Consider the following 109159-nt stretch of genomic DNA (forward strand, 5'->3'; position numbering starts at 1 on the left):
CCCCAACAACACGCAGAGGTGCACTCAGACTCCCAGCAGAGTCAGGTCTGCCCACACGACCCGTCTGCAGTGAACATCTCCACTGGCTGGCAGCCAGAGACAGGCTTTATTTACATCACAGGTACATTAAACCGCTGACCGGCTGAGTCAGGCTTTTTGCTTCTAAGTCTGCGCTGCAGCTCTTTACAAAACCCTGAAGCCGACTCACACTGGTGTAAAGTCACAAGACTTTAAACTCTGGACTTTAGAGGGAATGTATTCAGATTTCTGACAATGTTAATATGATAACCAGTGATATGTTGATCTAAAACCATGTTTCACTAAAAACATTAGATAATCACTGCAAAGAGAAAAACCTGGAAGCTTCCGTTCTGTATTTTCACCAGGGCAACATCCTCCAAGAGGACCTGGAAAACCTTTTCTCATTGAAATAAACAACGTATTTATATCAGTTAAATCCATTTAATTCCAGTGCATTTTTCTGTATAATTTGTTATTTATTTGTTGTTTCTCTAGTTTTCTTTTACATCTGCTGGAGGCAGTCAGGAATGTGGCTGGGGAGGTGTTCCAATTAGATGAAACACATGAACCAGCCAACTGTCTAACTGTGCCAATGTGAGACAAATCAAAAGATTTTGGAAAAAGGGAAAAAAAAGACAAACAAAAGGGAAACACTGATGAGTTCCGACCACAATGAGTCATTTTTCTGCACTCTGACAGCTCATAAATGCATGTATAGCTGAGTGTAAAGATAATTTCCCCGTTGGGGATAATAAAGTGGACTTTCTTTGTTAGAATCAAATCAGGGCATAAATCTACTAAACCATGCAGTGAGCTGGGTTACCTGCATCAGCATGTAGTAGATGCCGGCCATGCCGTGGGCAGCGCCGATGTACTGCTTCTTGTGCCATTCATAGAGCAGCGGGCAGCGATCCGTCTTCTTCTGCTCCGCCGAAAAGTTCTTCCCTGATTCCACGATGCTGGTCACCACCTGAAAGACAAAACACACAAAACTGTCAACCACAAATGTTGGAATCGTAAAATCACTATCACACTGTTAAATTGTCCCCAAGGGGACAATAAAGTGTATTTCTTCAGTGAGATGTGTTGAAACGTAACAGCAGTCGCTATGGTAACGTCACACTGATGCTGCTTTACCCAATAAACACTGTCCCCTCCAAATCCACGTTTCACTGTCCTAATCCTGATCCAGAGCTTGACCCAGTTGTGCTCAGCTATTTAATATCTTCATTCTGATTGGTCAATTACTATGTTTGGTGCTGGCAAAAATGTTAGAAAAGGACCAAAAGGATCTGGATCCAGATCTATATCCATGATCTGGTCTGTAATTATCTAACAGAAAGACAAACAAACAAACAAACAAACAAACATCACATAAGGTGATCACGAAACTTGCTCCAACTTGTCAAAGTAAAAAGGTAAAAATCTAGAAGTCGTTTCAACGAACTGTGGGATGATTGTGTGATTGGCCAATACTCTAAAGCAGGGGGGTCAAACTCACTTTCACCGGGTGCCACGTCAGCATAACGGCTGTCCTTAAAGGGCCAGATGTAACTAATAAATGTAACTCAATGTACCTCAATGTAATTTAAAATAAATGTAACATACTTAATGTTAAATAACTCTGAATTTATTACTTATTCAAGTTACAAACAGTACAGTTACACAGAAAAAATATGTTTCTCTGTTCTAACATAAATCCTTTTAGTTTGGCAGGTTATTAAACCCACAGAACTCCATCAATCAAGGATCAAACTATCATGAATAAAGAAAAATAACATCATTCACAAGTTAGGACGTTAACTTTGTTCAATATGTTTTTGTCAAAGTTAAAATGGACTTTTTAACTTTGCGGGCCACATAAAATGATGTGGCAGGCCACATTTGGCCCCCGGGCCTTGGGTGTGACACATGTGGTCTAAGGTCTGGGGTAGTTTTAAACACACAACAGAAATTGGCTTCTTCTATTAGCAGCGTATTTGTTAAGACAAGGTTACGTTGCCATTACTAGTCCTGCACATGAATGATTTACTCACACTGTGTCCACACACTGAAGCCACTGAGAATTAAAATACAAGGCAGGAGAAAGGTCGCTGCTGTAATTATATATCAAAAACTCAGCCAACAGAGCCGCCCTGAAGATTCTGGTGACATTTACAGTCTCTTTAGTGTGAAGCGACCCCGACACAAAGGCATGACTGCCTCCCGTTATAAAGAGTAAATGTGGAGAAGTAAGAGAGCGAAGCTCGTCCTGAGAGGAAAGAATGAGCAAAGGAGGTCAAGATCCGAGCCACAAATCAAACGTCTGTCTCTATTGGCACCAGAAAAACTGAGCTGGGATCAGCTCCTGTGAAAAAACCTTCTGACCTGAGCGCCACGGAAAAAAAAAAGCAAAATGCAAAATGAAATGCCTCAACATAACCCGTCAGAGAAGACACGACAGCCACCGCCTGCCCACAGCAATCTGTTACTGAAGGGCTGCTTCTCGCTATTTAGCAGGCTTGACTATCTGTATTTTCATTGTTTTCAAGGTTATAAACTGAACTTGGTCTCATTCTGTGAGGGTGATTTGTCTCAGACGTGGGTTTCCAGGCAAAACAAAGAGTAATTATAACCATATTTATAGAGAAGAAAAAGGACAGAATGAAAGTCTTATTTTCATCTAACGCCTTGTTCCATCCCAGCTGATCAGTTTGTCATTCATTAGTGAAAGGGTTTCATGTTTCCATCTAGAATAGTGGATACAACCAAGAGAATGAGTGCCTACCGTCTGTGTTCACCATCCGCTATAGTTCAAGTCAAGTCTAGGTTAGCCCACAAGTCTAGACTAGCAGGAACCTGAACAGGTTTAGGTTTGTGTGTGTTCATACTGTACAGGACTGGTTTGAGGAACACAGCTACTAGTCTGAAGTGTTAACTTGGCCTCCAAATTCCCAAGATTTCAATCCAATGGAGTGTCTGATCGGACAAACGAGTCTGATCATGGAGAAACCGCCTCACATGACCTGCTGCCAACAAGGTGCCGGATACGACAACACACAATCCTCCACAGGGCAGGACTGTTTTGGCAGGATATTAAGCAGATGCTCAATCGTTTCATGGCTGATCTTTGAATGTGTCAATGTGTCAAAAGAAACGGTGATGTTTCTGAGGAGATTTCTCCTGCAAGTCAGAAGCACGGAGCAAACCATAGTCTATGACAGATTAATAATAGAGACTATGGTTCCCAAAAACCCTGCTCAGTGAGGTCTTCTCTGATAGCCTGGGGTCTGCTGTGATGGCTTGAGGTCTTCTGGGACAGAAAATGAGTGGTGCTGGTGGACGACCAGGAGAAAGGTTACCCTATCACAGGGTAACCTTTCTCCTGGAGGGTCTCAAAGCACCAAATGTTGACTGTGGCCATCCAGTAGGGTCTGAACCTGACCCAACGAGTGACTTTGGACTAAACCCCTTCCTCAACATGAAGGAGGAGCTCAGTGGTGAACGTTTATGCAGGTCCAAGAAACAACTTCATCAAAGAGGATCTGGATGCTTCATAACCACCGGCTGAGTACATTTAGAAACGAGGGGACTGTTAAAATATTGATGGACTACTTTAAAACTGGCTCCATCTATCTTTGCCTACTCCCCCCCTCCCCCCCCAGAACACACACACACACACACACACACACACACACACACACACACACACACACACACACACACACAGTACAAATAGCTGAACCAAAAGACCGACCAGCATCCTGACACCCAGCCCTCATGACAAAGTCCTCAAACCCACTCTGAGTGTGACGGTGACTCATGAGTAATGGTGAGCTATGGTGAGTAATGGTGAGTAATGGTGAACCAATCGACTCTATTCCATCACTAGTTGTAATCATATCTCAGTCCAGCCCACGTCTGTGAGCCGTTCTGTCGCAGCGTTCCAGAATGGGTCTGGAACGCTTCCAGAAAGGGACAGCTGGTCTTCTGTTCCTGCAGGCAGTGTGTGTTCGCTTAAAGAGGTAGCACACACCAGAACTGCTTCATGAGCTGTAAACTAAAGTACCTCCACCAGACACATTAATGCTGGTGTTGATATCTACATTTGAACTCAAACTACAAAAATGAAAACAAGTGTAGTTGGTCTGGCCCACACCATCTTCTCTGTCATGGTGTGGACCTGCAGTGTTCTGTCAAGAATGATGCTGAAAACTCACAATCCCTCTTTCCACCCTCTTCTGTGCCACTTCCATAAATCCTTGTTTCCAGGATAACTGTTGGTTGTGCTTCATATCAACAGCATCTTTACCTAGCTGCCATACTCCATCCCAAACATCATTGAGTTCTCTATCGATGCTGTCTGGGATGAATGAGTACCAGATCCTACAATCATAGCTGGGGCTGAACTGGTGCACGATCCTAAAGGTACAGTATTTTCCGCACTATAAGGCGCACCGACAGTGCACTTTATAATCCAGTATATAATCCACCTTGTAATCCCAAATGACACTGGGACCGTACCAACATATTGTCATTTCTTCTTTAATTTCCTTTGCATACATGCCGATTTTGGATGAAATTTAAATCAGTCACAGAGATACCTGAAGGGAGCTCCATGCTCATTGTGTTAAATAATGTTACTGTGAACTGAATGATAACACACCCAGGCTGTTTGGTGTCTGAACTTGTTAGACTTTAGGCATGTGAAAGGCTGACAAGAAATCACATCAGTGCAGCTTTTATTAATCAACAGACAAACTACCATTCTAAATGCTACATTTCACTAAATTACATTTAAATAAATAATGTTATTGTCAGTTGCAATGTGTACAACTTCAACTTCATTCGCTGTTATCCAGGTTCGGTTCTGTCCCTACATCTACTCCCCTGAACCACCTGAATTTCCCCCATGTACAGCTCCATTCACCCCCAAGGCGACATTTTACTTACTCTGGAGAGTAAATGGCTCTTGTTGTTTTCTTTTCTCGTAAATATGGTTAGAATTACCCTGATATTTTTGTCTGGAAACCCTCATTTGACACAAATCATACTAAGAATGAGCCCAGATTCAATTTGTAACCCTGGAAACAAAACACCCCCCACAAAAAATCAGTTTGTCGCAGTTCGATAAACCATGAACGCACCGCACTAGACTGCTGTGTGCAGACCGTCTGAACAGGTGGACCTTGACTAAGTTATTTAGACCTACATCGTTCTTGATACACGTCTGTTTTAGAAAAATTACCAAAAAAAATTTAAAATCAAGTTTACATTAATTTACTCGACTGTACGTCTGTCCGCCACAAATATTGGAATCAGAAAATCACTAAAAAAAACATTAAACACATAATCAGAGAATCAGAGTCTTTATTTGTCATGCTGACACATGTTTTCACATATGACAGTATGAAATATGTCTCTGAAGGTCCCAGTCAGCCCGGTCGATAAATAAGATAAGTTAAAAAAACAAGGGGAAAAAAAGGGTTAAAATTTAAGATAAATAAGAAAGAGAACAGAGAAAAGTTAAGAATGCTAGATATATAAAGTGTAAGTGTCTGAACAGCAAAGATTTATTGACAATGCAGCAGCTTAAGTGTGTGGGTGCTCCATCTATTGCCCCTGATGAAGCACCATATTGCACCAGATCCCCGTGTCTGTGGTGACACTCGGGGCGTCGTGAGGGTGACTACAGAGCACCACAGGAGGTCAGCTGTCTAACAGCCTCTGGGAAGAAGCTGTTTCTCAGCCTGGTGGTCCTGGTGGTCCTGGTGGTCCTGCTCCGGAGGCTCCGTAGTCTCCTGCCTGAGGGGAGGGGTTGGAACAGACTGTGTGCTGGGTGGGTGGGGTCTCTCATGATGTGGGTGGCCCTCCTTCTACACCTACTCGTGTAGATTTCTGTGGTGGTAGGTAGGCCACCCCCTACAGTCCTCTGTGCAGCCTTCACCACCCTCTGCAGAGCTTTCCTGTCTGCTGCAGAGCAGCTGCCGTGCCACACGGTGATGCTGGTGGTGAGGATGCTCTCCACCGCGCCCCTGTAGAAGGCCTTCAGGACGGGACCCCCCAGTCCAGCACGCCTCAGCTTCCTAAGGAAGTAGAGCCGCTGGGGGGCCTTCCTGAGCAGGTAGGAGGTGTTACAGCTCCAGGTGAGGTCCTCAGTGAGTTGAACCTCCAAGTACCTGTAGCTGGAGACCACCTCCACAGCTGCTCCTCCGATGTGCAGGGGGGGAGGGAGTGTCTCTTCCTCCTGAAGTCCACCACCATCTCCTTGGTCTTCCCCACGTTGATGCAGAGGTTGTTGTGTCTGCACCAGTGCACCAGGTGCTCCACCTCCTCTCTGTATCTGGACTCATCGTCGTTCTGGATGCGTCCCACCACGACTGTGTCGTCTGCGAACTTTACTATATGACAGCTCAGGTGTTTTGCTGAGCAGTCATATGTCAGTAGGGTGAACAGGAGGGGGCTGAGCACACAGCCCTGTGGGGAGCCGGTGCTGAGGGCGATGGGGGAGGAGACCGTGTTGTTGACCCTGACAGTCTGTGATCTGTCTGCCAGGAAGTCCAGGACCCAGTTCCCTGTGGTGGCAGACAGTCCCAGCTCTGACAGTTTCTGCACCAGGCGGGGGGGTGATGGTGTTTAAAACAGAGGTGAAGTCCAGGAAGAGCAGGAGGATGTAGGAGTCCCTGCTCTCCAGGTGGGTGAGGGATGTGTGGACCACAGAGGAGATGGCGTCGTCGGTGGAGCGGTTCCTCCTGTAGGCATATTGGTGGGGGTCCACCGTAATGTCTATGGAGTCCTTGATGTGGGCCATGACCAGCTTCTTGAAGCACTTCATGACTATCGGGGTGGGGGCCACTGGCCGATAGTCATTCAGCTCCTTCACCGAGTGGCCTATGTGGACCGGGACGATGGGGGTGGACTTCAGGCAGCTGGGGGCCGTTGCTAGCTGCAGTGAGGTGTTGAAGATGTCTGTTAGCACCTCTGCTAGTTGGTGGGAACAGTCCTTTAGCCCCCTCCCTGGGAGGCCGTCAGGGCCTGCAGCCTTGTGAGGGTTAATCCTTTGCAGGGTCCTCCTCACATCCTCTGTGGTCACACTGAGGGGCGTGTCGTCGGGGGGGGTGTTAGTTTGGTGCTGGGGGGGGTGTTGGGGTCCTCAAAGCGGGCATAAAACTTATTGAGGGCATCTGCTAGGGAGGGGTCTGTCGGGCCCTGTGCGTTCCTGGTGTTACAGTTAGTGATGTACTTGATGCCCTTCCACATGCTCCGTGGGTCCCCTGAGGTCAGGTGACCCTGGGTCTTTTGAGCATAAGTGGATTTGGCCTCCTTTATGCCCTTATCCAGAGCCCTCCTCGCTGCCCTTAGTGCCCCTGCCTCCCCCGCCCTGAAAGCAGCATCCCTGGCCTTCAGCAGAGCTCTCACCTCTGCATTCAGCCGGGGCTTCAGGTTCAGGTAGACGGTGATCGTTCTGGTGAAGAACGGACATTGGCCAGAAAGAGTGAGGGGATGGTGGTCTGCTGGGTTTTAGCTGGGTTAGCCAGCCAGCCCTCTTTCCTCTTTCCTGCCACCGGGCACATCGCTTCCTCTTGCTGGTCCGTTGTCGCCCCCCGCCCCCCCGCGCCGCTGCTGGAATACGGTCCAACAAGCCAGAAGCCAAACAACATCATGGTGTTTCATCAGAACAGACAACGTGTGTGTGTGTGTGTGTGTGTGTGTGTGTGTGTGTGTGTGTGTGTGTGTGTGTTACCTTACCTTTGTGATGGTCTCCTCGTCCACCGTGTCAGCTCCTATCTCCTTGTTGACGTAGAGCAGAGCGTACAGGTATCCAGCCCGACCATACAGCAGCTCGTCGGGCGTCTCCGAGTCTTGACTCAGCACCGCCCGCTGCAGCTGCAGGAGTCTGACAGGAAACCTCTGGTGTTACTCACATGGCAACCGCATCAGCACTGTTTCATATAGGCTGTGCATACACAGTGGAACAGTGTATGCACATCAGTGGAACTTTAATGGAACAGAACCTCCGATCCACTAGAGGGCCACCTTCACCTGCTCCATCATCACACCTGCTCTGAAGGGATCCGTCTCTGCTGTGACAACCTTCAGTGAGCTGACTACACTGTGACCTCCTGGTGGCAGGATAGCTGCAGTGTTCAAGGTTTTTTCAGTGACAACAAGCCCCGCCCACACACAGACCACCTGGTGATGTGAAAAGGTCGTGACGCACTCACCTGGACAGACAGTCTTTACAGTCTGCAGTGTTGTTCAGTTTGTGGTGGACCACCGCCCCCACTGCCAGAGGCCCCGCGTCGCCACAAAGGAACGTCACTCTACGACCGTTGAGGATCCTCATGGTCCTCTTCACGTAGTCCAGCGCCCTCTGCAGGTGGGAGGCTTCCTGGGACACCCGGTGCAGCTGAAGGTAGAGCAAGGCGATGCCTGGAAAGACGGACTGGGCTCAGTCAGGACGAACACAACAAGACATTGATAGTTGTCTGTTCTGCAGTGTTCAACACACCTGTCCAGCCAGTGTAGGTGGAAAAGTCATGGGGGTCGGCCGTCTTCAGGCCCTCCTCCATCTGCTGGAGCAGATCTTTGATCTTATTCTGGACCTTCTTCTGGAACGCTGCACTCACCTGAGAACATTTAACATTCACTCAACATTTAACGCTTCTTTCTTCTCTCCTTTCCTGTCCTTCCATTTTCTGACGGAGACTGAGTGACGCTCACGTCTCCAGACGGCGAGCGCTGATATTAAATGGATGGATGTCCAACAGTCTCGGTCCTCTCTGGTATTTGATTTCTTTTTTTTGTAGTTCATGACTTAAAATCTGGTAACGTTTTTAAGGCAAGAAAGGGGATTCAATTTATTCATCCATTGAAAAAACCCCACAAAATAAACAAAACATATATTAATCACCATCTTCATCATTATCATCTGCATTATCTAGGGTTGGGTCCGGGGTCCCAGGTACACGTTTAGTAATGTTCACTCTATTTGGACTTGGACTAGAGGCATTTTAACTTTGACTTCGACAACACCATTGGTATGCCATAGTTTAGTTTTTTTTAATTCGATATTATGATTTTTCATTTCAATATAAAAAGGCATATAAAATATCAAGCCAAGTGAAAACACATTTACATCATCGCTGGTTATTCCTTCCGGTCATAGAGAACAAAAGTCTAAGACTACAAACAAGTATTGATAATATCTTTCATTGACCTTCTGATCGGTTCCGTCTCCACTCCTCCCCCCTCTCAGCATTCACCATTTGTTGTTCAATTAGAATTTTAACGCAAAATCTACTATAAAACACTCTATTCTTATTTTCTTTCAAACGATCATCCTCGCCTTGTCATACACCAATTCGCGGGTTTAGTTTGTAAAAAAAGAATCCTGTTTTTTTATTGGGCGAGAGGCGGTCACGAGCCGAGTGCATATTTAATGATCGGGAGCGTTTGGGTCACTTCGGCTATTTCCGTCGGCATGCTATTGTTTTCTTATGTTATCGCTCGGGGATTTTTGCGAGTATATGTTTGTTTTTTTACAAACATATATATTTACCTGTATATAATTAATTATACAGGTACTGTATCACAAGCAACAGCACAAGCCATTACGCAAAATGTGAATGATTTAATGTGAACAAAATATTATGTCTGAAAAGTGTGTGTCATTTCTTCCAGAACAGAACCCTAAACCAGGACACAACTGGACCTCACCGACCAAAGCAGGACCCTCACAGATAACACACCACACGTCTCATCAAGTACAAGATTTTTGTCTTTTTCATTTCAAGTGGGCAAAATCAGTAACATTATAAACTAGGAAAGAGGTAGTCACAGACTGTAACATCCCGCGACAGCCCTGAATTCAAAATTTTACCCTGACCTACTTTCATAGGTCAAAGGTAGATCAAAGGTACTGCATCGCTAGATCAAAGTACTAGCATTGATCTATGGTCTTACACTGGCCGTCTCCCTCGTCTTTCTGTCCTATCCGTTTACTGGGTGTACAAAAGTTGAAATTTGACCTTGACCTACTTTTCCTCAAGGTCATCATCTCATTTTCACCCCCTCTCCTACCTGAGTCATGTGTTTTTTGTTTCATCTTTCTATCTGAACGGTTGTGAAGATATTTGGTGGACAGACGGACAAACGGACAGACAAACACTGACAGTTACAATACATCACTGCTTTGAAGCGGGATGGAATAAACTAATAAAAACTGCTGCTGTAATTTGATACTTTCAATAATCCACGTAACTTTCTATGATCGGAGGTTTTGAACACGTGTGATACTGGTGTGTGTCCAGTATCACATCTGATGCTGCTCACAGTGGTCCTCAGTGTGCTCATCAAACATGTGTTTGTCCAGACACATTAAAAATTAGAGGGAACACTGCTTCTACTGTATGTAGTCCTACTGTATGTAGTCCTACTGTATGTAGTCCTACTGTATGTAGTCCTACTGTATGTAGTCCTACTGTATGTAGTCCTACTGTATGTAGTCCTATTGTATGCTGGCTTTGCGCTAGCCATTCGCCACTTCGCCATAGGCGAAGTAAATTCCAGATTGGCTACAAGGTTTTTAGCCTGTGTAGCCACAGTGGCGTTCTTATTTTTACGGAAAAAAGGCTAAAACTTAATACTTTTTCGCTCGCTAGCAGCACTCGCTATTTCCGCTAGCGAGCGGGGCTCGCTATTTCCGTTACGCTATTTCCGCTAGCGAGTGCCGCTATTTTCTTTAGTGAGCGGTGCTAAAGCCACTACTTCTGCTAGCAAACGGCGCTAGCGCCGCTATTTCCGCATGCAGACGGAAATAGCCGAAGTGACCCGAATGCTCCCGATCATTAATTATGCACTCAGGTCATGACCTCCTCTCGTCCAATGAAAAAGATTGTTTTTTTCCAAGCTGAACCCGCGAATGTACGACAAGGTGAGGACCATCGATCAAAAGAATCCAGTGTTTCTAGTAGAGTTTGCGTTAAAGTCCTCATTAATAAACAAATGGTGAATGCTGAGGGGGGGGGGGGGGGAGACAGACCGATCAGAAGGTCAATGAAAGATATTATCAATACTTGTTAGTAGTCTTAGACTTTTGTTCCCTCTGACCAGCAGGAATAACCAGCGATGATGTAAATGTGTTTTCACCTCGCTTGATGTTTTATATGTCTTTTTAAATTGAAATGAAAAATCATGTTGTTGAATTAAATAAATAAACTAAACTAAACTAAACTCTGACATACCAATGGTGTTGGTGGTGGTCAAAGTTAAATGTCTTCTAGTCTCAGTAAACTACCAGTAAACACTGAGTAATATTTAGTCTGACTGTATCTTCAGAGTGAATGAAGTTTTCAATGGTTGAATCTCACATTCATTCCTGCATAAAGTAGGACAGAAATAAAGAGTTCAGCTCCAGCTGCTGGCTTTAGTGGGTTTTTGGAGGGAAACTGAACACAAGATTCTGTCCTCAGAGAGCAGGAAAACAAACCCATTTTTAAAAAATGTGTCCGCCCGTGCGCCACTGTCTGTGACACAGAGTGTGGCTTTTTGTGGCTTACTCAATTATTTTACACTGAGCCACAGTCACACTAGCTCCTGGTGCAAAACCAGGTATGTAATCCTACTGTCTTTAGTCCTACTGTATGTAATCCTACTGTATGAGGCTAAAGGCAGAAACAACTGTCTTCACACATACTGAACACACACACACACACACTGAACACACACACACAAACAAACTGAACACACACACACACACACACACACACACACACACTGAACACACACACACTGAACACACACACACTGAACACACACACACACTGAACACACACACACACACACACACACTGAACACACACACTGAACACACACACACACACTGAACACACACACTGAACACACACACACACACACACACACACACTGAACACACACACACACACACACATACACACACACACTGAACACACACACACACACACACACTGAACACACACACACACACACACACACACTGAACACACACACACACTGAACACACACACTGAACACACACACACACACACTGAACACACACACACAAACACACACACACTGAACACACACACACACACACACACACACACACACACACTGAACACACACACACACACACACACACACACACTGAACACACACACACACACACACACACACACACACACACACACTGAACACACACACACACACACTGAACACACACACACACACACACACACACACACACACTGAACACACACACACACACACTGAACACACACACACACACACACACAAACACACACACACACACACACACACACACACACTGAACACACACATACACACACACACACACACACACACACTGAACACACACACACACACACTGAACACACACACACACACACACACACACACACACACTGAACACACACACACACACACACACACACACACACACACACACACTGAACACACACACACACACACACACACACTGAACACACACACACACACACACACACACACACACACACACACTGAACACACACACACTGAACACACACACACACACACTGAACACACACACACACACACACACAAACACACACACACACACACACACACACACACACTGAACACACACATACACACACACACACACACACACACACACTGAACACACACACACACACACTGAACACAAACACACACACACACACACACACACACACTGAACACACACACACACACACACACACACACACACACACACACACACTGAACACACACACACACACACACTGAACACACACACACACACACACACACACACACACACACTGAACACACACACACTGAACACACACACACACACACTGAACACACACACACACACACACACACACACACACACACACTGAACACACACACACACACACACACTGAACACACACACACACACACACACACACACACTGAACACACACACACACACACACACACACTGAACACACACACACACACACACACACACACACACTGAACACACACACACACACACACACACACACACACACACACACACACACACTGAACACACACACACACACACACACACTGAACACACACACACACACACACACACACACACACTGAACACACACACACACACACACTGAACACACACACACACACACACACACACACACACTGAACACACACACACACACACACTGAACACACACACACACACACACACACACACACACTGAACACACACACACACACACACACACACACACACTGAACACACACACACTGAACACACACACACACACACACACACACACACACACACACACACTGAACACACACACACACACACACACACACACACTGAACACACACACACACACACACACACACACACACACTGAACACACACACACACACACACACACACACACACACACACTGAACACACACACACACACACACACACACACACTGAACACACACACACACACACACACACACACACACACACTGAACACACACACACTGAACACACACACACACACACTGAACACACACACACTGAACACACACACACACACACACACACACACACACACTGAACACACACACACACACACACACTGAACACACACACACACACACACACACACACACACACACACACTGAACACACACACACACACTGAACACACACACACACACACACACACACACACACACACACACTGAACACACACACACACACTGAACACACACACACACACACACACACACTGAACACACACACACACACACACACACACACACACACACACACTGAACACACACACACTGAACACACACACACACACACACACACACACACACACACACACACACACTGAACACACACACACACACACACACACACACACACACACACACACACACACACACACTGAAAACACACACACACACACACACACACACACACACACACACACACACACTGAACACACTGAACACACACACACACACACACATACACACACACACACACACACACACTGAACACACACACACACACACACACACACACACACACACACACACACACACAGGTTCCCAAACAGACACAACTCCCGCCAGGCTAACGTTAGCATTAGCTTCCCAGATGACGTCACTATGTAAATGTAAATAAAGTCAACAAACAAACAAGCTCCTCACCTTCCCGTCGGCGTCCAACGGGTCGCTGGGGTCTCCGTCCTCCCCGGAGCTGGACGTGAGGGTCCCCGGGTCCCAGTCCGGGTAGGGGTTGGGGAAGGACCGCTCCTCCATGTCCGCCTCCGTCACCGACAGCAGCTTCAGCCGCTTGGACAGGCTGTCTCCCATCGCTACGGCGGCCGGGCCGGGACAAAAAGCTGCGCTGCGCTGCAGCCGCCGTAAGGGGAATTAAACAATCGCGTTTTAGAAAAGAGGGTTTGAGGGGAACTAAAGACGAGTGTGTAGGTGTGTGTGTGTGTGTGTGTGTGTGTGTGTGTGTGTGTGTGTGTGTGTGTGTGTGTGTGTGTGTGTGTGTGTGTGTGTGTTCAGTGTGTGTGTGTGTGTGTGTGTGTGTGTGTGTGTGTGTGTGTGTGTGTGTGTGTGTGTGTGTGTGTGTGTGTGTGTGTGTGTGTGTGTGCGTGCGTGTGTGTGTGTGTGTGTGTGTGTGTGTGTGTGTGTGTGTGTGTGTGTGTGTGTGTGTGTGTGTGATGACAACATGAACACACAGGAGGAGCGGTGTGTCAGTGAGGGGCGCGTTTAAAGGAACACAGGACGCTCAAAGGGGAATGTAAGGAGAAATTAAACAAGACTTGGTTTAAAAAACGGATTTAAACCGCTGAAACACCAATAATAACAATAGTAATAATAATGATAATAATAATAATAATAATAATAATAATAATAATGATAATAATAATAATAATAATAATAATAATAATAATAATAATAATAATAATAATAATAATAATAATAATAATAATAATAATAATGTACAAAGAGACTAAATAGATAAACCCTGAAGACATCATGTTTCACACGGGTTGATTGAACAAATGGAGAAGACTTCTGTTTCACAACGCAGATTTCCTGCCTTGAAATGAATTTTGAATGAGATGACTGAAGCATCACAAACGGCAGAAAGACAAGAAGTAGAATCAGACCAAACTTTAATAAATCTGCCTTCTAACTAATTAATATCTGACTGGTCTATTGAGCATCTTAAGTTAACCCCCCAGAATAAAAACTTTAGCACATGAATGTCACCTTGAGGAGGCTGAGCTCCACACAGGCCCCGGCGGATAACAGACATGAAAAATATTTTAATGCTCAATAATAAAAAAAATTAAAACATGAAACACATTTTTCTATCAGAACAACGCGTAAAGCTCAAAATGCCTCCACATGAGAACAATTGTTGCGGCAGTGGAATTGCCCCCCCCCCCACACCAGCAGCTCGGGGACTCCTCATGAAGCCCGCAGGAGGACAGGTGGAGTCTTACCGATCACTACCAGACGTCCTCCGGTCGCTGTCGGTCGGCGGTGGCTGCAGCCTCCTCCTCCCCCCTCAGCATCCCGGTGGAACGGAACGTGGAAGCCGCAGTCAGGGGGGTGGCGCTCGGTTCATCCGGAGACGCGTCCCCGCATCACCGCGTCCCTCCCTCTGCGCCTCCGGAGCGCACCGAAGCACCGGGGTGCTGCTGATGCTGCTGCTGCTGCTCCTCCTCCTCCTTCTCCTCCTCCTCCTCCTCCTCCTCCTCCTCCTCCTCCTCCTCCTCCTCCTCCTCCTCCTTCTCCTCCTCCTCCTCCTCCTTCTCCTCCTCCTCCTCCTCCTTCTCCCCCTCCTCCTCCTCCTTCTCCTCCTCCTCCTCCTGTACAGAACACAGGCTGCAGGAGGTGTCCTAACCCCCCCACGACCTCAACATTCCCCCACCAGCAATCTGGTCCACGCACACTTCACTGTGAATGGTGACAGATGGTGATGGTGTGTGATGTTGCAGGGATTAGACCACAAACAAATCCACCCCCCCACACACACATCCCCCAGCTGATCCCTCTCCCATCCATCCTCCCTCTGACACTTTCTGCCCCCGCTCCGGTGGACATCCATCATTCAGGGATGCGTTTGGAGCAGAACTCAAACCCGGGTTGATGTTCCCACCAGACGGTGTGAAGTAAAGCAGGTTCTGGTGTCGTCACCTCCAGAGGCACAACGCCTGCCTGACTTCATCCTCCTCACTGGCCGACTGCACCAGTGCTCTTCATGCAGCTGTTTACACACACACACACACACACACACACACACACACACACACACACACACACACACACACACACACACACACACACACACACACACACACACACACACACACACACACACACACACATTTAGGCGTGGATCCAGTGGGATGAGACTGTGACACCCGGCGTCCTGAGGTTCTTCTGTGGACGTCTTCCCTCCAGACTGCCTGCTCCCTCAGTGAAGGTGTGCTCCGTGCTGACTGGAGTCACCTGTGTCTCATAAAGTCAAGAACACTCAGACATTCTTGGTGTTGTTTTAAACTCCTGTATTCCCTCCTGTCTGTCAGGTTTTAGCGATACAGAAGTGAGCGACTGGAGACACAGGAGAAGAGTTCAATTTAATGAATGCAAACATGAACTTCTTCTTCTTTTCTTTGGACTTTTCCCTTCAGGGGTCTCCTCAGCCAATCGGTGTCCTCCATCTAACCCTGTCTTCTCATCCTCTTCTCTCACACCACCTACCTTCATGTCCTCTTTCACTACATCCATAAACCTCCTCTCTGGTCTTGGGATGAGACACAGGTGCAAACTAGAACCAAGAAAGTCAGAGACTGTAACATCCCACGACAGCCCTGAATTCAAAATTTTACCTTGACCTACCTTGACCCACCTTTAGGGTAGGTAGGGGCAAGTTTTGGGGGTAAATCAAAGCATTAGCTTTGATCTATGGTCTTACTCACACTGGCCTCCCCCCTCGTCTTTCTATCTTATCTGGTTCCTGAGTGTACAAAAGTTGAAACTTGTCTTTGACCTGGTTTTCTCAAGGTCAAGGTCCTCATCTCATCTCCATCCCCTTTGCTGCCTGAGTCGTGTGCTTCTTGTTTCATCTTTCTATCTGAACGGTTGGAAGATATTTGGTGGACATACAAACGGACAAACGGACACACAAACACTGACGATTACCATACATCACCGCTTTGAAGCGGGATGTAATTACAGCACATCCCCTTCGTGGGTGTAACAACGGACTTTCAGTTGATTATTTTCTTCTTTCCCTTCTTGATTTTCCTTGACCTGGACGACTGACCACCTGTGACAACACAGACAGCAATAACCACTAAAACACACAGATATCATTTTTAGAACAAGAGGAACCAACGCTAGAGGACTGGCTCCTCATCTTCTCACACTTGATTCTCTCCCTGGTACCTGAGTTCACCTGCAGACCAAACCAAAGCACAGCTGCTGCAATACCTCTGATCCTTTATACTGCAGCAGCAGTCTGAGCAGAACCCTGATCAGAGATAATCGGTCTGAGCAGAACCCTGATCAGAGATAATCAGTCTGAGCAGAACCCTGATCAGAGATAATCAGTCTGAGCAGAACCCTGATCAGAGATAATCAGTCTGAGCAGAACCCTGATCAGAGATAATCGGTCTGAGTAGAACCCTGCCCTCCAGCGGTCAGCCTCTTCCTCTCTTTCTGTCTGTCAGAGGAAGTGAACCGGCTCCAAATGAAATCTGTGCTACAGGGGGGGCTACACTATGTGGGGACAGAAAAGGCTCTCAATGTTAAGGGTTTTCCACACTACCATCGCTTTCTGTACACTCAATCAATCTATCCATCCATCCATCCATCCATCCATCCATCCATCCATCCATCCATCCATCCATAATGATCAGTGACACTGTGTTGTGTATTGACTGATGGTCATGTGACCTACCGCTCCCTGCTGATACATTCTGGGTTGTTTTGAACAATGAGTCACACTGAACCATCAGTAGTCACGTTGCATTGTGGGTAGTGTAGGCGTGTGGGTACCGGTCTATACGTGGGACAGTGTGTGTTGTTGTGAGAAGGCAGCTGGAGGAGCAGAGGTGTCAGCTGACCGGCTGAGGTGTCAGCTGACCGGCTGCGTCTACCCCCCAAGCCTGGGGAGGCGGGTCTAAAGAACACGTCACTTCTCTGGAACATCTGCTGCTTGAGCAATTAATACAGTTCACTTCCTGCATTTGTGAAGCTTTCACCACGTTCCTGCTATAAAGTGCTCTTGTCTCATCACTGTGTTCTCAGTGGGAGATGTTTGAATGTTCTAATGTCTCACGGAGCGGATCCAAACACATTTACATGCTGTGATAATGTCTGGTAGTCTCAGCACCAACAGTCTCCACAAGGTCTTCACGGTGTGATGTTTGTGTAGGTGTGTAAAGACAGGTCAGCCTCAGACGGAGACACGGAGGAATGTTGGAACAAGAGGCAGACGGTGTCTCCAGGTCACCAGCTGCTCCTCAGGGTGGTGACGGGGAGGGGGGTCTGCAGCTGCCTCTGGTCACCCACGGTCACCTTCATATTCATTCATTCATTCATTCAATCATTCAATCACTCACTCATTCATTCATTCATTCATTCATTCATTCATTCATTCATTCATTCATTCATTCATTCATTCATTCATTCATTCATTCATTCATTCATTCATACATTACTGTAAACAAAAATACCACACCACTACAGGCCACCATGAAACCACCTGATGTAAGGAAGGAACACAGACCTCAGACTTTATTCTAATTCTCATCAAACAATTCATTACCAACACAGTGACAGTAGCAGGGCTGTGAACCGCTTCACGGAACGAAAACTAAACCGAAAACTTCATATTTTTTAATGTTCCGGAACAGAATCGGAACAGAAAATAATTGTAAACCCGTTAATACCGGGTTTTTTTCGTTCCTAAAAAAAATGTTTGACCTGATGTTTCACTTCCTGTCCTTCACTGGAGGGGTGAGAGCAGAGAGAAGTAGAGGCTATCAGCAGCAGGTAAGAACAGGGAGGTCTCCCAGTCACCATTAATCATTACAGGTGAACACTCAGCGTGTCAGTCTGAACATGTATGATTTAGACATGAACTCATTGGCTGAAGTCATTTTCAGAGCAGTGTGTTCCCGTACTGGCAGCGCTTTGTAGTAATACTGAGCTATGGGAGAAGAACTATGAAGATCTGTTGTTCAGCAATAAATGACATGGTGGGAGTTACTCTGTTCTTATGTCATGTAGTGTCTAAGTAGGAGGCATAAGCCTGAACTACATGATATAACTGTCATAAAGCAGAGGTGTAGTGCTGTGGTACTGTTTACTGGAGGGTGGGGGCATATCTATAATTATAGTCTATAGTATATAAACTAATTGTTTTAGGTGTCAATTTAAAGTCCTTAATTTACCGTATTTTGTGCACCATTCAGCTCCTTGTTTAAGAGGCTCAGTCTAAATAACGGAGTTCATTTCTGTACTTTAACCAGACACACGGCGCACATTATTGTTCGGAGCACGGTCGCTAACGGAAGCAGAAAGGTGACTGTGGTTGAACTGTGTTGTACTATAAATTTCAAAAAATGCACCAACATTATCTTTTAAGTCTGTTTTTATGTCTTTATTTTGTGATAAATGTGTAGTAAATCCCTGAAGTCCTCGTCTCCGGTCTGCATTGAATCTGTCGGTAGTTTCTCCCCCGCTGACCGGCTGGTTTCCGGGGGTCTGTCCGGTAATGATGCTTTAGAGAAACATCGGACAGAAGTCTGAGCAGACACGTTAGTCCAGGACCCACAATCCACCACATGTTGGGGGGGTGTAACTCCTCTGCACTACTACTGCAGTAGTAGTTATAGTAGTAGTATCAGTAGTAGTATCAGTAGTAGTAGTAGTTATAGTAGTAGTATCAGTAGTAGTAGTAGTAGTAGTAGTAGTAGTAGTTATAGTAGTAGTATCAGCTGTAGTAGTTATAGTAGTAGTATCAGCAGTAGTAGTAGTATCAGTATTAGTAGTAGTAGTTATAGTATTAGTATCAGCAGTAGTAGTAGTATCAGTATTAGTAGTAGTAGTTATAGTATTAGTATCAGCAGTAGTAGTATTTATAGTTATAGTAGTAGTAGTAGTAGTAGTAGTAGTAGTAGTAGTATCAGTAGTAGTAGTAGTTATAGTAGTAGTAGTAGTAGTAGTAGTAGTAGTAGTAGTAGTAGTAGTAGTAGTAGTAGTTATAGTAGTAGTATCAGCAGTAGTAGTAGTATCAGTAGTAGTAGTAGTTGTAGTATTTATAGTAGTAGTATCAGCAGTAGTCATAGTAGTATCAGTAGTAGTTGTAGTATCAGTAGTAGTAGTAGTAGTAGTTATAGTAGTAGTATCAGTAGTAGTCTCTTCTTCTTTCTTCTTTTCCTTTTGGCTTTTCCCTTCAGGGGTCGCCACAGCCAATCAATTTCCTCCATCTAGCCCTGTCCTTTGAATCCTCTTCTCTCAAACCAACTACCTTCATGTCCTCTTTCACTACATCCATAAACCTCCTCTTTGGTCTTCCTCTAGGCCTCCTGCCTGGCAGTTCAGAACTCAGCATCCTTCTACCAATATATTCACTATCTCTCCTCTGGACATGTCCAAACCATCTCAGTCTGGCCTCTCTGACTTTGTCTCCAAAACCTCTAACATGTGCTGTCCCTCTGATGGACTCATTCCTGATCCTATCCATCCTGGTCACTCCCAGAGAGAACCTCAGCATCTTCATCTCTGCTACCTCCAGCTCTGTCTCCTGTCTTTTCCTCAGTGACACTGTCTCTAGACCAAACAACATCGCTGGTCTCACCACAGTTTTGTACACCTTTCCTTTCATTGTAACTGAAACTCTTCTATCACACATCACACCTGACACTTTCCTCCACCCGTTCCATCCTGCCTGTACACGCTTCTTCACCTCTTTTCCACACTCTCCATTGCTCTGGACTGTTGAGCCTAAGTACTTAAAATCCTCCACCTTCTTGATCTCTTCTCCCTCTAACCTCACTCTTCCACTTGGGTCCCTCTCATTCACACACATGTATTCTGTCTTACTGTGGCTAACCTTCATTCCTCTCCTTTCCAGGACAAACCTCCACTTCTCTAGCTTCTCCTCCACCTGTTCCCTGCTCTCACTGCAGATCACAATGTCATCTGCAAACATTATAGTCCATGGAGATTCCTGTCTAACCTCGTCTGTCAGCCTGTCCATCACCATGGCAAACAAGAAGGGGCTCAGAGCTGATCCCTGATGCAGTCCCACCTCCACCTTGAACTCCTCTGTCACACCTACACACACCTCACCACTGTCTTACAGTCCTCATACATGTCCTGCACCTTCTAACATACTTCTCTGCCACTCCAGACTTCCTCATACAATACCACAGTTCCTCTCTGGACACCCTGTCATCAGCTTTCTCCAGATCTACAAAAACACAATGCAGCTCCCTCTGGCCTTCTCTGTACTTCTCTATCAACATCCTCAAAGCAAATACTGCATCTGTAGTACTCTTTTTGGCATGAAACCATACTGCTGCTCACAAATGTTCACTTCTGCCCTTAGTCTAGCTTCCACTACTCTCTCCCATAACTTCATTGTATGGCTCATCAGCTTTATTCCTCTATAGTTGCCACAACTCTGCACATCTCCCTTGTTCTTAAAAATGGGCACCAGCACACTTCTCCTCCATTCCTCAGGCATCTTCTCACTATCTAAGATCCTGTTGAACAACCCAGTCAGAAACTCTACTGCCACCTCTCCTAGACACTTCCATACCTCTACAGGTATATCATCAGGACCGACTGCCTTTCCACTCTTCATCCTCTTCAATGCCCTCCTCACTTCATCCTGACTAATCTTCGCTACATCCTGGTCCACAACAGTCACCTCTTCTAGTCTTTGTTCTCTCTCATTTTCCACGTTCATCAACTCTTCAAAGTACTCTTTCCATCTTCCCATCACACTACTGGCACCTGTCAATAGACTTCCATCCCTATCCTTAATCACCCTAACCTGCTGCACGTCCTTCCCATCTCTGTCTCTCTGTCTTGCCAACCGGTATAGATCAGTCTCTCCCTCCTTACTGTCCAACCTAGCATACAAGTCATCATAAGCTTCTTGTTTGGCCTTTGCTACCTCTACCTTCACCTTACGCTGCATCTCCCTGTACTCCTGTCTACTCTCCTCAGTCCTCTCAGTGTCCCACTTCCTCTTGGCTAACCTCTTTCTCTGTATACACTCCTGTACCTCCTCATTCCACCACCAAGTCTCCTTATCTACTTTCCTTCCAGATGACACACCAAGTACTCTCCTACCTGTCTCCCTGATCACATTAGCTGTAGTTGTCCAGTCATCTGAAGCACCTCCTGACCACCCAGAGCCTGTCTTAACTCCTTCCTAAAAGTCATGCAACACTCTTCCTTTTTCAGCTTCCACCATTTCGTCTTCTGCTCTGCCTTTGCCCTCTTGATCTTCCTCACCACCAGAGTCATCCTACACACCACCATCCTATGCTGTTTGGCTACACTCTCACCTACCACTACTTTGCAGTCACTGATCTCTTTCAGGTTACACCGTCTACACCAGATGTAGTCTACCTGTGTGCTCCTACCTCCACTCTTATAAGTCACTCTATGTTCCTGCCTCTTCTGGAAGGAAGTATTCACTACAGCCATTTCCATCCTTTTTGCAAAGTCAACTACCATCTGTCCTTCTGCGTTCCTCTCCTGGATACCAAACCTGCCCATCACCTCCTCATCACCTCTGTTTCCTGCACCAACATGTCCATTGAAGTCTGCTCCAATGACAACTCTCTCACTTCTAGGCATGCTCTGCATCACTTCATCAAGGTCCGACCAGAATTTCTCCTTCTCCTCCAGCTCACATCCTACCTGTGAAGCATACCCGCTAACAACATTGAACATCACACCTTCTATTTCTAGCTTCAGACTCATCACTCTATCCGACACTCTTTTTACCTCCAGGACATTCCTAACAAACTCCTCCTTCAAGATAACTCCTCCTCCATTTCTCTTCCCATCTACACCATGATAGAACAACTTGAACCCTGCTCCTAAACTTCTAGCCTTGCTACCTTTCCACCTGGTCTCCTGGACACACAGTATGTCTACCTTCCTCCTCTGCATCATGTCAACCAACTCTCTACCTTTTCCTGTCATAGTTCCAACATTCAACGTCCCTACTCTCAGTCCTATACTCTTGGTGTTCCTCTTCTCTTTCTTCGTGCGAACGCACTTTCCTCCTCTCCTTCTTCGACCAACAGTAATCCAATTTCCACCGGCGCCCTGTAGGTCAACAGCGCCGATGGCGGTCGTTGTTAACCCGGGCCTCGACCGATCCGGTATGGAAGTCATAGGTTTGATTCGCATCTTTGATTTGGCAAAAGTTTTACGACGGATGCCCTTCCTGACGCAACCCTCTGTATTTATCCGGGCTTGGGACCGGCACAATAAGACACTGGCTTGTGTCCTCTTGCGGCTACATTAGTATCAGTAGTAGTAGTATCAGTAATAGTAGTAGTATTTATAGTAGTAGTATCAGTAGCAGTAGTATCAGTAGCAGTAGTAGTAGTAGTTATAGTAGTAGTATCAGCAGTAGTAGTATTTATAGTTATAGTAGTAGTAGTAGTAGTATCAGTAGTAGTAGTAGTATTTATAGTAGTAGTATCAGTAGTAGTAGTAGTATCAGTAGTAGTAGTAGTAATTATAGTAGTAGTAGTAGTTATAGTAGTATCAGCAGTAGTAGTATTTATAGTTATAGTAGTAGTAGTAGTAGTAGTATCAGTAGTAGTAGTAGTATTTATAGTAGCAGTATCAGTAGTTGTAGTAGTAGTAGTATCAGTAGTAGTAGTAGTATTTATAGTAGTAGTATCCACAGTAGTAGTATTTATAGTTATAGTAGTAGTAGTAGTAGTATCAGTAGTAGTAGTAGTATTTATAGTAGTATCAGCAGTAGTAGTAGTAGTATCAGTAGTAGTAGTAGTATTTATAGTAGTAGTAGTAGTATTTATAGTAGTAGTATCAGTAGTAGTAGTAGTATCAGTAGTAGTAGTAGTATTTATAGTAGTAGTATCAGTAGTAGTAGTAGTATCAGTAGTAGTAGTAGTATCAGTAGTAGTAGTAGTAGTTATAGTAGTAGTATCAGCAGTAGTAGTATTTATAGTAGTAGTATCAGCAGTAGTAGTAGTAGTATCAGTAGTAGTAGTAGTATTTATAGTAGTAGTAGTAGTATTTATAGTAGTAGTATCAGTAGTAGTAGTAGTAGTATCAGTAGTAGTAGTAGTATTTATAGTAGTAGTATCAGTAGTAGTACTAGTATCAGTAGTAGTAGTAGTTATAGTAGTAGTAGTAGTAGTTATAGTAGTAGTATCAGCAGTAGTAGTAGTATCAGTAGTAGTAGTAGTAGTTGTAGTATTTATAGTAGTAGTATCAGCAGTAGTCGTAGTAGTATCAGTAGTAGTTGTAGTATCAGTAGTAGTAGTAGTAGTTATAGTAGTAGTATCAGTAGTAGTAGTATCAGTAGTAGTAGTAGTATTTATAGTAGCAGTATCAGTAGTAGTAGTAGTAGTATCAGTAGTAGTAGTAGTATTTATAGTAGTAGTATCAGTAGTAGTACTAGTATCAGTAGTAGTAGTAGTAGTATTTATAGTAGTAGTATCAGTAGTAGTAGTAGTATCAGTAGTAGTAGTAGTATCAGTAGTAATAGTAGTAGTTATAGTAGTAGTATCAGCAGTAGTAGTATTTATAGTAGTAGTATCAGCAGTAGTAGTAGTAGTAGTATCAGTAGTAGTAGTAGTAGTATTTATAGTAGTAGTAGTAGTATTTATAGTAGTAGTATCAGTAGTAGTAGTAGTAGTATCAGTAGTAGTAGTAGTATTTATAGTAGTAGTATCAGTAGTAGTAGTAGTAGTATCAGTAGTAGTAGTAGTATTTATAGTAGTAGTATCAGTAGTAGTACTAGTATCAGTTGTAGCAGTAGTATTTATAGTAGTAGTATCAGCAATAGTAGTAGTATCAGTAGTAGTAGTAGTATCAGTAGTAGTAGTAGTAGTTATAGTAGTAGTATCAGCAGCAGTAGTATTTATAGTAGTAGTATTAGCAGTAGTAGTAGCAGTATCAGTAGTAGTAGTAGTATTTATAGAAGTAGTATCAGCAGCAGTAGTATTTATAGTAGTAGTATCAGCAGTAGTAGTAGTAGTACTAGTATTTGTAGTAGTAGTATCAGCAGTAGTAGTAGCAGTATCAGTAGTAGTAGTATTTATAGTAGTAGTATCAGCAGCAGTAGTATTTATAGTAGTAGTATCAGCAGTAGTAGTAGTAGTAGTACTAGCATTTGTAGTAGTAGTATCCGCAGTAGTAGTAGCAGTATCAGTAGTAGTAGTAGTATTTATAGTAGTAGTATCAGCAGCAGTAGTATTTATAGTAGTAGTATCAGCAGTAGTAGTAGTAGTAGTAGTATTTGTAGTAGTAGTAGTATTAATAGCTGTGCTCAGACGATCACGCTTTGGACCAATCACAGATCAGGACCTTCATCACATGTGATCCAAACGTCACATTTCTGATGACACAGCAACATGTCACCTGATCATCTACACCTGCCCGTCCCACCTCAGGGGGGATTCGATTGGCTCTGGGCTCTCCTCTGGGGACTGGTTTCCATAACGACACCTCCAGCAGGGCGACCACCAGAACTGCTGACTCAGCTGTCTGATGTGCTTGAGTGACCAGGATGGAGCTTCTTGAGACTCCAGACCATGATGGAGATGTCCTGCTGCAGCAGAGACATCAGCATTAGAAACAGAGGGTGGGAGATGTTGTTTCTGTCAATCATGAAAAAATAATCAATCAGTACCCGATCAATGAACCCAACGGCCCTAAATTCAGAGCAGTTTAACACGAATGTTTAAGACAAACTCAAACAGACGTGAAACTTGTGATCTTCTGTGTCGAACAGACTTCTGGTGGTCTTTCCTTCTTTCCTGTTGGCGTCATCCTCCTTCTTCTCTCCACATCTCCGTGAACTTCTGAGCAGGAAACGAACCCACAATGCATTTCTGTTCATGGAGACGTTCACCAACATGGAGACTGAAGACAGTTCAGGTCAGGTTAGCGACCCCCGGGGGGGGGGGACTCCCCAACAAATCAAACCCTCCTCATATTTATTTGAGGACGTGAACTCTTGGAGTCACAGAGAAGTGAAGAAGGTCTGTGGGAATCTGAGACAGGTTTCACGACACAGGGATGAGTCCAGATGGGATCCGGCCTCCTGTCCCAGAATGCATCTGGGATGAGACGAGGTCACAGACGCAGAGCAGCTGAGGATAAACCCAGAGTTCTTGTGCCGGATGCGTAGAAAACTTCTGGTCGTCATGGTAACGTCATTCAAAGGAGTTGGGATGAGTGTTCATGGCGACACCTAGCTGCCGTTCTGCTCCAGAGTGTGTGACGTGGCCGTCAGCTCCAGCCACGCCCCACTCCCATGAACCCCAAACAGAAACACGCCGCAGCGTTTCCCCGGCCGGGCCACGGCTGACGTGTCACTGGGAGAGGACGAGGAGGGAACAAGGGAGTTTTAGTCCCAGAAGCTGAAGCGACGCTGAAGCCAAAGCTGCCAACATCTACTGTTGTCATGGAGACAGCATTTTGGAAATTTACATAAAAGAAAAGATAAAAACAGTTGTTGTTTCCTCTGCCATCTGTATCACTGCAGTGAAGCTGGTCCAGAGTTGGTGTGTGATATTATGGGATGGTTGATGAGGAACGTGCTGCTTTAAGGACACTGCGTTGTCTTCTATTCATTTCCTGTCTCTGTGGACGTTTAACTGTTTACAGGCAATCTTTTCTTTTTTTGGTGTTTTATTTGAGCAGGACATGAGTTTCATTCAAACACCGCCTTCAACCCGTGTGATCAGTGCATCACACAGATTGTGGATGGGATAAGGGAGATTATCACCATGGCAACCAACAGCCACCATGATGACAAGATACAGGAATATTTGCATGAATGTACCTCACAGCCGCTTTGGTTTTAACGTGGGGGTGTCTGGCCCACACCTGAAACGATGGGTAGACCTGGAGTGACACCCCAGTTGATCAGGGAGCACCAAGGACAACGACCAAAGACAAAGCAGCAGCTTTACGACCACGCTGCCAGTTCCTATACAATTATTATTGAAATATAAGGGAGTTCAGAAAGAAAGGTAAAAAGAAAACATTCCAAATAAATGTAACCTTCAGAATTAAAAAAAATATTTAGTAAACAAAGTCATGTCTCGTTTACTTGTTGCAGTAAACCTGAAAGTTTCTACTCATACGTCCTGTGCTGCCATCTGTCCTTATGTTCTCAATCTGGTTGTGGACCTGTCTTTATTTATTTATTTGTTTGTTTGTTTATTTATTTCAGGATCTTTCCCAGAGAAAACAAAGAATCAGTTTGTATCATGTTACATTATTTTCATTATTTAGGGCTTATCTGTAAACTGATAAACAGATAAAGACAAACAGATGTTTACCATCAGTAACGTGTTGTGTTCTCTCATGACGCTTCAAATCACGTTCAGTTGAAGCAGTACACTCAGACATAACACACACACACACACACACACACACACACACACACACACACACACACACACACACACACACACACACACACACACTGTTTGGGGTCTGATTCTGAGGACACAGCAGATCTTTGGGGAACGAGATCGTAGCTCCATTTCTATCCCAGGGATCAATACAAAACAATCCATTCTAATCTAATCCCGTCCAATCCAATCAATCAGCAGGAGGGTGGGGCAAAGGCTCAGAATGAAGGGGGGGTGACGGATGGGGGTGTTTGTCTCACAGGACTGTTCTGGTGACGCAGCAGGAGACGACCTGGATAGTGTTTTCTCCATGGGCTGCGTTCTTCTTTATTATGGGATGTTTTTGGCGTCTGGTGTTGTTGCCTTCAGATTAGTGAATGTAGCGGAGCTGCAGAGCCGCTGCAGCTGTGGACGCAGCAGTTTTCTTTAGATATGCACTGAATGTAAAGGCTGCAGGCCAGCGGTTTGTGGACGCGCTCCCCCAGGACCAGCTCCCCCAGGACCAGCTCCACCAGCCGCCACACGCTGTCGTTCACGTGTGTTCAAAGAATTTAAACATATTGTTCATTTAGTTTATGCGTTTCATCAAAAGGCAGATTGTAGACATGATCAGCATGTGTTGGAGATGCTGACAGGAAACACCGGCCACTGATTGGCTCCTGCGTCTACCAGAATAAAGAGGAAAGAGGACAACTGTCAAAGGTCACGTCTGTACTGATGACCTGCAGCAGCGTTGGGGCCACGGGGATGATAACATTATGAATTCATGTCTTCATTAAACGGCTGAAAACTTGTTGGTAATTAAACTAATGGCCACACAGTACATGGCTGACATGCTGATACTGAGGTAGTGATGCATGGAGACTGTACCTTGTAGGTTTTTTCAACCCCTAAAGTACAATTTTGTAAACTATGTTGGTTTTATCTAAATAATTAACAGAATTCATGAAGCTACACAAGTAGAATGAAAAATACTTCATATATCCTGCAGGATGCAGCCCTGCAACCCAAACTACACTTAGTGTTACACCCAGACCCAGACGTGAGCGCCAACAGAACACAGTTCACCAACGAGACCCCGTTGTATCTGATGGAGATCACTCTCTTCCAAGTCCAGTTGACTCTTTCTTTCTGCTCTTCTTGGTTTTTGACACTCTGTAGATCTTGTTCCCCTTTAAACTCACCTGTCATACATGTAACCCCTAAACCCTTCATGCTTTGTGTCTTTCTGCGTAGACGAGGTGTCGTCTCTTCAAAAGAGTTCACACCATCGACCCAAATGTACTTCAGCTTGTGTGCTGGGGATCTTTTATCCCTTTAAAGCCTGACCCATGAAATAATTGCCAGAAAAATCCAATTTTTGTAATGTAATGTCTAAATTCTGACAAATTTTTCAAAAAATAAATGTCTGCAGGCTTTAACTTATTGATTATGACTGAATCCACATTTTTTTCAGATGGAAAAGCCGCTCATTCGTTGTTTTCCTGTCCTTGTGTTGGATTCACGGTGCCAATCACAGGCAGATCCCTTCCAGCAGCTGCAAAGACAATTATTTGCTCATTTGGAGTGAGCTGGCGTCTATCTGGGGTGTACCCCGCCTTTCACCCGCGAGACGGATGGATGGATGGATGGATGATGTGGAACGGCTATAATGCGACCAACTCTTCATTTTATTGTAATAGTACAGTAATGATCAGGTGACCAATGCTATGAGGCGTAGCAGCGATGTAAAGGACAATACTACCCCCTACTGGTGAGTACTTGTTACTGCAGTGAACCAACCATCAACTACCTGAAATGTACAGATGGTCATGGAGTAGAGCCCCCCCCCCCCCCCCCAAACAGCTCTATAGGAGGAAGAGGAGGAGGGGGGATTATGTCATTATTTGTTTCATGGGTTAATCAGAACATTAAAGAAATAAGTGGAGAAAATTCAATTATTCTGATAATTGATTTACAGCTCAATTAAAAAGATCCACAGCCGACACACACACACACACACACACACACACACACACACACACACACACACACACACACACACACACACACACACACACACACACACACACACACACACACACACACACACACACACTCTGTTTCCTGTGTGTTGGTTCATTTATTCGGTTTCAGGTTACTGTAAAAAGAAGAAGCAGATGAACCGTCTACCGGTGAGAATCTGGTGTGAAAAGTCATGCAGCTCATCAAGGAGTCATATGCTGCAGTGTGTGTGTGTGTGTGTGTGTGTGTGTGTGTGTGTGTGTGTGTGTGTGTGTGTGTGTGTGTGTGTGTGTGTGTGTGTGTGTGTGTGTGTGTGTGTGTGTGTGTGTGTGTGTGTGTAGCATCCAGTCTCCATCCATCATTGTCAGTCTGCAGAGAACTTGGCCAGGCTCTCTCTGTGCAAACAGACCCCTCCCTGCATCAGGAAGAAAACAGCCCCCAGTCCACCCCCACCCCACCAGTGCCTTCAGTGCTGAGGGTTAAATATCTGTACCAGCTGAATTACAGTAAAAACACTCCTGGGGAGTCTTAATCAGACTGCTACTGGTGGTCTGTCCCTCACTAGTGGACACCATCAGTGACACGACGGCACCATCACAAGAAACCTGCTGCACAGCTGCCCCCCCCAGGGAAAATCAAACCCATGTTCTTCTCTGCAGGAGGAAGGTAAGGCTCCAGAGCAGGTCTTCCTCCTGGGGTGTTTCTGCAGTGTGGAGCTCAATGGCTCCGGGGGGGGGGGTGACTTGATTCACTCCATTGATTTCCTCATTTCACGTCTGACCTTTCATTTCAACTGAAACACACACACACACACACACACACACACACACACACACACACACACACACACACACACACACACACACACACACACACACACAGAAAGCCAGAGAGTGACTTCATTTGATTTTTTTGCATTTATTCATAAAAGCCAAATTACAAGAAAATCACTTTGACACAAACTTCAAGAGATTCACGCAAGAAGGAGTGAAGGAGTGAAGGAGTGAAGGAATGAAGGAGTGAAGGAATGAAGGAGTGAAGGAGTGAAGGAATGAAGGAGTGAAGGAGTGAAGGAGTGAAGGAATGAAGGAGTGAAGGAGTGAAGGAGTGAAGGAATGAAGGAATGAAGGAGTGAAGGATGAAGGAGTGAAAGAGTGAAGGAATGAAGGAGTGAAGGAGTGAAGGAGTGAAGGAGTGAAGGAGTGAAAGAGTGAAGGAATGAAGGAGTGAAGGAGTGAAGGAATGAAGGAGTGAAGGAGTGAAGGAATGAAGGAGTGAAGGAATGAAGGAGTGAAGGAGTGAAGGAATGAAGGAGTGAAGGAATGAAGGAGTGAAGGAATGAAGGAGTGAACATCTCAGGAAACAACGTAGGATTTTCAAGTTTGTTTCCTGAACAAATTTTCAGTTTTCGTAAATTTATAAAAAAGCAGAAAAAATGAAATAAAACAACCAGTCATTCTCCACGTCATCTTTTTATACTTACTGTCTTCAGTCTAACAAGTAAAGATCTGGTGGTCTGGAGGAGCTGGTTGCTACAGTTTTCTTCTTGTTATTCTTTGAATAAAAACCGACGCTATCCAGAAACATGTTGAGGTCAGGAGAGAAATGTTCTACTTTTGCTCTCGAACCTTTTGTGTCTTGCAGGAATTTCTTTAATGACTTGCGGATCATATTTTTCTCTGATGGGTTCTTTCAAGCTGTTTTCATTCTCCTTCTCGGAGCACCAGGAGGTGTCTCGGCTGCTTCTCCAGCTATTTTCTTTGCTTTATTCATTCTTGTGTTCATGTGTTTTCTTTTGGGAGTTCTATTTAATAATTCCTTGTCTATCACAATATCATCTTCCTCTTCCTCCAGCTCTCGGAAAACAGCAGCCCTGGGGGGGCCGCCGCAGTCGCTTAAGAAGCTCCAACCACCGGCTCCGCGGCACCACAGCAGCCGGCTGCGCAGTGGCTCCGGGTGTCGGCCCCATCGCAACCGCCTGCTCCTGCTCCTGCTCCTGCTCCTGCTCCTGCTCACGTCTCTGATATCAAGACCAGATTCAGTCTGATTTGGTGCTTTTATGCGTCTTGGTCTGGTTGTAACAAACATGTGAAACACGAGGCGCTCAAACAGACGTGACATCAGAGACGCGCCACGGGAGGAAAAAGGCTGCAGCACAAGAGAAGGTGGAGGAGCAGAAATAGCAAAAGAAAGATAAAAATAAAGCACGAGTAAAAATAGAACACAGGAAGAATATGTGAACATGCAGTAGTTTGATTCTCATCAACACAGATGAGCAGTGAGTGTGTGTGGACGTCCATCACCTCCAGCAGCAGACCAGTGGAGGTGGGGGAGGCTCAGGCTCGCCAGCCCTCAGACGGTAGTCAACGTGTTCTTAACGTCCTCAAGCTAAGGGTTCATCTTCCAAACACACAGCTCTTCAGTCAGCGTTCTGCACAGCATCCACCTCCATCAGTCCATCGGGGGGGGGGACGCTGAGTTCTAGAAGAAAATGTGACGAATCTTCACAAGCATGAGAGTCACGAAGCACACAAAGGCTACCTCACAAGGTCTGCCTTGGACTCAATAGAGGTAGAAATTAAAAGGTGTGTGTGTGTGTGTGTGTGTGTGTGTGTGATATTAACTACACACTCAATATCCTTTGCTGCAGCTTTCAGACACAGACTTGTCCCCAGACTATTTTCCTTGATTGCAGACATCAGCAACAATCTCTTGGACTGAAACAACCCAAGAGTTGATGGCTGACCTACCCCCTCCACGTTAACTTCAGCCGTTTTCGTCGCACAGCTGTCTTCAAGACTTTCAACATTCCGTTCAGATGTAGGGGGGCCTTCACCACAGTCTGAACAAGGTTCGTGTGCTTCATTGAGATACTTTCTAGACCCAGAAAATGTGCCATAAACTTGTGAACAACCAACACGACCACATTTAAAATGAAGTGTCCTTCTCGAACAGAGTCCATGGATCACCTTAAGGTGCTTTATGAACATTATGAGCTTTGAGAAGCTCATAAAAAGACGCAAGAGTCTCAAATGTCATGATACTGATTGGCTCTTCCAGTATTGAATATGTGCTGTTACATAAATGGCACAGACAGCTGGGGGGGATGTACCCGATCAAATTAATCGCATGACCATTTCTAGACTTAATGATTACCTCAGCCACCAGCATCCCATCAGTCCTCATCATGAGGACAGTATTATGATTAGACTGCTGTCCCAGCAGACCTACCACGGTGATGTGCAGCCCTACTCTTTGTCCTCACTTCAGCTAAATATCCACATATGTGTTGAAATGCAGTGAGGTGGAGGCGTTGACAGGATGTGGGATCAGAAGAGCAGAGGGTCCACCTCCTGACGACAACAGCAGACTACTGCTGTTTAAACAGCAATCAGGTTTTATAAAGAACGACAGAAGACGATCACAGTGTTCATCTATGACGACCTCAGCTGCTAATTACGTCTTGATGTCATCGCCATACTTGGTGCTCAGACTGGGAGGACTGGAGTCTGAGCTTCACTTCAGATCGTTTCAATAAAAAAACAGCCCAGAGCTACCAAATCCACAGGAACCCGTGTCTCCCTTCTGGTAGCTGAGCCGTCGTACAGCTAATCATGTTGTTCAAAACTACAAACACAAAAATACCTGGAAGTCATTTTGTAATTCTCTACAATTTATTCAAAATAGAACCCCACACTTTCCTTATTTCCTGCTTTTGTCATCGTGTGTACCCCATTAGACCGTTGCTATAACCAGCCTGAGAGCTACGCGAACCAGTTGATCGTAGTTAACATCACAGCCTGTTCCCTTTAGCCTGTTCTCACTCCGAAACATTAGAGTCTATTCTGTAGGTACTAGTTTCCATTTTAACACTGATGGTAGGAGGAACCTGAAAATTCAAGTTCAGTTCAAAAGATATGAACTTATGACTTAAGAACATTCTTTGTTACGAACAAGCACGTGTCCTACAGTTCCACTTTCTGCCACAACCCCACCTGAGCAGCACCACCCAGCTCCAATACTCGTGTCCTCCTCTTGTTGTTTGTGGTCTCTGTTAGCATCTCAGAGCGTCAGGCATCGCACCTCGGATACTTTTCTGTTTGTCATGGGTGATAAAGCAAAGGCTGGCGCTAGTGGTATCGACAAAAAGCTCAAGGCAAGTGATGATAGTGGTAGTGACAGAACTCCACCTTTGCTCTAAACCAGTTGTTCTCAACCTTTTTTGGCGCCATGAACCGGTTTATTCATTCATTCATTGTCACAACCGCTACATCAGCTGGTTGCGAGGAGCTGGAGCCTATTCCAGCTGGCTTAGGGCGTAAGGCGGGGGAAACTCCGGGCGCGACACCGGTAATGCGTCTTGTATTAAACTGGTTTTTTTTTTGTCTTTGAAGTTGTTAGTTCTTCTGTCTCCTCATTGGCTCTTCTATCCTGGGAAGACAAACTTTCCGAAGACATTTGTTTTTTGTTGGTTTTTCTAGCTCGGGAGTTTCAATTTAGTAGTAATGTATTACCTGCAGGAGCGCCCCCTTTTAGAAGGTAGTCATGTGACCGAGGCAAGCATCTCAACAAGCGTCAAGAGTGACTCAGATAGATGTGGAGGAGAGAATCCACTCATTTCAAAGAAAACATCATTCAGAATCAAGTAAAAAAATTCAACAGAAATAACGTAAGCTCTGGATTCTTCTTGTGTAGATCGATACCGATTGACCCACGGACTGGTACCGGTCCACGACCCGCGGTTTGCAGTCTAAAGTTACATTATGGTAATACAGTATTTTATTACATCCTGCTTCAAAGCGGTGATGTATTGTCAGTGTTCGTCCGTTCTTTTGTCCGTTCTTTTGTCCACCAAATATCTTCACAGCTGTTGCAGATAGATGAAACAAAAAGCACAAAAGGGATGAGAATTAGATGATGATCTTGACCTTGAGAAAACTAGGTCAAGGTCAAATTTCAACTTTTGCATACTCAGGAACCGGATAAGATAGAAAGACGAGGGAGAAGGCCACTGTAAGACCATAGATCAAGGCTAATACTTTGATCTACCTTTGCACTAGTTTTGATCTATAGTCAAAGCTAGTGCATAGCTTTGACCTACACTGAAAGGTCAAAGCTATGCACTTGTCAGGCACTACGTTCAGGGTAGCCTGACCTACCCTTCAGGGGATGTTGCAGTCTCTGACTGCCTTGGCTTTTGTTTTATGTGTTGTTTTTATGTGCTGTAATTGTTCCTGGTTAGAGTTAAGAAGTTTTTTAGTATTTAGAATAGTAATGACATTTAAATGACCTCAAATGGAGGTAATAGATTTAAAATGTAAAGGTCCTATATTATGCTTTTTTTAAATTCATGTCATTCAGCTGCCAGATGTTCAACTGGACTGTATTTGAAATGTCTTGCCCCAAAGTGATCCGTGGTCCTCAATATCTTTGATTGAATATGGTTAAAATCACTTCCACTCTGAAATGCTCAATGTTAGTGGGCGTGTCTGCGAGCTCTGTCACCACCCCCCTACCCCCTCTGAGCTCCTTCTATCAACACGTCCCTGCCCCCTCGCGTTCATGTGTGTTTTGTTTACGTGTGCCATGTGAACGTACGCGCTTTAGCATCGGATCGATCAGAATAGTCTGATCCATCCGATGCTAGCAAAGTAACTTTGATACGCAGTAACTTTACGTTGCAAAATTACTGCTACGAGTAACAAAGTTACTGATACACAAAGTATCGTAGCAGTAACTTTGCTGTTACGTATTTCGCTCTTGTTCTCGTGTTTTGCACTCATGTTTTTAATGATATATCGGTTGATTTTTCGGTGCTAACCATGGAGTTGCTTTCTCAGTGGCTTATCGTGTAAACACAACGAGACTGGCTGGTGAGTTAATTAAAGCTGTTTTTTTCCGAGAACCGTTATAAACAATGAGAGATAATAAGGGAGCAAAGCTAACGCAAACTAATGAAACGGGATTTTACCAGTAAGACCAAGTTTTTCTCTTGTATTCTCGTGTGTGTGTGTGTGTGTGTGTGTGTGTGTGTATACATGCAGCTCTCCAATCACTTAGAAAAGCTAAAGCTGCTTTTATTAACCAAAAAAAGAAAATTGTTCTGAATTAGTAATTAATGTGTAACTGGTTTATTTGGGGATAGCCTTACGTGGGCAGACATACACACACCAACACACCTGACTGAAGCAGAGCTAACTAGTTAGCCAAATGCTAGCTGACTTCAACAGTTTGTGAGGAACTTTCAGTGTGTAGCTCTGAGCCAGGTTGTTACTACACACCGCTAAATAGCTGGAACGAACCCCCCCTTGGGGATGACCACACCCATATCTGGGTGGAAAATCAAATATGACTCAGGATAGGTCAATTTACTTTATCAATCATTCAATTTGTTATGTCACAAATTCAACTGTTACAAATCCGAGCAAAATCTGCTGTAGATTTTTCATTTTTTAATAAATCCGTTGATGCAGGAAGCGTCTGTTTTCAAGATTTTAGGATTTAGTTGGGTTAGAGTGAACCACTATGTGTGTGTAGAGACCTGAAAAAATGTGTTTTTCATAATAGGATAAAGATGTACAAACAATTCAGCTTACGAACAACCTCTGGGAACCAATGTGTTTGTGGGTGGAGGAATACCTGTCCATCTATAATTTCTAAGTATTGTTGGTCGTTATATTTCTTGTGTGGAGACAGTAAAGCAGCTTTGGTCCGAAATGAACGTTAAGCGTTTATGCTAGTTCTGTAAGTTAGTATTTTTAAAATGATATTTGTCATTGATATATTGTTGACAGAACAGTGCATGCATGATACTGGAGGGCTGATTAGTCAGTCTGAAGTGCAAAGGGTACTGGTGCACCATTGGTGCACCAGTGAAGTTCATTCTAAAAGTGAGGGTGAGGATGACCTGAGAGCAGTAAACGCCACAGAGCAGACCAACACGTCATGTAGTGAAACTTTGTTTCTTTATTCACACCATTTTCTACTCCAGCTATGTTAGAAGTTAACATACATGTCAATCCTCTAGTTCCTATGCTGAACTCTCATTCATATGTACACACTATATAAAAAGTCAAGATAATATATTTAGAAATCCAACAGGGTCATGGGGTGAGGAGGGGTCGACAGCCGCTGAGGGGTCCCTCCCCTCACATCCAGCCTCCTCCACCTCCACCTTGACTTATTTTTTCTTTTCATTCAACAAAAGAACATACTGAACAAGGCATTTGTAACCAGAGCTGAAAGGGGGCTTGGACATCTGTAAAGCGCTTTGAATGTACAGCTCACATAGAACACAACCGACAGGTCAAATACGGAGCATGGTAGAAGAGGAACAGCATACTGCTTCGGAACAACACAAACACCTTACAATGCCATCTGACAAAAAAAGTACCGATGACAAGAAAAAATCATTCTCCTCAACAGTTTTAAACATTTCATAGAAATAAAAGAGAAAGATAAATTGCGAACTTGGAGTAAACAAATTGAGAATATATTTACAGTGAGGTAAAACACATTGGTCTTTAAAAGGAGGTATTTTCTTTTTGATTAAGTGACCATTTTAACATGTTAATTATGCTTTTTAAGATACTTCTCAGCTTTTGCATGGCATCAAAAAAGCAGACATCGATGCAGACACAATCACATGCAGTCTTGTCATTTGAGGTGAAAAGTGAAAGACGTCTTGTCAAACTTAGGCACCAAATAAAACATGATAAAGCTTTCTGCTACCCTTGTTGCCACCAAAGGCCTCACTGCAGCATCGAACCAGAGGAAAAATGTTCAGTCGGAACCTTTTAGTGACCCAAACTCCTCACGTCAACCTTCACGCAGTCGCGACAGGTCTCTGAGATGATGGAAGGCAACTGTGAAGGGAGAATGTGATAATCCGTTGACCCCTCGACACGTTCCTAATCACAGTGTGTGGATCATGCTAGCATAGATAGGTGATTCAACCTGTGTGATCCAAGGGACTGAGCAGGCAGATCAGAATTTGCCCAGACTTTGCATAACGAGAGAAGGACAGATAGAAACAGACTCAAGTGGCGGATGTTTACATCCTCACAAAGCTGCTGCCAAGAACTTTAGGCTGAGTTACGCAGGTTGTGCTCACATTGTTTGGACCGATACATTCACAGCTGTGGGAAAGTCTCAGTGCGCGGTTTGACGCGATTGAGTTGCTGGCATAGTTCCTGTTTCCTGCCTGTTTTAGCCCTCCATCTATGCATATGGAGCAGAGAAAATGCCTTGAGTTGTACCTTTCTTGGCGTAAAAAAGAATGGCACCAAAAGGCTGCATATTAGACCAGACCTAACCAACCTAATAGAATCTAATTTATCGGGTTTGAGTCACAAAATGGTTCGGCCACATCGCCGCTCTCACAACTTTCAACTGGCCAGTTTCAGCCGTTTGAAACTGAGCTAAAGAATTAAAAGAAGGTTGCAATCTCAACAGGAGGTGCACCTGGTAACAGAATGTTAAAAGATGGTGAGTCACCAAAGCCAAGAGCTCACAGACGACAGACAAGTAGAATTTACTGGTTTCGATCCTTTAAAGAACAGGAAAATCTTTATGACCCACAGACCGACATATTAAAAAAGAAAACGGGCGTCAGTAGCTCGGTCCACTACGCCTTGAGCTTCCCAAACAGACTAGCTTGTACGGCATGAAGTACAACCACGCTGAGAGTAGAGCTGCTAAATATGGCTCTCATCAGAGGTGGCCTGAGCAGACCATTATCAAGAGGTGACAAAGGTGACAACAGGCGCGGGGTTTAGTGTCACGTTCCAGCTTCAACACTGAGACTTGTGGGACAATTCCGACATGTTTTGTCCAAAACGCAGTCTGTTGTTTTTTAGGGGGAACCTCTCCAGCGGTACCCATTTCCAAAAACTACAGCGTTACACAACACGACGGCACCGCTGGGAGAAGACTATCACTTAACTGGTGTCCATCCATAACACGTTTGCAAACACTATTCCCTTAACATGTTTACGAAAGATGAAGGGTCAATTACCAGGTCAGGTGACTGCCCACCCCAGCACAACGAATCTTCTCAACTTCATTCCTCAAGGTGTCAGAGACTCCAGCAACGCTGCAGCTTCAATGAGCAACCCTCAATGTGAATGTGGAGGCATGAGATTTAGTGTGTGAGCAACCTTAGAGTGTCTCCTCATGGAGCTGAACGTCCTCAAAGACGCCCTTTGAGAACACTCTCCTGACGTGGAGTCAGCCATCGTCTCAGTCTATCTGAGGATAGCAGCTCCATGACGCGTCGGCTGCTACAGCATAAAACACACACTTCTGAACGACCAGTCTGTGACTGGGTTTGCGTTATGAGTGATGAAGGCACCAGGCTTTGAGAATGAGAAACAAAAAAGACAAACTCTCCGGTTCAGTTAGTGAACTGCCCCAACAATGTTCAAAAGCGTGTTAATGTCTGTCCAGCTGATTTGAGTCCAACATCGCCCAGCATTGACATCCGAGCTCTGAGACAGATGAATGGGCAGAGCTGGACGTCGGTTCATTCCCGTTGGTGTGGAGCTGTGAGTAGCAGGTAGCAGGTTTGGTTCTTTGTAGCTAGGAGACGTCTTTTTAGGTCAATCAGAACACAGAGCGACAAGATAAGGCAAGAAAGAATCAAGGACAGAAAGACGGCTCTAAAGATCCCAAGAGAGAACAGTTGGATGCAAGAACTGAAGGCCTTTACACACTCAAGTCATCTTGGGTTTCAAGAACAGAAAATACAAGGCTGCTGGTGGTTAAGACAGAATGATATTTGTCTTACAAGAGGCATACCAGAGGTTGCTAATGTCCCAGAGAATGACACAGCTAATGAACTACATGTGTTTGACAGTCTCAATCCCATCCAAAGGCCCAGCAGGGCCAGCCAGGTGTCACTTAAAGGGGCATTGAGATTTGGACCATTTTTTACACATCTAACATTAAATTCAGCATAGTCTGTGACCCTTTATGTCTCCCACATAGCAGCAATATCCACGTCTTCAAATATCAGGATCGCTCTTCTTTTGTTTACTCCAAAACATATTTACAAGGCTTTTCTGCCACTGTGGACCACTCTGTACAAATTAAAAAATACTTCATTCACAAGAACAACAGTGGAACTGTATGGTTGAGTACATCACAAATTGTCCGCTATTCATCAAACTTGTTTTCGAAACAAAGGACAGCAAACATGGAATTAAGCCTGTAGCAACTGATTATGTAATGTTTATGAAAATGGATTTGTCACATTTAAAATGTTTTGTAAAGTTTCTGCTGAAACTGTAAAGTTATTCTATTTGTGAAATTCGCTCACGTCAGTCCTCAGAAATCTACCAGCTCGTATGAATTCGCAGACGAGCAGTTTGAATGCTATGTGTTGAACAACAGAGACTGTTTGCCGTTGCTTCCAGACGTCTGAACTTGACTTTACTCTGGACACGCCGGCTTTCATCAGGAACATAAAGTGGAGGCCGTCAGCGGCCGTTTCTGAGTCACCAGATGGGAAAAACAAACGGTTTGCTTCAGTTAGACCTGGAGCAGTCTTTTTTTTTGACATTGGCAAGACATTTCATGAACCAGGAACAGTCAATAAACATTACAGCCAGCTAACAAGCAGCAGCTCCACTTCCTCTGAGCAGAACTACTGTCACATCATCTGGGGAGTAAAGTCACATTTTGTGGAGGTGCCGTTTGGATATCTTCACACAGTATTTTCCACACTATCAGGCGCACCTAAATCCTTTAACTTCCTCAAAAACTGACAGTGCGCCTTATAATCCAGTGCGCCTTATACATGAAAAGCGTTTTAGGTCATTAATTTAAGATGGGCCTTGTAGTCCAGTGCGCCTTATAGTGCAGTAAATACTGTCATCAAAATAATTTATCTGTTACATGATCAGTTGCTATGAGGAGATCAAGGTTTTTCCCTCAAGAACAAGCACCATTCAATTTATCAGTACCTCAAAATCATAATCCTTCGTTGGCTCTTGTTAATCTTAAAGTGGAGAAAAATCTTACAAGTGAGAAGACGCTCCTCTGAGCTCGATGGATTGGCCACGAGGTTTTCAACTGATGGCCGCTGCAGGCTTCTGATCGAACCGAACCCTGCGTCAAAACTCATCAGTGAACAGCAAAACTACAGCAGATCGACTGGTGGCTGACAGCAGCTCTCCAACACGCCTCAGAGAAGATTACCACCTAAATGATGAAGGTCTGGGTTCAGGTCAAAGCGACATGGCACGCGGATATTCTGAGGATAGTTACATCCAACTGTAGCTCTCACCTCAAGAACAAGCAGCAGCATCAATACATTACGTATCCATGATAAAAGCGATGGAGACAGACGGACTGACGGACATCCTACGCCACACATGTAAACCCTGCAGTGGTTCTGAAGTGCACTTATTGCTGAACAATGAACACTGTTTGAAAGTCGTTTGGAGCGAATCACTGGATTTGTTTCTGTCGGCCTCTGCAGACACGTTTGCGTGTAAAATGAACCAAATCACAGCGATTCTCTTCCTGCTGTGTGAACAGAGGACAAGCAGATCTGTAACAATAAATCAAACAGGGATTAAATGTGTGGCAATTTTGGCAACACGACAAATACTTGATGGAAACACACTATTAAATCAGGTGCTACATATATATTTTCATTTAGATCGAATAATTATATGATATTTATGTATATCATTAAAAAATACAAACAAAATTTAACACCAATAATAATAAGAGTGGCTCCTGACTCTTATGTGTTGGTCCCTTAAGGCTTGCTAAACTCATCTATTTTACGTTTGTTTTTTGTTTTTTTCATCTTTTTTCTTTAATGTACATTCTAGTAGAAAAAGACCTTGCCACTACAAAAGAAAAGAGTACACCACCTGGAAACCTATGGCTTAGTAGATATCTGCTGGACATATTTAAATGAAAGTACCTCATTTTTGTTGATTATCCTACGGAGCGCTGCGGCGCTGTCAGCGGCACACATTTAAAATGAACACAAATCAGAAATCCAAGGGTTTTACACTTATAGGGAAACGAAAAACCGACGCTTACAAAGTCTTTGTGTCTCTTTTTTTTTTTTTTTTTTTCGAAAGCTGCTGAGAGCGTTTGTGGCATCATGTTCTCCAATGAAACAGTTTGAGGTGCTGGAGCTCAGTTCCCAGGAGGACGAAGCAGTCGGATGAGTCGTAGCTGAGGTGGTCGGCTGTTTGACGAAATGGCACCAGAGAGTCGGCCGGGTTGCGGGTGTGGCGAGGCGCAGCGTGTGCCCCCTTCTGTTCCATACGTATGTCTTGGGTGTGCATAGTACGAGCTTGCTCAGGTGTCGCCGTCGTCCGACACACTCGGAGCTGCGTACACACTCTCAACGGCAGCCGACATGAGAGGAGTTGGGTTTTTAAAGCACTGGCACTTCCCGGTAACAGCTGGCTTGAAAGGCATGGTGGCAGCTGAGTGTCGTTGTTCTTGCTGTTTGTGGTTTAGCAGAGCAGAGTATAGAAAATAGACTCGTTTATCTATTGTATATTGCATATGTTGCAGCATGTTCATGAATGAGGTCATCATGTCCAGTTTAGTTTTGCAAAAAAAAAGAAAAGAAGAAGATCCCCTGCCACCAGAACGTAAAATCAGAAAACACAATAACTTAAAGTGACCGGTCCAACACGGAGGGAGACGCGGAAACACGACAGTAACAGACCGAACAACAGGTGCAAAACGGTGGCAGAGATGGCACAACGTACCGCCCCATGAGGGGAGGGGTGGGGCAACAGACCACACCATCATCTGGACCCGGGTCTCAGTGATACTATAACACGGTTCTAGAGTAGGGCTGCAAGCCGCCTCACGTCACCACAGCAGGAAGTACTTCAGGCGACGGGAGGAAACGTCCTCAACAAAGAGTTTGACAAACAAAACATGTCACCACCACTTCAATCACAAGAGGTGAAATGTTTCACTTTGAAATCATTGGACTCAACTCAAGGCGTGAATTTTTTAAGAGCGGTCTTAGATCCTGAAAATGTAAATCTGGTCTTCAGAGACTGTCCAGACAGAACCACAACTTTGCTTGAATCATGAAAATCACTTTCTAAACCTGCCTCCACCTTTCTGACGAGTTGCTGCGCATCCTTTAATTCAGAAAACTTCTTCTTTGAAACAACACAAATTAAGTGGAAATTCAATTTCTACATCTGCTAAAGGAGTTTTCTCCTTCAGATCGTTTGTTCGGTGACGTCTGAGCAGACCTAAGCTGACATCAACACGTTGGGGCTGCTGCTGTGTGTAATGTCACATCCATCATCATTTGAATATAATCCACTGGTTATATTATCATCTAAAGACGTACGTGAGGAACTTGCAGCCCTACTCAAGAATAGCTTCACTCAGATGAAACATTAATCTACAGATAACGGGGTGATGATGGAGATGAGAGGCCCCAGAATGATCTACTGCGTTTGGTTACCCTGAAGGGGTCTGAGCTCGGGTGTGATGGGACACGGAAGCAGGACTTGCATGTAAACCAGGTGCCCTGATGGGTCTTTCAGAAACTTCATGCAGCGAATATCATGAGAGAAGATGGAAGGTAATGAGCGGAGGCTTCCTGTAATGTCTCTTCTATTCAGGCACAACCATCTCTCATCTGTCCGTCCTCTGTCTCACCCGTCCGTCCATCCATCCCGTGTGTTTGTCGGCCCAGCGCCACACATTCACACACGCCTCCTCGGGTTCAGGTGAACGACTCGTCTCGTCAACCATCAGAATGAGATATAAAAAAAGCACGAGGGGAAATAAGTCTTCACTTCCCAGTAAACTGAGGGGTGAAACATAAAAATGCTGCGCTGCTGCTGATATGGATGCCAGTCAGAGGTGTGTGTGTGTGTGTGTGTGTGTGTGTGTGTGTGTGTGTGTGTGTGTGTGTGTGTGTGTGTGTGTGTGTGTGTGTGTGTGTGTGTGTGTGTCTGAGTTTGGTGGTTTCTACATCTTGATTCCCTCCTGTTGGCTGAGTTGAGACAAGGTTTTCTTGATTCGGAGGGCGGTGAGCCGGGCAGCGCTGTTGGCATACCAACACTCTCTCATTATCTTCGCCATCACCCGCAGTGCCTGTGGAGGAGAGACGACAGGAGGTCAGCTGACCTCATTAGAACACCAGTGATGACATCACAGGAAACACAAGCTGCTCTGGAGACGCTACAGCTTCCACAGGCTTTGAGACAGTCAAGAGTGTGTGTGCATATATGTATAAACATATATATGTATGTGTATACAGTGCACATTGCGCATTAAACCTCTCGACACGTCCCTTTCTGTTGGATTAGTCTGTTTTATTTCCATTAAGTCTCTCAGGTAATTCAACCAATAGTTAACATCAAATATCAAAACATTAACATTAAGTTCAGTGGTCAAAAAAATATTAATGCTTCCAGGCAGAAACCTGAGCCCAAAATACAGTTTCGTACTTACACCTGAGCACCAATTATCCCCAGGAGACCCAACAACACATCATTTGTCTCCTGCAGGAGGACGACCCCGTCAATAATGAATAAAACACGAACTAACAGGTAGTGACAGAGTTTTCTCATCAGTGCTCCTCACACCATCTGAACGGCTTTGGGTTTGTGAAATAATGCTTCAGTCATGCCATCGCTCAGTAAATTACATTTATGATCAAGAAAATATGATGGAAGAGAGTCCTGGCTTGACTTCAGTTTGACCTTTATGTGACTTCAGTTTGACCTTTATGATAAAGCGTGAACACTGTGATTGAAGTCAGACTCAAACATTTAGTCTGTGTGTTGTTAAACACACATTAAACCTGACTGCTCTGCTCTATGATCTGTTTGCTCTGAGTATATCAGCGTTCTCGTTTGCGTGCGTCCTTGTGTCTTCAACGCACATTTTTTGACAGAGACGCACAATCGTCAGACAGTGTGTGTTCCTGTGACGCAGGCTTTAAAAGCACTTCATTCAACACAAATATTCAGTTTTTCCATTTCTGCACGTAAATTTCAAACCTGGAAATCCCTATTATGTTTTGATCACGTGTGAGTTTCTCCTCAGGAGACTCACCTGTGTGATTCTACCTGATTAAAATCGACCAATCAGCAACAGGTCTGCTGGTTTTAACGCTGCAGTGAGAGAGGAGTTAGTTAGACCCTCCAGAGAACAAGAAGAGTCCTGTTGGGTTTGTCTGTCTGTTAAAACGCTTTGGAACGTCTGTTGGTGGGATTAAGAGATAGACTAATAAAGGGTGATTGATTATCACCAAGCCTCTGAAAAAGAAAAGAAAAGTTTGAGAAAAACCATGTGACAATGAGAGTCTTCTTTAATAAAAAACGATCAAAAGTTAATAAAGAAAAAGAGACAGATATTACTACAGATGTTACTACAGATGTTACTGCAGATAATATTACAGATATTTCACAGATATTTCTACAGATGTTACTACAGATATTACTGCAGATAATATTACAGATATTTCACAGATATTACTACATATATTACTACAGATATTACTAAATGTGTGTGACGGTTCTGTCAGCTTGGTTCAGTGTCCACAGGAGAAAATATGAATTAAAGACAAAGAAAACTATTGAGAGAAAAGAAAACGTGAAAAAACAAAAAAACAAACTCTTACATCTTCCTTTATTTCTAAAACTGTTTTTTAACTACCAGGCTTTAACATTTTGATCAATCTAATATATATTTTTATTCTTTTTTATTTTTAAATAGTTGTGATGTCGTTATTAATAAAATCATTTAAATTAACAGTCTGTTTAGTGTTTACATTGTTATATTGACAAAAACTCAATCCTTGCGTCGCTTCTACCATATATTCTGTTGTTACTTTTGGGATGCATAAACATCATGTTGGGATGCACTAATTTTTCCTGAAGCGCATCCCAGGGATGCACTACTTTCTGGAGGTAACATGATCTCTGGTATATAAATTAAATGATGATAAAAAATTCCAGTGGAAAATGCTCCAAAACAAAAGAGTTGGTCTCTGGTGCCCCCTGGAGGGCCACATGGGCCCTCAGTCTGGACGTGTTCCTGTGGAGTTGATCCTAATTCTTTGGCTGTATACAGCATCTGGTCTGAGTGACTCAACACATCATGGAGCGTCTCGGTTTCTCACTACGTCTGTCTGGAGAGACGCTCGGGCTCCATCTATGGAACTTCCTGTCGTGCAGTCACAACATTCCAGTCCCATCATTCATCGGGTGGATTACTGCCGAGTCTGCACCGGAGCAATCTGCAACGCACTCTTCAGTCTAACACGGTCTGCTTCAGCAGCTGAAGCTGATTTCTTATTTAAAAGCTTTTCAGCCACATTATTCATTTTCATTATGATTATTACTTAACTGGTGAGGTAACTAAAAAACGCACACACTGACACTCGAGAACCGGAGACTGGTGTTGAAATTTATCAATAATTTTTGACGACGTTTAATAACACATGCTCACATGGGAACGTTTCAGTTGTCAGTGCCAATTTGTACAACAGAGGGAAACAGGCCAGAGCTGACACACACACACACACACACACACACACACACACACACACACACACACACACACACACACACACACACACACACACACACACACACACACACACACACACACACACACACACACACACACACACACACACACACACACACACACAGGTCTGACTGCTCTACACACTACTTGATACATAAAAAGTGGACAACAGGTATTAAAATGTAGAGAAGATGTGGGAATCAATGCTGTTTCACTAAAGATCTCTTAAAAATTAATAACTTCTATAAATATGTTTCATGTCAACTTTTTAATCATTACTGCAAATATTTGTATATGCATTATAGAAATAACATAATTTTTTCAGTACCTGTAGTATCAGAATCACATCAGTACACAAACTTACACTTCTGTGTTCCGAGTTATCGCTTCAATGTTTTAGCTTTGAGTTGAAAAATCCAAATCCAAGTTATGAGTAGATAAAAGTCAGGAAAAAGGCAGAAATCAGTGAAGATTAAGTGAATGTGAAACTATTTTTTAAAATTGCAGCAATAAACCGGATAAACCGGAACCTTCACAAGGTATCGAGTAAGTTAAGTTATTCAGCAACAGTTTACAACAAACTACAGCAACCAAACAAAAGAACTCCAATCTACTCCACCATGACTAAAACACAGGGGTGTTTTTTTGGGACCTGGAATACATAAATGGCATTTAAATTAAATGAATTGAGCGAGATTAATTTGATATGTGTGCAGGTTGTGTCACAAGTTCAGTCATGAAACAAATCACACTTGTAAGTGAAAATACTGCCGTATACGCTTTGGAACACTCACAACACAAACACATCACCAAGCTGGCCTACGCTGCCCTTGATGAGTAGTTGTGCTTTTTAACATTGAGATTGCTGTTTTTTTATCCACTGTTAAAACGTGTTGTACAGTAATTCCTCCAGACGTGAGCTGCTCCGCATACAAGTTTATTAAGATACGAGCCGTCAATCTGTCCGTATTTATGTTACGTATAAATTGTGTTCAGGACACCACCGCTACATACGACATCAGTGAGACCGTATCTCGTTCTTTACCACGTGTTAGTGGATGGGTACAACATCAGCGAGACCGTATCTAGTTCTTTACCACGTGTTGGTGGATGGATACAACATCAGTGAGACCGTATCTCGTTCTTTACCACGTGTTGGTGGATTGATACACCATCAGTGAGACCGTATCTCGTTCTTTACTGCATGTTGATAATTGGCGGACTTCTTGGGGAAAACCCGGTCTCATCAGGAGAGACGGCATACATCTCACTTGGAATGGCGCTGCTCTCCTGTCAAAAAATCTGACCAAGTTTATTTCTGCCCCAAAACCATGACCCAGAGTTGAGACCGGGATGCAGAGTCGCAGTCTTAAACAAGTCTCTGCACTCCTAGATCAGTCACCCACTGTACCTTCACCCACTGTAATGTTACCCACTGTAATGTTACCCACTACACTTTCACCTACTGTATTGTCACCCACTGTACACACCATTGAGACTGTCTGTCCCTCGACCATTTAAAGTTAATTCATGCAAATTCAAGTCATTTCAAGTCCAGGAAAGCAAAGCTGGACACCCAAATTTACCAGGACTTCAACAGCTCCGGAGTACAAAACAATAAAATGTGGTCTCCTAAATATTAGATCTCTGTCTTCAAAAGCTGTTTTAATCAATGACATTATAGCAGATTATCAAATAGATTTATTCTGTTTAACGGAAACCTGGCTAAGTGAGGATGAGTATTTTTCCCTAAATGAAGCTACTCCTCCGAGTCATCTAAATTATCAGATCCCTCGAGTCTCAGGCAGAGGTGGTGGAGTTGCATCAATTTTTAATTCCTTGCTAGAATTGAGCCCTAAACCAAAAATTATCTTTAATTCATTTGAAAGTCTTAGTCTGAGCCTATCCCAATCCAGAAACTTCTTCAGCCCCTATTATTTGTCATCATCTATTGTCCTCCTGGTCCATACAGTGACTTTCTTTCCTAATTTGCCGATTTCTTAACTAGTTTAATTCTTAAAACTGATGAGGTCATAATTGTTGGTGATTTCAATATTCACGTGGATGACAGTAATGATGGCCTCAGTAGGGCATTTATGTCATTACTAGACTCCATAGGCTTTAGTCAGTGTGTACAGGAACCTACCCACCAGTTCGAGCATACTCTGGACTTAGTCTTGATTTATGGGATTGAAATTGAGGAGTTGGTCATCTTTCCTCGTAATCCTATCCTTTCTGACCACTGCCCGATAACTTTTGACATTCGGCTATTGTGTAATTCTCTTCCTGCAAAAAATGTTTGTACTAGAAACTTATCAGATTATATTATTTCTAAATTCATTTTCTAAATTCATACTTCAGACTCTCTGCGAAAAACCTTAGATTTAAATGATCCACCAAAAAATAAGACTATAAAACAGGGGATGCGAGCTCCCTGGTTTAATTCTGACACCCACCAATTAAAGCAAGAATCCCGACAACTTGAGAGGAAATGGCGTTCTACTAAATTAGAAGAATACCGCACTGCGTGGCATGATGGTTTACATAAATACAGGAAGGCACTTCGTTCCGCTACAGCAGCCTATTATTCATCATTAATCGAGGACAATAGAAACAATCACAGATTCTTGTTCAGTACTGTATCCAGACTGACAAAGAACCACAGTGCATTTGTGCCTAGTTTTCCATCAAGTCTCCACAGCAATGATTTTATGAATTTCTTCAACAATAAGATCCTGCTCATCAGAGACAAAATTAATGGTGTCCTATCCTCAAACTCTGGTCCTTCTTTAGGTCACTTAGAAAACACACAGCTGACTCCTGAACCCTTTGGTTCTATGGAGGTCTTTTCTCCAGTACAGATTAGTCAGCTGATTAAAATAATCTCCTCAGCTAAACCATCCTCCTGTCTGTTAGATCCAATTCCAACTAAACTCATCAAAGAAGCCCTACCTTTACTTGGCAACCACTTCCTTAATGTAATTAACATGTCTTTATCTACTGGATATGTACCACGGTCCTTTAAAGTAGCTGTAATTAAGCCACTTCTCAAAAAACCTAACCTGGACCCTACTGTTCTAAATAATTATCGACCCATCTCAAATCTCCCGGTTTTATCTAAGATCTTGGAGAAAATAGTCGCTAATCAGTTTTGTGATTTCCTTAAATCCAACAGTTTATTCGAGAATTTCCAGTCAGGTTTCAGGGAACATCATAGTACAGAAACAGCACTTGTCAAGGTTAGCAACGACCTTCTAACCGCTTCAGACAGAGGACTTGTTTCTATACTGGTTCTCTTGGACCTCAGTGCGGCGTTTGACACAATTGACCACAATATTCTTCTGGCACGACTGGACCAAACAATTGGTATTAAGGGATCAGCACTGATGTGGTTTAAGTCCTATTTAACTGACCGTTCCCAGTTTGTTCACGTTAATAACAACTCCTCTCAGTCAACACTTAGTTATGGAGTTCCTCAAGGCTCGGTTCTTGGTCCAATACTGTTTATCTTGTACATGCTTCCTCTGGGTAATTTGATAAGGAAACACTCCATCAACTTCCATTGTTATGCCGATGATACGCAATTATATCTCTCGATTAAACCTGACGAAGTCAGCCAGTTGTGCAAATTACAGGCGTGTATCAAAGGGATTAAAGATTGGATGACCAATAACTTTTTGCATCTCAATTCTGATAAAACTGAGGTTGTTGTGCTCGGCCAAAAACTGTTAGGGATGTAGTGCCCAGTGATGTAATAACCTTGGATGGCATCACGATTGAGGCCAAAACCACTACAAGGAACCTAGGTGTCATCTTTGATCAGGATCTCTGGTTTAACACACACATTAAGCAGGTTTCTAGAACGCCTTTTTCCATCTCCGAAACGTTGCTAAAATCAGGCATATTTTAAAACTGAGTGATGCAGAGAAATTAATCCACGCTTCCATCACTTCCAGACTAGATTACTGTAACGCACTTTTTTCAGGCTGCCCCAAAAAGTCGCTAGTCTTCAACTAATTCAGAATGCTGCTGCCCCTGTTCTGACCAGGACCAGTATCAGAGACCAGGTTCTGACCAGGACCAGTGCCAGAGACCATATTTCTCCTGTGTTGCTTCTCTGCACTGGCTTCCTGTGAAAGCTAGGATAAATTTTAAAATACTCCTCCTCACTTACAAAGCCCTTCGTGGCCAGGCACCGACCTATCTGAAGGAACTTTTAGTTCCTTATAATCCATCTAGAGCATTACGCTCTCAACATACTGGCCTACTGGTGGTTCCTAGAATTTATAAAAGTAGGACGGGGGCTAGAGCCTTTTGCCATCAAGCCCCTCTATTGTGGAACCACCCCCCTCCCTCAGTTCGGGGGGCAGACACCCTCTCACTATTTAAGACTAGACTTAAAACTTTTCTTTTTCATAAATTTTACAATTAAGGCAACTTATGTTACTACATTTATTTTCATATAGACCTACACTGCTGGAGACTCAACATCCAGACTCACTGAGTTCCTCTCTCCTCCCCCTTCTCTCCAACCATCCCTGTTACTCCTCCTCCTCTCTGATCTCACTCTCCAAGTCTCCAATCACACCCTACTAACTCAACTTCTTCCCTGGAGTCTCTGTGCTCTATGTACTCACAGGTTTTTCTCAGGTTCACCCCTCATCCACCCATCTGCTATGGACCTGCTCTTCCCATCCCACCAGTACCACCCCTAACCTAATTATCGGCTGGGGTCCGGCTTCCTTTTTCCTCCGCGCCACCATACTGATCCACCCCTCATCCACCCATCCGCTGTGGACCATCTGGTGTGGACCTGCACCTCCCATCCACCAGTATCACCCCTCACCTAACCATCGACTGGGGTCCTGCTGCCTCTCTTCCTTGGTGTCATCTTACTGCTCCACCCCTCATCCGCCCAGCCGCCGTAGCCCTTCCTCTGTGGACCTTCACCTCCGAGCCCACCAGTATCACCCCCATCTCTCCATGTGCTGTGCACCTTATCCTCCAATCCCACCAGTATCACCCCTCAACTATCCATCGGCTGGGGTCCTGCTTCCTTTCTCCCTCCTTCCTCCATACAGTCATCCACACAGCTGTAATTGTGCCTTGACTCTATCAACCTTAACCATATTGATACTGTCTCTATCTGGCCTGTCTCACTCTCTCTCTGTCTCTCTCTCTGATGCTGTTCTTGTCTTCCTTTGATTCCTTTTCCATCCAACCGGTCGAGGCGGATGGCCGCCCAAAAGAGTCTGGGTCCTGCCTGGAGTTTCTTCCTCAGGTGTGCTTTTTAACATTGAGATTGCTGTTTTTTTATCCACTGTTAAAACGTGTTGCACACTAGTTCCTCCAGACGTGAGCTGCTCCGCATACAAGTTTATTAAGATACGAGCCGTCAATCTGTCCATATTTATGTTACGTATAAATTGTGTTCAGGACACCACCGCTACATACGACATCAGTGAGACCGTATCTCACTCTTTACCATGTGTTGGTGGATGGATACAACATCAGCGAGACCAGATCTAGTTCTTTACCGCACGTTGGCGGATGGATACGACATCAGCGCGGCCGGATCTCATTCTTTACCGCGCGTTGGTGGATGGATACAACATCAATTACACCGTATCTCGTTCTTTACCGTGTGTTGGTGGACGGATACAACATCAATGCGACCGTATCTCGTTCTTCACCATGTGTTGGCAGATGGATACATCGGTGAGTCCGGATCTCGTACTTTACCACGTGTTGGCGGATGGATACAACATCAATGAGACCGTATCACGTTCTTTACTATGTGTTGGCGGGTGGATACAACATCAATGAGACCGGATCTCGTTCTTTACCACGTGTTGGCGGATGGATACAACATCAGTGAGACCAGATCTCGTTCTTTACCTTGTGTTGGCGGATGGATACGACATCAGAATTTAGGGGATTTGGAAGGGATTAAACATCATCAGTTATTTTAAAAGGTGAGATGTGTATGATTAAGAGTTCAGTCACGGAACGGATTAAATTGTATCTTGAGGTAATCCTGTACGTGTTCCTCTTGTATTAGATGCCCATTACTTTAAATCACTGCAGGTATAACTAACTTTTTCTTGAAAAAAGTCAGACTTGTTTTGACCAACAATGCGCTGCTGAAACATGTGAACACTTGACGGTACATAAACACAACTTCTAATGAAGTAATTAAGGCGCCCAAATCAAGGTGTGTTTGCGTTTTGTGTACACTGACACTCATTACCACCCTAAAAATAGTTGGAGCTGAGATTACCAACACTCCTTGGCTTGACGCCTGTAGGTACTGTCTAGTTCCAACTTGCTGAACCCGTTGTTCTGTCTGGATGAGCATAATTGCCGTCTGTGTTTCAGTGTGCATCAGTCGACACACCAGAATCACGTCTACAGGCTGGTGTCACAGTAAACTCCTCTAGGACTGGTCAGGGTTGGTTTTTCATACGCAATTCTTCCTGAGCTACGTGGACGTAATGATGACGTGCTTCAACTTTAATGTTTACTGTTTCAGTGAACATTCAGTATAGAACTTTAAGCTGCATGGGAGCTAAACCTAAACTCATCCAAATTACCTTAGCATTTATAGTCATGTTTATTCAATCTATTTATGTAAACTGTGCATTTAAAGAATTAATTAAGAAATCCAGACAAAGTATGAATCATTAGCAAGTGGTAATCTCTAAAAAATAAATGGTAATGTGAGGAAATGATCAGGTTGTCTCATAGGAGTAACAAAACTCAGGGCAATTAAACTGTTTGATTTTCAAAAGGAATCAGGAGGTTTTGTACATAAACGGAGAGGAGGGAAAAATTAAGATGAAATGAGTGATTGCACACCAGATTACGTGAATTATGTGGAACCAGGTCATAATATGGACCTCGATTTGTGCCTGAATCCTGAACATAAACGACCTACAGCTCTGTTTTTAGCTGATGTTTGGTAACTTTTAGACAAATCTTTATGGTGAAGTCATTCAGCATTCCCTGCGATCATTTTAGGATGATTGACACACTTTTATGAACTTCGTTGCAGTGTGTTATTATGATGTGTGGCTGTGAGGAAACGGACTATAAATAGTAGAAGTCATACAACGTCAAACTGGTCATGTTCTACAACATTTAGACAGTCACAAACACCAGTTTTGTTTTCAGGTTTCTCTTCACTCATTCTCTTCGTTTTAAAGCAGTCCAGTGATTTATTCCTATACTGTTAGAGCCGAGGATTCTGAAAGAAAACCACAGTATTCTCCTGTATGCTTTCAAATGGAACAGAAAATGTCCACAGAGAAGCAGACTGAGAACTGAAACGCTGCTGCTGCGATTTATCATGATCAACTCAATGATTAAATGCAGTAAACTAACCACCACAACATTGTGTGTGTGTGTGTGTGTGTGTGTGTGTGTGTGTGTGTGTGTGTGTGTGTGTTTGTGTCTGTACATGCACGCGCGCATGGCTGTGTGTGTGTGAAATACCGTTAGAGCTGAAACCAGAGATGGCAACACACTCACTTTGTCCTCCCACTGGCTGAGTGGTTACTTCCTCTATGGGGAATTGTGTGTGTGTGTGTGTGTGTGTGTGTGTGTGTGTGTGTGTGTGTGTGTGTGTGTGTGTGTGTGTGTGTGTGTGTGTGTGTGTGTGTATGAGTGTGTGTTTGTCAGATGATTGAACACCACTACCGAGGACTTTGTGGCTTCGGGGTTCTCACTGCTGGATATAACTGCCCTACCTAGGCTGAAAATAACCAAACCGTAGCGTGAACATACTTGCTCAATGATTTTTCAATGCTATTTGTACGTTCACATGATAACAGATTGAATATTGGAGTTATGATTTACATAATTTGGGGTTTGTGGGTAATTTGAGCCCAATTTTTTAGCTTCCATTTACCTCTGGGGTGATGCTTGTTTACCATTGTAAAAGAAGGGGATTCAGACTCATGTCCTACCTCACAGCTCGACCAGCGGTTGGGGATGTTGGGCCGAAGCTTCTGCTCACAGACAACCTTCCTCATCTCCTCCACTGACGGGTCCGACTGAACCAAGTCATAATAGGGTAGCTGGTAGTCCTCATGGATGCCTGACAGATGAACAACACATTAACCTGGTTTTTCATTGACGTGGCTCCAAGCTCCAATGTGTCTGATCACACATTGATCACATCGATCTACTGATATTTATAATCATCAGTATCATCAGTATTTTCCACACTATAAGGCTATAAGGAACCTAAAAACCTTTAATTTTCTCAAAACCCGACAGTGCGCCTTATAATCCAGTGCCTTATAATCCAGTGCTTCACTCATTCATCCACGACCCACCGCCACCACCCACTCCACCACCCTTATCGATCCACACCTCCCATGGAGCAGCGACTTGCGATTTCCCAGAAGACCAGGCCCATGGCGTAGATGTCAGCCCTCTTGAAAGACTCGAAGTGTTTCATGTTGATGGAGTCATCCAGGACCTCCGGTGCCATGTACCTGAGCGGGAACACAGAAAGCTTTCAACACATTCGTTGGTGATGCTGCTCAGACAAACACACACAGCGCTCAGAAGAGAACAAAAACAACCGGTAGAGAGTGAAAGTTCCCAGACACCACCACTAATGCTTAAAAGACAACCTTCAGATGCAGTGACCATATGCCATTCTAACAACAAGAGGCTGGGATAGAATAATAAATTCAGTTCTGTTCCTAAAGTGCTTCAGGGTTATCCTAAAAACAAGCTCCCTTCTCAAAACTAGACTAACTTCAAAACACCTGTTTTGATTCATTTTATAAATTAAAAAGTATGAATCTGCTAACTCCATGTCTCATTCATTGCAAAATACAGAGGGTTTGCAGTCAAACTGCTGCTTTGGATATTTGTTCACGACGTTTTCTGTCTTCACTTATCATCAGAAAACAAAACCAGCCACTCCTTCACTGAATTACGATTAACCTTCCTTCCTTCCGTCTTATCCCGTTAGCAGTCGCCACAGCATGTCATCCTTTAACCATTTAGATGAGCACTCTTAATTGTTTGGTAGAGTTTTTTGTGCAGGATGCCCTCCCTGCCACAAAGGAAGAGCATCTGTATTTATCTGGACTTGAGACCGGGAATCGAACCCACGGCAGCAGACACGCGAAGCATGCCGTCTACCACTGACCTACAGGTATATTTGGAGGAGGTGCTTGTCAGCATTACCCATGAGCCATTGCCCATGTCACTGCAAGGATGACAAAGCCTGTTAATAAAGACATATATGTGGTTGGTCCATTTGCTTTCACACAACAGTGGAACCACCCACACAGGCCTGTAAGTCGTGGACTCAGAGAGATATCTCTGAATGATCTCCATTTGGTGTGAAGTCTACAAAAGAAGAGCCAAACTAAACAGACGGAGGCTTGAAAGCACCCAAATGCACGATGTAACCTCCATCACAATCAGCTATCTCACCGGAAGGTCATCATCATTACCCTTCAAGCTGCAGCTGAGGCAACCGTCCGACAGATTCCATTCAGATACGGCGACAAACACTGAGAGCACAAGCTTTCAGACAGACTCGTCCTTGTGAGGATCTAAAGAGACTTCTGGAGCATGTGGCTCTCACGTGCTGTCATTGAAGGCTTTTGGATAGGAAGTCAAACCCTCATGAGTCTCATAACGATTTAAGGTACATATTTTCAGGTTAAGTCACCTGGGATCAGATTAGATCATCTACATGTACCACAGTTTTCAGACAGAGCCCCTGTCTCTTTGCTGAATCGGCTGGAAGCAACAAGAATGATTTGAACCCAAACTGATTTCCTGTATAATCTGACAGCTGAAAGAGTGTCACCATTAAAGTCACTGAGGCTACTGTGAGCTCCAGCTCAGAGCTGCAGTAATGCAGCTGCCTGCAGTGAAGCAGAGGTGAGATTATCCCAGAGGTTCACTCGAATCATAAGCCTGCAACGTTTCATGAGCCTGTATATCTCCGCAGGGGCCAGCCGTCCATTGTTGTGTGAAATGGGAATCTTCAAGCGGAGTCATTATACTGTATGTATGGATATATTGTAGGGTGGTTGTTTGTAGCTGGAGCGTGTGCATTTTAATAATGGTGGAGTCTGTAGAGCCCCTGGTGTGCCTTCGTTTTCTTATTATCTCATTTTCTGTGTTGGGGACCTTTCTGAATATCAGCCTTTATCTGCTACTCTCCTCAGCTGGGGAGAGGCACAGCACACAACTCTTAAGAGCGAGCACAAAATATGTGAAACCACTGTAAATTTTAGTGGCTTCTTCCTGGACTCCGGCTAAACGCCTCGGCCAAGTCTGAACAGTCACCCATAGCTCTGAAATTTTAGTTCTGACAAACTAAGAGGTGGCTTTCTTAGCAGAAATCAAGATATGGAGGTAATTCCAGATACCACTTGATACAAACACAAACATTTTAAACATAGTGAACTACCTTTTGGTTCCCACTCTGTGATTTGGAGCGATGTCGATGGTGTCGGTGGCTGAGTCGTGGCGGACGGCTAAACCCAGGTCAGCGATACAGCATGTCCCGTTCTTCTTTACCAGGATGTTCTTTGACTTCAGGTCTCTGTGGGCTATAGCTGGCTTTCCTGAAGACAAAGCATCACAGGCTCAACCAACATGGAACATTAAGTGTTTTAATTGTCCGCAAGGCAATTCTAGAGCTCCAAAACCGTCCAAGACCAACCCTCAAACCAACGAAAAAGCAAACATAGAACAACTCCATACATGTCTTGCCACATGAACAAGGAGCCCAAGATCCCTTAACAATTTGAGAATATTTTATTATTGCCCTGTTTCAAGTTGGAAACTTCACAAACCAACTAGGTATGCACCCTTGTTAGTTAGTGAACAAGCCTAGATCTGTGTGGGCTCAGCTAATAGACAAAACACAAAGGAACCCCCAAGAATGACAAAGCCTGTTGTGCGTGAGAGTCAGGCTTATGAAGAAAGAGATCACACCTTCTCCATCTGGTCCAGTGGCATACACGTGTTCAAGCTTGTCGACATTACTCAGACAAGGTGCACACTTTCAGTTTAGGGCCTACAGTGAAACACCATCTTACACACGTTTCATGTTTCTGAAATCAGTTTGGGATCTCTCAGCCCCAGGGACTTAGAATCACCAATGGGTTGTAGGGAGAATGTTTTCAGTAGAAGTCCCCATCTTCTTCATTTATTCAGGAGAAACCTGCAACTCTCGTTTGCTCCAGAAACATTCAGTGGACAAGGAAACAAACTGTCCATCTTCACTACTAGACAGTGACCAAACTTTCATTTGTGGGGGAAACATTTCGTTAAACCAGGCAGACATGTGCTGTCCCCTTGCACTGCCCAAATAAATATGTGCCATGCGGTCCATTACAAGATGATACGGATTGTTTGGGTACTTGACCCTAAGATGCTCTATTGTATTAATATAGGACTGTGCTACAGTCTTAATCCTAATTTGGGGAAAATGTATCAGTACATCTGCATGATGTCACATCTGTACTGTGGATTAATTCTGACATTGGACAAAAGTGAGGTCAGTGTATTTTAGCAGGTCTTTATCAGTTGGACAGACCCTCTGGACACAAACCAGGTCAGGTTCTGGCGGTGTAGAATAACGTGTAGTTAACGGATGCATTAACACAATCCATTTACCATTGTGGATGTTTCACAAAGTTTTTGTGCTTTTTCACTTTGAATCTTGAGTAATGGTCCAGACAGCCTGCGATCCATGAAGTGTCTCAGAGGCAGTAAAGGAGCAACTCCAAGACATTGACTGAGAACAATCATCAGACCGATGCCCACCCACAGCTCCAGTCTCTATTATTCCTCCAGACAGACTCTTGTTACTTGTACAACTTTCACAATTGAAAACACTTACCTTTAGCCGATGTTTCCTAACCACAGTTTGGACTAAATGTGATCATCTCAGGTGCCTTTAAATGTCCCTGAGGATTGACAGTGTTTTGTTCAAAGACCAAGTCCAATTAAAGCATTTGATTTGTCTGAACAAGTTGAGGCCTTTGTTTTTCTTTGGTTTCACTTCAACAAAGACAAGAATCTGACAGCTGAATACAGTGAAATTCATGTAGGACTATTATTGCTATTATTGAAAGAAATCTTTTCTTTTGGCTTTTCCCTTCAGGGGTCACCACAGCCAATCAGTGTCCTCCATCTAACCCTGTCTTCTGCATCCTCTTTTCTCACACCAACTACCTTCATGTCTTCCCTCATTACATCCATAAACCTCCTCTTTGGTCTTCCTCTAGGCCTCCTGCCTGGCAGTTCAAAACTCAGCATCCTTCTACCAATATATTCACTATCTCTCCTCTGGACATGTCCAAACCATCTCAGTCTGGCCTCTCTGACTTTATCTCCAGAACCTCTAACATGTGTTGTCCCTCTGATGTACTCATTCCTGATCCTATCCATCCTGGTCACTCCCAGAGAGAACCTCAGCATCTTCATCTCTGCTACCTCCAGCTCTGTCTCCTGTCTTTTCCTCAGTGACACTGTCTCTAGACCAAACAACATCTCTGGTCTCACCACAGTTTTGTACACCTTTCCTTTCATTTTAGCTGAAACTCTTCTATCACACATCACACCTGAAACTTTCCTCCACCCGTTAAAGACTGAAAATTATAGCAAGACGGCTTCAAGAATAGAGTAGTGCCTTGAGATACAAGCCGTCACTCTGTCCATATTTTTGTTTCATACACAAGCAAAATCTGAGATGTGAGTTGTGCTTCAGAACACCACTACTAGTAGGCGGATGGATACAACATCAGTGAGGCCGGATCTCGTTCTCGTTGGTGGAGTAAAGACGTAAGTTGTGTGTTCTCCTGACTTTTGCGTTTCTTTTTATATGTTCATTGTTTATGTCTTAAATAGTGAAATGCTGTTTGACTTCTGAGTTCAGCCGTGGAACGGATTAAACTCGGGTCGGGAGGTACTACTGTACCTGCCCTAGAACAACCCGTTTGTCTCACCTTGTGTGCCCACTATCTCCATGTGGAGGTGGGCGAGGCCGCTGGCTGTGGACAGGGACAGCTTGATCATTCCCTCCACGGTGACGGTGTATCGGTTCAGGTAGTCAAACAGGGAGCCGTGCTCGTGATAATCGGACACCAGCCACAGCTGAGTCCACGTCCCGTTATCTACACAGGAAAGAAGACAAGCAGTCATAAACGCTTAAAAGACACCCTTAATCGACACTTTTAATCTTTTCAGTTACATTTTAAGTTAATTGAAAAATATTTTGAGAGGGTTTCCATCAGGCTTTGATGAACGTTGAAAAAAAACACCCAATACGGTGAACACAGGTCAAGGCTGAACATGAATAAAGAATCTCCATGATATTTTTATTATTATTACTTGATCTGTAAATTTTCAGCATGTTGACCTTGATGAGAGTGAATCAGGCATCCTCCAGTTTAATACGAAGCCAATATTTTGTGCTGATTCAGTTGTGTTGATGTAACTGTCTACCCAGAGGATGTGTGTCTAACTTCATCATGTCCGCTGAAACGTGACGAGGAGGTAAGAGTGTTCCTACTGCAAGAATTATCGTTTGATCGATTGCCTTTTACGCTAATGAAACACAGTCCCGCCTGGTTGAATAGCTAATGGGGGGGGGGGGGTTTGAAGCACCAGAGTGGACAGCAGCTTCTCCCCCACCCTGAGGAAAGACTCGGATGCTCTGACTCGCAATGGAATTTATTTTCTTCAGCACAAAGTTGGGCTAAATTGTTTTCTTGCCGCAGTGAAGGTTCATCTTGTTTGTTTCTGCTCCACTCATCCTAGCGGCGTCGCTCTGAACCCCCCCCTACAGCATTCATTCTTCTCTCCAATAAAACACCCGACATGTTGGAAGCATCAGTTGATTTTAACATGAATCACAAGCACACATGGTTACACTTGTGTTTCTGTGCAGCTGTTAAACTGTGAACTAATGTGTTTGACCTTCATAATGAACTGGTCCTCCCCCACACCGTCTATCAGCCGGTCTCTTCGTTCACCTATCCTCACGTCACCTCAAGCAGAGCCGTTCTGCTGTGACAGCTCAAGGTTCAGCTGGAACTAAAGCAGCCCACACTCTCATCACCAAAGATCTGCTTTGTCCTGTTACCTGATCAACAGTTTCCAATCATTTCTGTTGTCTTACAATTTTCCTAGTTGTCGACTGACCTTCTGTTCATTCCCACTCACCCTTTCAACACATCTGTGTGTGGAGTCTAATCTAAAACCCAGCCTCCCTGCTCTCTCCTCACAGGTTCCTACCTTTGTTGTCTGCAGCGATGAAGCCCAGGATGTTCTCGTGTCTCAGCATCACCGTCTGGTAAATCTCCGCCTCACGGAACCACGAGCGCTCCTCACGCGAGGAAAAGATCTTTACTGCCACCTCCTCGCCACGCCATTTCCCCCGCCATACCTCCCCAAAACGGCCCTTTCCGATGCTCTCCTGGAGGATAATAGTTCTGGCGATGGTCCTCTGGACCAGGAGCGGCAGGCCTGGAGAAAAGACAGACAGGAAACAACTAAGCTGATGGAGGTAACACTAAACACAACTTTAAAAAAGTCCAAAAGGAAGAGGAGACTGAAGGAACTACCACAAAGAAAAGATGACAGCTGGAGGTGATTGGACATCGTTCAACAGATATAATCTGTGTGTAGCGGAGCCAAACGAGTACATCATCAGCATAAAGTCAAATACTTAAAAGAAACATTTCAAATAAAGATAAAATGAGTACAGAATAAACAGTTTATACAAAGTTCATACGTTTTCCCAGAGCTCCATCTCCATGAATTGTCCTTCATTCACACAACTGTAGCTCTACTCCATCACTTCCTCCAGCAAATTGTTATCAACAGGACAGCATTACTGTGTGTGTTAAGACTCTAACCAACACGTTAATAATCAGTCAATTTTTATTCGTATCGCCCAAATCCAGAAATTACAATTTGTCTCCGACTACTTTATAATCTGTACAGAGTAACACCCTCTGTTGAAGGTCCACTGTATATAGTTACTGATGATGAGACAGAAAAGATTGTTTCCAGTATGACAAAATAGACCAGTGTTTTTTAACCACTGTGAGATATTGTCAGGTTGTGTCGTGGGAAATTATCCAATTTGTGTGCCTGTGCGGTCCAGCGCCTGGTAGAGTCATCATGTAGTACTCTTCCATACCAGTAGGCGGCAGAAGCAGCAGCTAGCTAATTACCTTGTGCTTGGAGACAAGCGAATTCATGACGCATGGATGCAGCGACAGGTGGACAGCAGGACGACGGGGAAAGTGATGGATGAGTTTTTGAAGAGGAAAAATGCTGACTCTGAACTGGACCCTGGACAAAACCTGGACCCAGATGAAGGCTCTAGTATGAGTGGAGGTCAAAGAAAGCAAAGACGTCCAGCAAAGTTTCTGGCGGGAGGAAATACAAGGACAGCTATCTTTCATTTGGATTTACGTTTAGCGGACATGTAACGGAACCGACTCCGTTGTGTTGGGTCTGTGGTGAAAAGCTCTCCAACAGTGCCGTGGTCCCAAGTGAGGCTGAACGCCATCTCCAAACCAAACACCTTCACTTCAAAACAAACATGTGGAGTATATTGTTCGCCTGCGTGGAGAAACAAGCAAGTTTCGTGAGAAAAACCCCAAAGGTAAACGAGAGAGCCCTTAAAGCTAGCTAGTAGCTAACACGTCACTGCACTTGTGGCTAAATGACAGTTTCCAGACGTATTGATGAGATGTCTGCAGACATCGAAAGTGTGGTTTTGGACAAGATCCGTGTCGGTAATAAATTTGTGTGGCAACTTGATGAGTCTACTGATATAAGTGGACAAGCTCAACTCAGCTATTTTGACATTGCTCCCATTTTCCACAACACACCTGCGTGAGGTGAGCTTTTCAAGCCTGACTGCTGTAAAAACCTAAAACAGAGAAAGACTGAGAGCTGTGGAGGAACAGCTTCGTGTGTCTTTCATCGATTCCTGCCAGGATATCAGCTCCGTGTTCATCCAAACAGGCCCAGGTTTCACACTGAGTGAGTATAAATATCAAAGATTATAAAATATTTTTTTCTTTGTGTTTATTTGATTCCAATTCAAGACGTTATAATATAAGGCTTATAAAAAAAAGCTTATAAGCATTTCCCCCCCCCACATTTTCAGCTGGTGGTGTGCCGCGGGATATTTTCAATGAAGGAAATCAGAAAAGGTTGAAAAACACTGCAATAGACCCAACACTGACAGACACACAAACCCAGTGCCACCAGTGGTGGGACACCTTCCAGCACGCCAACAAGCTCTTCTTCAGTTCAAAATGATCACAATATTTTCCACACTATAAGGCACACTGGGTTAGAAGGCGCACCTTCAATGAATGCCCTTTTTTCAAACTGTTTTCACCAGCACAGGGCACACCACATAAGGTGCATAGAATACAAACTACTGTAGTGGCTGTGGTTGTTATACATCCACTAGACTGAGCTGCGCTAAAAGGATTGCACTCATGACTCTGTAGCCTCTTCTCAAATTTCAAGAGCCAAGTCACTGCGAGCCAAAGGTGCCTGTCATGCTACAATTGTTTTGTAAATGTGGTTGACACCTGAAACAGCAGGTAACTGTGGGGGGGGGGGGGGGGGTTTAGACTTGTGTATTCTGTCTGGGCTGCTGACAGTGTGGGGGTTTGGGTTACAGCTGAGAGCTGACAACTCATCTTCAATGAATGGACTATTTTAAAACGTTTGTCATATTTAAGGCGCACTGTCAGCTTTTGAGAAAATTAAGGCTTTTAGGTGCCTTAAAGTGTGGAAAATACCGTAGAAACTGGATGAGCACCACCAGCGCTGAATAACCGTTCACGTTTGCTCCACACGTCACAACATCTACTGGGAACCAGTTCAGTTGTTGTTGCCACGTTAAGGAAATTGCAAAATATTGTTGACCGCGGATCCACCATTCTACCCACGACTCCCTCAGAATGACCCAGTCCTTCAACGAGTTTTAACAGAAACCAATCTGACAGCTGTGAAGGATCCAGCCATTAACCAACCAACGACCAAAACAAACAAACAAACAAACAAACAAACAAACAGGTGAATATAAAACTGCTGTAGAAGGAAGATGGATAAAGGTAAAGTTCTCTCCCCCTGGCTTTGGCGACATTCTCCACAGAGAAAACCACTGAACACTGTTAACTGTTGTCTGCTGCTGCACTAATGAGGGAAATTATGAAACGATGAAAATCCTCCCCTGAATTCAACAGGAGCCTGACACGTCTGAGTCAGCACAACTAATTAACAACAGCCCACACACACACACACACACACACACACACACACACACACACACACACACACACACACACACACACACACACACACACACACACACACACACACACACACACACACACACACACACACACACACACACACAAACACACACAATTGCATTCTGCACAATTTGGTGTAAAAATCCTTGCAAGTATTTTCCTTGGCAGTGATGTAGGTGCCAGTTGACTTATGGCTAGCATCAGCAACAGCTTCAGGCAGTGTGTGTGTGTGTGTGTGTGTGTGTGTGTGTGTGTGTGTGTGTGTGTGTGTGTATTAATGTCATTAGCATTAGCAGCCTAAATGTGGGCCAGCCAATCACTTTACTTCTACTTTGAGACGGCACACATTCAGCAGCACAAATGGAACGATCTCTCTTCATCCGACACTTCCTTGTGTCGTTCCTCTTCTTTTATTTGGACACTGGCAAAATCAGTGAAACAGTAAAAATAGTACTTGTTTGTTCCTGATCTTCATCCCTCGTCTCACTGCTCTGACGTTTCATACTAGACTAGGGTCGAGTACCTTGACTTCATCGATTACAAGAAATGGAGGAACTTCCTGTCCTCGGGTCATCATTTCATTTACCAGTAAAACCACTGTGTTTCACGAGGATTATTACACAAGGATTTTTTTTTTTGCATGATGCAATGCCCTCACATCACCCTTGAAATAGTTTTGGAGCATAATAAAATGACAACGAAGGAGAAACTCGTGACATCTCCAGTGCTGCAGCGTCTCAAGAAGACGTCCTTTCCTCTCAGCCAATCTAAAATCAGCGATGGTAACGTTAGTCCTGCTGCTGTTGTTGTTTAGGACGTGGTTATTACCACGGTAACCAGTAATTATGCACCTGAGGCTGACATGACTTTCATACAGGGTTTATTTCACCTGCATAAACACTGTGTCACTGCATGATGTAAATAAAGACAAAAACATGATTACATGAACTGAGCAGTTGTCAGATTTGGCTCTAATCACTAGCGTGTTCCTCTCAGTACACACTATGGTGTGTGGAACCAGGAAGTGTGCTGTCACTCCCTGATGGCTGGACACAAGTACAGACTGGGTGTGTAGTGACTTTAGTCAGACGGGAGTGAACCGAGTCAGAACGTTCAGCTTAAGTGTTTGGAAAGTCACAGCAATGAACTTCCTGTAGGATTCTGTTTAGTCCTGGTGACGACAAATGAACACAATGTCTCAGGGACCCATGAGCACACACACACACACGCACACACACACGCACACACACACACACACACACACACACACACACCCTAAAGCAGCGCCGTACCTGATCCAGAGCCGGAGGTGGTCATGTCGTAGATGAGGTCCTTCAGCGTCGTCCCGACCGTGATGAAGGGGTGGTCCATGGTGGGGTCCTCTTCATTTGGCACCCGGTGGTGGTGGTGGTGATGGGCCCCGGCGCCCCCGGCCCCCAGGCCCCTGTGGCTGTGGCACACATAGAATGCCAGGACCAGCAGCAGACACAGCACACACACCGGGCCAGCGATCACTGCTGCCAGGGCAACAGGGCCCAGAGGGGGGGTCTTCACTGTGGGGACTGGGGGACACAAAGGACAGGCGACATGTCAGGGTCATCAATACGATGTTGGACGATTCATTCTGTTCACAGGCAGCAGGCAGCGCTAACACAGCTAGCCTTAACCCACAGCTCTAAGTGGCCAAGTGGAACACGTTCCATCTGCTATCATCATACACCACACACACGCACACACACGCACACACACGCACAAACACACACACAGAAAAAAGGCCTTCCATGAATCTACGTTGGTTGACGTTTTGCTGTCACACATCGCCGTGGTAACTGATCACCTCCTGTTACCTTTCGTTAACGATCTACCGACGCCGGACAGACTTTTGGTCTTTTGTTGCACCTCAAGAAAATGTGAATTTATTAAAAGGATTAATCCTTAAATTTCCACTTCGATGCTCACCCTAACATGCACTATAACTAACTCCCCTCACCACACGCTGTCTGTCACACCGCATCACTAATGGTGTTGGTGGCTTTTATAGTTTCTCATGATGGGGTGAGGTTGGAGTATCTCAAAATCATTTCTAATGCAGAAGGCATGATTGGTTCTTCCAGCATAAGGTCCAGTTGCAGCAGAGCAGTAGGAGACGGGGTGTTCAAACAGTTTCTTTATCATGGGTTTTGTGACCTTTGTACAGAAACACCAGCCCATCTGGCTCTCTCCTGTGTTTCTTGTCACTTTGTTTGTGTTAATCAGGTGAAAACATCATTTTATAGTGATGACCTGTTGGACAAAGATAATTGTTTTTACAGTTTACTGTATCATTTAGATTTTCTGCTGAATAAATGCTACTGAGATGCCCCTGATCTAAGTCCAACCCCCCAACATTCGGTCAGGATTCCCAACACATACGTAGGTCGACTCCTCATTTTAATTCATATTGGGACGTCAATAACCTTTCAACAGTATGTTCCATTTAGGGGTGTCAGTGATTAACACCTATCAAAAATGATCTAATCAAAGACAGTCTGAACTGGAAACAGCACTTGGGTGCTCAAGGACGGTTATTGAAAGGGGGGAGGAAAAAGCAGCCAGTGTTGCTTCTACATTAGTACTAACGGCTGAGGAAGTCGGTGTTGATTCCAATGGAAATGCATCAGAACACACACTGAATTGCAGTTCGACACAGACGATCCATGCTGATCCCTTTCACCACCAAACACGCTTCCAATGGGCCCACGGAAGAGGGTGGCATGATTTCTTTGGGCCGGGTGTGCTGGCTCCACTGACATAGAGAAAACGTGGAGTCTGGACATATCAAGGGTAGCAGGCAAGACGGAGGGGCAATAAAACCGTGGGTTCTGCCATCCGTGTGGGGGCAACACTCCCCAGGAGCGATGGCCTCGATCTACAGGATAATATCAATGACTTAGGAAAGGTTTGACCAGCGGAGACTTCAAGGTGCTTGGCATCTAAATTCCCCCGTTCTCAGTCCAGTCATGCAGCAGCACAACATGCTGGACCAACAAGTCTGACCTGGGAGGCATCGTCTAAAAACATACAAGAATTTAATTCAACTTTACCCTCCATTCCTCTAGTGAGGGCCACGCTGGTGTGTTTCAGTCAGTCTGCCCCAGGGCAGCTGTGGCTACATGTCGTTTACCACCACCAAGTGTGAACGAGGACTGAATGAATAATGGATCCACTGATATCAATCAAATCCATTAATAACTCACTGGCTGCCGGTGACGTCTATAGATGTCTGTAACATTTTTCAACAGAAAGGACTGGGGGACAGTCTGGAGGCACAAAGGGAAAACAAGTAGATCTACCTTCGGTCATGGACAACCATGAACAATCACCCTACGTCCCTGAAAAACTGTGTGCCAGACATTTAAAATAAAACTGGGTTTCTTTTAACTTAAGTCTTCCCATTCATTGGAAATAGTTGAATGGGTTATGACTTATTTTTTTGATTAGCTGAACTGTAGAACAAAACAACAAAAACAATACTGTGTAATTGATTTGGCATCATAACACCCACTAGTGAAAAGTTCTTCACAAATCAGGTCCTCCGTCTCTAAATTTATTCTTTTTAAGTCGAGTGTGCGCAAAACTTACACATCTTAAGGTTGTGTGTGTGTGTGTGTGTGTGTGTGTGTGTGTGTGTGTGTGTGTGTGTGTGTGTGTTTACCAGGAATTGGTAGGTCGGGCTCTTTGTTGCAGTAGTCCGTGGTGCAGCATATCGGGTAAATCCCAGTGTCTTGTTTGGCCGATGGGGCGCATATGAAGGGCCGGTCTCGTGGGATCAGCTCGTATTCGTGCACACACTGGCGCTGCTCTCTGGTCAGCTGGTTTCCTGACTTGTGGATGGCGACATAGCAGATGCCGTCAGTTATGCAACTGGAGTTGGCACTGCAGCGGTCACAGTAACACTGGAGGGCTGGAGGAAGAAAAGAGAGGACCGAGAGAGAGGAGTTACAACTGAGGCTGGACAGAATCCTTCGCTAATATTCAACAAAACCAATCTGACTTCTTCTTTTCTCACCAAACACCAGCTCTAAACTGTTTGAAGACACTTTGTTAAAAATGTTTTCTAAGCAGCTGTTTGAAACAAGTTTTTAATGACCGTTGATCTGTGGAAAAAAAGACAACATGTAGCATCCAGAGTCCGAACACAACGCGAGTCCCTCACCGCTGCTTTCTGCAGTAACAGAAGCTGGTTGAGTTTCTAATGAGGCGGACAAAAAAGAGATTTTCAACACATCTAACAAGGTGGCTTCGCCTGACAGAAATGGGATAGATTTGTCTAAAAGGAACAATGCAGTCACAGATGGCAACATCCTGCGACACCCCTGAATTCAAAATTTTACCCTGACCTACTTGCATAGATCAAAGATCAAAGATAGTGCTCTGAGCTATTGTCATTGATCAAAGCACTAGCATTGATCTATGGCCTCCTCCCTCGTCTTTCTATCCAGTTCCTGAGTAAAAAAAATTGAAATATAACCTTGATCTAGTTTTCTCAAGGTCAAGGTCATCCTCTCATTTTCAACCCCTTTGCTGCCTGAGTCACGTGCTTTGTCATCTTTCTGTCTACAACGGTTGTGAAGATATTTGGTGGACAGACAAACGGACGGATGAACGAACACTGAAAATTAAAATACATCACTGCTCTGAAGAGGGATGTAAGAAGTTCACAACTCAGTGAAACAAAGTAATTGTATATTTTGTTGCACTGCTAATGAAAACTAACCACTGGCAGCACCGATTCCCAGTCCTGGGAAATAGCATGGCAGCCTGAACAGACTGATGACTGACTGGACCAGCGGGACCCACACTCACAAAGCCACGACTGTGTCTCTGAAACGTCCAAATGAAGCGTTTGCCACCTCCCAGGCTTCAAACCATTAGCAAAGGTGTGAAGTGGTGTGAGTGAACCCGGCTGGCCTCTCTGAGCCTCTTCCCTCCAACACGGCACACAGAGATCACTCTCTGACTTCACCACGCAGATCAGAAACACATCATGAACGGCTGGCCGGGTTGAAGCAACACACACCTGTGAACACGAGTCTTCTGAATAATTAACAGAACACACACACACACAAGCCTCGGAGTTCAGGCCAGAAGAGTGTTTAACATGGACATACACAGGCAAGAGTGTGTGTGTGTGTGTGTGTGTGTGTGTGTGTGTGTGTGTGTGTGTGTGTGTGTGTGTGTGTGTGTGTGTGTGTATGTGTGTGTGTGTGTGTATGTGTGTGTCATAGCAGACAGTTTAAAAAAAAAAAAAGACACCAGACATTCATAATGTCGTCTTGGAACAGAAAAGTCAGACAATAATCGTCTCCTTTCCTAGACTTCTCCTTTCTGAGTGAAGACATGTTTGTGGTGGATAGACTTAAAAATGTGAACTTGATGACACACACACACACACACGCACACGCACACGCACACACACACACACACACACACACATACACACACACGGAAATGTTCCAAATGTAGTTTTTATCAAAGTGCCTCCTAAGAGGAAGTTCTAGCTCCAAATTTGTGTTTCCATACCAGACCACAAGATAATCGTGAAGTATCAGTTTCTCAATTCTGGTTCTGAATATCCACTCTGATTTCCAGTTTTGATTCAAAAATTAATGATGAGTGACAGTCGCATAATATGCTGCATACATCATTGCTACCGTCTGAAAAATCTTTTATTTTCCACAGGAAACTAGTAGCTGGCATCAAGATGTTCCAGCTGGTCCATCAATGGACGTTCTGCAAAGCCAAAGTGCAAACGGTCACACTTGTGTTTAATGTTTAACGTCAAAATGCGGCAGATCGATTCCTAGAGTCACCTCACGTGTGGGTTTTCCACAGGATGTTCCCACATCTTTTTCAAAATAAAAGCTTTATTATGAAATGTTTCAATTAATGACGTGGGTGCTAAACGTTTCCAGCAGTAACTTAAACATGGCTATTGGGAGATGATCCTTGTACTTGAGGCTTTATTGAGCATATCCCACTTGATATAACCTATACTTACCCCCCACCAATGACAGTGTCCTATTGCGGGAGGATTTTCGCAGGACTCTCATCACAACTCTCAACTCTAGACAGTCACAACCAATCACAAAAGCAAAAACCTTGGCGGTGAGCTAATGGGTTACCCCAGGGCATCTGCCAATTAGCCACATGCCGCCACCATTCTCTGCATTACCTGACGAACGCCCACTCAGTTAGTCTACATAAATTCAAACTGGTTTAAACGCTTGACAGGAAAATAAAATGAGAAAAAAATCTATTCAACCCTAGATGGAGCAATGTCTTGCTTTTATATGTACCATAAAGTTACTACAGACACAGTCACACCTCTACTGATGTTGAATACTGGAGAAGGCAATGTGTCTTTGAGAGGCTGTGGCAATCGTCTGGTCTAGGAGACGATACAGGAAGTCCTGTGTGATCTCTGTTCCATACACACTTCTAAAGACTGGAAGCGACACACACGGGTTGGGACACGCAGTGGGTTGGTGATCGGGCCTCATTAGGGCTCTTCCAGTCGATCCATCAGCGTGTAACCGTTAACGCATGCTCAGATCTCCTGGTGTAAACAGAAGCTGATGACAGTCTCAGTCAACAGTAGAGATGAATCAGCGACAGGAAAGAAAAACACTCAACAATGTCTGAACCCTTCATCTTTTCTCATCTGTCTCTAATTTAGTAGAAAAGCATTTGGTTTGATCCACGCAGGAGAGCTTGAGGATATTTTCATTAAAATCCAGTTAACAGCAGACAGTTCAAAATTCACTAGCCAGGACAAAGGGTCATTTTATGAAATGACTGAGCAATAATGCGTCCTCTACGCCCCACCCCGAGGGTGAGGCCTCCTACCTTCTATTAAATCAGTATTCCTCCATGTGAGCAGCAGTTAACCCCTGATGCATCTGGAGATTAACAAACACAACAAGTTTCCATCCATACATCTTCTTCTAGACTCTTCTTCAGCAGTTTATCCACCTTGCAGTTCACAGTATGCTGAGTCTATCCCAGCCGGCTACGGGCCAGAGACAGGGTACCCCCTGGATGAGATGCCAGCTCACACTCACACGTACTGTCAGCTCACCTAAGCTATGTGGAGAACATACAACCTTTACATAGAAAGGAATGGAACCCGAAGCCGTAGCATTTCCGTCTTCGCATCCCATAAAAAATAAATTCAGGTAATGTGGAATATCCAGATTATCATAAAGTCCACATCAACAAAGATGTTAACATTCAGACGAGTGTTCGATGTTCTGATAAACACTCGACAAAAAATAGAAAATATAAAACCAAGTAAAAGTGCATGACTCACATGCAGCACACTCACACAAAATATTAGCAAACACTCCACAGGTCACATGACCGGCACAAGGCCAGGCTCCTGCCACGTGGTCAGATCCAAAACCATGGACTAATCTGAGGATGACGCCAGGCGCACCGTCAGACTAAACAGCACAACATGGACCAATAGCTGGCCCCGATGCTCCCAAGGCTGCACCATCAGTGTGTGTGCGTGTGTGTGTGTGTGTGTGTGTGTGTGTGTGTGTGTGTGTGTGTGTGTGTGTGTGTGTGTGTGAGAGAGAGAAAAAAGAAAACTGAGTGACACTTGTACAGTATTTTCTGCACTATAAGGAGAACTGGACTATAAGACACACCTTCAACAAATGGCGATTTTAAGACTTTTTCGTACATAAGGCGCACTGGATTATAAGGCGCACGGTCGGTTTTTGACAGAATTAAAGGCTTTTAGGTGCACCTCATAGTGCAGAAAATACTGTAATTGTGCTACAGTGAGACGGGTATTGCCTCTGTGGCATTGTGATCATGTTACACTGCTTTAACCGTGAAGACACCAGATGCATCATTAACTCCTGTCTTTCACCTGATGTTCCTCCTGCTTTCCCTCATGTGTTTTTCTCTGTCACCCTTTTCTTCTGTCTGAAAATAAAAAAATGCAGGAAACTGATCTTCTAAATAAATCACAAACGACACCCTGAGGTGACAGAAACAAATCTTCAATATAAATATTAACACTCTGAGCTTGTGAAATGGGCTTCACACGTACTTTCACAGCCTGCAGCTGTACATGTCATTTACGTGTTAAAATAAAAAATACATGCAAAGATATGAACGTGTTATCTTCGCATATAGTCCACAAAATGAAATTCTAGTGAGGACGGGTAAACACTGTGCAGCTGTAGACTTGTTTAGTCTTCACTTCTCATGTGATGTTTAAAAGGATGCGTTAATTCTAATTGCTTAAGTCAAGCTTAGAGGTTATTGTGATTGTTGTTGTTGTTCAGCTGCCTGTAAACAACAACCACCTCATTTATTTATAGTGTGATTTACAGTTAAAATGATGCATTTCATTTCCTACTGTTCTTTAGATCTTTTACACGGAGGAATTATAACTAACAAGAGAAACACAGAGTCACATAAAATATACGGACGTGCAAGTTTCCATACAAAAAACAGGAGATTAGATCTTTAATTCAAAGCATTTAACCGTTTTGGGGTAAAAGTGTCGGATTAGTCAGATACCACACATCAAATGAATACTTCCCATTCATTCAGGGACACGATTACGTACCTGAATGAATGGGAACATTCATTGAGGGACTTTACCCATCATTTGTCTGTATGGGAGTCGTCCTCTCAGTGTGGTTTCATACATGAGGCATCGATTAATGTTGGAGCGAGCTAAAGGCTAATGCATTTGAATAGGCTGAATAAATCCAATTAGTGTGCTGGAACAGAGTTTGCATCGATAATTCACTCCAGTTTTCTTTCAGATTACCTCTGCATTCATCAGGAAGAGGGACAGAAATAAAAGTTACTTCTTGATGTCCTTTAACCTCGCTCATTATATTACAGTATTATTAGTCTGTTGACAAGAGAGTCGAGGTCCAGAAGAATTTAATCCAGGTTAGAATGAACACACCAGCTGCTATCATCTGTTAGCATTGGAACATTTCTGTGTAATTATTATTACAAAGTGACATACAGCCACAACAGTGTTCATGCTGAAATTTCTTCATGTTCTTCTGTCCAATCAAAATAAACATGAAACGACTCCTTGAAGCCTCTGCCTCATTACAGGACTCCATTTATGTCACCAGTTAATAAATGGTTTGTACGCACAGCGTTAACATAGCAACTGTCAGAAGTCTGCGAGTCACACATTATGGGATGTTGGCTCTGCACCCTATTGAATTCTCTTTTCTAAAACCAACGCTGCTTTTTCCTTTAGCTCCTGTAACCTCACAACAAACTCCAATTTTATCAGTCGACTTTTCCCTCTCATCTCACGCATTAAATATTTAAGTGTAGCTAACCAACAATCAAGTGATATCCACAAAGTCAATATTTGTCTTGTCATGAAGTAGAGACAAAGTCCCAAGCCAATATGTGTTAGTCAATATTCATTTCTGCCTCACTTTGTGTGTGTGTTTGGAATCTGCCTCAGTCCCATCCCCTCTGACAGGTGGTGGAAGATGGACATTAAAGTGACTTTTTAATGAACAATGAAGCTCAACACATCGTAAAAAAACAAGTCCTGCTGTGAGGTTTGTGTTGTGTTGGGTGTCGGGGGCTGGAGCCTATCCCAGCTGACGATGAGCCTGAGGTGAACCAGCTGCCTGCCAGAAAGCAGTTCTGCAAAAATGAGGCGAGTCACAAGGTCAGCAGAAGCTGTTGTGAGGTTTGGAAAACTCAATATCAGGAGTGATGCTTCACCCACAATCAGCTCCGCTACACACTCTGTTCTGAACCACAAGTGGTTCTTCACACTGGGATCAAGTGTCCTTATTCTGACGAGGAGAATAATATTCCAGCAGGTGTCCTCAACGTGATGACGCTACGCATTCACAAATGACTTTATTTTACAGTTCGACAAATGAATGTTCACCCATTCCTGTGTAGGCAGGTTGCCAGTCGCTCCTTTGTCTTATTTTACATTTCACAAGGTGCAAAACCAAAACAAATTAAATGTCTTGATTGCATTATTCACTGTAATCTCAATTTTGACATTAAATATTTTATGAAAAGTAACAGCCCACCATAAAAAAAAGAGGATCTCTGCAGTACATCTTAAATTAACCTTAAGTCTAAAGATTAAATACCTGTCAAGCCATTAACTAACTGACCTTCAGGCACTGAACCAACACTGTTGAGCCTGTCAGGTATTTACTGCATTAGATCATTTGAGTGTGTCTGCGTCAACCTAAAGCTTAAGCTGAGGGGAAAATTTTTTGAAAATATTACCTAAAGGGGTTTTATTATGAAAAGCCCATTTTTTCAGGTCTCGACATATACGTAGTGGTCCTTCCTAACCCTACCAACTCCTTGAATATGCAAAACAACATTCATGTAAACATTCATGTAAACACAAAATAACGGTCTCATTTTCATAAAACGACACTTGTGTATATGTTGTTTGGCCAGAATAATTATGGTATTATATACATTTTCCCTTTTTCTATCCTCCAGTAAAACACCAAATTTAATGACATCATAACATAGATGAGGTGAATTTGAATCATTTTCAGATATCCAGTTTTGAAAAGATCTCCAGAAGGTTTTCACATATTCACACTCAAAAAAAAAGATGTTCCAATGATTCAATTTGAGATTCACAAAATGTACAGTATTTTTTTACAAACTTAAATCTCTGTCTAAGAAATTCATTATGTGGGTAAATATCATTTATTATCTTCAGATGAGTTTCTTTAGCTTTGGGCGAAACTGGAAGGGAAAGGTATCTAGTTCTGATTTTTGTAATCTGATCTTCTGAAAACTGTAAAATATTTCTCCGTTTCAGTAGGAGGGGGAAAAGTTTGTTTGTGACAGCACCTCTTATAATTTTGTTTGTACATTTCTTTTCTGTGAAGTTTAAATCATTAATAAGAGGTAAGGGTAAAGACGGAAGTACTTTACCCTATGATAGCATACCTTTTATTATATTCGACATTGCATCAGGGATTGCTCTTGTAATTTCCAAGTATTGTTGTCTGGTGCAATTAATGTTATATTTATTAATAAAGTCAGTGTAATTCAAAAGATTTCCTTCTGAATCCATTAAATGTACAACGGACGGACTTTTTCCAACCAGTCGTCAAAACAAATATTTTCTCTTAGACAAAATCTACCTGTTATTCCAAATTGAAGAATTATGAGGGGTAAAGTTATGTTTGAAGGCCAATTTCCAGCAAAGGAGGACTTGTTGATGAAATCTGGACAATTTAATGGGTAGCTGAGAAACACAAAAATCACATTTTAAAAGAAATTTCAATGCCACCACATTTACTGAATATTTTAGAAGGAATGTACCATATAGCCTTGCTATTACAGATAAATTGTTGAAGCCATTTTAGTTTGATAATACCATTCATAGCTTCAAAATCAATTACATTTAAACCTCCATCTTCACTTGTTCTCACTGCATCATTTCTCCTAATATAATGATGCTTGTTTTTCCACACAAAGTTGAGAATAATCTGATTAATTGATTTAATGAGATTATCTGACATAGTTAATGAAAAGGCAGGATACGTTAATCTGGATAATATTTCTACTTTAGAAATCAGCAATGACCTGGCTCAGAGCGAGACAATGACAGTTCCACACAAGCTGTTGAAGTCAGCTAGCATTTGGCTGACTAGTTAGCTCTTCTTAGATCTGTGTATGTGTAGCCCGCTCCATGTAACTGTATCCTCAGCATCATAGCAAACACACACACACACAACCATAAGTGAGGTTTTCACTCTTGGCTTCACTCCTCACTATTTGGCTAAAGAAGCTAAAGTTAGCTTCACTTCATCTGGACTGGAAGTTGATTAGATCAATATTCAGTCAAAGATATTGAGGACCACAGATCAGTCTGGGGGAAGACATTTCAAATACAGTGTAGTTGGACATCTGGAAGCTGAATGACATGACATTATTTTCCGCACTATAAGGCGCACTTGACCATAAGACGCACCTTCAATGAATGACCTATTTTAAAATGCTTTTCAAATATAAGGCGAACTTGATTATAAGGCGAACTGTCGGCTTTTGAGAAAATTAAAGGTCATAGCTGCATCTTATAGTGCAGAAAACACTGTAATTAGAAAAGGTATAATATGGGACCTTTAAATATATAAAAATTACTACTTATCTGAAGTGTGGAGGTACATACATATAGAGAAATAAACGTAACGTAATAGATTTACACTCTGACAGAACTTGAACACTTTCTGTTCAGTTCGATGGAATAAACTGCTGGTCAAATATGGAAGAAATAGGGACATTAAACTGTCAGTAAGTTAAGGATGATGGGGACGTCCCGTGTCCCACCAAAAACACCCAATGGCACAAGAGCTGTGCAGGTCCCACGTCAACACTGTGAAACAAATGTGATGTCAATCTAGACAATGATCAGGACTATCTTGTAACACTGGTGGGAGTAAAAAAAGAACAGACAGGAGGACAGATCACTGAACCCAGGCTCTCTGTGGTCGGAGCGCAGCATGGAGAAAGTCCCAGGAGACTCTGAATTAAATGATGATAAAATTTAATCTAATACATCAACTAACAACAAAAGGAATGGAAAGACAAGGAAATGGCTAAAGACAATGGTTTCACATCACAGAAATCAATGGCAATCCAATCCCAGACATCTATGCAAATATAGTTAGTTTCTCGTGGCCAGGCAGCCCACACCCGCAGCCTGGAAAACCCCGATGCACAAATGAAATCAGCTCCATTCAGCACTTATGCTCTGCTGCAGAGGATGAAGGCACTGCGGAGAAAGACTAGAGTTATAGCCGCGCTGCCGTTGGCTCGGCCAATCAGCGAAGGCGTGGTTTCTACCACACTTTTCATATGTGTCGTCTAGTCTTTGAAGGAATTCAGGAAAACATCTGAAACCTTCAGATATGTTACACATCTAACATTCAAATGATAATTTCCATTGATTCTATATTGATTCTATACTATATCATACAAGGATGTTCATGCATTTTAATTGAACTCTTTTAAGAAAATAATGAGTAATATTCCCGTCTTTGGCTCTAGCCATCATTGGTGCTGGGCATCAAAGCTGTTTCAAATTCAAACCAGAATAAAAACTTTGATTTGAGTTATGCGAAAATTTAAAAATAATTCTTTTTTTAAAAAAAGCGGATTTTGAGGTAAAACAAATCAATAACTGATGTTAATATATACAGTACTATTGCTGCTTCCATCTGACTGACACACACACACACACACACACACACACACACACACACACACACACACACACACACACACACACACACACACACACACAGCTAAAAGCTGTTGTTGATACTAGCCATAAGTCAGCACCTCTCTGCAGAGACTGGCACCTACATCACTGCCAAGGAAATGCTTGCAATATTTTTTACACCACATTGCGCAGAATGCAACAGTGTGTGTGACTTACACAGCATGTGTGTGCTTGTGTGTTGATCTGTGTGGGCTGTTGTTAATTACTTTTGCTGAGTCAGAGCATGTGTCAGGCTCCTGTTGAATTCAGGGGAGGATTTTCATCATTCATAATTTCCCTCATTAGTCAAGTGGCAGACAGCAGGTAACAGTATTAAATGGTTCTCTGTGGTAGGGTCTACTATAGTAGGGTCTACTATAGTAGGGTCTACTATTGTAGGGTCTATGACTTATTCTGTACACACAGTCTCAGCCATGTAAGCATCACACTTGTTGCTGCTACTTAAACTTTAACTGCAGTGTAATTTCTTTTGTTGGCTCATTAACGGATCTTTCAAATCCCAGACTTGAACCTCACTGACATTAATTAACTGCTAGAGCGTCTGTTTATTTTAATGTTTGTTTAAATCTTATGTGACCAGCTGTACTTCCCCTTCAAATGGTACAGCCAATAGGGCGTCAATAAATTTGATGCAAAGAGAGCTACACTTCATCCCACGTACATAGATTGAAGCATGTTTCTGGAATATTACAGTACATTGGTACCTCTACTTACCAAATTAATTGGTTCTGGAAGAAATTTCGTAAGTAGAAAATTTCGTAAATCGAGACGCGTTTTCCATGCAAATGCGCTAATCTGTTCCAAAATTCAGACATATATGTTTTATAATGCATAAAAATGCATCAAAACATGTAACAAATACATGTTACAATTAGATTATTACACAATAAATGAGAGTTATGCATAATGTAAAAAACAAAGAATAAAGAATAATAATGACGGTCATTTACCTTTTAACTGCTGTCCTCATTGTTTTTTGCCCTCTTTGGTTCATGCCCTCTTGCCCCACCATGAACAACAGAGTGAATTCCAGTCCTCCTTCTGAACTTCTCCAACCACCCACGCGATGCCTTAAACTCCTTAAACTTCCTTTAGTTTTAATAACGTGGTGATTGTAGATGCATTACGGCCATATTCTTTGGAGAGATCAACCAAACGCATCCCTTTTTCAGGCTTTTCTATGACCTCTTGCTTTGTTTGTACGGACAAAAAAACTTTTCTTCGTCTTTTCTTTTCCTCTTTTCTCCGTCACTTTCTTGGGGTCCACAGTGAATACTCTAAAAGTTATTATATTTACGTAAAACTATCAGAACACCTCATGGGTCGAGGGTCGAAAAACGATGACGCTGCATAGACACCTATCTAGCTCCACACAGAGGTCCCTCTTAGCCAATGGGATGCCAGGAAGATACTAGGTAATAGCCAATGGCAGAGCAGCTATTTGAATGTTGCATTCAGGAACCTGTGGGAGCTGGGAGTATCAGCCCAAACTGTATTTTTACCTTTCGTAACTTGAAATTTCTTTCGTAACTAGAGGCAATATTTTCCTGTTGAGGTGTTTTCTGAGTAGAAAATTTCGTATGTAGAGACATTCGTAAGTAGAGGTACCACTGTAATTTCCACACTATAAGGTGCACTGGCAGTTTTTGAGAAAATTAAAAATACTGTGCATGAAATTAGTTTGGACTGTTTGATCTAATTACGTTTTATGTTATATCTAACTAAATGAGACATTCCTTCTTTTATTTTTTATTTGAAGCAAGGTGAAAAGCACCCAGGATGAGTTGGATTTAAAAAAATTCCATTTAAAATTATTGTATGGGTTTTTTGATAGTTGGAAGAACGAGTTGTCTGACTGTGATATTAAAAAATAAACCAAAAATGAGGTGTGTTGTTTTTGAGGTGGGTGTGAGTGGGGGGCAGCATTCAAATTAGCACACACAGTTGGTACGAAGCATCACACGTCACACGGGTGGCACACTTCAGACAGTGTTAAGCAGCAGCCTGATTCTGTTACTGGCATCGTGTGGGTGTTTAATTAGAAGGTGTGTCATGTTCGAGGCCTTGTGTTATTTACTGTACACAAGTTTTCAGCTCACAAATGTTCTCGTACGTAAATCAGGTCACATCGGTTCCTTTTCTGTTAACTCACTGCCTGCCAGTGACATCTATGACTTCTGACGTCTTTTCCAAAACACGTTCCCTGAGCTGAAGGCCTGACTGCATGGGGTTCGTTCATGGTGAATTTTGTTACTGCAAAGACAGTGAATTGTAAAATCGTGCAAGAAATGGGTTTTTAAGTGATAACTATGATCACAATGGTAAAAACACACCCATGCCATTGCTGGGTTTTGCATGAATTTAGATGTTGAGCACAACTGAGCACCTGGAGACAGAGCAGAAAGACATGGAGGCACATGTTTACGGTCCAGTCTCACACCTGGAACACTATCTTCTGGGGGCTATGAGCCAATGGACAGAAATGTCCCCAACACAGCACAATAATCATGAGAATAAGAGAAAAATACAGACATAAATTGTAGTAAGTGATCTCCTTTGGTGGACTTTCTCCAATGCTCCAGACATTTATCAGTGTTTTTGTTGATTGGTTGCCAGAGGCTTTGCTCAGAGCGACATCAAGTCCGCTTACGAGTGAGCTCTGACATACACAAACTTTGTGACCCGAAATGCAGAAGAAGCTGCTGAAGATGAGATGTTCATTTTCTGTACTGTATTAAAAAAAAACTTTATTTGTTGATAAATTGAAATTGATTTGTATTAAACAAATATTGAAAATATGTTCATAAATAAAATTGTGACAATAGTTGTTTTCTAAGTGTTCTAGTTTCAAATAATCAACAAGTTGTGTTGATGGCGACACACAAAGCAGCTCTTCACCAATCACTCTGCATCAAAGTTACTCCAGGTAATGCCAAATCCTTAATTAAAAAGTTATCAGTCGACTTCCTAGCAGACTGGAGTTAGTTCTCTTTCTCTGGCTCTGACTGGCTGAAAGTTCATGCAAGCCAAATCTGTCAGGATCACAGCCAATCAGAGGCAGAGAAACAAAGGGAGTTACAAACGTTTATCCTCCAGTGTGGCAGACAACCTCCACGATTTACTCTCCAAACAGAGATTTAACCCACCACTGGCACTTCAGCCGTTATTAGTTTTGAACCCTGAACATGGGTGAGTTAAAAAGTTACACAAATATCTGAGGAAAGAGGTAAAATCACAAACAAACATAAAACCATAATAAGGCAGAAGTTTCACTTCCTTTTACTGTTAACCTTTACTGTGAAAAGTCCAGTTGTAGATTACAGAACAGAATCCATGCTGGATTAAAGATTAGAGATAAATTCTCCTTGTTGGGGTCAGACTTAAACTGACCCCAACAAGAGGGTCGAGCAAAGTCGGAGGGTTTCGATTTTTTTTAAAGGCAGAAAAAGAACAAAACAAAATGCACACGAGACATCCGTGTCTCCTAGACTGCACATGGCACCGGTTATGAAGTGGAAACAGATCCAGAATTTTTGCAAAGTGCAAATAAACTTCATAGAAAAAACAGAAAGAAAAATAACCTACACATTTCTTGGTCATATACCATATGAGGGGATTCATCAAGAAATAAGAGGTCACATTAAACCAAGACAATTAAACTACACAGTCATTTCCATCAAACACAACTTTTCAGAACATCCATCAAGCAGATGGAGAGTTGTCACTGTCATTTTGAACAATGCTGGTATCAGGGGGGGGCCTGGAGATCGAAGCCACTCAACACCCCCACAAACACAGCTGAGATCCACTCATGAGGGGGAGCCCCCATAAGTGTTATCAACACCACCAAATATCAGCACCCCCTCCTGCTCAGCATCGAAAGAAAAATATGAAACACTATGAAGTACCCACATGTAGACGTGCGTGTGTGTGTGTGTGTGTGTGTGTGTGTGTGTGTGTGTGTTTCTAATTCAGTGGGACCTTTCAGATCCCACAGTCATTTCCATAGGTCATGGCCTCACCCGTCCCATCCTCCCTGCCCCCCATCCACCTATAAAGCTCCATTATGGCCAGCCCTTTGTCCACACCAGATGTGCTCTGTCTGTGTGTGTGTGTGTGTGTGTGTGTGTGTGTGTGTGTGTGTGTGTGTGTGTGTGTGTGTGTGTGTGTGTGTGTGTGTGTGTTTGGGGGTGGACACTCTGTTCCATACGTGGATGAACCTCCCCCTCCCACAGACACAAAGCAGACCAGAACGGCTCCTATCTGGACGGGTGAACTGTTTGTGCTCACAGGTCAGTTCTGGAGCAGTGACGTGTTAACAAAACGGGGGCTCACACTTCAGAAAACACCCACTGTCCCAGAAAAACAACAAACTGGAGATCAAGCGCTAATTTGGACAGGAAACCCGTCAGGAGAGCAGAGAGGTACACGGAAAAATGACAAGAACGTAGGGCAGTATCCCCACAGCTGTAACACACTGTGTGTGTGTGTGTGTGTGTGTGTGTGTGTGTGTGTGTGTGTGTGTGCCTGCATGCACGCGCACGTGTTCGTGCATTTATTTTCCAAATATTTTTTGTATAAAATTCAGTGTTGAAATTGAAATCTTTGTTGTAGCTACCATTACTGGTTGTCATTTTATTTTTTTTAATTTCAATACATTTTATTAATTTCTAGTCGGAAAATCTTTTTACACTCTATCACACACACACACACACACACACACACACACACACACACACACACACACACACACACACACACACACACACACACACACAAACACACACACAAACACAGAAACACGAGGGCAGTGCCCCAGAAGAGTTTATTTATTTGAGGGGGGAGCTTCAAACTTTGGTCCACGGTGCATTTACCTAAAAAGATTAAATATAGCTGAGCTGGCATTTGTTTCAAGCACACAGAGGAACACGTCACACAGATTGAGACCTTGGGGGTGGGGGGGTACATCTGTCCAGGCTGCTGGTCTTATAAATATGCAGCAGCTTGTTCTAAAGGTTAGACGGCTCGTACCCCAGCAGCTGCTCTGGTAGACGCAGGTTCCACCCCCCAAAACATGAGGGCCGAGCAATTAAACAGAAAGAAAGACAGGAACACGACGTCTTAACGCTTCACACTCACTGGTTCCCATCCTCACAATCTGGAAGTGTATTGTGATCGTTTTGGTTTCTTTCTAAGTACAGCATGAACGTGAATCTGAGTAACCCTCTATGTGGACGACACGTTTATTTCCCTCGGACCAAACTGTGGCTGCTGTGCTCTTGCTTCAGACCTTTAGGCCTTGTTCAGACTAGTCACCTATATCTGATTTTTGGTATCCTGTTTGCCTGCAGTCTGAACACAGCCTCAGACCAGCCTCTGAATGAAACGTGATGCGATGCCTTGGAGCTCCTACGTTTCATGATTGATTGAAATTGAACTAGCAGCTCTGAGAACCAGAAATATGCAGCTAGACATTCATGGCTGAAGCGGCAGCAGTCCCACGATGCTTCAGCTGGATGGACCCAACGCTTCAGCAGGATGAACCCAACGCTTCAGCAGGATGAACCCAACGCTTCAGCAGGATGAACCCAATGCTTCAGCAGGATGAACCCAGCACTTCAGCTGAATGGACCCAGCACTTCAGCTGGATGGACACGATGCTTCAGCTGTATTTGTGTACTATGTGTATTTCAGGATTTGATGAGGATTTGAATTTTCCTATGTGTACCAGTATTCATAAATGTAAAGGCAGTCATTATGGTGAATTCTCCTCCCATACGTGTCAAACAATCAGCACCACCCCTCTCCTGAACTATCATGCCCTCAATAAAAACCACAACCTGCGTTGTCAACACTAATTTTCTTGTGTAGCAGTGATCTCTGCAGACTACATACTACATACACACAACATAGCATTTATTAAAACAATGATGCCCAAGGGAGCAATGTATTGTGTGATCTCATGGGGGAGCAGACGTAATGCCGTAATGGTTGTAGTACTTAAAAGGAAGACAAAAACAAAGACATGGGGAAATAATTGAGGAGACATGCCGACACAGGTTGTATACTGAATAGTGAGACTATAAATGTTAATTTCATTACCTATCAGCAGCAGTACGCTGTCTAAGTTAGCCTCAAGGCCTAGAACATTTACCATTGCTTTAGGTACAATTAACCTTCTGTTTGGTTGATGTAATCAACTAGATTTTAATCTAAATGTCAAGTATGACATTATTGGGGTGGCTTGACTGAGTCCGCAAGCAACTGTACAAATACACAACCTATGAATCAGTGTTCTCCTGAGCGTGTGTCCTTCCGTCTTTTGACAAGGATGCATGATAATCAGAAAATGTTGGTCCCTGGAACGCAAGCTTTAAATACAAAAAAAAATTGATGCTACCTTTTTCCACAATATAATACTGGAAAAAAAACTTTCAATTCAACAAAAATAATCACAATTTTCCAATTTCTCTACTTAAATTTTGAACCTGGAAATCGCCATTATGTTTTGATCTTGTGTGAGTTTTTTTGTCCTCACCTGCGTTAGTACCCAATACAAAATAATGAGGGTGCAGCTTACAAAAAAATTTTGTGGAGAAGGCTTTGTCAGCAGGTGCCGTGTCCACAGAAGAATATATGGATTAAAAGGCAAAGAAAACTATTGACTGAAAAATTAAATGCAGAAAAATGACTGTTACATCTTTATTTCTAAAACTTTTTTTAAGAATGACCACCAGGCTGTAACATTTTTGTTAAAATATGTAATTTAATTTTTTTTTACTTCAACAGTTATATTGATAAAATCATTAAAATTAACAGATTGTTTAGTTTTACATTGTACAATTGGTAAAACTAAATCCCTGCGTATGCTTCTACCATATACAGTGCGCCCTCGTTCCTCGCGGTTAATGCATTCCAGGAACCACACGTGATTTAAGAATTCACGATAGAGCGACAAACTATCTATATAATTATTTACAGTAATTTAAATGTTTATGAACCCCCCCCCCACACTGACATTAAACCACCTCCTATCTGTATTACCTTTTCCCACACTCTGATAGACTGTTTAAAGCACTTTTGTGTCTCACATAAGTCTCAGACTCGTGGAAAGTAGCGCACTTCCGGATGCCGTCAGCCAATAGAATGCCTGTATGGTATCACGTAACTGCTTACCAAAAATCCGCAATGGGTTAAGTCGCGAGCATTGATGCGCGAATGCATGAGGGCACACTGTATTCTGTTGTTACTTTTGGGATGCATAAACGCCATGTTGGGATGCACAAATTTTTTTGAAGCGCATCCCAGGGATGCACTACTTTCTGGAGGTAAAATGAACTCTGATGAATGCGTAATATCACACACAATACCAGACAACGGGGAACAAACATGACCAACTTGTATCAAAATTCCGATCTCTCCTTGGATTACTGAAGGAATTTATCAGGAATAAATTGTCTTGAAACCATGTAAATTCTCCAGTTCTACCCTTTAAGATGTGACTACACCTGGGATCTGAGAAACGGCAGAGAATGAAGCATTTTAAAATTTCATTGAACAAAGTGACGACATGTCGGCTAGAAGGTTGCAATGCTTTCTTTCCCTTTCTTTCTTCACATTGGTGCTGTTATATTGTGACACTATAAAAGAAGTTCTCATTCTAAAAGATTAAAGCCAATAGCATACGTGTACAATATCACGTGACTACCTACTAAAAACCCGCAATGAGGTGAGGCTGGGTATCTTGAAGCACGAATACACAAGGGATTACTGTAAATCTCTTTGTCAGAGGAATGTTGTACATCTACTTTAATACCCAGGGCCAACTACGATTCACAACTGAACTGATCAGCAGGAACCTTAACTTAATTTTTGATAATGTTTTTGAGTCATTGAAGGTTTTTAATCAGAGAGATTGCACTGGTGGAACAGTGAAAACAGGCTCTTGAGTGAGATCACAAAGTACACTGTGAGCCTGTGTCTGACAACTAAATAACCCACTGCTAAAGCCTGCACACTTAGAACAGGGGTATTAAGCTTCATTTGGACTTTCAGTCCAAATGAATTCAATGTTTTTGGTACAGTGTTGAGCTTTTCAAACATTTCATGATGATAACTGCAAGACAACTCTTGTCTGGACTTAAAACAGCACATATAGTCCTTGGGGAAGAAAGTAAAATTATATCATTCACAAAACACTGGTAAAAGTCTGTAAATATCTTACACTAACAGCATTTTCTCTTAATATGACATGTAATACCACAGCACAGAGGAGAATTAGCATTCCACAGCTCAGCATGTCCATTCAAATAAAACAAAAACAAAACCAAACCAAAAGAAACACGTGGTAGTTAAGCAAGGCCAGAGCAAAAATGTCCTGAGCACAACAAGGGGAACGCAGCTTTGTCACATCGTGACCTTTACACAAATGTACACAACTGACATCCTGTCAGTCTTCATCAGAAAGACCTTTTCAAAATAAATCAACTGAAACTGCAGCGACGCACATCACATCTAGCAACACAATCTCTATAAACTGCCTGTCAGGAAGAATATCTGAAATTTGTGGGTGAAAACAGCACTCCTGATCAATAGAAAATATCATCAATGAATAGCTTTGTGACATATTCTAATGTTCATCACCTGTTATGTACAGGCTTAACTTATGTTTGTCAGATATACACACAGCTCGAGGTTCCCTGGCCTCAATACGACAGAGAGCAGAGTTGGGCATCGTTCATTAACGCATTGGCGCCTTTGAATCCGACGGCTACTGGCATTGCTACAACCTTTGCAAATTAGTTGTGGTTCTTTGGGCTGGGACAACAAGCGCCCAGGGTCACCCGCATGCCTGGCATTCCTCTACTTGTAGCGCTGACCGCCACAACTCACAGACCCCTGAACAACAACGCTGCACAAGCAAGAAGAAACACATAACCAACACAAAAAATAGCCCCCGGCAGGTGGATAAAGGGGAAGAACGAAGGCAGGTGAACGAAAGCGCGGAATATCAATTCTGCAGTCTCTGTGCAATCAGAAGAAGCCCACAGAATGGAGGATGAGGAGCTCCTGTAGGGCTCCCCAGGAAGGATGCAGGCAAAACCTGCTTTAAACTACAAAATGTTTTATGTAATAAACATCAATTAATTCAAAAACATCTCTGAATACTTTTAATGCATTGATTTAAACTTCAATGACTGGCAAATAATCGGAATGAGGGTGATTGAATTTGGAAATGGAAATTAGACCTTCTGCCCATTTATTTCTGGACAGTTACATAAAGTTCAAACTGATCACGCTAAAAAAAAAATGTCTATGGTTAGGTTTCAGTAAGTTCCAAAATATGTTTCTTTGAATACATTTTATAGGTAATTGCTTTCAACAAGAAAGTGAGCAAAACCTTCAGTAAGGCATATCCAGAAAAAACTGATAAGAATTTTTTTTCCAGATTTTCAGGTTGAAAATACTGTTCCTTACAAATTATACATAGAATACAGCAAATGCAGAGACACTAAAATCTAAACAGGTCTTAAAAATACAACAACAAAAAAAGAAAAACTAAGGATTTGCAAAAAAAGGATCAAAAACCAGACAATGCAGAAATTAATCACTTTGTGTATCAATGGTGGATGTTTTTCCAGCCTAGAAAGTTACATTTGTTTTATTTCACAGAGGTTGTCAAAAGAAATGAATATTTACAATATGCAGATACACCACATGCTGCAAGTAAACTAGGGTGTACTGTCTTCATTTACCTTCGGGGATCGTAATAAGTATTAAAAAAAAATTAAAAAAAGGAAAGAAAGTAAACTAGTAGTCACACTTGAAAGTACTAAAAGCATAAAAGCAATGAAAAATAAATGTTTGAATGGTTGCATATTTGTTTAGAATTCTTCGTATGTCGTCAATGACTTGTACTACATTTTATGCATTTTATTAATTAAAAGAACATTTTACAGTGTTGTGAAAAAGTCCTGACCCCTCTCCAGAGTTTTATTATTTTTGTATGTATACACACAGTGTCAGACGTTCAAATTAAATTATGGAAAAGAACGGGGGACTACGGAACTATAAAATGTAGTTAAAAATGTTATTTGATGCCTAAATCATCCACTCAAGCCATAAAATCAATCTGAAGAAGATATTACCGGAACCGCTGATCTCTCTCACTTATTACACACCGTTCATGTCTCCGTTATTTAAAAACACTGAGTGAAACTAGTGGGAGGGCTGTGTGGGGGAAGCCACTGCTAAATATTAATGTTTATCTGGAATGTGACTGTCTGGAACCCTGATGACCCTAAGAGCTTTTAGGAGAATGTTCTATGGACTGAAAACTTGAAAGGTGAAAATCAGCGATCCCATTACATCTGGTATAAACATTGCATTTCACAAAAACAACATGACACCTATATGGACTAGTAGGCAGGTGGTTTTGTGGGGATGCCTCGCTGCTTCAGGGCAAACATGACTTGAAATTCGGGTCAGACATGAGTTCTACACTCCACTAGGAGACTCTCCAGGTCGTCAGCTGTAGCTGAAGTGTATCTACATCATACAGGAAGCCAACAATCCCAAGCACAAGAGTAAAAGCTCCATTTATGTACAGAAATAGATTTGACCCTGTCAAACGGTGTATCTGTCAGTGCTGTGCATCAGTACATCCACAGAATGGCAGCAAGCATTGAAGGTTTGGACCGCCACCATTACAGCGTGGGTGGGAGGAGGTGGTGATGTTGTGCCTAGCAAAACAAAAGTGGCAAACCATGACCTTACAGAGGTTTGGATCTAATTTTAGCTTGAGATGATCACGACTCTTATCTTTTTGAATCAATGAAACAGATGCAACAACATGGTTGAACTAAAGCAGCTCTGCAAACACGTGTGGGACAAAAGTCATGGAACGGATTTCACTCTAACTCAACTTCCAGACCACTGAGAGAACCTGAACGAACATAAGCCGCGCCTGTCTATAAGCGGCAGGTGTCCAGGTGTTGTAAACGTGAGATATTTACACAGAATGACTTTAAATTTCTAATTTTCTGAAGAGTGTCTGCAACATGGCAGTATATCAATGCTGCTGTCTCCAACATCTCACCATCAATTCTTTGATGCCAAGCTCACGTGGAGCAACTTTATTTCATACTCAACACCCAGATGGACTGTCTTTACCGTTAAATCTGCACCATGTGGCTTTCTTTGTGTGTTTTCCATCATAAGGGGTGTGCAAAATGTCTGTTCAAAACACAACCAAACTATGGAAAGGTAATCTATGTCTTCCACTTGTCTAGGTGTATCTGTGGCCACCAATGTGCTGGCGACATGTCAGGGATGTACCCTGCCTCCAGCGATCGCCGTGAAGTGTACGGCGGATAAGCAGCTGTAGACGAGTCCATTACAGTCCAAAGGATGGATGGACTAAACAACACTATGAAACCTGTAGTCTGAGTGAGGATGTTGGTGCTTTATGTTAAATTTTGTCTGAATATCTGACACACTTTGGTTTGAGGCTGAGGCAGTAGGGCATTCTGCGGTACTTCAGGATTTCTTCTTGCAGTTTTGCCTGATCGATCCTTCAGCGGTCCTAATCCTACATTCTGTTTCTCCTTTATCAGCCGTGTGACAGCAGAAAAACTTCATGTTCTCCTGCTCCAGAAGGTCTTCATTATCTCCGGCTATGCAGCAAATGTAAAAGGTCACAAGAACCCAGAGAGAACCCGTGGCCACCAAACAAACTGTGGCATGAACTGACAACAACAGTGAAATTTATGGCAAATTGAAATGAGTGCTGTTTAGGATCATTAGAAAACCTGTTTATACTTTGTCAATATCTTTGCTAAAATTCTACAGTTCATAATGAGCATAATGAACTGTTTACTGGTATCAGTTTGATGTTTTACAGGGAAAAAAAGAAGCTTTTAACAAATCTTTTAAGGAAAACTTCATCTAGTACATTACCGCAGTGTTTGGCATTCAAGACTAAATAGGTGCTTTGATGAGGAGAATCGTGCCTAAAAACCACTAATACTGATATACTGTATTGGTATTACTACAGCGTAATCAAGTCTATTATAATAGGTGATAAACAGTCATTAAGAAGCGACTCTGAGACGTGAACTCCGACAAGAAAGCTTTCAAACCGAAGCAGATAAAGTCACACATTTCTGCATTTTCAGCTCACTACTCATTCGTGCAAGAAATTAGAAAAGGTTTTACATGATGCACCTTGTTCCTCCGTTACTTTCCTGCACTCAAATCACCAACATTGGAGGGTGAATCATTTACATCCTGAAGATGAGTCTCACTGTGTAAATACCTTGTAGTTCCTCATTAATTCAGGTGCTTCATGACCAAAAAATACAGAAACTGGGGGAGTTAGAGGCGAAGCCGGAGGACAGTCTAACAGGCAATGGTAGCATGAGCAGAGTCATAGTGACACCACCTAATTTATCCAGCGGTTGGGTGTGTGTGTGCAGGCTTTTGTGCGCCCTATGCAAGGCTGCATGTGATGCTGCTAAAGCAAGTGTGTGTGAGCCGCAGGGGTGTGGTGCTCCACGCTGAACCAAAGTGTCACACGCAAAGGTGTCACTGACATCACGTCCACCCAGCCGTTGCTGTACACAATCTAATTCACCATCGTAATATTGGTATTGCTCACAAAACAGCTGCAACTAATCCGCGGGTTTGATAATCTGCATCTAAAAAACTGAGATTCTATTCTGATGCAAATGATGCAGCTCAGGCTGTGGACCCACAGCATGACAATCCTGTTGCTGGACAAAGAGCGTAATTCCCAGCTTCCCTGGGCCAACATATGAATTTAATAAGCAGCCTGCATCGAGGCAGCCATGGGGTATGTGAGGACATCGTGTTTTTTGCGGTGACAAGCTTCTGAGGAGATCTTCACGTATTCTGTTTGAAAATTACGCTCCTCTACTCCGAGACTCTCTGCGCACACGCACACACACACACACACACACACACACACACACACACACACACAAAGGAATGTCACACAAAGGAAACGCCGGTCTGTGGATCAATAGGGGGGAAAAAAAACAACATTGACAGAATTAACGAGAAAAGCAGATCCTGAGCCAAACGCTGACCAGCGAAACAAAGAAGAAGAAGAAAAATCACAGCAAAATACAAATGTGAGCACAAGGAGCGACATCCTGAATCGCGGTGGTTTTCTGCTGCACCATGGGCTGAACACAATTCACACATCTTACACAGAAATGACATATTCCACATCTGTGACCACAAACACACATTTAGACAGGATTCTTCCATCTATGAGAGACTCGCCTGTATTAATGACAAGCAAAATGCCAAGTTGTGTTTTCATACATTTTAACTTCAATCTGCTGCAAATGCATGCAGTGGGAAAAAGAAAAGTATCGCAGTAAAGCCATTTTAGTGAATCCTTTAGAATACATCAGGCGTTCTGAACGCGCTGGCGCATAAATGACACAAAACAGATTTAATCCGGTGAGATTGGAACGGAGTCCGAACCGGATTCAACAGGGACGAAGAATAGTTTCTGATTTTTTTGACAGTGACGTGTTTAGGTTGTGTGGTATTACCTTTACGGTGTGTTTTCATCAACAACACCTTCGTGTCCGTTTATTACAGAAACACATGTAAAATCACAGATACTACTGTGGCGTTCAGGTGCAGCCACAAATGTCGGAACTCCAAGTAGCGCAGCAGCTAAGAGAGAGCAAAGAGCAAGTTTACAACAAAACAGAACTCCAAAAAGGAGTTGAACCCAATAAGAGGGGGCGACATGATAAAAAGTACATTTATCAGACTCCACGATAAATACTAGCTCGAAAAAAAGTCATTTAGTAGTTGTGAAGTGAACTTCAGGGTCAGGTTTTGCGGGTAAATGTGACGTTAGCACCTGAGACGAAAACCAGCTAAAGTCCCGACAGGATGGGAGCCGCAGATAACGGGAACCTGAACGCTCCACTCAGCCTCAACTTATGCGGTTCAACTCCCGCTGTTCAGCCCTGAAACACAGCGAACGGGCTGGAGCTACAAGTAAATCATCAACCGGTGGGGGACCAAAGCAAACATCCGCTCCCTGACAACTTCGTCCCGGACAAACCGGGGACCGAGCCCCCTGACGGTGGTCTCCGTTCGGCTCAACAGATTCCATAAACTGTGACCACAAGCTAGCCGGAGGAAGCCCCGCTCTGATTCGGAGCTGTAGCCCCAGGCTCTAACGAGCCACCGTGACTTCGAGCTCCCTGCTCGTTTCCCCCCAGACAATAAACATTCCTCAGACGGGCAGCGGAGGGCTGGCCGCCGACCTGCGCCATCTTAGTTTGACACACTCCGCTTCTTCGGGCGTCTTGAACAAAGAGCTTTTCCAGCCAAACTCTCCCGGATTCAAGAGCGGAACTTTCGGGAAACAAGCCGGAAACACAAGCCCACGCTGCCCACTGAAAAGCACTCACCGGTATTTTCCTCCAGCCGCGTCCAGAACATGAGGACGAACAGCAGTAGTTGTATCGCATCCATCGTGGCTACAGACCAGACTGACTGCCTAGTGCTAACTTCTACCAGCGCTGAGGAAGGTAGACGCTGATTGGCTCACAGAGCCGCAGATCCCGCCTTCTAAATCTCACTTGAGTGAATGGTGATGCTGATTGGTGGAATGGTCTTCCACGCCCCGCCCCGTTGGATGAGTTGACCTCTGCTGTAAACAAACAGTTGATATTCTAATTAATGACAAATTGAACGTTAATCCAGGCGGAAGAATTCACCATTCAAAAGTTAGAAAATGAGAATAAACTTCACTGAGTAAATAGACGAGGAACAACTCTTAAATAATTAACAATTAGCACCTAATGACAAGTGCAAACAAATTTAATGTCAATTCATGTTTCGTAATTTCACTCAGATAATTCTTCACTTCGGCATGAACGCAGAGAAGTCCCCTATAATCAAATACTACACCTTTGGTATCGGTATTCTGTCCTTAAACCCTCTTAACACGTGTTAATGTTGCACAAAGGAGTAACTGTTGCTGAGAGGAATGTTTATGTCCACAGAACAGAGAGGAAGGAGCACTGTGGTTATTTTGTCAGACATTGCTGAGGACCATATAATAACATCAGAATAAAGAGATAAGGACACCGCCTGACGTACAATGACTTCCGTAACATTTACACTACTCACAAAAAGACTAGGGTGAAATGTACAGAAAAGTTCTTGAGATTTTCTCATTCAAACTATTTACTGAAACAAAAGCCAACATCAGTGGTGGGTATACCACAACAACATGAAAGGCAATAAATCAATAACTTATGTGTCTTTGAGCATCCATTACAGCTTGACAAAAAGGCATTCAGACTTCAACATCACGCAACACCCCTGAATTCAAAATTTTACCCTGTCCTGCTTTCATAATGGTCGCAGCAATGAATTCTATATTGTACTAATAAGTATGACATTGACCTAGTTTTCCACAGGTGAAGGTCATCATCACATTTTTGTGCCTCTGGCTTCCTGAAAATGTTGCTTTTTGTTTTGTGATTACATCTCATCAGGTTCCAGAGGTGTGTGCCTAAAAAGGTATGAAATTGAAATTTTGACCTTGACCTAGTTTTTCAAGGTCAAGGTTGTGATCTAATTTTCATCCCCTTGCCTCCCTGAATACAACACCTTTTGTTTCCTCTTTCTGTCTTATCCAGTTCCTGAGATATGTGCAAAAAAATGTACAAAATTTGAAATTTGACCTTGACCTGGTTTTCTCAAGGTCAAAGTCATCATCTCATTTTCATCCCTTTTGCTGCCAGAGTCATGCGCTTTTGCGACAGTTGTGAAGATATTTGGTGGACGAACACATGAACACTGACAAAAACAGTAACTACTGGGATGTAGAGGCGAGTGTCTCTGTTTGGCAGCTCAGCTCATCCCAGTGGATTTCTACGGGACCCAGGTCTGTAGAATCTGAGTCCCATAGCAACAATGGGACAACAATGACTAGGGGTAACACCCCATTCCAGGTACCCCAGTCTCCAGCAGCCATTCCCCAATGATAATGATAACCTGGAACATCGTCCTTCATGAAGATGAAACTAGACCTCAGTTTTTCATGCAGGGGCACAATGACTGGATTACTGTGTTAGCCTGGTCGTATGGGCTTGTCACTGTACCCTTCACACAGGCTAGGGCAGTTCTGTATTTACCACACACACCTGCCCACACCATCACTGAAGGATGATGTCTCCCTGACGTCTCCAACATCTCTGGCAGTCGTCATTTCTGCTCAGATTGAGTCGACTTTGTTACAGAACAGCAATCCAATCCAATCCAATCCAATCCAATCTTTATTTGTTGAGCACTTTACAACAACCACAGTCGACCAAAGTGCTGTACAGGAGAATAAATAAAAAAGAACAAACATTATAGATAAAAGACAAAATGGCTGAAATATTATAGGTAAAATTAATCAATTAAAAACATAAATGTGGATAAAAACAAAATCATATAATCAGAACAATAAAAAATAAGATAAAATAAGATAAAATAAAATCCAGTGTCTATCTAGCCAAGGAGAAGAGGTAGGTCTTCACACGAGATTTAAAAACAGACAGAGAAGAGGCCTGTCTGATCTGCTGAGGCAGATCATCCCATAATTTAGGAGCCACAACAGCAAAGCCACGGTCCCCTCTGGGCTTCTGTTTGGTTTTGGGCCCTCAGGAGCAGCTGACCAGCTGAGAGAGCGAGCAGGTACATAGGGGTGTAGAGGCTCAGAGAGGTAAGGCGGGGCAAGGGCATTTAGAGATTTAAAAGAGAATAAAAATAATTTTTAAATGGATCCTAAAATATATAAATTAACTTATTATTATTAAGTCATATAAATTATCCTGAAACATTGAACAGTTGGACATGTGTATTCAAGAGTTCAGAGAAGGTCACATCACACACAGACACACAGACACACACACACACACACACACACACACACACACACACACACACACACACACACACACACACAGACACACACACACACACACAGACACACACACACACACACACACACACACACACACACACACACACACACACACACACACACACACACACACACACACACACACACACACACACACACAGACACACACACACACACACACACACACACACACACACACACACAGACACACACACACACACACACACACACACACACACACACACATCGGTACATTCTCTTGTATATTTATAGCAGTCATGTCCGTCCGAACTGCATTACTGCTGATAAAACAATCCGACTGTTATAGACCAAAGGATCAAAACTCAAAAATTGTCTTTCAAATGTACAGCATAGTGTGTGTTAAAAGCCCATCCCCCAACAGTAAACACACACCATCACACACAAAGACACCACCTCTCGGATTGTTTATTTCAAGGCTTTTACCTGAACCCTTTACCTACATCTGGCTGACATTTTCTTTCGACGTGAGCTACAATCTGTGGAAAAGACGTTACAGTTAATATTTTAATGACAAATTCACAAGCAATCAAAGGCTTTGAATGAAAGGTCAAACTAGATTTTGTTACGACCAGTAAAAAAGTGAAAGACAGACATTTTTCAAAAGAAAATCAATGTTTGGGAGGTAAATATGCCTGAAGTAAAAACGTTTTCAGCCCCTCTGTGGTTCAGTCTGGATGAAGGTCAACGGTCTCTCTGCTGCTGGACCGGACAGGATGAAGCACAGACAACGGGTTTTTACCCAGCCTTTCTTTATCTCCATCTTGATTTACTTATGAGCTCCATTTTGAGGCCACATTTCATTCCAAACATGAACCTGATGCTTTTCTCCGTCTGTCTTCTCTGTCGCTGAGGAAAGAATCGATGTGTGATCCGACAGAAGGTGAAGCTGAATGCTGAGGTGTGGGTGTTCCTTTATTGCTCACCAGATGCTGGCTCTAATAACTTCTATTTGTACTAACTAAATAATTCAGGAAGCTCAGTATCACACTTGGGATAAATGGTGAGATAATTCCAGCATTTAATAAATCCATTTTTAAAGCTCTAACCCTCTCATTGGCTGTCTACCAGAATTTTAAGTTGATTTTATTTGTTTACATTTAATCAATATCATCTCTAATCAAGTGCTATCAGTCAGTGATAAGCACCAGTGTCTGTTTGTTCTCTTTGCTCTGGTTTGTTTCTTAGCAGGAATGTACAAAAAAAGTGCTGACGTCATGAAAAGACAAATTTACAAAGACTCCCTGGTGATAAATACAGAGTCTGAGACACTCTGAGGAGAGTTATCATCAATTCAGGGAGAAAACATGACATTCACCCATCCATCCATAAACTGCACTGTAGATACTCATGATTCTGAAAGGATGGTTTTCTTTGTACAATGTCCTCTCCTTTATTCTAACACTTCACATTTAGAGGTTTACAATTTCTCGTAAGCTTTTCTACAGCTTTTTATGGCAAAAAAAAATTGCTCATCTTTCATGTCTAGACCTTTCTCGTGGCCTTTGCATGTAAAGTGTGTTGATTCAAATTCTGGAAACTATTTTGTATTACGTGTTTTGTCAGACTGATTTTTTTTCTTTTGGGCTGATTTAAACGAATTTCTCTTCTATTATTTCTTGGATTTCTCTTCTCTTCTTGAATTTTCTCTTCTTCTTTCATCTTCTACCTACCTACCTACCTACCTACCTACCTACCTACATATATATATATATATATATATATATATATATATATATATATATATATATATATATATATATATATATATATATATATATATATATATATATATATATATATATAATTAAATAAAAGAACAATAATACAGAATGAATGTAACAAATTTTCCATAATTTAGTTGTAATATATTAGGTACTTTTTATAAAAAACTGGTTGACGGAGCTGAAATCAACAACCACAAAAAAACCTCATACAGGAAATGTTTCAAAAAGAAATAAAAATTCCAGCTTTATGGAGCACATATTGTATATCAGTTATAGATCAGATCATGTGAGCACAGTTATTCAAGCCTTGTCCATGGCAATAAAAAATAGATAAATGAAAAATATGGATTATTCTTATCTTACTCTACTGATGTTGAGAAATAGGCCGGTTTCTCTGTTGAATTTGATGGCTCGTTTTGGTGGAGAATCTTGTGTGTCACTACAACACCATCACTCATACAGTCTGGTATACTAGATCAATAAGTCAAGTTCAATATTTTAGATAAATAATTTAAATCTAATCAGTGCTTTTGTTAAATATTTTCTGGACAAAAGGGTTCGACTTGTTTGTTGCACTTTTCCAATTCTTGACGTCAACAAACACAAATTCCTCCTGTCAAAGTGACCAAAGTGAGAATCACTCCCCTCTAGCTGAGAAGAAATCTGAACATCGACATTAGTCCCAAAACATTGATGGTAAAGATGTCCTCTTGTGTGGCTCAGAAGATCAATGTTTTCCACGGCGGGGGCCTGAGGAAGCTCTGCTGCATCTGAGGGGCCGATAAAGCGTCCAACAAGGCTAAATGAATAGACCACATGCTCAGAATGGACAGTAGGGCAGTTCACCAATAAGACTGACACCCCCTGAAGGGTGAAGACATGAATGGACAAACATCGCCCAGGGCAGGGCAATAGGAGACAAGCGGGCATTATTGAAATTTATTTTGTACAAAAGGTGAGGACACTAAACCATCCAACAGCTCCATTTGAGGCACAGCTTGTCTGTCCAGCCCTCTCTTGGAGAATCTGATGATGGGATGGTGACATAGTGGTAATCCAGTCATACTGGTGTTCAGGATGAACCGACTCAATAGCTGCAACTTTTTCTTTTATTTATTTTTAAAAAAAAGGTATAATAGCCTGATCCCCGAAGGAGAACCATATTTATAACACATTCAGTGTCCTGTAACGTCTGAATGAGAGAAAGACAAATCTTTATTCAACGTCAGGTTCAAGCTTCCTGCTGACAATCACTTATAATCCTGAGTTAAAGAGTCTAGGAAACGTTATAATGTGCTGCAGAGATATATTTTCCATGAGTACATTTAGTTTTAGGTCTTGTCTGTAGCTAGAGCTCTGGTGTACAGGTCCTTGCAGCATCTAATACAAACTAAAGTGTTGTGTAGTTTTCTACAGGACAGCAGATTGCCCTGAAACAAAGTAGACTTCAGGTAGTCAACACTTATTGTGGCACAGCATTCATTCCCTGACAACAAGCCCCCCCCCCCGCCTTCTGGGTCACACGTCTTGTACGCTGCTCTTCAGCACTGCTATTCCCTTGACATAATGTTTCCTTAACAGCACAAAGTGACATACTTATGGTTTCTTTGATCAAATCAGTGGGGTCATCAGTCGGCTGGTGCTGGGGGGTACCGGTATTTACGCTTACATTTTGGACTTGGGTTCTCTCCACTTTCTCCAGCTTTCCTTTCATCCCTGAGAAAATGCAGCTTAAATGAATTGATCACACCAAAATTGTCCGTAGGTGTGAGTGTGAGCGTGACCGGTTGTTTGTCTGGATGAGCTGGCATCTCATCAAGAGGGTACCCTGCCTTTCCACCTTTACAAGTTGGGATACAAAAGTACATGAAAGAAGAGGACGTACAGTATATATATATATATATATATATATATATATATATATATATATATATATATATATATATATATATATATATATATATATATATATATATATAAATATATAGCCTCTTTGCCTTTATAGATTTCTATATTCTGTAATGTATCCATCCTTTATTGTCTCCATCCCATTGTTCCTGCTGGTTCTTCATCATCTTTTTAAGTCATGCTTGTCCTTCTCCTTTTTACAGTGGGACATCTAAATTGTGATCTTAGTTGCATTGCTATCTGCTGTATTCTTTTCTATATTTCTCATATTGTCAGGTATGAGAAATATGCCCTTCACGATTGTCCAGGTCCAGGTCAAGGCTCTGATGAATTCCTGATGCTAGATCTGCTTTAATAGACGTCATTGACTGAATGCTGAGTGTTTGCTCCATCTCTACCACCCTGAGTAGAGTTATTACCACTGCTGTTAGTTTGGCTGTAATAGTGACAGGAGATCTGAAATCCTTACTTCAATGGTAGTTTTTGACTCCTCCAATTTTGCCATGACATCTTACGAACGGAATCTGTAAATGACTGAATAACTAATGTGTGGTCTGCCCATCCAATCCACCACGCTGGAGTCCAAACTCCCAGCATTCCTGTGACCTCCTCTGTTCCCATCTTCACACCTAACTTAATCCAGTCTGACATCACCAATTTGTCCCGTCTTAAGTCTAATGGAGCTTGACCTGTTCCTACTTTTAAAGTATTGACTGGGGTTGTTGTCGTTGCCCCGCTGCAGATCCATAGATGTGATGCTAATGCTGCTGGCATTTACCTGCCAGACCTGCGTGGGTTCTCTCAGGGTTCTCCGACGTCCTCCCACCTCCAGAAACATGTGCTTCAGGTTAGTCACACGCTCCCAAATTGACCGTAGGAGTGTGTGTGAGCTTCTTGTCTGCATCTCTGAAAGGCTCCGCGATGCACTGGCGTTGCACCCGGAGTGTCCCCTGTCTCACGCCCCCAGTTGGCTGGGATTTCCTCAAGCACCCCACGACCCACGACAGTGGTTGAAGCATCCAGATCACTATCTGATCTGTTCGTCCTCATCACTTCTTTCTTTTGCAGCTCATCTAAATGATTTCCACTGACTAAATTATTTTTTTCAGTGCATAGAATGTTTTAATCTGTAACTGCTAACACTTATTCTCTTCCAAGGTGTGTATTTTCACTGATGCCCTTCCTCGTTCATTTTCTTCATCTCAGATCTGACGTCCTTAATATTCACTTCTTTTCCAGTATCCATCCATCCATCATCTACCGCGTATCCGGGGCCGGTTTGTGGGGGCAACAGTCCCAGGAGGGATGCCCATACTTCCCTCTCCCCAGACACTCCCTCCAGCTCCTCCAGGGGGAAGCCCCGGAGGAGCTGGAGGGAGGAGGAGTCAGAGAGGGGGGAGGAGGAGTCAGAGAGGAGGAGTCAGAGAAATCACCAGAGACCTTGCGACCACAGCTCCAAGCGGCCGCTTCAACAATGGAGGTGGAGAACATGGTCTACTCTGACTCAATGTCCCCAGCCTCCTGCAGGATCTGGGAGAAGCTCTCCCTGAGGTGGGAGTTGAAGACCTCACTGACAGAGGGTTATGCCAGACATTCCCAGCAGACTCTCAAAACACGTTTGGGCCTGCTGAGTCTGTCCAGCCCCCTGGTCTGCCAGCGGATCCAACTCACAACCAGGTGGTGATCGGTTGACAGCTCTGTCCCTCTCTTCACCCAAGTGTCCAACACAGGCGGTCGGAGGTCTGATGATATGACAACAAAGTCGATCATCGACGTCCGGCCTAGACTGTCTTGGTGCCATGTGCACTCATGTACATCCCTGTGGTTGAATAAGGTGTTGGTTATGGACAACTGTGACTATCACAGAAGTCCGATAACAGAACACCACTGGTGTTCAGATCGGGGAGGCCGTTCATCCCAATCACCCCTTTCCAGGTCTCACTGTCATTGCCCACGTGAGCGTTGAAGTCCCCAAGGAGAACAATGGAGTCCCCAGTCGGAGTACTATCCAGTACCCCTCCCAGGGACTCCATTTGTCTGTAGGCCAAAACAACAGTGAGACACCTGTCCCCAACCCGGAGGTGCAGGGATGCGACTCTCTCGTTCACCGGGGTGAACTCCAACATATGACGGCTGAGCTGTGGGGCCACAAGCAAGCCCACACCAGCCCACCACCTCTCACCTTGGTCAACACCAGAAAAGTGGAGAGTCCAGCCCCTCTTGAGGGTTTGGGTTCCAGAGCCCAAGCTGTGGGTGGAGGTGAACCCGACTGTATCTAGTCGGTAACTCTCAACCTCCCTCACAAGTGCTGGCTCCTTTACCCCCAGCGAGGTAACATTCCATGTCCCTAGAGCTAGACTCTGTCTGGGGATTGGGTCGTCGACCCCCATGCTGACGACTGCCACCCAATCCACACTGCACCCTGTGGGCAGAGGCCCGGCCACCAGGCGCTTGCATACGAGCCCCAACCCCGGGACTGGCTCCAGGGTGGGGCCCCGGTCGCACCATACCGGGTGCCGTCACGGTTCTTGATATTTTTCTTATCATAAGGGTTTTTGTGCCGCTCTTTGTCTGGCCCTTCATCCAGGACCTGCCAAGGGAGACTCTAGCAGGAGCATAAAGCCCCTGACAACAAAGCTCCTGGGATCATTCGGTACTCAAACCCCCCCACCACGATAAGGTGGCAGCTCTAGGAGTTCTTTTCCAGTATTGGAACAATAACTCCTCCAGTTGAACTGAACTGAAGCCTTCACGACAAATCTTCAAACTTTCATGGCAAAGCATCATTTCTCTATTTTATTTTATTTTATTCCTTTTGTGAATGTTTATATCTACATTTATATCACATGACCTGGGGCAATGGTGACCTCCAGTTAATGCTCCATTCACATCAACCAACTAGATTAGATGACTAGATGACCACATGTTATAGTTAAGTCAACACAGCAGTGTGTTGGCTCATTCACACACCAATCCTCTTCTGCACTTGTACATTGTGTCGCCCACCCACTGCGTTTTGTGTTTTTGTATTTAGCATAGTTATTTATAGTATTTAGAGTACGTATTTAGCATAGTGTATTTAGCATAGTTAGTTTAATGCTACGAATGTACAGTTTGAGGCACCACCTGCCAGAAAAAAAATTCCTTGTCTGTTTTTTAACATACGATGGAAATTAAAGCTGATTCTAATTCTGATTATATCCATCAGTTGATCGATCATCTCACCGTTACTATTGGGGTGGTTACTCCCCCAATGGCTATCATTGACACGGAAATCACACACGTGTTACTTTGACCATTGTGAGACTTACTTATTGGCTGCTGATGTGTTTCCAGTTTTAAGATAAAATAAGATGAGACCTTTATTAGTCCCTATAAAGGCTATAAATTATAGAAGTCGACTTTGATAGGAAACCTTTCACATCTCTGTAACAACATATTTCAATTTGCTGTGTTAGCCAGCCAAGCAGATCGCTGATATCTCCCCTCCTTGACAGCGAGACGTCCTCCCCCTTGACCGTTGCCTCTGTCATTCCCTTCTCAAACACATCCATGAGTTATGATGAAATGAAGCCACATTTCTTGAATACACATTGTCTTGATTAACCTTACTTTCTTTTCAAGACGTTCTTGAGATCTTCTATCATCTATTTACCTTGTAGCACGGCGCTGAATACCAAAGACGTCCTGTAACTCAGCTTCCTGAACTCCATCACCTTTAGTTGTTGGTATTTCATGAATTTCTTTCTTTTGTTCCTATAAAACTCAGGAATTCCTCAGTGGCTTTGCTGCTTTCGTTCACTACTCGGCTTCTTCTTTTACATTGAGACGATGATTGGAGGCTCCTAGCGTGACTGCTGGTTATCTGAGCTGCAGGTGAACCGACTGCCTGCTGTGTTGGGGCTGCTGGAGTGTTTACCACAACACTCCACCCACTCACCCACCTGTTCCTTTTGCACTCTGAAGGCCTTTCCGTTCCCTCAATAGTAGTGACACACTCTAATGCCTGTGCCAAACCCAGTGTGTGCTTTAACAGCGCTCCACTTCCTGTGCTGTAAAGGCGCTCTACATCCTCCACACGCCGCCTGATTGTCTCCACCACAGTTACAGCATTTTAGCGTTTGCACCCTCAGCACATTTTCCTCCTCTTGCTCTCCATCACGTTGAGCACATCCCATCTTCCCCTGACACTGAAGGGCTGTATGTCCTACTATCTGGAATCTAAAGCACCTCAGAGGAATATACTCCCTCACTGTGGAATTAATCTACCATATTCTACCTCTGTTGGCATTGATTTCTCAAACAGTCTGATGTCCCACCACCTTCACTTTGATTTGATTCCCTCATCATTTCCTGTAATTTCACACTTGGTTTCCTCCATAGTATTTACAGCGGCACATTTGAAATGACTTCTCCCACTTTAGTCTCCCCTGTTTTTATTGTAAGTATGTTTCCCTCTGTTTCCAGCTGAAAATATAATCCTTCTGCTGTTGAGCAGCTTGGCAAATTTGTTTTTACCAATTTCCTTCCCTCGTGTCGTGGTAATCCAAATAAGGTGAACATGTCTTGTTTGACTCCTAAAGTAACTCTGACTTTCCATTCTTCTCTCGTCTGCCCGGATCAAGGTTACGTATTAATATGTTGTCCACCCGCCGCCTCATCACAGTCATCCTCAGAAGACCATGATACACAACCTCCATTTCACCATCACCCACCTCTATGCTCACAACACAGAACGCACCTCCGTGTTTCCACCGAGCCATCGTCTCACAGCATCAGTGAGACCGCATCTCGTTCTTTACCACGTGTTGGTGGATGGATACGACATCAGTGAGACCGGATCTCGTTCTTTACCACCTGTTGGTGGATGGATACGACATCAGTGAGACCGGATCTCGTTCTTTACCACCTGTTGGTGGATGGATACGACATCAGTGAGACCGGATCTCGTTCTTTACCACCTGTTGGCGGATGGATACGACATCAGTGAGACCGGATCTCGTTCTTTACCACGTGTTGGCGGATGGATACGACATCAGTGAGACCGGATCTCGTTCTTTACCACGTGTTGGCGGATGGATACGACATCAGTGAGACCGGATCTAGTTCTTTACCACGTGTTGGCGGATGGATACGACATCAGTGAGACCGGATCTCGTTCTTTACCACGTGTTGGCGGATGGATACGACATCAGTGAGACCGGATCTCGTTCTTTACCACGTGTTGGCGGATGGATACGACATCAGTGAGACCGGATCTCGTTCTTTACCACGTGTTGGCGGATGGATACGACATCAGTGAGACCGGATCTCGTTCTTTACCACGTGTTGGCGGATGGATACGACATCAGTGAGACCGGATCTCGTTCTTTACCACGTGTTGGCGGATGGATACGACATCAGTGAGACCGGATCTCGTTCTTTACCACGTGTTGGCGGATGGATACGACATCAGTGAGACCGGATCTAGTTCTTTACCACGTGTTGGCGGATGGATACGACATCAGTGAGACCGGATCTCGTTCTTTACCACGTGTTGGCGGATGGATACGACATCAGTGAGACCGGATCTCGTTCTTTACCACGTGTTGGCGGATGGATACGACATCAGTGAGACCGGATCTCGTTCTTTACCACGTGTTGGCGGATGGATACGACATCGGTGAGACCGGATCTCGTTCTTTACCACGTGTTGGCGGATGGATACGACATCGGTGAGACCGGATCTCGTTCTTTACCACGTGTTGGCGGATGGATACGACATCAGTGAGACCGGATCTCGTTCTTTACCACGTGTTGGCGGATGGATACGACATCAGTGAGACCGGATCTCGTTCTCGTTGGTGGAGTAAAGACGTAACTCGTGTGTTCTCCTGACTTTTGTGTTTCTTTTCATTCTTTATCATCATTTACGTAACTTATATATAATTGATTGTACACAGGTAAAGTCTGCATTTAGATATTTTCTTTTCATAATTTAGGAGGTTTGGGCTGGAATGGATTAAAATGATTTTAGTTATTTTAAATATTTGACTTTCAAGTCCAGCCATGAAACAGAGTCAGTTTGTATCTCAGGTTTGTACTGAGTGTAAAACACTGAGGGATTATAATTTCTAATGTTTAGACTCATAAATAACTCTGTATCGACTTTACAAACAGTGTTTATTTGACAGATTTCTTTTTCACAAATCTGTTTGGTGTCATTCTCTGGGACAAGCAGCTAAACACTCTAACCTCATGACAACATGTCCTCCAACCCATGTTCCAGAGGAAACGTCAAGCCCCTGTCTGTCTGAGCCCCAGACTAAAACACTCCAAAACCCAACACGAAGCTACAAGATTTATTATTAACCAGTTATGTAAAAAGTTTCTTTGGTACCTCAAGACCTGAAGTTCTATATCCAAACGCCTCTGCAACAAGCAGATCAACTATGAAACTTTAAAATGCTCTCTGTTACCTATAAATTATTCATCACACACTGGGCTGTGTCTGGCGCCATTTCTGCTTTCATGTCTCCATTATTTAGATTCAATGAATGAATAAACTCACACATTTGGACTGTAGTTACTGCCTTCGGGTAGGTGGAAAGAAAAGCAAACAGCTTTTAGACGGAGATTTGTCAGTTTCCACTCATAAAAAACAATTACTAACATCAAACAGACAACAGGAAGTCTTTTGTTGAACGTTTTCTGACAAAGTGGAACACAAGTCAGAAAAAGTCAAATTCACAGTCCCTAAATATTTATAGATGGAGTGAATTATGTCCTGATTCCATCATATTCAATTCAAGAGAATCTTTTTAGAGACAGACATTTTGCACACCTCCACAAAACCACATTCTAGTCGGTGGATGAAGGTTAGATGTTCCTCTGTTTGGTTTCCAATTGAAGGAAGGAAGTCCAGTTGTCGTTCTAGTTTCCAAGTTTGGAAAAGGAAGGAGCAGAAGACGAAGAGGGAAGAGGCAGAGGTGCTTCAGGTGAACGACCTGTAGCAGCCTGGGGGAGGATGAGGAGGAGAGGCTGATGAGATGAAGAGGGAAAGAAGTCCTGACGAGTGGAGCACAGGTATGAAGCTGATGAAGGTAGTTAGTATGCACAGCACATGTTCAATCAGATGAGCTGGAGGCAGGAGAGGTAAACAGGAGAGGGAAGCAACTGTTGCCATGACGGCAGACGTTGCAGTTTTGATCTGGTTAAAAATTAAATTTTCTTCATCTATAGCAATGAAAATGTGGGAGTTTAAGGTGACTCTTCTGCTATTTTACAATTCAATCATGACTTTTTCAGCATTTGCGTATTTTCTAAATATTTCGTCTGAGTTGTTGTCGTGTGACAGGTGGTGCGTTCAAAGACCGACGGCAGGAGTTCAGAAGCGACTCGACGTGGCAGCGTTATCTGGAAGGAGGAAAATCTTTGTGTGTGTTTCTTCCCCCCAGAAAGTGGCTGAACAGAGTGTTCCTGAAAGCAAATAAACAAAAGCCGATAGGATCACTTTTAGTAATGAGAGTATCCAGAAGCCAGGCTTTGTTTGGCTTCCCACAGGACGAGCCTTGTAGGAGGCTGATAAGAGGAAGCACCTCCACCCACGGCCCTCCAGCAGGACGCTACTCCACCCATGTGTTTGCTCTTTTCTGGGATTCCAGCCTGATTCTCTCTCAGCTCAGCTTTTATTCGTAGTTTATTACAGAAGGTGAAATAACTCCCGTGGTAGTCTACCTGTCGTGACTCACACAAAGGGCTCAGCTCCGTACCCTAACCCGGGCTGGTTTAGACTCTTAACCCACAGCTCAGAATTGTGGGAGTGGGTTAAATATCTTGTTTCTGTTCAGTGACAGTTGCGACTTACGAGGACGAAGGCTCATGAGACTCCTGATGTGTTCAAGGCCAGTCTGTTCACGTGTACAGGGTAGCTCCTGACGCTAAATACAAGACCTCGTCTGTGACTGACGCCCAGAATGCAGACCCACACAGGCTGGTCACACTATTCTACACCAGGTGACGCCTTCAATTTGGTAGGAATGACAGCCTGGAAACGTCGTAATGTTAGCATCCAACGTGTGTTAATCAAAGCCGGACAGTTTAGCTGACAAACAACTCAATCAATATCTGCCTTATTGGTTTCGTTACAACGGCTGGTACGGGTTTTGTTGCTGCTTTGCTTTCTCATCTTACCTGAAAAGCGACGACACAGTCGATCAATCGAGGCTTAAAATACCCACGTCCAACAAAAGAAGGGCTCAGGGAACCCACCATCGTGTCTGTTGGTCTTTACCCACTGAAACCACCTGAATCCAACCCCCCAGCAGATTGCAGGACAAGTTCTTCATTAACTTCCTGTCTAAACAGGAAACGCCTTCAGTACTTGTATTATTTATTTTCTCATAGACGCGACGACCGCGATCGTCTTGTCGGGGTTGCTGGAGTTTGTCCCAGCTGGTTATGGGTGAGAGGTGGGGTACACCCCGAAGTGTCACCAGGACATCACAGGGCCACACATAGACAAGCAACCCCCCCCCCACACACACACACACACCTATGGACCATTTGGGGGGACACCTGGCCCCTGGCTATCTACACAGAGTTCCCTATGAACCCTTTTGCTCCAGATGAAGGTGCTGCACTGTAACTGAGACAAGGAAGGAAAGTACAGCTGATTAGCTGTGAACATTAGACCGTAAGTCAAGGCCACCCCCCCTGCATGAGCGGCTCCGTCCTCCAGAGCTGCTGGTGCCTCCATTGTTGTCATTCAGAGGGTTGTTTTGGAGGTGTAAAGACCAGCTCACTACGTCCTTCATTCTGAGAGCAACTCTGAGCTTCATTCCTCCTGGGGTTTCATACCGAACAATCTCATATTTGAAGAAGAATCTGCACTGACGTCTATTCGCCGTCCTCCTGTCCATCCGATCCGGTTCACTTGTGTATTGATAAATGTTCATGTCTTTCCTGAGACTGCCCACTCTTCACTTTCTGATCAGGTGTTCCATGGGGTGGGTGTGTCGTCCTGGTCGGGTGGGACTTCATGAAGATTTTAAAGCGTTATCTGAGTTCAGTTTTAAAAAGTGCAGCCACAAACCATCAGAAAATTCAACACTCATGGATTAGTGTCTTTTCTGGGAGCAATTATACGTACCGCTCTGCCTCTCTCTCTGCCTCTCTCTCTGTGCCTCTCTCTCTGACCCTGTCCTTATCTTCACTGTATTTCCACCCAACCGGTCAAGGCGGATGGCCGCCAAATAGAATCTGGGTCCTGGCGGGAGTTTCTTCCTCAATGAGGGTTTTTTTTCCCTGCTTATGCTCTGGAGGGTTCTGTTGGGCTTTTCTGTTAAAGCGCTCTGAAATGTCTGTTGATGTGGTTAAGCTCTATATAAATAAAAGTTGACTGATTGACCATTAGGTTATACTAATGCATACCTACAACAACAGTGCTATCTACTGCACCAACATGCCGCCTCAGCAGGATCAAAAGCAGGTAATGGGGTGGGGCATGAAACAGGCTGGAACCCACTGGAGGTGGGTGCAGATCCAGATTCCAGGACTGACCCAGTCCACACCGGATTGACTCAGTCAGGTGACTCAAACAGGTGTGGGCTCCTTTGCCCCGGTGGTGTCATACTGTATGTCCTCTATCTCCGTTCCCCTGGATGCTGCTTCTTTGCAGCCGATGCTGACGCCACTTTGGCTGAAATGAGAAACATTCGACTCGAGTGAGTTTGGTAGCAGAGCAGTGTCACACCTGTCTGGTGTCTGATTTGATGGCGTCTGCATTGTCTCCTCTGCTGGTGGGGGTAGAGTTCACGCTGTAACATCTCTTGGTAATTGCTTGTGGAGGATGGTCCTCTGAAAAGATGGATCTGGTTGTGAATAGCAGGCAGATGGTTGGGAAACGCGAGAACAAGAACAGATTAAGTAAAGCATCTCAGGTCCATAACCTCCATTATTAACTGGGTGTATTATGTAACAAATGATTTGTTCTTCATCTAATGGACTTTAAGGTCATTTAACATTTCCTTCTCAACCAAAACGTATTACAATCAGCCAAACCTTTCAGTATGATTTAGTATTTATTATCTACTGTAAATATTCTGCAGCAAAAAAACCTTTCTGAAGGTTCTTGAGCAGATTTTTTTTTAAAAATGTAGATGTTAAAAAAGTGAAATATATCTGATTTTATTTAACGAGACAAACCTCGGGGCAGCGATCTTCACTGCTGTCGTTTTTGTGCCCTTGGCGTTTAGACGTCATGCATGAAGTCTGGTATTTGCCCCGCTCTGATCATAATGAGACGTTTCAAAAGAGTCTGAATCCAGATGATCTGGACTGTTTCATCAGAAAAACCCTCAGAACATTCTGAATAATCCAAGAAGCAGACAAAAAAAACATCCTCACCAGGAGAAATTATGAAAGCTGTACTTCAGAAAAAGTGATGTGGATCTTCGTCTGGCCATCGGGGGGGATGAGAAATACTTTGGTGCTTTAACTTTTTGTGTTTGCATGAAATATAGTTCACATTCCAACTATCAATTTAATGACACCAGTGTGTGATGATTGTGATCTGTTGTGGTGTTCCCATTGGCTGATAGTGACATAAAGGCTGCCACCGTGACCAACATGTCGCTAGATGACTCCAACACGGTTAAAGCAGAAGCAACACGTTTGATTGCAGAAATGCTTTCTTTTATTCATAAAATACGCATCCTGTTGACTTGTTTCCTTTTTAATTCGTGGCACATTTACAGTCAAACAGCGATTATTCAAAGACGTGATCCAACCAACCACAGCCGACGTGATCAGTGGAATCAAACCCCCATTATGTCAGCAGTCCCAGATGTCTTCACGTCAAACCATCTCATCTGCACCGACTCCAGCAGCCTCTGAGGCCTCTGAGCTCCACACATTAAGACTGAATCATTTCACGGCCCTTGATTCATCTTGGATGCAAAACACAACAACAAAAAAAATCCCAATTATTTACAAATGGCTGAAATAATTTGTGGAACGTGTCCAGCTTCCTTTCTGAGGGTGAGATGAGGAGACGTTCAAGACAAAGTCCCTGGAGTTCACCGTCCAATTAACGCTTCGTCAAACCACTGGATGGTCGTGTGTTTCTAAATGTTAGCACGCCGGGATTAATAAAGTATATATCTATCTTTTCCACACGTTTAGCGCCGGGGAGCGATCACATGATCGTCCTTCTGTTCACATCTTCACCACGACGCACGTCGTACGTGACCCACAGCGACTGAAGGCAGCTGTGACTTTAATATCAGAGTTATGAGTTCTTCTCATTTTTCATTTGCGCTCACACCGTGAAGCTGCAGCTCCAAATGAAGTTATTATTCTGTCCAATGTTCTTCCATCCTCTCTAACGTTTGGAGAAAACCGAGTGACAGACAGCAAGAAATATATCAGTCAGTCAATTCACGAATGCGTTTCACACTATCTGGTGTTTTATTCAAATATTCAACTGAGGAAAGAGGAAACGACTGCATGTGACATCAGTCACTGGGCCGGAGCGCTCATAG

General features: G+C 43.4%; 2 protein-coding genes and 1 pseudogene across 3 annotated transcripts in view; 1 reads left to right on the forward strand and 2 right to left on the reverse strand.

The window, feature by feature from the left end:
• The window catches only part of lancl2 (LanC lantibiotic synthetase component C-like 2 (bacterial)), a 23427-nt gene extending 7689 nt beyond the window's left edge, over window positions 1-15738 (reverse strand). Inside the window, exons 1-6 of one of the 2 annotated variants that reach the window (XM_068304444.1) lie at window positions 15591-15738; window positions 14275-14473; window positions 8513-8630; window positions 8226-8433; window positions 7750-7897; window positions 845-991 (exon numbers count right to left, since the gene is read on the reverse strand). In XM_068304444.1, coding sequence (XP_068160545.1) covers window positions 845-991; window positions 7750-7897; window positions 8226-8433; window positions 8513-8630; window positions 14275-14439 — 786 coding nt within the window. In that variant the 5' untranslated portion in view covers window positions 14440-14473; window positions 15591-15738. Of the gene's footprint in view, window positions 1-844; window positions 992-7749; window positions 7898-8225; window positions 8434-8512; window positions 8631-14274; window positions 14479-15590 lie in introns of both variants that reach the window. The other variant, XM_068304445.1, reaches the window with a different exon arrangement.
• Window positions 15739-36716: 20978 nt separating this feature from the next.
• tgfbr1b (transforming growth factor, beta receptor 1 b) lies at window positions 36717-91527 on the reverse strand. Its single transcript, XM_068343613.1, has 9 exons — window positions 91454-91527; window positions 67353-67601; window positions 64951-65220; window positions 60603-60833; window positions 59312-59479; window positions 56764-56920; window positions 54690-54814; window positions 54281-54411; window positions 36717-43868 (listed from the first exon to the last, which is right to left on the reverse strand). The coding sequence occupies exons 1-9, from the start codon at window positions 91515-91517 to the stop codon at window positions 43743-43745; spliced, it is 1521 nt and encodes a 506-aa protein (XP_068199714.1). The 5' UTR covers window positions 91518-91527; the 3' UTR covers window positions 36717-43742.
• On the forward strand, window positions 46382-48568 carry LOC137614089 (uncharacterized; annotated as a pseudogene).
• Window positions 91528-109159: the final 17632 nt, after the last annotated feature.

Source organism: Antennarius striatus, chromosome 20, assembly GCF_040054535.1.
Source record: "Antennarius striatus isolate MH-2024 chromosome 20, ASM4005453v1, whole genome shotgun sequence".
Lineage (NCBI taxonomy): Eukaryota > Metazoa > Chordata > Actinopteri > Lophiiformes > Antennariidae > Antennarius > Antennarius striatus.

Coding starts and splice junctions, on each gene's coding strand:
- tgfbr1b (XM_068343613.1), bottom strand. CDS start 91,517: ATGGATGCGATACAACTACTGCTGTTCGTCCTCATGTTCTGGACGCGG. Junction 59,480..60,602: donor CATCGCTGCAGACAACAAAG/GTAGGAACCTGT, acceptor TTTCCTGTGTAG/ATAACGGGACGTGGACTCAG. Junction 56,921..59,311: donor GGAGATAGTGGGCACACAAG/GTGAGACAAACG, acceptor CTTTGTCTTCAG/GAAAGCCAGCTATAGCCCAC.